The sequence below is a fragment of the Schistocerca americana genome, chromosome 3 (genome assembly GCF_021461395.2).
Source record: "Schistocerca americana isolate TAMUIC-IGC-003095 chromosome 3, iqSchAmer2.1, whole genome shotgun sequence".
NCBI lineage: Eukaryota > Metazoa > Arthropoda > Insecta > Orthoptera > Acrididae > Schistocerca > Schistocerca americana.
Genome location: NC_060121.1, coordinates 506,675,387 through 506,819,565, shown reverse-complemented (window position 1 = coordinate 506,819,565; position 144,179 = coordinate 506,675,387). Strand labels below are relative to the sequence as shown.

The window sequence follows — 144,179 nt, the reverse complement described above, 5'->3', positions numbered from 1 at the left end:
CTCTCAGGAGAGACCGTGTTACCGCAGCACCGTCCGTTTGGACGAGAGGATTTGCATGTTTTAATGAAGCGGAGGGCTACACCAGCGGTAGCGTAGCTGCTGGCAGGGTCTCACCAGCCGGCCAGGCCACTGCGGAGGAACCAGACGAAGAGTCTCTCACAACGTCCCATTGTTCCTAGATACAGTCCTAAGGTTTCCTTTGCCTGATTAGTCGGGCGGGAGAAGACAGAGTATCTACGTTGCAGAGGAGTGGGAAGTGACCTGTGCATTAACGAACATCTTATTAAACTGTGTAAAGAATTTAAGTCTCTCGGTAGTCCCCTATCACATGACGGAAGATGTTACAGAGATATCCAACAACGGATCGGGCCGGGAAGGGTGGCTGTCCAAAAATTAAATCTCGTAATTTGGTCGCCAAAAATGAGTTTAAAGGTTAAAATTCATTTATATACATCCATCGTCGAACTAATAACAACCTATGGGAGTGAATGCTGGGAACTCACAGAGAAAATTAAATGAGACTTACGGCTTTAAAGGATCACTTGAGAACAGCCTGTAGAATTTCCCGACTTGACCACGTAAGAAACGAACAAATAAGAGAAAAGACACAATCATTGTAGTATTACGGATGAAATAGAAGAAAGACGGCTAGGATGATCTGGGCATGGATGAAGACCAATGGCCCCAGAGAGTAATTTCGTGGCAACCTCCTGGAAGCAGAAAAGGAAGACCACGGAAAGGGTGGCTACGTGATGTACAAGAAGCGATGGAGAGAAGAGGAATGGAAGAGGATAAGGGACAATGACGTGATCGAGGCATTTGGCAACACAGATGCGAGCGTGGCGACAGCTGTAGGACTCCTGCAATAAGGAATGAAAGACGGACTTACAATCAGAAGACAACTTTCTTTTCTCCAGAGTTTAGTACGAAGTCCGCTGTTTCAGGAGCGAATGTTATTTTATTATTTAACTTTGTGGCCGGATGCCCTTTCTGACGCCACAATCGCCAAAGTAACACCAGGGCGCAAGGTTGTGCGCGCTGTCTGTGAATCGCGTGAACTTCTTTCTAACTACTTTCGCATTTTAGCATTCTGTGTATCGTATTATGAGGAGAAATTTGTGGACCAGCACAGCATTTGCCCAAACGAGCTTGGAAAACCGCCCGAAAACCACACTCGCGCTGGCCAGTGTACCAGCCCAAAGTCGTTAATCCGACGCACGGATTCCATCCGGTTCTGATTCATCTCATTCTCGCAAACTAGCACCTCAAATCATGTACGTTAGCTGGGCTAGTACGCTGAGCGTTCGGGTACAGACACTATAACGTGGCAATCGGCCGCCTGCGTAAACACACGAGAACTTCGGCCACGCCAAGCGATTCAGCGGAGCGGGGCAACAACCCTCGCCTCCCTATCGCAGGGGTGGCAGCCTGTGTCCCTGTTCTGTGCCCCCTGCTGAAGCAGACATGACATAATGGCCATAGGAATCGACGCTCCCTTCTCGTGTTCTGAGTTTCATACTCGTACCTCGTCATGGACAAGGATTAGTCTCTCTAGTCATTCCAAAATAAGAAAACATGTAATGCATAGCACAAAGCATAGCGGACTGTACAAAACATTCAATAACGCCAATCGCTTAATTGTTTGCTGAGGTTGGCAGTTTTGTAAACGTGGTAGTACCGACACGACGTCTACAGGTTCTTACACAGCCATAGTTCACAACACCACATACCTAAAGCTACCGCATCGTACTCTATACGAATCAGAAGATAACGAATTCAGTTAAATCTACTACAGTTTATGTATATTTCTTTTTTTTCTCAGTAGAGTGGGTGGGAAGGGGAGGGGTGGAGGCTGTTGTTTGCTCGAAGTCTGCTTACACAGTTAATAGGTGTCTTCCACGCAGAAACCTGAGCTGTTGCTGGAAACGACATGACGAACTTCCTGATATTAAGACTGGATGACGTACACACACTCAAACCTCGACCCATAGCTTTCGTGAAGATTTTTTTTTCCGAACTCCACAGGGTGGGGGGAGAGGGGTGGGGGGAGAGGGGTGGGGGGAGAGGGGTGGGGGGAGAGGGGTGGGGGTGGTTGTGGTTGTTGGGATGTTTAAGGGGGACTAAACAGCTAAGGTCATCAGTCCCCCATTCCAAAAACAAGCGAGACAAAGTCGCAGAGCAGATAAAACCCCAAGGGGAAGGAGACTGCCCCCCCCCCCCCCCCCAGGTGCTAAAGAACACAAATTAGGCAACGAACACTACAGAAAAGAAGAGTACAGACGAACACCAGACAGAAAGAAATAGAAGAAAAGAAGATGGCCGGAGACTGGTTGACTGACCACAACAACAAAAAAGGGAAAGAGTCAACCATCCGATGAGACACCAAAACAGCAACAAATATGGAGAGACGCGAGGACAAAAAGACACAGAAACGGAGAAGTGCAGGACCCCCCTAAATGGATCGATAAAAAGGACTAGCACGGATAAAATATAAAACATTGTCAGCCATGGAGGCATCGTCGCATAAAATCAAAGGCAAGGTGCCCGGGAAATTAAAAGACTGGCGAAGGGTGCGCAGTCGGGGACACTCCAATAAAATGTGGGCGACCGTCAGCCGGGACCCACACCGACACAAGGGGGGATCCTCCTGACGCAAAAGATGGCCGTGCGTCAGGTATGTATGGCCGGTGCGGAGCCGACACAGGATAACAGAGTCCCTGCGAGAAGACCGCAGGGAGGAGCGCCACACATCGGTCGTCTCCTTGACAGCCCGCAGTTTATTAGGCATTGTCAAGCCTCGCCACTCAGCAGACCACATCCCAAGCACCTTACGGCGCAACACCAGCTGCAGATCGGGAGCCGTAAGGCCGATCTCCAAAGCTGGGGCGTCGAGCGCCCCTTTGGCCAGCCTGTCAACACGTTCGTTCCCCGGGATGCCAACATGACCTGGCGTCCAAACCAAGACCACCGAACGTCCAGAACGGGCAATGGCGGAAACAGACTACTGAATAGAGGACACCAGAGGAGAAGAGGGATAGCAGCGGTCGATGGCCTGAAGGCTGCTCAGGGAGTCACTGCAGATGACGATGGACCTACCTGAGCAGAAACGCATATGCTCAAGAGCGCGCAAGATGGCCACCAGCTCTGCAGTAAAAATACCGCAGCCAGCCGGCAAGGAGCGTTGCTCAACATGGGCAGCGTGAGCAAATGCGTAGGCAGTGCGACCATCAACCAGGGAACCATCAGTGTAGACAGGCTCACAGCCCGGAAATGATTCGAGGAGCGCAAGAAAACGGCGACGGAGGGCCACAGGCGGAACCAAGTCCTTAGGTCCCTGTGCCAAATCCAGACGGACGGACGGCCGGGACAAACACCAGGGAGGCGTAGGTGTACGGACCCGGAAGGGAGGCAGAAGAGGGAATGACCCCAGTTCTGACAGCAGGGACTGGACACGGACAGCTACGGAAAGCCCAGACCTAGGTCGCCGTTCGGGCAGATGGAGGACCATGGCAGGGAAAAGCAGGCGACGATTGGGATGGTCTGGCGAGCAATGCACGCGGACAGCATAGTCTGCGAGCAGTCGATGGCGGCGAATCCGCAGCGGGGGAACCCCGGCCTCCACCAGTAGACTATCTACGGGGCTGGTACGAAAAGCGCCAGTTGCAAGCCGAACCCCACAGTGGTGTATGGGGTCTAACAACTTCAACACTGAGGGTGATGCAGACCCATAGGCCAGGCACCCATAATCAAGCCGGGACTGCACAAGGGCTCTGTACAATCGCAGCAGCGTGCAGCGATCTGCACCCCAAGACGTGTGGCTAAGGCAGCGGAGGGCGTTGAGGTGCCGCCAGGATTTTTGCTTCAGCTGAGTAACATGAGGAACCCATGTGAGCCGGGCATCAAACACGAGTCCCAAGAAGCGGCAAGTGTCCACCACTTCAAGCAGGTGGCCGTCGAGGTAAAGTTCAGGATGAGGGTGGACCGTCCGACGCCTGCAGAAGTGCATAACTCGAGTCTTGGCTGCAGAGAACTGAAAACCATGAGTCAGAGCCCATGATGCTGCCTTGCGAACGGCGACTTGCAGCCTACGGTCGGCGACTCCTGTAGTCGTGGAGCTAAATGAGATGCAGAAGTCGTCGGCATACAAAGAAGGAGACACCGACGACCCCACTGCTGCAGCCAGACCATTAATGGCCACTAGAAATAAGGAGACGCTCAACACTGAGCCCTGCGGGACCCCATTTTCCTGTATATAAGATGAACTAGAGGTGGCACCGACTTGCACCCGGAAAGAGCGGCGCAATAAAAAGGTTTGAAGAAAAGCCGGGAGCTGACCACGAAGACCCCACTCATGCAACGTGGCGAGGATGTGATGCCGCCATGTGGTGTCATACGCCTTCCGCAGATCGAAAAATACAGCAACGAGATGCTGACGTCGGGCAAAGGCCGTACGGACTGCAGATTCCACCCGCACCAAATTGTCCGTGGCAGACCGGCCCCGACGGAAGCCACCCTGGGATGGAGCGAGGAGACCGCGCGACTCAAGGACCCAACACAAACGCCGCCCCACCATACGTTCGAGCAATTTGCACAAAACGTTGGTGAGGGTAATGGGACGATAGCTGTCCACCGCCAGTGGGTCCGCACCGGACTTCAAGATGGGGACAATAACACCCTCTCGCCATTGCGACGGGAACACGCCTTCGCTCCAAATGCGATTAAATATCGCGAGAATGTGTCTCTGGCAGTCCCTGGAGAGATGCTTCAGCATCTGCGCGTGGATGCAGTCTGGGCCTGGTGCTGTATCAGGGCAATCGGCGAGGGCAGCGAGGAATTCCCTCTCGCTGAAAGGAGCATTGTATGTTTCAGAACGACGCGTGTGGAATGAGAACGGCGTCCGCTCGGCTCGCTCCTTTAGAGAGCGAAAGGCGGGGGGATAGGATGCAGTCGCAGAGCTCTGAGCAAAGTGCGCGGCAAGCCGTTCAGCAATGGCGGCAGCGTCCGTGCAGACAGCGCCGTCCAAGGAGAGCCCAGGGACACCCATAGGGGTCTGGTATCCGTAAATCCGCCGGATCCGGGACCACACGAGCGAGGGGGAGACATGGGAGCCCAAGGATGAGACATACCTCTCCCAGCACTCCTGCTTACGCCGTGCAATAAGACGACGGGCGAAGGCACGGAGCCTCTTAAAGGTGATGAGGGTCTCAAGAGACGGGTGCCGCCTATGACGCTGGAGAGCCCGCCGACGGTCGCGAATAGCCTCAGCAACCTCCGGCGACCACCAGGGTACAGCCCTCCTCCGAGGGTGGCCAGAAGAACGGGGGATGGCAGCCTCGGCCGCTGAAATGATGGACGTGGTTAAAACACGCACCACCTCGTCAATGTCACCCTGTGGGGGAGACTCAATGGTTGCAGCGGAAGTAAAAGCTGGCCAGTCAGCCCTGTGGAGAGCCCAGCGGGGCAAGCGCCCAGAAGAATGACACTGGGGCAGTGACAAATAGATGGGAAAATGGTCACTACCACACAGGTCAGGATGCACTCTCCAGTGGAGGGATGGGACAAGTCCAGGGCTGCAAATAGAGAGATCGATGGCCGAGAACGAGCCATGGGCCACACTGAAATGCGTGGGAGCACCGGTGTTCAAGAGGCTAAGGTCGAGCTGAGCCAACACATGCTCCACGGCCCGACCGCGGTCATCGGAGACAGTCCCACCCCATAGAGGGTTGTGGGCATTGAAATCGCCCAGCAGCAAAAAAGGTGGCGGCAGTTGGGCTATCAGAGCAGCCACGACATGCTGCGCGACAGTACCATCAGGTGGAAGGTAAATACTGCAGACGGTAATAGCCTGTGGCGTCCACACCCCAACAGCAACAGCCTCTAAAGCTGTTTGTAGAGGTACAAACTCGCTGTGAAGAGAGTTAAGGACATATATGCAGACGCCACCAGACACCCTTTCATAAGCTGCCCAGTTCTTAAAATAACCCCGATAGCCACGGAGGGCGGGGGTTCGCATTGCTGGAAACCAAGTTTCCTGCAGAGCAATGCAAAGGAAAGGATGACGGCTGATAACTTGGCGGAACTCAGCTAGATGGTGGAAGAAACCGCTGCAGTTCCACTGGAGGATGGTATTAGCCATGGATGGGAAAGGCGTAAAGGGATTGGGGAGGCAGATTACGCCTCCGGGGCCCCTGCTGCTACTGAGTCACCACCTAGACAACAGCTATCTATTGCATCCGAGGTACTGGCGAGATCCATGTCCTCAGTGGACGCCAGAATCTCCACCTCATCCTCAGACGCAGAGCTTGTAGGAAGCGGTGGAATGGGTGCCACCGCAATGTCGGTAGCCTTGGGGAGTTTCTTCTTCTTCTGCTTCTCACACTGCGCCTTGGGTGGTTCAGGCTGGGAGGGCGTCACTGGGTCAGTCTCAGGGACAGACGATGACCGTGTGTCCCGACGACCAGGGACTGGCGGTTGTTTGAGCCACTTGTGGCTGTCAGCTTTGGAACCGGTCGGAACGTGCGAAGGGAGGCCCCCAAGGGACCCCTTCCTTACGAGAGTAGCCGAAGAAGTCTTACGCTTCTCCGGCTGGGAAGGGGGGACTGATGTCCCCGATGGTTGGTGGGGTGTTGCTCCTGAAGTAGATGGAGCAGGAGCAACAGGAGGTTTAGTGCCCCCCACCATCAAGGGGGCAGGTGTGGGACTTCGACTCTGAGAGCTGACTGGAGTGGATGGAATTGTAGGAGGAGTGACTGTTGCGGCATAAGAAGCTGTCATGCGCACTGGATGAAGCCGATCATATTTCCGCTTTGCCTCAGTGTACGTCAGGCGGTCGAGAGTCTTAATTTTCCATGATCTTCCGCTCCTTCTGCAGAATCGGACAGTCTGGCGAGCAAGGCGGATGGTGCGCACCACAGTTCACACAGATTGGAGGCGGCGCACAGGGATGATCAGGATGGGAAGGTCGACCGCAATCGCGACAGACGAGGTCGGAAGCTCAGCGTGAAGACATGTGGCCAAACTTCCAACACTTGAAGCACCGCATCGGGGGAGGGATATACGGCTTGACATCACAACGGTACACCATCACCTTGACCTTCTCAGGTAACGTGTCACCCTCGAAGGCCAAGATGAAGGCACCGGTGGCAACTTGACGATCCCTCGGACCCCGGTGGACGCGCCGGACGAAATGGACACCTCGGCGCTCCAAGTTGGCGCGCAGCTCGTAATCGGACTGTAAAAGGAGATCGCGGTGAAAAATAATTCCCTGGACCATATTTAAGCTGTTATGTTGGGTGATAGTAACAGACACATCCCCCAACTTCGTACAGGCCAGCAAGGCTCGTGACTGGGCAGAGGATGCCGTTTTTATCAACACCGATCCAGACCGCATCTTGGACAAGCCCTCCACCTCCCCGAACTTGTCCTCTAAATGTTCGACAAAGAACTGAGGCTTCACAGACACAAACGAGTCCCCGTCAGCTCTGGTACAGACGAGATACCGGGGCGAGTATCTTTCGCTCTGATTCACAGCCTTTCGTTTCTCCCATGGTGTGGCCAGGGAGGGGAACGATTTGGGGTCATACACATTAGCCTTAAAGTGAGCTTTGGAACGCTTAGAGACTGCTGACGGCTGGCCGCCAGCGAGAGATGATGTACCACGCTTCATTGCGGGTCATCCGCCCTGATGCCACCTACTCCGACGAAGGGCCCTCCCCATGGGCGCCACCCAGCCACAGCAAAGGCCACCTGGCAGGATGGCCATTGCCGGAAGTCCCGATGCCCCAGGGCGATGGGCATCTACTCCTTGGCATACGTGGGGAGTTAACGGCGCAGGCATCAGTAGAGCGATCCCTGTGTTGTCAGGGGGCTACAACCAAGAGGGTACATGGCGGCCCCACCACAACGGACTGACTACCGTGCTGGATCTTAGGTGCAAAAATGGCCAAGGTCGTCGTCACAGTTAAAAGAAACACTGCAGAGTGCAGCGTGGTAATCGCCCAAGAGATCGAAAACGAGCGGGACACCATTGCAATGACGAGAAAGACAGCTAAAGGTCTAATTGCACGAGGGATACAATGCACCATGTAAGGCGCCCTTCCCCAAGTGGCTCGCTCTTCGGAATAATTTAGAAAGATGGAGGTCAAACCCGAGAGGGGACCATCACATAAGGCCGAAACATGTGAGACTCCTTTTAGTCGCCTCTTACGACAGGCAGGAATACCGCGGGCCTATTCTAACCCCTGAACCCACAGGGGGGAGATGGGTGGGGGGGAGATGGGTGGGGGGGAGATGGGTGGGGGGGAGATGGGTGGGGGGGAGATGGGTGGGGGGGGAGATGGGTGGGGGGGGAGATGGGTGGGGGGGGAGATGGGTGGGGGGGGAGATGGGTGGGGGGGGAGATGGGTGGGGGGGGAGATGGGTGGGGGGGGAGATGGGTGGGGGGGAGATGGGTGGGGGGGAGATGGGTGGGGGGGAGATGGGTGGGGGGGAGATGGGTGGGGGGGAGATGGGTGGGGGGATGGGGAGATGAATGAAGGAGATGAAATAAGTTATTCCCTCCCCCCCCCCCCCCCCAAAAAAAAAGAAGAGGACGTCCACCGCTACGACCTAGGCTACGGTGGTGGGTTTTCCTCACAATAGGAAGACAGACTTCGAAAAGCAGTCGCTATTCGAGTAGCTTCTCATAACAGATTGCTGGCGAATGTATTGACAACATTCGGAACTCAAGGAAAACCTAAATCCGGGGAGCCAAGCGCGGATTTGAATTCCGCAGAATAGGTACTTCTCGAAGTGAGACATACACACTACCTGATCAAAAGTAATCGGACACCCCTATATAAATCAGAACTGTCGAAGTTAGATGTTACGACCTGCAAGCATAAGAGAAGTTGGCGAGTACTGTGTCACGCACAGGAGCAGTAATACAGAATAAGGGGTCAGGAGAGCTCACTGTCAGTGACTTTGAACGTGGTACTAGTCATTGATGTCTCGCGAGTAACAAATCTATCAGTGACATTTCAACCCTTCTAAAGCTGCCCAAGTCGATTGCTGTGTGATTGTCGAGTGGAAACGGGAAGGAACAACAACAGCTACTCGCAAACCACGACCAGACAAACCTCATGTACTGAAGGTATGGGCCGTCGAGCACTGCAGACGGTGGTTGTAAAAAGCGTCACATGAAATCAGCAGAAGTAATCCGTCGTGAGTTCCAAAGTGCTACCAGCTACCCAGCTAGCAAGATGAATGAGCGTAGGGAATTGAAAAGAATGGTTATAGTGGTCGAACAGCTCCTCACAAGCCACACATCGGTAGTCAGTGACTGGACACTGATATCTGGAAACAAGTGATTTGGAATGATACCCTGTGGCAGTATGACGGAAGCGTTTGGGTTTGGTGAATGCCTAGAGAACGCACCCTGCTATCACAGTAGCTCCAAAAGTAAAGTACGGAGTCAGCACTGTGCACCGTGTACAGTAAAGGAACAGTTCGGAGACTGATAATATTAGCATAGCAAAGCAACTTCTTATAAAGTAGTATCGCGGAGGCAATGCTTAGCGAACAAAACCACTCCTGAAAGTGACTGAACTGTCCAGACTCCTGACCTGAACACAATTGCTACACCTTTGGGTTGATTTAGAACGTTGACTTCGCTCCAGACTCTAGTGTTCACCTTCTCTGGTTTCGGCTCTTGTGGAAGAATGGGCTTTCATTCTTCTACAGACATTCAGACACCTCAATGAATGTGTCCCCAGCAGAGTTCAAGCGCATCATAAAGGCAATGTGTGGGCACACCCCATATTAATATCCATTAATAGGTGTCCGCGTACTTTTAATGAGATAATGTATTATCTTGCGACGAAAGTTGTCAATATAAAGACGATTTCCACTATATGTCGGTGTAATGTGACATTGCTATAATTTAAGACGCATTTATGTACTTGGATACATATACTTTTGTTCAAATACCGCCAAAGATATAGAATAAGTAATTACGCAGCCGCAGTGGGAAGCTTGCTAACTATTTCAGGGAGTCTAGGGCACACATTTAAATGTTAGTCAAGTTTTCCTTGAACTATTTGTTTTCGAACCCACCCAATTACGCTCGCACTTTTCTGGAACGTCCTTTCACCCAGGTAGTAAAATATTGACATGGTGGCTAGAAAACGCTGAATGATCTGTGAATAATGTGGTGGAAGGTATCATGTTCAGATACCACCACAACAAACATGATAAATATCCCACAACTTTGAGCGTAACCACTAGCTTAAATAATGAAGCTCGGTCTGATGGAAGGTATCCTTGCCACTGAAATCGAGAAAAAAATGTACATAGAAATAATGGCACATTCAGAAGATATCTTGTATGCTGACGATTATGATCACTAAAGTTGTCTAAAAAGAAAGTACTAGGTAACTTACAAACTGCTTACATCACAAGTGGTTCGTGCAGTTCCCCTTGATTCTCTAAGGAATTTCGTGAAAGGAGACCAACACATCCAGCAAGTGCGTAACGGGAGCCACAGCTGTCCGGTTTCGTGTTCGGTGTACGTTACATCAAGCCCTGAAGCGCTCGTTCGTGAACATTCTCTTCTCCGTTACTGCTGGACGACGACTCACATGGAAATAGTATTACTATCTAGAATTTACTACCTATACAAAAAATCTGACCCCTTAATCGACGGAATTTTGCCTCTTTAATTTTACCAAAAGAGAGCTATGGGTGCCCACTAAGAGATCTTGGTCTTAGCAGTCACCAAATATGATCCGTGTATGAAACAGAAACATACATACGAGAATCATAAATAATTTATACAAAATTCTAACTAGCACGTAACTTATGAATCCAAAGATTCTGTTTAGTTGTCATCAGGTCCCTTCCTTCGCATAGCCATGAACGAGATCGGGTACGCCTAACTTCTATCAGCCATACATATCAAATAGTTTTCTGTTACGGTGATATTTAAATAATGAACACAACGATGATTTAAAACTCTCATGTCTGATATACTGTTACATTGTCTCTTATAGTTTATTTGAAACTTATGACAGTCCTCGTTATTGCGACTCGTGAAAGTAGTATGACAATACTGTCAACGATTATAGCTCTTAATTGGCGTGTCCCTAGACAATTTGCCATTTGTGAATTTTGGACCTTAAGTGTTCGCAGTTTTGGACATCTTCTGGTATAATTATTGCCAATTTAGTTCAGTGCTGATCTCGACAGTTCATTTAATCGTGTCCTTTTAGGCTTTACTTCTGTTTTCAAACGATATTCGTTTTCTTTTTGTAAGTCTGTCTGGATTCATGCTTTTAATGTGGCCTTAGAATCATAACCTGCGTTTTCTCTCATTACGGATATCGATCCGTGCACGGTAACGCCACAGCCAAAGCTGTCCAGGTTGGTCTACGAGCCTCTGTAAAGCGAGAGGCTCGGCTCTGATACGTACAAATTGTAGCTGACTACCAGTCATAATCTTCAAAGGGGTACATATTGAAGGAAAAAATATCTGGAGGAAGGATTATACTTCAATGCATATTCACTTCTCAATTTTATAATTTCTTTCAGTTCTTGCAAATCATCCGTTCATTCAGTGTTTAAGTCAGCTTTTTCCTTCATCTGACTCAAATGCAATGTTTTAGACTATGTTGTGACACTTTTAGCCTACTTGTAGCACGAAAAGCGCTTAGAGATGGGCCTTTACCTTACTTTGCACCCATATTTCTTTCGTTCTCTTCCTTTCTCTCTTCAGACCATGTTGTTTCTGACTTCTGCCTAGATTTTTCCTCTTGTTAGTATCTTACCATAATTACAGCAAATGAGACTCTTTAAATGTACGATATTTCATGCTCGCCAAGTCCAGGATTTCATAGATATGAGACATGACACTTATCCACGCTGCCCCTGACAATGGAAATCAATCTATTAAATTCACAGTAATTTTTGATGGGTTCTTTTGTGACGCCAGCGATGCACGGTACCAATATGCTCGAAAAAGCCACGCTCGAAAATGCGATTTTTCAGTGCGTCATATTCCGGGTACTAGTGATCACAGAGATAAGGGGTCAAGTGTTTTGAATAGCCCTCGGTCCAGCGACCATTTGTATACCTGTCGGAAGAACGGGCATAGTGCAGCCATCCTATAGTAAAGGGTCATAATGTAATCATTACACACTTCCCCCAGACCAGGCGCATCGGTTGGTTCTTTCGTATTAGGTATGGTCTACAGCGGACGTTGGGCGGCTTTCTAGGATGGACCTTAGGGGACTTATAAAAACACTATTTGATCATGGACGTTTGCCGAGAAAATCCCGAAAAATCATGATTTTTTTTGGGTACGAAAAGTACCAATTGTGGGGATGGCCACTTCTATAATTTCTATTCGTGGCACAAGGTCGAAACTTTTATCGTATGTTTTTAACATGATATTCTACCGAGATCCAAAGGTTCCACGTTACCGTACTTATGCACGTAATATCTTGTCTGAAACGTAAATGTAGTTTTAACCGGCATAGTGAACATATGAAATGGTTCTATAGTCATCGCAACGGTTCTGAGGTCACCCAACATTGTTTTCAGTCCGTAGCTTTCACCAATAAAACTTAATGATGCGCTGTCTGTGCGTAACGGGCACTTCATGCCTATACAAGTTTGCCCAATGTGGTACGGCAGTGACAAGAAATGGACTATAAAGGTTTTAACACGTCTGAAAAGAACTTAAAAGACGGCCAAAAATTATGTAAAACTGGAGAAAGTGTCAATGAAAATTAAATATTTTTACTCTTTTAAGATACGAGTCATAAGCCGGCCGTTTTCGATGAACTGGGATCGATAAGCGAAGTTTCCAGAAAAAGTATGCAGCCAACAATTTTTTTATTAAACTTATACGTATACTTTATTGTTGTTCATTGTGTCAAAGTATAGAAATGTCTCGAAGTATATAAAGAACCTATCAAAACTTTACTGACCTACAGAATTCGTTTTATATAAAGTAGTACGCCCTGCTGTAGAAGGAAAAGGAAGGAAACCAGCGGAAAAATGCTCCTGTCGGAGCATAAAAAAAATCGAATACGTTCATTTTTAGAAGACTGATAGAAAACTGGGGAACCAGCTACCTCAATCCTCAATTCTCATTCGGCCCTTACATCAAAAATTTTGGCATGGGAACATATTCGCGCTTATTGTGCTGAAAGAGAGTAACAGAGAGATAGTGCCAGTGGGAGAGAAAGAGGGAGGAGACAGTGGAAATTAAAAATACTGGTAAGTGGAGACCATACACGGGCTTGGGGAATTTAGACCCTCCCCCTGAGCGGCGAACGTTAAGGGGAGGGTGCAATTTGGACCGAAATTTTTAACACGTGAGTATCGGGACAGGATAAGTTGGACAATCCAGAATTTTTGAGCTGCCAAACTATGGAGGAGACAGTGGGAGTGGGAAAGAAAGACAAAAGAAGACACTGTAAGTGAGAAACTTATCAAAGGCAGTGATATAGATAGGATATTGGAGTGCCACTGTTGTTAAGGAGAGCTGCGACGACTACTGCCGTTATGAAATATATGAAGTGTATTTGCAGCTGCGAATAGGAACAAACATCACCTGTCAAAAGGTATGACGACAATGAAAATTTGTGCCGGACCGGGATTCGAACCCAAATTTCTCCCTTAAAGCTAGCGGTCGCCTTAATCGAATTGGCTATCCGTGCATGACTCAAGGCCAGACCCAAACTCCCATGAGCCGTCGTTCCTGCGCCGATGCCAGACAGCGACTTTCAAACGTAGACAGTGGTAGTGAGAGGGATATAATGCGTATGAAGGCGTAACTACAAAAAGAGACTTAGTAAAAGGATTTAGAATGTTCTGCGTTAAAAGGGCGCAAATATGTTAGCAGGCGAAAATTTTTGGCGAGGTAGGCGGGATGAGAATTGAGGCAGCTGGTTCCCCGCACTGCTGTCGGAATCTTTTAAAAAGGAAGGTATTCGCCTTTTTGTGTACTCCGACAGAAGAATTTTTCCGCTGGTTATTCTTTTTGAGCACTGTTTGATTTCCTGTTTACATCTAAGTCTGTATTGTTTATCTACAAGATTCGGGCCTAGAATTATGCTTACAATTTTGCGTTCCTTTTCATTAATGTTTCCAATGTCTTTTCCTGTTCAAAATTGATGTTTCTGAGCCATAGAGGCATTTTGGTTTCATAAGTGTATTGTAATGTTTGAGTTTTGTGTGCTTGGAGATAAGTTTCTTGCAGTAGATATTTTAGGTACGCCGGTATGCAATTTCTATCCTTTGGCATCTAACTTGTTTTCCTTTTGCTTCGATTTCATTTTCCTACACGCTTTCACCGAGGTATTTAAATTGTGGAACTCGTTTAATTTTGCCGTACTTCGTCTCAATGAACTTTGGAGTTAGTTTGTTGCAGGACACGTATTCTGTCTTCTCACAGGATATCTGAAGATCGACTTTTTCTGTAGTTCTATCTGATTTTGGGCTGATGAAATGTCGTGAGTTGACTGTTAAATCGTCTGCAACTCCTAAGCAAGTCACAGGTGACCTGTCGCCACTTAAAAGTCAATTCCGAGGACTGATTTCTGTTCGCGACATTCTTGTGTCACTTTCTCGAGGACGCAGTTAGAAAATAATGGAAACAGTGAGCCCATCATCTTATCTTACTCCCGTTTTGATTTCGAAAGTATCTGATATTTCCCCCATAAATTTAACCCTGGACTATGACTGCCCTGGTTTTCATATCTAGAGTGCGTTATTTTAATGTTTGGAAGAGTGTCTCACAGGCTTGTTTGAAATCAACAAACGTGCAGACTAAGTTTTTGCTACGAACTCTGATGTCTTACGATTAGCTGTACTTTCAATATTTCCTCTGGATACGAATGTTGCCTGGTAGTCTCCAATTTTTGGTTGAAGTTGTTTCAGTGCTCTATCGAGAAGAATTTGGAATAGAATTTTGTATGCAATTGTTACTAGTGAGAGGTTGGTTGGTTGGTTTGTGGGTTTAAGGGACCAGACAGCAACGGTCATCGGTCCCTTGTTCCAAAACTTAAAAACACCAACACAGAGTAAAAAACGGATAATGGAGACAACAGATGACACAGGACAAGAAAAACTCAAAGAACAGACAAAACACATCAAAATCACACGGAGTGTGGCGGTGGTTTGCCGACCATAGAATAAAAAAGGAAAAGCCAACCACCGAGAACACATTAAAAACTCAGTTTAAAACCGTAGGCCAAAGGCCAGAATCAACACAAAACAATAAAATAAAACATAAACACTCATGTTAAACGATAAAAACCCCCTGCCCGAATAAAACGTAAAACTAAGCCAGCCATAGCAGGGTCATCAGTTAAAAGGGCAGGGAGCGTGTCAAGCAGTGCGAACGTCTGCCTGAGCACAGCTAAACGTGGACACTTCAATAAAATGTGGACCACAGATAAAACGGAGCCGCAGCGACATAGAGGTGGGTCCTCACAGCGCAATAAGTGGCCGTGGGTCATCCGTTTGTGCCCAATGCGCAGTCGGCAGAGGACGACAGACTCCTAGCGAGAGACGCGCAAGGAGGAGTGCCACACAGTCGTCGTCTCCTTGACGGCACGGAGTTTGTTAGGGGTGGTCAGACCGCGTCATTCAGCGTCCCAAAGCGAGCTAACTTTGCGGCGTAAGACTGCCTTCAAACCAGTCTCCGGAAGGCCAATGTCTAGAGTGGGTTCACTGGTGGCCTGTTTGGCCAGGTGGTCAACACGTTCATTGCCCGGGATACCGACATGTCCGGGGGTCCACACAAAGACCACAGAGCGGCCGCAGCGGGCAAGAGTATGCAGGGACTCATGGATAGCCATCACCAGACGAGAACGAGGGAAACACTGGTCGAGAGCTCGTAAACCGCTCAGGGAATCGCTACAGATAACGAAGGACTCACCTGAGCAGGAGCGGATATACTCCAGGACACGAAAGATGGCGACCAGCTCAGCAGTGTAAACGCTGCAGCCAGCCGGCAATGAACGTTGTTCGGAATGGTCCCCTAGAGTAAGCGCATAACCGACACGACCAGCAACCATCGAGCCGTCAGTGTACGCAATGCCAAGTGCAAGGAGGGAAAGAAAGCGGCGGCGAAAGGCCTCCGGAGGGACTGAGTCCTTCGGGCCCTGTGCCAATTCCAGCTGAAGGTGAGGGCGAAGAACACACCATGGGGGTGTACGCAAAGTGGCCCGAAAAGGAGGTGGAACAGTGAAAACCCTAAGCCCGGAGAGAAGCTCTTTGACGCGGACCGCGATCGTACAACCTGACCGGGGCAGACGTTCTGGCAGATGGACGACCGATCGCGGGAACAGGAGACGATAGTCTGGATGCCCGGGCAAGCTAAAAACATGGGCAGCATAAGCGGCCAGCAAATGTTGGGGCCTGAACCGCAATGGAGGGGCACCTGCCTCCGCAAGTATGCTGTCCACTGGGCTGGTCCGGAAAGCACCAGTGGCAAGGCGTATTCCGCTGTGTAGGAGTGGGTCCAGTACCCGCAGCGCAGATGGGGATGCTGAGCCATAAGCCAGGCTCCCATAATCCTGACGAGACTGGATTAACACCTGGTAGAGCCGTAACAGGGTAGATCGGTCGGCGCCCCAGCGGGTGTGGCTCAAGCATCTCAGAGCATTTAGATGCCGCCAACACGCCTGTTTAAGCTGCCGAATATGAGGCAGCCAAGTCAGCCGGGCATCAAAAACTACACCCAAAAACCTGTGGGTCTGCACCACAGCAAGGAGTTCGTCGGCAAGATAAAGCCGCGGCTCAGCCGAAAACTGAAAACCATGCGCTACAGCCCAAGACTGCGCCTTGCGGATAGCGCCCTGTAGCTGACGTTCAACAGCTGCAATGCCAGTAGAGCTGTAGTAAAGGCAGAAGTCGTCAGTATACAGGGAAGCGGAGACAGAATTTCCCACCGCTGCAGCGAGCCCGTTTATTGCGATTAAAAACAGGCAGACACTGAGGACAGATCCCTGTGGTACCCCGTTCTCCTGGACTCGGGAGGAACTATGAGAGGCCGCGACTTGCACGCGGAAGGTACGATACGACAGAAAATTTCTGATAAAGATCGGCAAAGGGCCCCGAAGACCCCATCCATGAAGCGTAGAAAGTATGTGATGATGCCATGTCGTATTGTACGCCTTCCGCATGTCGAAAAAGACAGCGACCAGGTGCTGACGGCGGGCAAAGGCAGTACGGATGGCCGACTCCAGACTCACCAGATTGTCGGTGGCGGAGCAGCCTTTACGGAACCCACCTGAGACGGAGCCAGAAGGCCCCGCGACTCCACTACCCAATTCAACCGCCGGCTCACCATCCGTTCAAGCAACTTGCAAAGAACGTTGGTGAGGTTAATGGGACGGTAGCTGTCCACCTCCAGAGGGTTCTTTCCAGGTTTCAAAACGGGGATAACAATACTTTCCCTCCATTGCGACGGAAACTCCCCCTCGACCCAAAGACGGTTGTAAAGGTCGAGGAGGCGTCGCTGGCAGTCCACTGAAAGGTGTTTCAGCATCTGACAGTGGATGCCATCTGGCCCTGGAGCGGTATCAGGACAAGCGGCGAGGGCACTGCGAAATTCCCACTCACTGATGGAGCATTGTAGGATTCAGAATGGTGGGTGCGAAAAGAAAGGCTCCGACGTTCCATCCGCTCTTTAATGGAGCGGAAGGCCAGTGGGTAATTGGAAGAAGCGGAACTAAGAGCAAAATGCTCTGCCAAGCTGTTGGCAATTTCGTCGGAGTCTGTACAAACTGCACCATTCAGTGAGAGCGCAGGGACGCTGACAGGGGTCCGATAGCCATAGAGGCGTCGGATCTTGGCCCAGACCTGCGATGGAGAGACATGGAGGCCAATGGTGGACACATATCGCTCCCAGCACTCCTGCTTGCTTTGGCGGATAAGGCGGCGGGCCCGCGCACGCAGCCGTTTGAATGTGATGAGGTGTTCGATGGAGGGATGTCGCCTGTGACGCTGGAGCGCCCGCCGGCGATCTTTAATCGCTTCAGCGATCTCAGGCGACCACCAAGGCACAGTCCGCCGCCGACGGGACCCAGAAGAACGGGGAATGACAGATTCGGCTGCAGTAACGATGCCGGTGGTGACCGATTGAACCACCGCATCAGTGTCATCACTAGAGAGAGGCCCAATCGCGGCAGTAGAGGAAAACAAGTCCCAGTCAGCCTTATTCATGGCCCACCTGCAAGGTCGCCCAGAAGACTGACGCTGTGGCAGTGACAGAAAGATCGGAAAGTGGTCACTACCACACAGGTCGTCATGCACGCTCCAGTCGCCAGACGGTAAGAGGCTAGGGCTGCAGATCGAAAGGTCGACGGCGGAGTATGTGCCATGTGCCACGCTGAAGTGTGTGAAGGAACCATTATTTAAAAGCGAAAGATCGAGCCGTGCCAATTAATGCTCAATGGTGGCGCCTCGACCTGTCGCCACCGACCCACCCCACAGAGGGTTATGGGCGTTGAAGTTGCCCAGTAACAGGAAAGGGGGCGGCAATTGGGCTATCAGCGCAGCCAGGACATGCTGCGCAACATCATCATCCGGTGGAAGGTAAAGACTGCAGACGGTAACAGCCTGTGGCGTCCACACCCGAACAGCGACAGCCTCTAAATGTGTTTGTAGAGGGACAGACTAGCTGTGAAGAGAGTTAAGGACATATATGCAGACGCCACCAGACACCCTTTCATAAGCTGCCCGGTTCTTATAATAACCCCGATAGCCCTGGAGGGCGGGGGTTCGCATTGCTGGAAACCAAGTTTCCTGAAGAGCAATGCAGAAGAAAGGGTGAAGGCTGATAAGTTGTCGGAGCTCAGATAGATGGTGGAAAAAACCGCTGCAGTTCCACTGGAGTATGAAATTGTCCATGGCTGAGAAGGCGTGAAGGGACTAGGAAGGCAATTTACGCAGCTTGTTCACTCGCTGCCACCGATTCAGAACCCGCACGAGTGACATCCATGGCGTCTGAGGGACCGGCGAGATCCAGGTCTTCAGCAGACGCCAGAATCTCGACGTCGTCCTCAGACGCTGAGCTTGTTGGAAGCGGTGGGACGGTTGCCACCGCAATGTCGGGATTCTTGGGAACCTTTTTCTTTTTCAGCTTACTTCGCTCTGCCTTCGGTCGTTCAGGCTGGGAGAGCTTCACTGGGTCAGTCTCAGGGACGGACGACGACCGTGAGGCCCTACAACCAGGGACTGGTGGTTGTTTGAGCCACTTGGGGCTGTCTGCTTTCGTACCGGTCGGAACTTGCGGAGGGAGGTCCCCAAGGGACCCCTTCCTGGCAACAGGAGCCGAAGAAGTCTTACGCTTCTCCGGCTGGGAAGGGGCAACCGGTGTCACCGATGGTTGGGGGGGGGGGGGCGTTGCTCCTGAAGTAGATGGAGCAGGAGCAACAGGGAGTGTAGTGCCCCCCACCATCAAGGGGGCAGGTGTGGTTCTCTGGCTCTGAGAGCTAACGTTGTGTGGTGCAGCTATAGTAACTGTAACAGGAGCGACAGTGGCGGCATAAGTGGACGTCATTCGTACTGGATGCAGTCGTTCAAACTTACGCTTAGCCTCAGTGTAGGTCAGCCTATCCAGGGTCTTGTATTCCATTACTTTCCGCTCCTTCTGGAGAATCTTACAGTCCGGCGAGCAAGGGGGATGGTGCTCCCCGCAGTTGACACAGATGGGAGGCGGGGCACATGGAGTATCAGGATGGGATGGTCGAGCACAATCGCGACATATGAGGCTGGAAGCACAGCGTGAAGACATGTGGCCAAACTTCCAACACTTGAAGCACCGCATCGGGGGAGGGATATACGGCTTGACATCACAACGGTACACCATCACCTTGACCTTCTCAGGTAACGTGTCACCCTCGAAGGCCAAGATGAAGGCACCGGTGGCAACTTGACGATCCCTCGGACCCCGGTGGACGCGCCGGACGAAATGGACACCTCGGCGCTCCAAGTTGGCGCGCAGCTCGTAATCGGACTGTAAAAGGAGATCGCGGTGAAAAATAATTCCCTGGACCATATTTAAGCTGTTATGTGGGGTGATAGTAACAGACACATCCCCCAACTTCGTACAAGCCAGCAAGGCTCGTGACTGGGCAGAGGATGCCGTTTTTATCAACACCGATCCAGACCGCATCTTGGACAAGCCCTCCACCTCCCCGAACTTGTCCTTTAAATGTTCGACAAAGAACTGAGGCTTCACAGACACAAACGAGTCCCCGTCAGCTCTGGTACAGACGAGATACCGGGGCGAGTATCTTTCGCTCTCATTCACAGCCTTTCGTTCCTCCCATGGTGTGGCCAGGGAGGGGAACGATTTGGGGTCATACACATTAGCCTTAAAGTGAGCTTTGGAACGCTTAGAGACTGCTGACGGCGTGCCGCCAGCGAGAGATGATGTACCACGCCTCATTGCGGGTCATCCGCCCCGATGCCACCTACTCCGACCAAGGGCCCTCCCCATGGGCGCCACCCAGCCACAGCAAAGGCCACCTGGCAGGATGGCCATTGCCGGGAGTCCCGATGCCCAGGGAGATGGGCATCTACTCCTTGGCATACGTGGGGAGTTAACGGCGCAAGCATCAGTAGAGCGATCCCTGTGTTGTCAGGGAGCTACAACCAAGCGGGTACATGGCAGCCCCCCCCCCCCCCCCCCCCACAACGGACTGGCTACCGTGCTGGATTTTAGGTGACATGTCGTCCATGGTTTTCATCTGTGCAGAAACTGGCACTGCTCATCGCATGGCGGAAAGTGCATGCAGGAACGGATCAATGCCCAAGAGATGGAGAGCGGGCAGGACTGCAATGCAACGACGAATAAGCTGGCGAAAGTTCTCAACGCAAGATGGACACAATGCACCAAGTAAGGCGCCCTTCCCCAATCGGCTCGCTCTTCAGAAAAATTTTGAGATACTGAGGTTAAACCCGACAGGGGATCAGCACATAAGGCCGAAACGTTTGAGATTCCTTGTAGTCGCCTCTTACGACAGGCAGGAATACCGCGGGCCTATTCTAACCCCCGAACCCGCAGGGGGATATTAGTGAGAGGCTCCTGTTGCTATTTATATCTTTTCTGTCTCCCTTCTTGTGTAACAAATGAATTGACATTTTTTTCCAAATTTTCTCGAACTGGTTCTGTTTGCCAGATATCTTGTGCATGATTCTGGTAATTTCTTTTATGATGTTTAAGCGTACTGATTTGAGAACATCTGCTTTGATTCCACCTTCGCTCTATGATTTAGGAGTTTCTCAGTCTTTTACCCTGTCCGGAAATTTCTTCTTCATCCGGTAGGAAATAATTTTGGATTAACATTCTTAGGTTTTTATGGTGGACTATGAGTTCGTTCTCGGCAGTTACACAGTTCTGTAAAATACGTGTCAAGTTCCTCGTAGTTTTCTTGATTGTTTAGAGCTACCTGTCCATTTTCTTTCTTGAAACAGAGATTTTGTGGTTGATATCCTACGAGCTTAGTATCGAAGTTATATAAATTTCCTGCGTTCTTTCAATCCAAGTCTTTCTTGATTTCAACTAGTTGATTCTTCCCCCATTTCATTTTGGTCTTTGCCATTAATTTAGCTGTGTCTTTCCTCATTTTCAGGAATGTTCTGCAGTTGACCCCTGTCTTACTGCAGTTCCAATTATTACATCCAACCTGTCAACACTGGATTGCAGGCTCACATTCCTCATTCCACCAAAGGCGCTTTTTCATTTTCTGCAGAGGGGTAAGTGTTTGTGCAGTTTCGATCAATTAGGTTTCGATCTGTTGCCAATTGTTTGGTTGATTTACCTCTAATTCTCCCGTGAGAGATGGTTGCATTCTGCTAGTGTCAAATTTGGGGACTTCTGTCTACTTTCTGTAAGTACTATCAGATGGTGTGTATAATTCTATTAGCAGCATTAAGAAAATAAAGGCTCCTGATCGTACTGGCGTTTCAGTATAGCTGATTTAAAGAATGATGTAGTTACTAACGTTTAAAAAACACGAAGTGTTCCGAATGGTGCCTAATGTTAGCGATCGGCGGCCAACTGATCGCACCTACATCATAGCGTCTTTTAGGACGTCATGACATACTAATTTAAGTAAAAAAATTCTGAAAAGAAGTCGGTGCAATGTTTTCTGGAATGATTTGTCTAAAAGTAAGAAATAAAATAGACTACCGAAACATCTGACGCACCTCATTTGCTGTACACGACTTCGAGCATCATTCAAAGGTGCGTTAAATGTTTCTGAAATCTATTTTATTTCTTACTTTATTTGTATAAAACAAGTAGTTTCACAAAACGGATGACCGATTTATTCAATTTTTTCCTCAAGATCTGTTCAGAATGCATGATCTTATTGACATCTCATTTGCTTTCCTAGCATCCTCTTTGTTCTCTAAACATCCTGAATTTAGTAGTGATTCGAAGGAATCCGCTTTACGAATCACACATCACAGCAACGTAACTTTTTTTTTACGCCTAATAGCTACGCCTTGAAGAGATGACCTCTTTGACACCTGATTTGCCTCCCGAGTATCTTCTGTCCTAGAAATGAGCTAAATTTAATACCCGATTGGAAGGAAGCCTTTTTGGCTGATAAATATCACATAAGTGTAATTGTGCAAAACAGACAGGTCTTGAATGGCTGAACTTTTTGACACTTGCTTTAAAGAGCAAGCAGCAGCTGTCCGTGAAATATTTCAATTTTCTCTCCAATCATTAACTGATTACCTTCAAGCATTTAAATAGTGTTTTGCAAAACTAGACCTCGCTATGGTCAGCTTGATAACCCTTTTGTCCAATTCCCACTCTTCGTTTGGCTGTAAAAATTCGGAGAGTCTTGTTTATGCTCCGCTCAAACATTTGACAAATCAATACACATCTACATCTACATCCATACTCCGCAAGCCACCTGACGGTGTGTGGCGGAGGGTACTTTGAGTAGCTCTATCGGTTCTCCCTTCTATTCCAGTCTAATATTGTTCGTGGAAAGAAAGATTGTCGGTATGCCTCCGTGTGGGCTCTAATCTCTCTGATTTTATCCTAATGGTCTCTTCGCGAAATATACGTAAGAGGGAGCAATGTACTGATTGACTCCTCGGTGAAGGTATGTTCTCGAAACTTCAACAAAAGCCCGTACTGAACTACTGAGCGTCTTTCCTGCAGAGTATTCCACTGGAGTTTATCTATCATTTCCGTAACGAAGCGCGCTGCTCTCCGTTGGATCTTCTGTATCTCTTCTATCAACCCTATCTCGTACGGATCCCACACTGGTGGGCAATATTCACGCAGTGGGCGAACAAGTGTACTGTAACCTACTTCCTTTGTTTTCGGACTGCATTTCCTTAGGATTCTTCCAATGAATCTCAGTCTGGCATCTGCTTTACCGACGACCAACTTTATATGATCATTCCATTTTAAATCACTCCTAATGCCTACTTCCAGATAATTTATGGAATTAACTAGTTCCAGTTGCTGACCTGCTATATTGTAGCTAAATGATAAAGGATCTTTCTTTCTATGTATTCGCAGCACATTACACTTGTCTACATTGAGATTCAATTGCCATTCCCTGCACCATGCATCAATTCGCAGCAGATCCTCCTGCATTTCTGTACAATTTTCCATTGTTACAACCTCTCGATATACTACCGCATCATCTGCAAAAAGCCTCAGCGAACTTCCGATGTTATCCACAAGGTCATTTATGTATATTATGAATAGCAACGGTCCTATGACACTCCCCTGCGGCACACCTGAAATTACTCTTAGTTCGGAAGACTTCTCTCCATTGAGAATGACATGCTGCGTCCTGTTATCTAGGAACTCCTCAATCCAATCACACAATTGGTCTGACAGTCCATATGCTCTTACTTTGTTCATTAAACGACTGTGGAGAACTGTATCGAACGCCTTGCGGAAGTCAAGAAACACGGCATCTACCTGTGAACCCGTGTCTATGGCCCTCAGAGTCTCGTGGACGAATAGCGCGAGCTGGGTTTCACACGATCGTCTTTTTTCGTACCCCATGCTGATTCCTACAGAGCAGATTTCTAGTCTCCAGAAAAGTCATTATACTCGAACATAATACGTGTTCCAAAATTCTACAACTGATCGACGTTAGAGTGAGTGTGTGTGTGTGTGTGTGTGTGTGTGTGTGTGTGTGGTTTGAGGTTTTCGGGCGCTAAACAGCATGGTCATCAGCGGCCAAACGCATAGAAACAGGAACACATGCGCTGAAGGGACGAAGACGGACAGCGAACAAGGAGAACGGCTAAAAGACACAGACCTGACGCAATTCCAAATCGACGTTAGAGATATAGGTCTACAGTTCCGCACATCTGTTCGATGTCCCTTCTTGAAAACGGGGATGACCTGTGCCCTTTTCCAATCCTTTGGAACGCTACGCTCTTCCACAGACCTACGGTACACCGCTGCACGTAGGGGGCAAGTTCCTTCCCGTACTCTGTAAAATCGAACTGGTATCCCATCAGGTCCAGCGGCCTTTCCTCTTTTGAGCGATTTTAATTGTTTTTCTATCCCTCTGTCATCTATTTCGACATGCGTCTCGCTGTCATCTATTTCGACATGCGTCTCGAAGTGCTGCCTACCATCTCAGTATTGGTTCTTGACTAAAAACGTGTGGCGACCACGGCTGAATACCATGCAAGTCTCTCTTGCTGTGGTATGATGTCAGCAGTAAACGACGCTCAACCACCTTGCAGTTGATCTGTTTCTGACGGTTCGTGGTGACACTGCCTGCTGTCACGCCTCCCTTCGCTAGTGAACAATCCTATGATCTTCGTGGAGCAGTCCTCCTGGAAAGACCCTTATACACTCATCTCGCCACATTGTTGTCCTGAGTCCATCTCGTCACCATCTGTTCCGCAATCATAGCAATTCTGTCAATATTCTTTGCAATCTGTTCGTATGACCCTCCCAATTCCTTCCCTTCAATGAAATGACGTTTTCCGAAATCCGGAAAATGGCGTTAACATGTCTGCGAACGTCCTTTCTGCATGCTTTGTCGCGGTCTTCATCTGGAAAGTTCTTTTAATATCAGACACACCCAAAAGCCTTGTGTACTCACACCATTCATCTTCTATATGAACGGTTTTATTTTCTGCACTGCAAATAAGTTAGCATAAGGATGAAATTTTAATCAACATATTCTACAGTCATGGATATAGCAGAGCAGAGCAGTTTGGTAGCGTTCGGTCAAGGTATTCATTGTATAACACCATTCACTTCCGCCAGTGTATTTCGGCGATCACTGTATGGCACCAGAGACACACTCTACGGAAGAAAAAGATGCGCCACGAAGGAGTTACGCAAATTTGTCACAAACTGATATTCATACAGGTTTACCGACGGAGAATGCGAAACTGTCAACTTTGGTCGCCGATGAATGATTGTGTGACGCTGCAGCGCAATTTCACCGCGCAGCTGGCAAAAATAGTAAACAGGAATAACGTCAATACCAGGTACAGTTTTAACTCTATCGTAGACTATCAAAGTAAGCGTAGATACTAGTACCATTGGTCAGTTAAGATCCTAACCGTGTTACCTGTACAACGGGTGTGTTACAGACCTATCGGGCGTTACCTCATTTCCATCACTTGGTTTGCGTATACGATGTATGTCTTACTAGATTCCCCTAGAAACCGCAAGCCGCGAAACGCTCGGAAACTGAGTGAAGATATATAAAGGGCCGAGTAACCTACGGGACATTCATGTTCTACATAGTTATCCTCCTCTCTGGTACTTAAAAAAAAAATCAGTATTCATACCAAAATTGCAATTGTTAATGCTCAGTTCAGGTTTCATTCAAAAACTGATTGCGCAAAATTATCGTCTACATCGCTACTCTGCAAACCATGGAACCACCTTCACACTAATTCTCTATTATTCCACACTCTAATAGCGCGCGGAAAAAAAGCACGTATATCTTTCCGTGTGAGCTCTGATTTCCCTTATTTTATTCTAATGATCATTTCTCCCTATGTAGATCGGCGTCAACAAAATATTTTCACATTCGGAAGAGAAAGTTGGTGATTGAAATTTCGTAAGCAGCTCCCGCAGCAACGAAAAACGCCTTTGTTTTAATGATTTCCACCACAAATCCTTTATCATGTCAGTGACACACTCTCTCCTATTTCTCATTAATACAAAAATGTGCTGCTCTTTTTTCAACTTTCTCGACGTACTCCGTTAATACTATCTCCTCAGGGAAAATGCTACATCGCGCAGCAGTACTCCAAGAGAGGGCAGATAAGCGTAGTGTAGGCAGTCTCTTTAGTAAATCTGTTGCCTCTTCGAAGTATTCTCCCAATGAAACATCGTCTTTGGTTCGCCTTCTCGCTAGCGCTAGAAAACGCAATTTCTTCACAAAAAAGGCAAAATAAAAAAACACAAACTCTGTCGAATGTATGTAAAAGATATTTCTGATATTCATAAGCAACTTCCGAAATTGTTAATAATAACAGGAAACTCTTGCCTTTGATCACGATAAAGAACGTTCCATTGAGCTCAATAAGAACAATAATTATATACATTTTTTATGTTTAGCCATGTAAACTTTACTGGCGTCAAAAGTAACTGCCTTGGGTATATAAAAGCGTAAAAGGTACGGTAAGTGATCAACTCATTTTTATTACTTATAAAATGTAATTTATATTTTATAATGATATAAAATACACAATGGACAAACATTGACAATGTGCGGTTCTAATTATGTGCCCAATAAACAAACAGAAGTCGTCGGTTTCCAGTTTCGTCTCACGCACTCATTTATGTTTCTTTCCCTACCAGTCCTACCAATACTATCAGTTATCCTATCATTTACTACATTTATGTAGTGTACCAAAACTACCCAACCGTAGTTTTAGTAGAGAGTAACTCTTAATATCAGCGCATGAAGTCTCTGTGGATTTCATTCCGTGTGCTTAGTTGGTCAGTAACTACGCCTCGCATACAGATACGTGAATAATTTACGCAGATGTCAGTATCTGAGAGAGGACGTGTAGTTGGGCTCAAAGAAGCCGGTTGCAGTAATCGGCGAACCGCTCGGCATTTGAGTAGGAGTGATACCACACTATTTGACGATTCTGGCAGGAATGGGCAAACCATGGCCGAACACAGCGTCAAGAAAGAAGCGGTCGGAACAGAGAGACCAAACAACCTGAGGACCGAGGACAGAGCAATCGTCAGGGAGACACCCAGAGGCACGGATTCATCATCATCGATTCGACGTGCAAGTGGTGCTTCAGTGACAACAAGGGCCATTAACCTTAATAATACCAACGCATTACCGGGGGGAGGGGGTACTTAATATCCACCCTAGGAATGTTAAAAAATAACAACATACTTTTAGAGGTAGTAAGGTATAAGTAAGGCCTAGAATATGTTTTACAACACTTAGCGATAGCTATACATTTTCCATAACATATTCCCACCACAAAATTTTTTAAAAAACGCAAATTTCGATTGTTGCTGACTTTTACGTACAACACACTTTTTAATGAGATACTTACGTGTATGTAAGGTCCTGAACGTGAAAGTACAGAATATTACATTTAATGTGGGAAGTGACACCACTACAAGGACTTAAATTTTTGGATTAAGTTTAACTAATTGAGGTAAAAAAAACAGTCTGGAAGGAGACATTAAAAATAAATATTTTTTATCAAAATTTTAAAATATAACTGACTAAATTACAACGAAAAGGTGTACGTCAAGTCCCCCCCCCCCCCCCCCCCCCAATACTGCAAGGGTTAATAGGCGGCTCACAGAAAGGGCGATGAGCTCATGGCGCCACGCCATTTACCATTGATCTTTGTACACCAATGACCCCGTTTTCATAGGTGTTAGGCACATTCCGCCTGGAAACTAAAAGATTGGAGTAGAATTGTCTACCGTGATGCGTCCCGCTTCTAACTGGGCCCCGATGACCAACGAAGACGTGTCTGGAGACGCCCCGGAAAGAGGTGGGATACCAACCTGACTGTTGCTCGCCATACGAGCCCCGACAACCAGGAGTGATCGTCTGGGGTACCATTTCTTTTCATAGCAGGACCCCTTTGGTCGTCATCCACAGCACCATTACAGCACAGCAGTACGACGACGTTCCGTATTGTTGCCCTTCATGCCAAGCCATCCTGGGCTTACATTTCCGCAATACATTGCCCGCCCGCACACGGCGAGAGTTTCTACTGCTGTCTTTGCGCTTGACAAACCCTATCTTGGTCAGCAATGTTATCGCATAGTTTCCCAATTCAGAATGTTCGAAGCATTATGGGCAGAGCCGTCCAACCAGCTCGGGATACTGACAATCTAATGCGCCAGTTGGACATAGTCTGGCGCGATATCCCACAGGAGGATATTCAACAATTCTTATCAATCAATGTCAAGCCGAATAACTGCTTGCATAATGGCCAGAGGTGGACCAACGCGTATTGACTTCCTCAATTTGTGAAGCTCTTTCTCTTGAAAAAATCATCCAGTGTTTCTGATATTGTAATCATTTGTCTGTCTGTACATGTACATGACATCTACTGATTTCCGTCCGAGTCGGATAATTCCTTCGTGAGGTATTGTTTTTTTTATCTGTCTTAGAGTGTAAATGGACAATTTGTGCTGAGAAATTTATATAGTGATCCCAGCCGTCAAAATCAAAACTCCTACAGTGACGTCGAAAAAAATTTTATTTCAGTTAGCCGTATGTGTCACTGTATACAATTATTGTACACTAAAGGTCAGATTCTCATTAAAATAAGCAAAAAATAGGCAAAGTTTGGGAATTTTTTTTCCGACAATGAAAAGACATACAAAGGACATGTTTGGGGATTATTATTGACCATGCTCTGAACTTTATTTTAGATTTTCAATAAAAACAAAATGGCGCCCATAATTATGGTTTGATCAAGGGCCGGAGAGTTAGAAGTACGCAGACTGCGTGCAGTGTAGCCCCTCAGGAATTATCTGAAATCAGAAATGGATAACGTAAGTCGCTACTACATTAAATTTATGGGAGCTTGTTCCTGACCACAATGAAATAACCTTAAATTTAACTATATGGTGCTAACTCGAACTTTGATCTTTACGGCTTTACAAAAACAGGTGATTTTAAAAAATTTCGTATGTTATCGATACAAGCACGCGAGAAAAGTTTTTTACTTTTCGGGGTCACAGTTAATAGGTTGAACCGTTTTTGTTTTATGTTGCACGCATTTTTGAAAAATCGTCTCTCGAAAAAAAAAAAAAAAAAACCGTTTCAAGTTCAGGGAAAACTTTTATATGTATTCATAGTTCAATTTGCGTAAAAACTACACGTTGTTATATATTTTTGATGTCGCTGAACACAAATCTGAAGTTAGAATTTTCAAAATTCAAAATGGGCAATCCAATATGGCGGACCAAAAAGTCAGGTTTTGACGAATTTTAGCGAAAAGCTTACGTTTAGTCTGCACTTCCAGGACCGTATGCCAACCCTTCCTCCATCTCAAATTGTTCCTGCAGAGCAGTTCCATCGTTCGTGACGAGAAAATCCGATCTGGCTGAGCTGTATACGCTGCGTTCGGCAGCCTACACATGTTGCTCTTCAGCTTTTTCGGCGAATATGCTTGCATGCATACTGCAATATAAACCATTACGTGAACGTGCGGCACGAAATGACAAGTTTTCTATCTGAGCCGAGAGTCCCCGGCTTCGAGCGTCCCATGGCGACCGTGACACTGCGACGACCAATGGGCTGTAGAAAATTCTGTAACGCACCGATTAAAAGAACTTTTTGTCCCAATATTCTAAATACATATACCTTTTAAAAAACGCAATAAAAATATCGAATTTTCTACCATCTTGAATGAGAACCTGGCCTTAAGCTCTTCTCCTGACTAAATTGTATGCAGGAAAACAATATGGGATTTGTGGGTCCATATTAATGAAAACACTTTGCTTATTGCCACTAACAAACGAAGTATTTGCACTTATTTAAGAGGGATCCACAAGTCCCAAATTATGAGTGTACTGTTAAAAAAAAATACCTGATTCCAACTGATCACCGATACATCAGCAGCTGCCGACGGACAGTGTAGCAAAAGAAGAGTTTCGAGAAAAATTAGCGCAGAGAGTGATGTTTTAAATAGTCGTATTTTTAGCACACCAATGCAAGACACATTTGCTCGGTGACGTTGGACATCTTTCTTCCCATGCGTTGCACATCGCAACAGCGACTGGACCATTGTGAAAACAGTTTTATACTCAAGATTAATCTTTTTTGTACTATCACCATTTCCTCACGATGAGTTCTGTATCTCACAACAAATCGGAAAAAAACCTTAAGAAATCGTAATAAACAGCTACAATCGAAAAATGGTAATACATTTGTTTTTTTACCTTTTGAGCTACAATTTAAATCTCAAGCTCCTTACTATGTGTACATATGTAAACACAAACAGGTCATCTATCGGAATGGCTAAAAATGAAACACGACAGCGACCTTACGAAATTGGGTTCGGTGATCTTTTCGACATTAACTTGGTTTGCGTATTCTAAAAGAGAGACGTACATTCTGTTGTTGGCCAGCAGATTCGAGAAGAGTCTACAGCGCTGTGATGTCGTGACCTCGTTTAGGCAAGGAGACACAGACGGCAATCACAGCTAATAAAGCACCAGATTGACGAGGCGGCTTGGGTGCCGCTTGGAGTGCTTGCTATGTAGACGTATGGCAGTTACTGTCACGCTTCTGGACGTAACTGTTTCCAACAGACTTTGTATAATAAGAACACAACTTGTACTGAATTAGTAAAGCGAGAATGTAATGCTCTTGAAACGCTAATGACATTGAAATAACTGACTAGTAGGGATGTGAAAGAATCTAAAACGCCAGTAATTTTCCATTCTTTTGAGATGAAGGGGAGTGGGAAGAAAAATTAAAGGTGTTACCGACAGCAAAATCGTTATAGCCCAAGTATTTGGTCAGATAGACAATATAAGGACTGGGATGGCTCTGTTAATAGCAGCCTATGGTGCTTACGGAAAACTGTTTAATGGTGTCCGGTGCACCAGTTGTGTTTCGGATCGTTCTGCCACGATATACATAACCAATTTTTCATATAGGGGTTGCAGCACTAAGACTGCTCGCTGATGATGTTGTTGTTTATAGAAAAGTACCGTCGATGGACGGTCGTGCGGTATATCACAAACAACGGACCAAATTTCCATTGACGTACTGAGTGGTAGCTCTCACTAGATACGGTTAAAATTCAAGAGCCTGACAGTATATGATTACAAGAATAGTGGTGAACGTCTTGAGCACGTCGCCTGGTGTACGTATTTGCTAAGAAGCAACGTGAAGTGAGACGAAGACACAATCAGTATTAGAGAAGAAAAAGAATGTAAGATTTACGTATGTAGAAAAAATTATGGGAAAATGCAATGCTTGTGTAAAGGAAATCGCATACAATACGCTAATGGGATGAGTTCTAGAGTATTCGTCCTGCGCTTTTAGTCCTTATCGAGTAACACAGAAACGTATATATCCAACGAATTCAGAGACAAGCTGCTGCGACAGAATGTGAAATCCGTCACATCACATATTATATACACTCCTGGAAATGGAAAAAAGAACACATTGACACCGGTGTGTCAGACCCACCATACTTGCTCCGGACACTGCGAGAGGTCTGTACAAGCAATGATCACACGCACGGCACAGCGGACACACCAGGAACCGCGGTGTTGGCCGTCGAATGGCGCTAGCTGCGCAGCATCTGTGCACCGCCGCCGTCAGTGTCAGCCAGTTTGCCGTGGCATACGGAGCTCCATCGCAGTCTTTAACACTGGTAGCATGCCGCGACAGCGTGGACGTGAACCGTATGTGCAGTTGACGGACTTTGAACGAGGGCGTATAGTGGGCATGCGGGAGGCCGGGTGGACGTACCGCCGAATTGCTCAACACGTGGGGCGTGAGGTCTCCACAGTACATCGATGTTGTCGCCAGTGGTCGGCGGAAGGTGCACGTGCCCGTCGACCTGGGACCGGACCGCAGCGACGCACGGATGCACGCCAAGACCGTAGGATCCTACGCAGTGCCGTAGGGGACCGCACCGCCACTTCCCAGCAAATTATGGACACTGTTGCTCCTGGGGTATCGGCGAGGACCATTCGCAACCGTCTCCATGAAGCTGGGCTACGGTCCCGCACACCGTTAGGCCGTCTTCCGCTCACGCCCCAACATCGTGCAGCCCGCCTCCAGTGGTGTCGCGACAGGCGTGAATGGAGGGACGAATGGAGACGTGTCGTCTTCAGCGATGAGAGTCGCTTCTGCCTTGGTGCCAATGATGGTCGTATGCGTGTTTGGCGCCGTGCAGGTGAGCGCCACAATCAGGACTGCATACGACCGAGGCACACAGGGCCAACACCCGGCATCATGGTGTGGGGAGCGATCTCCTACACTGGCCGTACACCACTGGTGATCGTCGAGGGGACACTGAATAGTGCACGGTACATCCAAACCGTCATCGAACCCATCGTTCTACCATTCCTAGACCGGCAAGGGAACTTGCTGTTCCAACAGGACAATGCACGTCCGCATGTATCCCGTGCCACCCAACGTGCTCTAGAAGGTGTAAGTCAACTACCCTGGCCAGCAAGATCTCCGGATCTGTCCCCCATTGAGCATGTTTGGGACTGGATGAAGCGTCGTCTCACGCGGTCTGCACGTCCAGCACGAACGCTGGTCCAACTGAGGCGCCAGGTGGAAATGGCATGGCAAGCCGTTCCACAGGACTACAGCCAGCATCTCTACGATCGTCTCCATGGGAGAATAGCAGCCTGCATTGCTGCGAAAGGTGGATATACACTGTACTAGTGCCGACATTGTGCATGCTCTGTTGCCTGTGTCTATGTGCCTGTGGTTCTGTCAGTGTGATCATGTGATGTATCTGACCCCAGGAATGTGTCAATAAAGTTTCCCCTTCCTGGGACAATGAACTCACGGTGTTCTTATTTCAATTTCCAGGAGTGTAGATTGTCCTGTATGTTATTGCAGTGAAATCTTAGGCAATGACAATCTTTGCTCACTTTTGACATAACTTTCATATTGTGTAAGTGTAAACATGGAACTGACAGGTCAGAGTTACATATTTTGATCTTTCCTAGAGCGGAACTCAACGGACTTCGAAAGTGGTCAGGGTAATTGGGTGTCACTTGTGTCATATGTATGTACGCGAGATTTCCACACTCCGAAACATCCCTAGGTCTACTGTTTCCGATGTAATAGAGAAGTGGAAACGTGGAGGGGCACGTACAACACAAAAGCGTACAGGCCGACCTCATCTGTTGACTGACAAGAGACCGCCGAAAGGCGAAGAGGGTCGTAATGCGTAATAGGCAGACATCTATCCAGACCATCACACAGGAATTCCAAACTGCGGGAGATGAGAACACTTGTATTTCATGGTCGTGCGGCTGCTCGTAAGCCAAACATAACGCCGGTAAATGCCAAAAGACGCCTCAGTTTAAGGAGCGTAAACATTGGACGATTGAACAGTGGAAAAACGTTGTGTGGAGTTACAAATCACGGTACACAATGTGGCGATCCGATGGCAGGGTGTGGGTACGGCGAATGCCCGATGAACGTCATCTGCCAGCGTGTGTAGTGCCAACAGTAAAATTCGGAGGCGGTGGTGTTAATTGTGTGGTCGCGTTTTTCACTTAGGGGGCTTGCACCCTTTGTTGTTTTGCGCGGCACTATCACAGCAAAGGCCTACATTGATGTTTTGAGCACCTTCTTGCTTCACACTGTTGAAGAGCAGTGGAGGGGCACGTACAACACAAAAGCGTACAGGCCGACCTCATCTGTTGACTGACAAGAGACCGCCGAAAGGCGAAGAGGGTCGTAATGCGTAATAGGCAGACATCTATCCAGACCATCACACAGGAATTCCAAACTGCGGGAGATGAGAACACTTGTATTTCATGGTCGTGCGGCTGCTCGTAAGCCAAACATAACGCCGGTAAATGCCAAAAGACGCCTCAGTTTAAGGAGCGTAAACATTGGACGATTGAACAGTGGAAAAACGTTGTGTGGAGTTACAAATCACGGTACACAATGTGGCGATCCGATGGCAGGGTGTGGGTACGGCGAATGCCCGATGAACGTCATCTGCCAGCGTGTGTAGTGCCAACAGTAAAATTCGGAGGCGGTGGTGTTAATTGTGTGGTCGCGTTTTTCACTTAGGGGGCTTGCACCCTTTGTTGTTTTGCGCGGCACTATCACAGCAAAGGCCTACATTGATGTTTTGAGCACCTTCTTGCTTCACACTGTTGAAGAGCAATTCGGGGATGGCGATTGAACTTTTCAACACGATCGAGCAGCTGTTCATAAAGCACGGCCTGTGGCGGAGTTGTTACACGACATAATACCCCCCCTAATGGACTGGCCTCCACAGAGTCCTGACCTGAATCCTGCACAACACCTTCGGGATGTTATGGAACGCAGACTTCGTGCCAGGCCTCACCGACCGACATCGATACCTCTCCTCAGTGCAGCACTCTGTGAAGAAAGGGCTGCCATTCCTCAAGAAATCTTTCAGCACCTGATTGAACGTATGCCTAAGAGGGCGGAAGCTGTCATCAAGGCTAAAGGCGGCCCAACACCATACTGAATTCCAGCATTACCGATATTAAACTATCAAGTCAGATAAGACAAACTCACAAGCAGGGCATAGACACCAAAGCAAAATTATTTGGTTAAAACACTGTTGAAATTTGGTATACACATCTTACTAAGTAACTCTGTTCATTAAGTATATTGTCTGATTGTTTTGTCATAGGGGTACATATTTCGATTTCTTCTATAATATTTAATAATCTACCTTTTCTACTTCAAAGAGAGCAGCGATGTTTTTGGCAATATTATTAGTTGTAATAGAAATCAGATCACACTAGAAAAGAGCGATCAAGTACAAAAAAAAAATAAGTTTATAACCTTACCATATTGGGCTCACATTTACGACAAAATAAGTCGTCCTTTCGAAAAGCTAGACTTTAAATTGGCTTCAGGACAGCGAACAATGTAAGACCACGTCGTATCTCTATATATAAAAGGATATGTCATTACTGACTGGCTCATCATCGCCCAACCCAAACTGCTATGGACAGAAACTTGAAATTTGGAAAGGGTGTTGATCTTATACTGAAGGCATCGTTTAAAGAGGAATGTTTTGAAAATTCGTCGTTATTAAGGTAATTTTGAAGCTAAAATTACGAAACTTTTTTTGGTTTCTCGATCAGAAAAAAGTACGTATTTGAACATGTTTAGAACCCCACACCTAGGGAGCGGGTGACATAGTGGATGATTTTTTAAAAATATATCATTATTAACGAACATTAAAGCATTTTTTAGGCTACATTTACTAAAATTCTTTACTTATCTTCAGGTTAGAATAAAAAATACGTGTTGCAATATTTTTGGAAATTCAACCCCTAAGGGGGTGAAACAAAGGTATGAATAGTTTTACGAAAACATTTTAATGTGAAAGCAGAATCGCTTTTTGGTCAGAAATATGTTTACGGAAAAGATCATGCTTTTATGGCCTTAATTAGCTTGGAAAGTTTAGAAGGTGTTTGAGTTTATGAACTAAATCAAAGAAAGCTATTTAACAGTCACCACGATAAATTAATTTTATCAGAATTGCATACAAAAAGAAACGGATCTTTAATATATTCATTTTCCAGTAGCCTTACATACCTTCAAATTATTTTTGTTGTAATTACCATGCAAGCTGCGGAGGCCTATTGTTAGGAGTGTTCGGTGCACTTTGCGTTCAGACACACTTGTACTCTGCCCAACATCAAAGTCTGATGTTAGTTCAGACACAATTCGCCGCCTACTGTTTTAGCAGTGTGCCCAGCTTACGACGTCCGACGTCTGTAATGAGGGGTGGTTGCCGAACCCCACAATGTCTGGACGTGGGTTCACCTTGGTTTCGCCACGTGTTTAAGACACTCACTACAGCACTCCTCGAACACTCGACTAGTCGCTCAGTTTTCGAAACGCTCGCGCCGAATCTCCGGGCCCTCACAGTCTGCCCTTGGTCAAATTCAGATAGATCGAGCGTCTTCCCATTTCTACACATGGACAGCACACTCACTGATACTACATGCACCGTGCTTCTGTTTGACTAGCTGTCATTCCTCGCCAGTTAACGCTGCTATCGCCTGGATAGGTTTACATCGATAGTAGATCGGTGGACATAATGTTCTGGCTGATCAGTATATAAAACAACATGCAGTGAATGTGATAAATTTTATGTTGGGCGAACAGGGAGAAATTTCAAAATGTGATTTACAGAGCATATTAATGTTTGTGAAGCCACTCCCACAGCATTCACCGCTAATTTAAGACAATACAAGCATTCAGCTTATGACATTAACCACAACGTCACCTTTCTCCATAAAGCAAAAAGGCAAATTATTAAATATTCCAGAAGAACTTGAAATATACATAAAAATGAGAAACAACTGGAAGACATACCAAATGAACATTACCTTCAAAGGCTAAGATAGAGATGCCTGTATCCCTACGATTATCAATGGACTCCTCGTGTACACGTCTGATAAAATGAACACCTCATTACTGGATATTAGCTCAGAGCTCCTCACCTGTGGGAGATGATACCTCAGACCACGGTCAACGTTTAGTGTGGGGCAACAGTCACAGGCGCTCGTATGTCACCTAGGCGCTCGTATGTCACCTACACGATCACATGCCTGAAGAGCTGTAGACTGCACCGCAGAAGATGTTTTATTAATAATGAACTTCCGCATGTTTCCCAGAGACTCAACTCGAGGCCTACGAGAAAGACATGACGCGGCGCGTACGCCACGAGGATAGACCTGCCTGCGCTCGCTCGCTCGATCGCTCAACTCAGCAGACAAACTATGTTTCTACACCTGTGAAACCGTACCTAGGTGTGTAGGTACAAACGAGAATTGTATCTTTTAGTGGAATCCGCTATTATGGCGTCTTACTGTTATTAGTCCTACAATGATCGGAGGCCACAAGCCTACTTATAATTTGTTAGGCTGTACTGGGGCACAACAAAATTAAAATCATGCTAAAATGATTATCAGTTGCATAAGGCACCACTTCATGTATGAAGTGAGGACTGTTAAGCAGAAGAGACTAAATGCTATTAACAAGACTTTATACCATTTATTTCAAGTATTGATCTTAAATTCTGTTGTAGTGCTGTGAATTAGTAAGACTTCACAATAGCAGGTTCCAGTAGAAGATGCAATTCTCGTTAGTACGTAGCGCCCAGCTGCAAGTTAATAGATTTATAAACGCATTTTGTCTGCTGAGCTGAGCGAGCGAGCGAGCGAGTTCGGGCCTACCGTCGTGACGTAAGCGCCACGGCCTGTCTTCCTCGTGGGCCTCGCTCAGCTTCGTAAACTTGTCTTCATTTTTTCGATCTAAAAGAAGTTTTATTGCAGTAAAAGAATCTCCATCAGTCCCAGTGCAAACCAAGTATCAGATGCAATAAATAAATGTCGTGTGACTAGGGCCTCCCGTCGGGTAGACCGTTCGCCGGGTGCAAGTCTTTCGAGTTGACGCCACTTCGGCGACTTGCGCGTCGATGGGGATGAAATAATGATGATTAGGACAACACAACACCCAATCCCTTAGCGAAGAAAGTCTCCGACCCAGCCGGGAATCGAACCCGGGCCCTTAGGATTGACATTCTGTCGCGCTGACCACTCAGCTACCGGGGGCGGACATCAGATGCGTTGATTCGCTCCCATACATCTGGCTTTTCCCTCTTCCCATGGTGTATCTAGGGAAGGAAACATTGTGGGATCATATCTCTCTGAATTGAAACATCTTTTCCATATGAAGAGACTGCAGGGGCTTTGTGGCCACCAGTGGACGAAAGTCTGAGTCGCTTCGCAGCTAGGGATTCAACGTCAGCCTCACTTGCCTGGGCAAGTCATAGACAGCTAAGGTGTGGCAGTTTCCACAGAGGTTGCCCACTAACGACTGTTCCACCTCAGCAGCCATGCATCTCATTGGCTTGCAGCATATCTTAAGATTAGGTTTTTTGTGGAGGAATCGTCGCGATTCATGCGGCTAAGCCAAATTACCCGTTCTCTGTGAGACGCAACGTTCCACCGTCCCGTCATATTGTTGTTGTTGTTGTTGGGGTATGCGAAGGGCTTACGGTTACAAAAGACTGGTGGCGCCCTCTACTTCCCAGCTCAGGAAACCTAATCAGGACTGTTCGTTCTTTTAATTTTTTTCTTTTTTTGTAATAATATTTCATTCCCTACCGAAATGCAGGGAGTAGGACCTTGTAGAACTTCATTCTTTCGAGCCCAGTCTACCTGGCATCGGAGCAGGGGGATCCCTATCCAGAATAGCAACTTGTCTCAAGGCATGATAGCTTTTAACTTGCAGGCCTCACATAGTCACAGAGGTTTGCAACCAGCGTTACCACCAAGTCTGTACTTCCGTATTATGTGGTTTCCTAAACTGCTTAAGATGAACAGCAGGATGATTCATTTGAAAATGACAGAGCCTATTTCCTTTCGCATTCCTTTCCAAAGCAAGCTCTTGCTCGATCTCTAATGATCTCATCATCGATGGGACCTTAAATCCTGATCTTCCATCAATCCGTAATGCAAAATACACAGGATTAGCCTAAATGATTGATTGGGTTTCAAAGCGCTGTTTATTTACCACTGTATATCATACAAAGATAGGTGATACATGAAAAGATAAATATTCTCGCCAAGTCTCGATACATTCTACAAATGTTCAACGTGTGCTTCCTTCGTCACTCGGCACACATCCAAACAGTGACCCAGTTTCGTCCATATGTTCACAGGTATGTTTCCGTCGATGTCCACCACAACAGCAGTGATATGTTCCCTCACTTCTTGCAGCATTGTTGGCAGTGGGCTTACACAAACTTTGTCTTTAAAGTAGCCCCACAGGAAGAAATCACATAGTTTGTGATCTAGGATGCCGTGCCAACAGGAACATCACCCACACCAGTGCGCCCTATCCAGTTCCTTAGTGAGAAAGGTGCGGTCAATTGTGCTCCAGTGAGGTGGAGCCCAGTCCTGTTGAAGGATGAAAGTCAAGGAGTCGGCAGTCAGTTTAAGGACTGCACACAAACCTCTGTCTCTTGCATTCCACGATTTTGTCTGAGACATGTGGTCACCACCTGCTTTTCCATTTAGACAGAAACTAGTACCACGAAACTGGAGAAACCCATGCAAAATGCTCTGGCGATCAGGTGCAGCTTTTCTGTATTTGCTATGAAAGTATGCTGAACGCTCGTAACCAGCAAAGACTTTACATATTCTTACACACAAAACACTTCTCTTGCATTTCTGCCATCTTGTAGAGTGCCGCCGCAGATTTAGCATCTAATGTGCACATGAACCACGAGGCGAGCTTTCTGAACTTGGTGAGCGTATATCTTTTCATGTATCAACTCTGTTTGTATGTCGTATATTTGCCAGTGAAGTGTTTCGAAAGTCGATGAATCATTTCGGCTAACCCTGAACAACACGTGACTTCCAGTTTTAACTCTTGTCAATATAAACACCTAAGAATTTATATTTTCATTCATTGATTTTTCCTCATTTCCATTAACTTTTCAATCTTTGAAGCAGTATAATAATAATGCAGAAATCTTCAGATGTAGAAGTACATTCATGTGTACCATACAGCATCATTATTGTTCAAAATATATACAGGAGTGACAGTTATTGAGGTATATGGGGAAAAAAACCAAATAAGTTACAAACTGCAGCGTGCACACACTTTACTCAACATGTAAACGTCACAACAGACATTCCGATTTAGGTTATGACATGTTCGATATGCCTCGCATTATTGACGATGACATGGGGCAGACGAATAGCGAAATCTGCAAGACCGACTGAAGTGTCGGAACATCGATGCTGTTGATGATCTCCTAAATGAATTTTTTTTACCTCAGCAATGGTTTTGAGGTTATTGCTGCACACCTTGTCTTTAATATGGCCCCACAAAAAGGAATCGCATATGTTCACATCCAGAGAATATGGCGGCCAATCGAGGCCCAGGTCAGTGGCCTCTGGGTACTCCAGAGACAGAATGCGGTCCCCAAAGTGCTCCTCCAGGACATCAAACACTCTCCAGCTTCGATGGGGTCGAGATCCGTCTTACATAAACCACATCTTGTCTAAAGCAGGGTCACTTTGGATGATGGGGATGAAATCATCTACCAAAGCCGTCATACACCATTAGGTAGTCATCGTGCCATCAAGGAATATCGAACCGATTAATCCGTGACTGGACGCTGCACACTACCCAGTCACGCACTGAGCTCGGAGAGGTTTCTCGATCGCGAAATGCGGTTTCTCAGTCCACCAAATGGGCCAATTTTGCTTTTAGACGAATCCATCCAAATGAAAGTGGACTTCATCACTAAACCAAACCATGATAATTCCAATCATGCCCCGCGGCGAACCCCAAATGAATTACCACACAGCAGCACAATGCATGCAGATGTGAAACTTTCTGTAGATTAAATCTGTATGCCTGAGCAGGGACTCGTAGCTAGGACCTTTGGAAGGTAGGAAAAATAAACTGGATGATAAGAAGTTTTGAGGACGCGTCGCGAATTGTGTGGAAAGCTCACGAGGAAAGGACCCAAGTGGTGAGATTGACCTTCAGAAACCATCTATACAGTAATGTAGGTTAAGGTCCAAGGTATCACATCAGACAACCATTCACCCTCGTGGGCCTTAAATATTATTTATTCATAATCGACGGAAAGGAAAAAAAAATCTGGATTTCGCCTCATGCTCTATAACTGTAAAAGTGGAAATGTTAAATAGCTTGGTTGCGCAACGTAATGGTTAAGGTACAAAAAGTTGTGGGTTCGAATTTCATTTGCTGCTTTGAAACTTTGTAGTTTTAAATCTTTCTCAAAATTACTTTGAATATTATTTTTATTCAGTTGATTGGTGCAAATGTAATTCTTTTATTTCTGTTCCCTTGTCACATTGTATTAATCATTTTCTACCATTTTTATTCCTATAATTCGTTTTCCATTTGGAATCTTCAAGTCTTGCTTGAAAAAACTAGCGAAGTGCATGAAGATCTGCATGGGGTCCACGCTTGTGCAGGGATTTGCAGTTGGTTCTCAATACAAACAAATGTAGCGCACTGTGCGTGAATAGGCGGAAATAACCGTTATCATATTATTACACGAATACCAGACGATCACTGAAAGCAGTCACAGCCACCTGCAAGTATGCCAGCGAAAGATTTAAGGAGGGCGACAACATAAAACCAAACACAGAAAAAGCAGATACCAAACTGAGATTTACTGGATAATCTTGAGAGAGTGTTGTCCAACCACGATGGAGATAGTTTACGAAACCCTTGCAATTTTGGGTATCGCTAGTCAGTTTGGGACCCTTACCAAACAGTATTGACAAGTGAAACAGAAGACGCGAAGAAGAGCAGCGTGCTTCACATTGTGGTTTACTGATAAAATTCCGAAAGTGTTCGTTCCTAGAAGAGTCAACCATTAAATTGCTTCCTCGTATGTATATCTTGCGAAATGGCCATAAATCACAGAGATTCGTTCACGGAGTCTACATCTATATTCTGCAAACCACAGTGAGGTGCATGGCAGAAGGTACGTCCCATTGTACTAGTTATTATGGTTTCTTCCTGTTCCTTTCACGTATGAAGTGTGGGAAGGATGATTGTTTGAATGCCTCTTTGTGTGCAATAATTATCCTAATCTTGTCCTCACGATCCCGGTATGGGCGATGATGGTTCAAATGGCTCTGAGCACTATGGGACTCAACATCTATGGTCATAAGTCCCCTAGAACTTAGAACTACTTAAACCTAACTAACCTAAGGACATCACACAACACCCAGTCATCACGAGGCAGAGAAAATCCCTGACCCCGCCGGGAATCGAACGCGGGAACCCGGGCGCGGGAAGCGAGAACGCTACCGCACGACCACGAGCTGCGGACTATGGGCGATATGTTGGGGGTTGTAGTATATTCCTAGAGCAATCATTTAAAGTCGGTTCTTGAAACTTTGTTAATGGACTTTCTCGGGGTAGTTTGCGACTGTCTTTACAAGTCTTCCATTTCAGTTCCTTCAGTATCTCTGTGACACTCTTCCACGGATTAAACAAATCTGTGACCGTTCGTGCAGTCCCTTTCTGTATACATTCAACATCCCCTGTTAGTCCTATCTGGTACGCGTAGCACACACTTGAGCAATATTCTAGGATGGGTTGCACAAGTGATTTGTAAGCAATTTTCTTTGTGGACTGATTGCACTTCCCCACTATTTTACTAAATAAACCGAAGTCTACCATCTGCCTTACACACGACTGAACCTATGTGATCATTGCATTTCACATCCCAACAAAACCAGGTATCTGTATGAGTTGGCCGATTCTGTTGTATCCTTCCTAGTTGTCAAAGATGGGGTGTCTAAGAAACCTGCTTCTCGGATCACTACACAACAATTCAAGCAAATTGTATAAGATACGAAATGAATCCAATGACAATAGTTAAGTTTGACAAATTCAGAGACGTGTCGCAAGCTAAGGGCGACATGCAATGTAATCAATGTTCTTCAGTATAACGATTCCAATATAAGTGAAGTGATACAGTGGATGTCCTGGGCCGCGACCAGTCGGGAGCGGCGCTTATGTCTTCTTTGTCTAGAGGCTGCAGCTATCAAGTTGTCGTCCTAGAGAGGGGTCGGTCAGCGTGCTATTGGCTGACGCCTTCTTCACAGCCCTTTATACTCTAACGTTCCCGATTGGCGTGCCGGCACTTGACTTTACGCCGGAACAGATTCAACAGTGAGTCAATGATATTACAGCCATAGGATACTACATTTTTTCGTTTTGTGAAGTGCAAAATTTTAAATTTCTGAACATTTAGAGTAAGTTGCCAATCTCTGCACCACGTTCAAATCGTTTCAAGATCTGACTGAATATTTATGCGGCTTCTCTGAGATAGTAATTCATTATAGATAACTGCATCATATGCAAAAAGCCTGAATTTATTATTAATATTGCCTGCAACGTCATTAATATACAACATGAACAGCAAGGGTCCCAACACAGTTCCCTGGGGCATACCCGACGTTACTTCTACATCTAACGATGGCTCTCCATCCAAGATAACATGCTGTGTCCTCGCTAACAACAAGTACTCAATACAGTCCCAAATTTCAATTGATACCCCATATGATCGTATTTTTTACAATAAGAGTAGGTGTTGTACTAAGTCAGACACTTTTTGGAAATCAAAAAACACTGCATCTAATTGGTTGCCTTGATTCAAAGCTTTCTCTATGCATGTCAGAAAGACGCGAGTTGGGCTTCACATGATCAGTGTTTTCGAAGACCATGCTGGTTGGCATTGAGGAGATCATGCTGTTCACCTCGTTATGTTTGCGCTCACGATAGTTTTGTGGACCACTTCTATAACCCTTCTTGTAGACGGTTGTAACCTGTGGCTTTTTTTTTCTTCAAAAAACTGGGCACGGTTTTTTGTTCAAGAGATCTACGATAGATTACAATGAGAAGAGGGGGCTAACTCGACCGCAAGTTCAGTATAGAATCTCATAGAGATTCCATCGGGGCCTGGAGATTTCCTCAATTTTAACGATTTCAGCTCTTTCTCAACACCACTGACACTATTACTTATTTCATCCACCTTTACAGTGGCACGAGGGTTAAACTGTGGCAATTATCCTCCGTTTTCCTTTGTAAAGGAACATTTGAAAACGAAGTTAAGCATTTCAGCTTTTGCTTTGCTACCCTCAATTTCAGTTCCTCTCTCATTCGCCAGGGACTGGACACTAACTTTGGTGCCGCTAACAGTCTTTACATTCGACGAGAATTTCTTTGGATTTTGTGAAATGTCATTTGACAATATTCTGCTACGAAAGTCACTGAAGGCATCACGCATTGCTCTCTTGACGGCCAAACATGTTTCATTTAGCATCTCTATCTATAGTCCAACGCTTTGTTTTACACATTTTTTTGGTCATCAGTCTTCTGACTGGTTAGATGCGGCCTGCCATAAATTCCTCTCCTCTGCCAACATCTTCATCTCAGAGTAGCACTTGCAACCTACGTCCTCACTTATGTGCTAGATGTATTCCAATCTCTGTCTTCCTCTACAGTTTTTGCCCTCTACAGATCCCTCTAGTACAATAGAAGTCATGCCTTGATGTCTTAACAAATGTCCTATCATCTACTGACTATCACTGCTTTCCACATATTCCTTTCCGATTCTGGGCAGAACCTCCTCATTCATTACCTTATCAGTCCATCTAATTTTCAACATTCATCTGCAGCAACAGATCTCAAATGCTTCTATTCTCTTCTGCTCCGGTTTTCCCACAATCCATGTTTCACTACACACAATGCTGTGCTCCAGACGTACATTCTCAGAAATTTCTTCTTCAAATTAAGGCCTACGTTTGATACTAGTAGACTTCTCTTCGCCAGGAATGCTCTTTTTGCAATGCTAGCCTCCTTTTGATGTCCTCCTTGATCCGTCTGCCATGAGTTAGTTTGCTGCCTAGAAGGTAGAATTCCTTGATTTATCTACTTCGTAACCATCAATCCTGGTGTTTAGTTTCTCGCTGTTCTCATTTCTGCTACTTCTCATTATTTTCGTCTTTCTTCGATTGACTCTCGATCCATATACTGTATTCATTAGATTGTTCATTCCATTCGGCATATTATGAAATTCTTCTTCACTTTCACTTTCACTCAGGACTCAGGACTCATCAGCGAATCGTATCATTGATATCCTTTCACCTCGAACATTAATTCCACTACTGAACGTTTCTTTAATTTCAATCATTGCTTCTTCGATGAACAGATTGAACAGTAGAGGGAAAGACTACATGCCTGTCTTACACCCTTTCGTTCTTCGTCGCCTACTCTTGTTATTGAAAATCTTGCACGATTTTACATTGTCGAAAGCGTTTTCCAGGTCGACAAATCCTAATGAACGTGTCTTGATTTTTCTTCAGTCTTTCTTCCGTAATCAGCCACTATGTTAGAATTGCCTCTCTGGTGCCTTTACCTTTTCTAAAGCCAAACTGATCCGTCATCTAGCACACCCTCAATTTTCCTTTCCATTCTTCTGTGTATTATTCTTGTCAGCAACTTGGATAAATGAACTGTTAAGCAGATTGAGCGATAATCCTCGCACAATATTTCCGAAAATGGTATGTCACCAGACTCATATATTCTACACACCAAGGTGAATAGTAGCTTTATTGCCACTTCCCCCAATGGTTTTGGAAATTCTGATGGGATTTTATCTATTCCTTCTGCCTTAGTTGATCTTAAGTCCTTCAAAGTTCTCTTAAATTCTGATTCTAATACTGGATATCCGATCTCTTCTAAATCGACTCTTGTTTCTTCTTCTATCACATCAGACCAATATTCCCCCTCATAGAGACCTTCAATGTACTCTTTCCATCCATCCGCCCCCTCCTCTAACAGGGGAATTCCCATTGCACTCTTAATGTTACCACCCTTGCTTTTAATGTCACTGAAGGTTGTTTTGACTTTCCTGTATGGTGGGCCAGTCCTTCCGAGAATCATTTCTTCTCCGATTTCTTCACATTTTTCATATAGCCATGTCATCTTAGCTTCCCTGCACTTCCTATTTATTTCATTCCTCAGCAGCTTGTATTTCTGTACTCCTGAATTTCCCTGAACATTTTTGTACCTCCATCTTTCCTTACACCTATTATGCAGTAATCTCTGTTTCATCATAAGTTTCTTTACAGTGACTGTATACCGTGGAGGTTGCCTCCTATTACGAACTATTCTACTCTGTGCATATCTACCCAGAGCGTGGTCCACGAGCCACAGTTCCTCTATATGCTCCTGGCCTGTGCTGAAAGTTTCGAGTTCCTCATTGAGATACGACATTACTGATTTTTTATCTAGTTTACTTAACATATACAAGGTGTGATTCCGAAGTTTCAAGACTGATTCATTTCTGAGTAGGGGAGCGCTCGAACCAGTTCCGCCGGTCAGGTGGGGGAAGTAGTGGGGGGTCTCAAGGAACCAACTGAAACTACAGCAGTTGCCGCCAGAACCGTGGAGGGTGCGCATCGCTTGCAGCGTGAGTGCGTGTCATTGACCTCAGTCGAAAAGTGGGAGAGGCGAAAATGGAGCAGCGTTAGGTGATTAAGTTTTGCGTGCGACTGAACAAAATCGCCACGGAGACTCTCGGTATGATTCAAGAGGTCTTGAAGGAAGAAGAACGGCGATCAAGGGCGATTGGATTCTCCACCACGACAGCGCGCCCGCTCACACGTCACGTGCCGCCGCCGAAGTTTTGCTGAAGTTCAACGTGACAACACTGCTGCAAACGCCCTACAGCCCCGACTTGGCTCCAAGTGACTTTTTCCTCTTCCCCCGAATCAAGACAGGCCTAAAAGGGAAGCGATTCGACTCCATCGAGCAGGCTTCGACGAGAGCCCTTGACAGCATGACGCCCGAGGCCTTCCAGAAGGGCTACGAACAGTGGAAGACGCGCTGGCAGCGCTGTGTTGACGCTGAAGGATCATATTTTGAAGAATTTTAGTCCGCTGTACTTAAATGTCCAATAAATATATAGTTCTGACTTAAGTCTTGAAAATTTTGAATCACACCGTGTATATCTTTCTGCTTGTTTTAGTTGTCCTTCGTACTTTGATAATCATTGTTGTTACAACAGTTTGATGGTCACTGATATCAGTTTCGGTGTGGACACCCTCAAAGAGGTCATGTCTATTTGTTGCCATTAGATCCAATATTTTTCCATCACGAGTAGGGTTTGCTCTAGGTTGTTTTCAAAGAAGAGATTTAATAATGTTTCGCATGATGTATTGTCACGCCTGCAACTAACAAAACTGTAACTTTCCCAATTAATTGCTGGACGATTAAAGTCTCCACCAATGATTCCCAACAATCGTTATTCACGAGCACCGTTCCTGACTGGGACAGTGAAAAGGGTGAGAGTGAAAGAGTTAGTGTCGGAGTGACAGTTAAAAGGTTGGGAGTGACAGTAGTACACGAAGTACCCTCGGCTATACGTTGTAATGTCGCTTATGGAGAATAGATGTAGACATAAATTTAACACTTTATAGGTTACCTTCGGGTGGATAGCAGCAAGAGATGAAGATATCTTTGGCCACTGAAGTCAACTGCCATTTACATCAGAATGGTTATGTGGTTTGTATTTCGTATCATCGCTTGGCTGGGGTGCTATGCAACTTCCAAACACTTAAGATAGTCACGGTGTGCGGAACAGACTACATCAGCAACGTTTCAGTCACCTCGTGGATAGCATCTTCATATGGCCTTCTTATCAAACAGGTGTTTCACGTATTTTCAGAAATCCCAACAAACCCTCCACTTTGCCAGCCCCTCCAATCAGTTTACCTCCTGGTGTAACCAAGTGGCTCCTAAAATATATCCTTCCAAAACCCAGGCAATAATTATGAAGTGAATCACCTAATGCTATAATGATTTCTACTTTACCATTTACAGCTGTTCTATCTGACACACTAAAATACCTTGCACTAACCGTCGCCCATTACTTACAAGGAGAGGTCCCCAGCAGTGCGATCGACTTTTATCTATACGGTAATGTAGGTTAAGATCCCATGTGCCATATACTGCAGCCATTCGCCCTGGTGCGCCCTCTTTTGCGAGTAATTGACGAAAAACGAAAATTTGTTATTTTGTGTGATATTCAATAGCGTTAAAAAATTTCGTTTTGGAGTGTGGATGTGTTGTGTAATGGATAGGTTAATTAACGGCTTCACATGCCAAGCAGGAGGTTAAGAGTTCGAATCTCGCCAGATGCAGTAAGTTCTTTTTCATTTTTAAATGTTTATCGAAATGACTGATCATTTTTATTCAATTAATTGATTTAAATGTAATTTTTTAATTCCTTCACATGTTTCTAATTTTATATATTAATTTCGATTTATTTTTTGTTTTATTACCCTGGTTTTGCATCCACATTATTGCGTTCATTGTATATATTTCCCATTTTGCTTGAATTTCGTTTTACTTATAAACCTGTCTTTCATTTAATTTTTCCATCTGCTTTATTTTGTCGCCCTAATGCAATAGGTACTCCGGTTATGTTTTAAATGTTTGTATGAAGATTACTATGCAAAAAAAATTCTATGTCTGGTAACAAAAATACATTCTTCACACCTTTGCACTAATGCAAATAGATTGTTTCGTCTTTTGTTTTTTAACTGAGAGATTGGAATTTTCAAATAATTGAATATGATAATACGTAAGTATAATTAAATTAATATTCACAAAAATTCTGATTAGAAAAAGAATAATATAAAGAAAAAATTAAACAAATGAAAAAGTTCATAGGTGATTAAAATAATTTAACAAGAAAAATGTTCAAATGTGCGTGAAATCTTATGGGACTTAACTGCTATTATCCTAAGGACAAACACGCACAACCATGCCTCTGGGAGGACTCGAACCTCCGCCGCACAGTCCATGACTGCAGCGCCAGGCCGCTCGGCTAATTCCGCGCGGCGTAATTTAACAAAGGAATAGAAACAAAAAATTACTTTAAAACAATTAACTGAATAGAAGTAATGATTCAAGTAATTTCAATAAGGAGTTTAAAAAAAATTCTGCACCTGACAAACTTCGATCCCTGTACCTTCTGGACATGAAGCTGTTGTCCTATGCACTCTACCACGCAACTAGACCATACGACAACTTGTTTACGCTATTGAATATCAAACAAAACGCCGAATTTTTTTTTTGTCAACTGCTCGCAAACGAGGGTCCACCAGGGTGAATGGCTGCAGTGTGTGATACCTGGGATCTTACCTTACATAATCTTACAGATAGTTTCAAAATGTCGATCGCACGACTGTGGACCTCTCCTTGTTAGTAATGAACTGTACCTGCTAATCATCCATTACACATTGGCAAACCACGAACTGTCTGAATATGGGGATTGGACCTCACCATCATCTTCCACAATTACTAAACCTTGACCAAACCAATGTTCCCCCACACCAACGTCGACTCCGCACCCATTTCACCAACTTTCTAGCACTCCATCCAAGTCCACGCTTTTTCTTCTCCATGTACGTATTATAGCAGGTCATTACATTCGCCCTTCTCAACACCTTGTTCGCACTGAACATCTATGGAGACACCGAGTATGTTGGACACTAGACTTAACTATCTCTGTTTCTCTTGTAACTTCCTATTACAATGAGCTTTGTACCAACACGTCCTCCTGACTCTACAGCTATGCAAACTCCACATCCTCTTTGAACAAAACTTAAAGAGCTACAATCCTAGACCATGAAATATGTTCCAACGTCTTTGAGCTTTAATTCTCCCATCAGTACCCCTTTCAGGTCGCCCCTCGTTCTTTCCAACCCTACCCTAAACTATTTTATTGTAGTGTGGTACGATGAAACCAAAACCAATAAGCCTACCCTCTCTCAATTCAGTCTTACTCACTGCAACATGCGTTCTTCACATTTAGTTTCATTGCCACAGGTCTTAGGAACCTGATTGTTCACTCCAGTGTTATATTAATGTCTTACAGTTCAGGACATATGAGTGCCGGGTGTATGAATCAGTAAGACTTTTATGTAAAACTTTATTATGAGAGGCTTCATAGGGCAACGGGTGCTTACAGAACTAGGTCCATATCCAGCTTCTGTGCTGAGCCTGCTGATTCCCCATAACAGTCCAGTTGCCAGCTACTTATGGTGTCAGACGTGGATGTTTTTGCCCGACTCACGGTTCTGGTGAAATGTTATGCACAAAACGATGTAAGGCAAATACATCATTTGAAATCCGCGCGATAGCAGACCTTTATGGCCACAGCATAGCTTCTTCCATCCACTTAAACAAAATGGAGTCATTCCAAGCACTGAAAAGGTAATAAGTTTAAGGTTTACCGTCATTAGGAGACAGAGTATAAGCTCAGATTGGGGAAGGAAAAACGCAGTGATCTTGTTAAGGAACGATCCCAGCATTTGCCTTAAGTGACTTAGGGAAACCACAGAAATCCTAAATCTGGATGGCCAAACGGGGATTCGAATGCGAAGCCAGTGTCTTAACGGCTATAACGCACTAGGTAACCTGGCTGAGGCAGCCGAAATGTTGAGCAGTCCGTTTACTCAGTCAGCTAACGATGAGTCGTGATTGATCAGCCGGACGTGACGGACTTGGAAGATGTTACATTTGTTTACGTTTTGTCACATAATACACTCAAAGCAAAAAAGAGATACGGGATTAATCCTCAACTAAAAATTACTTTAAGGATCTTCGAAACAAAAATAACAAAAAAACAAACAAAAACAAATTATACGAAGGGCTTTCAGTAAAGAATGGAACACTATTTCTTCCCTCGGCCAGTTTCGGTTGAAAAAAATTCGGAATTTGTTGCGGCACATCGTGAAATCAGCCTTCCCCACAACTGCCATTACATGCTTGTCCCACTTCATATCGCTCTGCAATGTTACGCCCAAATATTTAATCGACGTGACTGTGTCAAGCGCTACACTACTAATGGAGCATTTAAATACTGCGGGATTCTTTTTCCCATTCACCTGCATTACTTTACATTTATCTATATTTAGAGTTAGCTGCCATTCTTTACACCAATCACAAATCCTGTCCAAGTCATCTTGTATTTTCCGACAGTCGCTCAACGACGACACCTTCCCGTACATAATGTCTACGAAGACATGGCAGGGAACAAAAGCAGGGCGACTCGTTGGGCAAGGCGTCTGGCATCATGGCAACAAGGTCGCACAAACCTATCCTCCCTCTCGCGTGCCGGGCGCGCACACCCCCACAAAAACGAACTTCTCCTTCTCCATGACAACGCAAGGCATTACACACGTCTCCGCACCCGTGAGGGGCTCGCAAAACGTCATTGGACTGTTCTTCCACATCCACCCTGCAGTCCACATCTTGCACTTCCCAACTCTCATCTGCTTGGCCCAATGAAGAGTGCACTCCACGGGAAGCACAAGCAGTACGTGGATGGTAGGGAGGTTTTTGATGCAGCAAGTCTTCGACGTTGACCAGTTCGGTGGTGCCATGCGAGCGTACAGGCCCTACCAGTAAGGTGGCGTAAGGCCGTCGCACTAGAAGAAGATTATGCTGAAAAATACGGTAGCAAAAAGTCCGGGGAGTAACTGTGTGTATTGGAATACTGAATAAAACCAACCTGCTTTCAGAAAAAAATATGTTGCTTTACTTATTGATCGCCCCTCGTAGTTTTTTAAAAAATATTTTAAAGTATTTGGCGGGTCGGGGGGGGGGGGGGGGTTGGAGAGGTGGCTAAAACGATTGTAGTCACTTATTCTTATTTCTTTTTTGAAACAAAATTCCATAGTAACTAATAACTCAAAATATGTAGACACAAACTAATGATGATTGTGCAATTGAGAAAATATACATTTAAAAAAGACCTGGCGGGATTAAGAACCGATGAATCACGACTTTTGTTTCTGGATGCAAACAAGGCCTGGCTGCTTCGACAAGTGCGCGAACTGAAGACACCGACACACCACCTTCACGAGAGAGCCTGCTCATAACTAGCTGGGGAGAGCCAGCTGTCTGCCGTACAATCCGAAGTGTTCTAATGGCTGTCGTAGCCAGGAAATCAGAGCTACGTAGTGCGCCTGCTACAGTGAAATGTCATCGTTTTATTGGCTGCCGTAGCCAGGGTATCTATTGTGTTAGAGTCCTTTTACAGCTGCGCAACATTGCTCGGCCCCATAATACGAGTCCAGGGACTTAACCATTGCATCACCTCACTTGTTCTGCCTCTGTTGGATATTGTCCCCTGATGCATTCACTCCTTCTCAGGAAAAATGACCTTACCAGTGTGTAATGTATTTTAACAGAACGCTGTCTGAACGATCACACCGGTTACTAATTTCTGCAGATGAAGAGATTAAAGTCGTTTCCAAATTATTATTGAAGTAATTTAAATACGTTACCAGGGGTGACTGGCTCTACCACACACACAAAAAGGTTCTAAGTGGTCACAGTGATACTCGGATTTGAGGATGATTATATAAGTTTCAATGCGCTCAACGACATGGTTATTAGCGCCTTTGCAATTGCTGAGCTAAATGCTGAGTGCGAATAAATTATTTCCACATAAGATTGACGGGGCATAGGCAGATTCTATATTTCTGGAAAGCGTCTGGCAAGGTGCCCCACTGCACGAAGGTACGAACATACGGACTAAGTTTCCCGATTATGTGAGTGGCCGAAGACTTCTCAAGTGACAGAATGCAGAACTTTATCCTCGAAGGCGAGTTTTCATCAGATACAAGGTTATCGTCAGGAGTGCCCCACGGAATTGTGACGGGACTACTCTTACTCTCTATATATGTAAATGATCTGACGAACTGGGTGAGTAGCAATCTGCGGTCGTTTGCTGATGAATGTGTGTTGTACGGGAAGTTGTCGCCCACGTTCAGCAGGGTTTATTGGCGCCCACCTACTTGAACAATTCGTTTTGCAACAGTGCCGAAATGTACGCATGTATGCGATTTTTTTTGCAGAAAACTACCTTTTTTTACTGGACTACGTACCTTCAGCAATTCGTCAGATTATGTGGCTGGCGCATGACGTAGCATCAGTCAACTTTCGTATCACTTTTCGTCAGTGCCTCATCATCTTCGAGATTTTGACTTGTAGGAGCATTTGAAAGTGTCGTGTATGCTGTGACGCTATTAGGCTATTGTATGGAGCATTCGAAAGTGTGAGGCGATCCATGACGCGGCTTGTGTTGCAATATCCCTTGGCACCCACTTTGAACATCTTTTGTAACATGGAAGAAATAAATACCATGTTATGTGTAATATAATATACCAGAACTAATTTATTTATTTCAGACCCACTGTTCATTTCCGGATATATTAACTCTTTTGCTCCTTCTCCTTACGTTTGCGTTCCTACTTAATATTGATCCTGTATAGTATGCCACATTATCAAATTCTACTGATCAAGCCTCAAAGGTAAGGGGGAAACATTCGGAATGTGTGATCTTTTTTTAAAAAAAGTACTATAATGTCATTTTGTGAAAGGATTGGAATTAAATGAATGAAGACTGGAGCTGAAAATTTTCAGTGGGTGTCAAGGATTTTTCCAGCTTTAATAAAAACGTGGTGCAGATACAAAAGGAGCGTTAGACTATAGACCCAAATAACACTGCAGTGCCTACTCCCGTAGAATTCACCTCACAGGCAAAATAATGTCTTAAAAATGAATCAAACGGTAAGCCGTATGTCAGATTTCAGAGTTATCTTTTTTAGTTCTCCTCTTTGATTCAGTAAAGTTTAAATCTATCTTGCATTAGTGTATCCACCTTGCGAATTGTATAACAGGCCGTGCAGCAAATTATTACAGCGCAGCGGTGTTATTAAATAGCTAAGCTGTAAGAAATTGACTTCGTCGTCATAACAATACCATCACGAAAACAGCAAATATTAGTAAGTGGAGCTTATGGTATTATTTCTGTTTACATCCCAACGTTATCAGTGGGGCTGATCTAGAGCTTATTCAATGAGTCTAACAAATTTCGTGAGGCACTGAATAAAACACAATGATCATTAACGTGAACCCCTAGTAAATTACGGCAATAGAAAACTTAACTAGTTTTCAGCATTCGTACTAAGATAATCACACCCCATTACAAAAGCAAATAAGTACAGATTGGATTGCATAATAGCAGTTGTTTGGAAACATGTTTCTTAAAGCTGTGAAGAATAAACGGTTCTACAACTTTTTTCTTTGGGCACTAACGCTCAAACTACTCACACATCAAAGACAAGTATTAACACAGGATTTTTCCTTCACATGTTGTCGTGTTTTGTCAACGCTGTCTGACAGACAGTCTTTTAAGCCAAACAAAGTACGTGAACCACCCTGGTTTACAATAGAAGCTGAATAATGTCACTGAGGCGGCAAAAAGCTTTAGCAAGCAAGCGCAGTTCAATTTACAATATTTGATGCTAGATAAACAACATGCCATCTACAACACATTTTCGTTACGACGTGCAAACTAAATTCTCTAAAGACGATTAGGCCAACAGATTTACAGACACGATCTGACCATCTTACCATAAAACAGTGTTCAGAAGTCTTATATCTTTATTAAGCGTTTCAGTTTTAAATTAAGTTATTAGTCTGTCATTCCTGTCAGTCTGACATAAGTCCAGGAGAAGAACGATACAAATCACCTCCTCGGAAGGTTTGATAACTACCGTACTGGAAATCATGAGGCTAATTCCGGTCTTCGAGAATTTCTCTGGTAACATGAAATGAACCTCTTATCAAAGACTATTTAAAGAAATGTGAACGTACGAAACTCGGCACGTCTGCAGTTTTAGCACAAAGTAAATGCGTGCGGAGAATAGTGCGCTTTTTGTTGCCGTCGATTGGTTTTTCTACGTGTCAGACGTCGCAATTCACGACTTGTCATAGAATACCAAATATATGATATGGCAATGGTCTATTCCTTTACAAAACCTAGTTCCATTGTTCACGGTCGACCGTCAAATAACCAACAACACTTAACAGCAGCGTCCTCCTCGATGTAAATATTTGGGTTGCAACGACAACAGAACGCAGGCTTCATTCCGACTTTATCAACGAATTTATGACTGACGTGCTGACAGTAATGAAGAAGCAACTTCAAATGTCTACTGAGCTGTCTTTTTGGTAACATGACAGTCGTACTAAACATTAAATTCAAAAGAAAAGCGATATTTTAGTGCAACAACTCACCATCCTTTGCCTTCGACGAAGAATTCGTAGAACTTTTGTCCACTTGACAGTTCATACTTCATGCATAAGATCTACAATGCAATAAACAAATAACTCTCACCGAATCATTTCAGTCATTCCGAATGAACCAAAACACGGACAATTTTTCAACACGCACATCCAACACTCCTCACGACAACCGCCATTGCCGACTCAAAGCATAACCTTTCACAGATGACGGTATACAGCGACTTCCATGGTTAAAATCTGCATAGTCTCTGGACCGCTTGTACTACCCCCTGTTATGTTCTGCGCGAATTATATGGTCCTGGCGGCAGATTTAAACTGTTTAAATAGTGTCGTGCGTATTATAGTCGTGCGCGTGAGCCCAAAGAATGAAATTATAGTTTCTTCGAGAAGCTTATTGAAGTTGTTTGCTAATTCATGTGGTAACGCACTATGAAGCTCTTGGATGTGGGGAGTTCCTCTATTTCAATTAAGTAACTAAGCAAATATTACTGAACTAAAATATTACATGCTATAATTTAAGCGTATATATTAATTAGGAAATGAGAAAATCTTTCGCATGAAATTTGCCGTGAAAGCTTCTTTTGGATAAAATTTTCGGTTCCAACAGTAACTGAAAGAAACAAAAGGCAAACACTGCGTGAAATACAAAAAAAAGAAAGATTTGCACACTGAACGAAGGTTTTTCCTACCAATAAAACTAAATACTTTTGGCGTAACTCAGTAACAATTTAGGATTGTGAACAAGAAAAATCGTTAGTATTTTAAAGTGCGTGAATGAATTGCAGACACGAAATTAAAAAATCTAGGAATATCTGTATCGTAAATTATAAACATTGTACCTCGCACGATTAGAAATCCACTGGGGGCTACACATACAAACTAACTGCTGCAAATAAACTACCAGAGAAACTCATGAAACGAATACATAAAGAAACACGTATTTATCTTAACGTACAGAATATAAGATATTCAGCGCAAGCCAAATGTTTGCAAAAATAATTATTATTTAGGTCATGTCGAAAAACTACATAATTTTGTTGATGGCATTTGCGTCGGTCCAATATTTCGCATAGAAGAAAAAAAAAAAACAAAGTAAATGTCTGCCAGAGAACCTTTGTAGTGCAATTCAAAGAAGGTTTTCATCGGAAATCTGTCAACTTTTTAAATGTGCTAACGAAATCTGCGTTGCAGTATTGTAGATTATTATCTGTCGCTGTTTTTATCTTTGGAGTAGAAGATATTTGGAATTTTGACGGTCGCGGGAGAAGTTGTGGATATGCAATCAGATTGTGGGATGTGTTACAAAACTTGAATGATTATGTTTTAGTTTGTAACTCGGCTACAACAGCTGGAAAGACGTTATTGAGCATGTGAATGTTTATCTGCAAGATTTCAGATTGGGAGAAGTTGTTTGCTGTGGGGATACAATTTATTGTTTTTCTTTTGGCTCTGAAACATTTAGGCAAGTTTTGTATCACACGAAGCTGCTGCCCATTTCGCAGAGAAAAGAAATCGTATGAAACTGTAAGAATTTGTATTTACTTTTTGAGTTAATTTCACGATTCGCATCGAAATATAAATCTGTAATGGGTTAATTATATGTTCTACAGATAAACTTTACATTTTGTATGCAAACGATGACCGATGAGACAGTGCACAAATTCCAGTAATTAGTTTGTTTCTGTGGGAGTCTAAATGCAGGCTATTTAGAGATTACCGAGCTGCACAATGGGTTAAATTTACTGATAAATTAAACCTAGTGTTTTGTGACCCCCGTCGAGTTTGAAATTGATGAAATTTATTGTATTCACCTTACGAAAGAAAGTCCTAATTTCAGTGTTAGTGTGTTATAGGACAGTTAAACAACATTGACCTTTATTGGAATTTCAGGCATTGTTAACATGATAAGTTAGTTACATGTTCCATAGATCATTTGAATGAACGATTCTTTTATCAATATAATGTTGAAGGAATCATTTTACATGATTATTATACATAATGAGTGTTAATGAACACATTGTTTAGTCCTAGTGGTGCAAGTATACATAAGAAAAGTGTTTTTTTAGGGTATAATGTTGAATGAAGCATATGGTATGCAAAAATAAGAAATTACAATACAGTAATCAAACTAGAAGGCCTGTATGCAGCTGAAACATTGTGTTCATCACCATTCATGACCCAGATGAAAGGTTGGAGATTAAGGAAGGGAAGATATCAAGAAAAATCCTTAACTTCAGATTTCACAACAAGAAGCTAATTCACATGAAAAAATAGACCCTTTGACAAACTTCCAAGAAACACTCAGACACAATCGAGAAAGGAAGAAATGATTTTTATGGACACACCCTCTGAATGAATCCAGATAGGTTAACAAAAAGAAATTTTGACTCCTTTCACAGTTAAAAAATATGCATTTGGATAAAATTTCAAAAAAATAACCAAAGGCAAGAATATGAGGTTCCAACTCAAAATGTAAGCCAAACAAACAATCCAAATCTCTGACAAAAAAAGGAAAGCAAGATCAAATGCAACGAAACAATACTAGGCCAATAGAAAAGCACACAACTGTAGTAATTGATTGATTTAATGTACCTCAAAGTGGGTTGAAATGAAGGAAGAAGAAGCAGCATGTATTAGGCCCTACTTCCCAAATTTAATGCCCTAGGCATGCATATATTAATTGCCTTAACCCTAAAATGGGAATAGAAATACATCTACGTGACTTCTTGACCGGAATGTAGAAGTATTTGCTGTTAAAAACCAATACCTTAAAGTCTTTGGGTGAATAATTTCAAGTAGCTGTGTTTAATGTGAAACCACACAGATATCTGTAACTTTAAAAAGATGATGTGCAACAAACATATTTTTGAATGTATTTTGGCCCTAATGCCATGTAGATCAGAATTATGTGATACTTTTCAGATAATTTGTAAAAATCATATAGACCTCATAATTTATTTGCTCATGTGGTTGTTTGTTTGTAATTGTTATCTGATTAAAAATATGAGAATTATCCATTGACTGGATAAACTTTGGATACACCTAACATTTGATGGGAAAACAAGACACACTTAAATTCAACCTGAAAATTTCTGTTTTAGATGTTTCAGATGGGTTTTATTTTTTGTAGAAAGCTTGGCACATAATTATTTGATGACTAGGATATTATTTTGATTTTCTTTGATTTCGACTTAATGTCGAGCTGTTTATAATAATGGGGTAGCCCGTAGGTGTGGAATATACCTCCTTATGCTGCTGACGTGAGTGCCCCCCCCCCCCCCCCCCCCCCTTGCAGTAAGCAGTGCTCTCCTATATATCTTTTGTATATGTGATAGCAATTTAGAAACTGTGTATTAGCATGTTGCTTTTGTAAAGAATGAGAAATTTGAGTGTCTGGGAGGACTTTCTAATACTTACAGTCACCAATCAGTTTTGCTTAGCTACTACTAATGAAGCGATTAATTTTGGAATAACTTCCTTAAAAATTAATGTAAACAATATGGTTTGACGTCTACAGTGTTTTCCATACACACATCGTCCTAGGTTTGTTTTGCCTACGCTCTGGAAAAAGTCTGCAATTTACATTCTGAGATCTGTTTGCAGTTGCAGGACCATAGTTTTGCAGGCTTCACCAAGCCCGTCTTTAGCCTTGTTACCTGACAATAGTGATGAGAGGGCTTAAGGTTTTTCATAAATACTATACAGTTTTTGCCGTTGATATCTCTAACTAAATGGTCTAAGACTGGCCCTTTTTTTTTTAGTCAATCCATACCAAGTGGTCCAGCACTGGTTGCTTGACCATTTCAGAAAAATTTTATATTTGCTGTGTGAATTCGCCGATGTTTAGTAGTCACAAAAAATTTATTGTTTATTATTTTGAAATGGCGGCCATACTTGTTCCAGGCGGCATGCGTTTTTTCGTATTTGCGAGCATCTACATTTTTTACAATTATTCAGTAGTGGATTGTCCTAAGCCTTTCAGATAAAATACATTTAGTTCAACATCCTCTGAGCTACAAATGCACATCATTATCACTTAGCTGAATGTATTCTTTAATAGTTCAAAATTAACAACCACAAATTAAAAAAAAAAATCAGTTTTTGAACAGTAGTTTTCCAAAGAAAGATTAATTTCTTGGCTTTAATATTTTTCTGCTATTACACTGTATAGTATAGTTCCTTTTGTAGAGTATCAATGGTGAGCAGCTTACACTTAAAAAAATAACTATTTTTTAAAAAAATGGATTTTTTAATATGTTTGTTGGGGTACCAGATAAAACTCTGAAAACTTCACAGTTAATAGACCTTTATGATATCAAACTTCAGTATAAATTTCAATTTTGAGATTCAGTTGGAAGCTATGGAAAAAAGATTACAAACACGAGTCAAAAATACGTTTTTTAACATCTGCAATATCTTGTAGGCTAATCCAATAAAGTATACCAATTGCATAATGTAACACACCACATTACACTAGCTTATGATTATTTGTCGAAACAATGCTGTGGTAATTGCTTCAGCAGGCTAACAATTGCATCTGGTAGAAAAACTAAATGCAGTGCCTCAAACAAAGAGGATAAAATTAAGATTATCAGTTTACTGCCGAATTCTTGGAGTCGAGCAAAAGTTAGTGATGAATTTAATGTGTCAGAACGTCTTGTTAAGTTAACAAGGCAATTAGTAAAAGTACAGGGAATTTTACCACCATTACGAAAGAAAAATGCATCTAATTTGCTAGATGAAAACACAATCAATAAAGTTATTAAGTATTATGACTATGACAATAACAGCCATTTGATGTCTGGCAAAAAATGACTGTTTCTGTGAAAGAAAATAGATCTAAGATTCAAACACAAGAACTATTCACCAAATTTAAAAAAGAAAATCCTGACAATAAAATTGGAAGATTGAAGTTTTGTGAGTTGAGACCAATATGGTGTATTGTTGCTGGGTCATCTGGCACCCATAGTGTTTGTGTTTGTTTCTATCATCAGAATGTAAAGTTGATGATAGATGGGGCCAACCTTATAGTTTCCTATAAAGACCTTTTGGAAGTTATGGTATGCAATATTGACAGTTACAATTGTATGATCAAGGGAAAATGTGAAGATTGTCCAGACAATTTTGAAGAATCCGAAGACGATGATTTGATGCCTGACAATATAAATTACAAACAATGGGTGGCACAAGACAGAAGTGACATGGTGACAGTCTTAAAATCATGAGAAGAGTTTTTTGAAGTATTTTGGTGGCTAACCGTGAAAATCTGAAAATGCACCATTTTATTGCAAAAGCTGAAAGTAAATTTTTGAAAGACAAAAAGCAAACCTTGGCAGCTGATGAATGCTTAGTTCTTGCTGACTTTTCGCACATCTCACATCATATCTCATGCTGCAGTGCCTGCTGGACTTCATATATTTCAGAATATACACCTACTTTTACATGAACAATTACTCTGTAATTCACAGTGAAGTGCCTGGCAGAGGGTTCATCAAAACACCTTTAAGCTACTTCTATATTGATCCACTCTCGTACAGTGCACGTGAAAAACAAACACTTAAATTTTTCTGTGGGGCTCTTATTTTATTATGATGATCATTTCCCCCTATGTTGGTGGGTGCCAACAAAATATTTTCGTACTCTGAGGAGGGAGCTGTTGATTGAAATTTCGTGAGAAGGTCCTGTTGTAGTGAAAAACACCTCTGTTTTAATGACTGCCACTACAATCCATGTATCATATCCGTGGCACTCTTCCCTATTTCCTGAAATGCTGTATTAATTTGAACTTTTTTGATTGGCTCTGTCAACCCTACCTGAAGTGGATCCCTCACCACACAGCAGTGCTCCAGAAGGGGGCGGATAAGCACGGTGTAAGCAGTCTCTTTTGTAGACCTGTTACATTTTCCGAGTTTTCTGTCAGTAAATCACAGTCTTTGGTTTGCTTTCCCCACAGCATTAGCTATGTAACCGTTCCAATTTAAGTTGTTTGTAATTGTGATACCTATTTATTTAGTTGAGTTTACGGCCTGAAGATTTGAATGATTTATTGTGTAACTGAAATTTAGCAGATTCTTTATAGTGCTCATGTGTATGACTTCATATTTTTCATGATTTAGAGTCAATTGCCACTTTTGCATTATAAAGATATTTTTACTGAATCATTTTGCAACTCATTTTGTTTATCTGATGACTTTAAATGGTGGTAAATGACAGCATCATTGACGAACAATGTAAGAGAAATCCTCAGATTGTCTCCTATACTGTTTATATGAATTACAAACAACAGAGGACCTATAACACTTCCTTGGAGAAGTGTTAGTTGACCTGGGTTGGTGAAATATGAAAACCTTATCAGAAAACAGATGAACAACTTAGTGCCTTCTCCTGCTCATGTCTGTCTGTATGTTTGATTATAAAATCTTGATTCACTCATAAAATTGAAGAAAAATAATTCTTAAAAAAGTAGAGTTCAAGATTTCTTGCATTCTGTTAAGCTTAAAATTGCTTTGGATCTCTGAAAACAAAAAAGTGGCAGTTTGTTCCATCCCTTTCCCCTCATTTTAAGGTATGATGTATCCAGCTCAATCAGACATCCTTAGCCCAAATCCCGAAAGTGTAGGTTCCATGGGACCAATTCCTGAACATCTGCTCAAAGTTTGGATGCTCCACCACACCAAATGTCGATGACTGAGACAATACCAATATTTTAAGGGCCGTGTGTACAGTGGCGATTCATTAGGCTTTGCACACGAAGCCCAAATTGATCTTATTGGTCCAGGTTCATAATTTGATACCCCATGGTGGATAGCAGTGAACATGTTGAGGTTGGGCTTGTGATTGTGCCGATCCATTTAACAATGATGGCACACTGTAGCAAATGATTTTACATATTTTAACTGTGAAACTACAGACAACAAGGCCTGCCTGCACACTGTGTGTTTCCACAGAGCCACTTCAGGATATTCAATGATTTTATGACTTCTGTTTTTAGACCTTTAAGGTGAAGTATCCAGGTTAGTTTTATGTTTAATAGTAAGTGCAGAAATTGTACACATTCATTAAAGCTTAAAACAATGTCACCCTCTTTGTGCTGTGGTTGGTCAAAACTTTGACCTGAAAGGTTAAGATTTATCCAATAGTTTACTCTCATAAATCTAAAGCCAGTTGGATTAGGCCATTTCTTCAGCCTCCTGGTGGTCAGCTTTGGTTATAAGATGGGAAGAAGAACGGAAAATGACAAAACCACCCACAGATGATGAACTTTTAATTGGCGTCCTGATTATGCGTGAAATGCCGTTGATAATAGTGTGAGTAGTAGCACACTGCTTTGAGGAATCTGCATTTACTACTTTTTGGTCATCTCGACAAACTGAAAAACCCACTAGTGTCTGATTATTTCAACAAACTGAGAAACATCTGATTCACTATCAGCACTGATCCTGAACTTTTTGTCATGGTACAGCTGCAGAAACATCATTGCTGCTTCTTTTCATTTATGTTTATCTGATGACTGGGTTTATTTAAATGGTATACAGTTTCAGGAATGATTAGGACAGTTTTCTTTATAGATAAAATTGGGATGTTAACTGATGTTAACATTCAGTATTTGCTCAGTTCTGCAAATAGAAAAGGACTGTTGCCCAATAGGTACTTTTGCACCTGCTCTGCTAGCTGATAAGTTGATTTTACTAACACAGTCGTGAACTGGGGAAACGCAAAGTTATCAGCACAGTGGTTGACTTTTTGTTTACTTGCAGACCAATATGAGTTATAATCTCCTTTTGTTATCATTATGGTCCAGGCAACTGCAAATATGAGAGTAAGATAGCAGTGGTTGCTGTGGAAATAGAAAGAAGATAGTCTGGATAGGAAATTTGAATGCTGATAAAGCAACATTTACTGGGCTTACTGTGTATTAGGGCCATTCTTTTATTGGAGGCATGTTAGACTCAGAAAGAGGGAATATATGTTAAGTGTTTGGTTCTGTGTTGTTTAAGAAAGTCTCAAATGCGATTTTAAAGATTTGTGCCTTTGATGTAGTAGTGTAGCTATACTAAAGCTCTAATGATCTTTAGCTGACCCATTGACTTGAACTTTTTAGCATTTAAATGGTATGTGGTTAGGTATGGATGCTTGGAACAGTCAAGTTAGTCGTAAAGCAATTGCAAATGAGTGACTGATAAGTTTCCTAATGCTGTTTCTTTACTATAAGTCTATGCCTGATTGCCTGTGCACTTGAAGTCTTAGGTTTACACTGTATATGCCTGTGGTTTAACTTGCTGTTTCTCCGGTGCTTTACTGCAGCAGAGCATATGCGAGTCTTTTATGTTTTCAGGTGTGTCAGATTCCCGTGCATTGTGAGTGTGCATGTTTCAGGCCTGGAGTTATTGCAGTACAACGGAACGACATTCGTGTTCTATTCATGTAGAAGATCCATTGATTTCTGCAAACTTTTCATTGTTTCTATAATATTGCACTCGGTCTTCTCTCTTCCAGTAATTTCACATATTTGTATTTTATACCAGTTCCACAGTATTTTAGTTCCCAAAGCTCTCTCCTTCATTTTAGTCATTATTCCAATACTTAAAGAAACTGCATTTTTCAGTTTTCACAATGGTTTTAAATATCTCTTCACTTTAGTATTGTGTATATCCATAATAATTCTACTGGCTTGAAAATGAAGAGCCATGTCTGTAGATTTTACAAGACAGAATTAGATTATGAACTATTTTCCATAAGTTTTCTTACAAAAATAATCTGTTTTGTACCTTCCGCTGGAGGTTTGAGTCCTCCCTCGGGCAAGGGTGTGAGTGTTGTTCTTAGCATAAGTTAGTTTAATTTAGTTTTTGTGTGTAACTTTAGGGACCAATGACCTCAACAGTTTGGTCCCTTAGGAATTCACACACATTTGAACATCTGTGTTGTAATTAGACTATCAATCAGTATTGTGACCAAAAAACTTGACAGGAGTTACCATTGTTCCCTTTTTAATATTTTATTGATGTAGTTCCTTCATTTTAGTGTCTATGGTTCATTTTTAGGGTTTGAATCTTAGTCAAATGTACCATACCGTCTTTAAATACACAATTCCCTGAGGTACTTGTACAAAAATTGATATGTTTGTCAAATCTTATTACAGATTCTGCTGTGGCCATTATTGTAATGTACGGACTGTTAGCTGATGGTGAGAAAGTATCTGTTGTTTAACAAATGGAAATAGGGCAACCAGTATAAAAAGATGTGGCAGCTTATAGTTCTAAAGCTTACTAACTTTGGTCTGTGTGTATTAGTCCTTTCAGTGTTGTTCAGCCAAATTCAGGTCTTGTGAGTTCAAAGCTTTTAGTGTGTTTAACAGTCAACAACACAAAACTGTGCAGGAAAATATTTTAACCAGGTTAGAATGATAAATAAATAATGAGTTCGGCCTTGTCATAACAACATGATAGATTAATAATTGTTTGTGTGGTTATCAGAATCTAGGTGGTTATAAACAAAAAATAATTTGAAAGCTAGAAGTGAAATAGAAGAGTGATGTTGGATTTGGTGTCAGGAAGAACAATTAACATACACAATAAAAACTGCCTATTGTCTTTTCTCTACAGGATTCGAAACAAATAAATGATCATGGCAAGTTCAAGGCAACAGTTTGACAGTCTGCTTGGTGGACAATCTCACCTTCCATCAGGAGTAAACATATTGCACATAATTTCTGCAAGAGCTCAAGAAATAGAAGCATTAACAGAAGCCATAGGTATATGTCGGACATTGAATGGTAACAGTATTCTCAAGATATTAACAAGTAACTGTGGTCTTAACATCTTGAAAATTTGCTATGCAGATGATCCTCAGAGAAGTGGCCTGGTAATTCAACGACTCCCTAAGCACATGAGGAGGAGGATAATGAGCCACAATGTTAAACGCATGCCAAGGAGGCTTCGAGAAGCACATTTGCGACAGGTACAATTTGAAATTATTGGATAGGTACAAACGTAAATACAATTGGATTTTTGTCTTTTTTGGGATTTATTTATATTTAAAAAAAAATACTGTATATGTTTTGGAATCTACAGAACATTTTGAGTACTTAGTATAGAGAAGAATTTGTTCTCTTTTCATTTAGATGTAATACTGTAAAACCAGAGCTAATATTGTAAAACCAGAGCTGTTGTGTGTTTGGAAATAATTTCATCGTAAGTAGTACCATGAAAATATATTCCCCCCCCCCCCCCCCCCCCTCTCTCTCTCTCTCTCTCTCTCTCTCTCTCTCTCTCTCTCACTCTCTCACTCTCTCACTCTGCGTTTCTCTTCTTCCTTTTCTGTATTACTGTTATTTCAAAACTTCTCCTCTTCAGCCAACATTCTGCTGCCTGTTGAACATAAATTTAAATTTTTGGTCACATTATGAAATCTACTATGTGATGGCGGAGTGAATGTATAAATAGTCTGGAAGGCAATGTAAGTGTTACTTCTTTCTCGTGAAAATTTGACTTATTCTTTCATTTCCTTAGTGTTCTCTTCAATCTCTGGATATCTTTTTTGGGGTTTACTTATACTAAAAAAAAAAAAAAAAAAAAATGTATAAGTTTTGGAACGTACAGAACATTTCGAGTACCGACTTACCTATCTTTTATGTCTTCTAGCTCTCATAGTCATAATCTGGTTCCTGAATTTTATCCCCAATCAGCAGGTGTCATCTGTGAAGTATGTGCCAAATCCATTTGCCTCTAGAATTCAGAGCTTTCCCATGCTCATGAAATATGATTAATATTGATTTAATAGATGATATTTCACATGCTCCATCATTGTCTTCAGTGTGGTTGGATGCAGCTCTTCCTGTCCTTTGCAAGTGTCTCCATCTCTGCATAACTATATCTGCTTGAACCTGGTTATTATATTCAAGCCCTGTACACTTTTTACTTCCGCCCAATCCCCCCCCCCCCCCCCCCCCCCCCCACACACACACACACACACTCTATCTTCAGTTACTAAATTAACTATTCTTTGATACCTCAGGATATGCCCCATCAACCTACTCCTTCTTTTAGTCAAATTGTACCATAAAGCTCTTTTCTACCTGAGTTGATTCAGTACATTTTCATTAGTTACTTGTACTGTTTTAGTCTACAGCATTCTTCTGGAGCACTACATTTCAAAAATTTCTGTAATCTTTGTAGCTGTTGTGTTTATTATCCACATTTCTCTTCCATATAATGCCGATTCCAGGCATAATGCTGTCAGAAGACCCTTCCTGACCTTTAAATATATCTAAAAGATTTCTCTTTTTCATAAATGTTTGTCTTGCTAATTGACAGTCTGCATTGTATATCACCACACCTTCCTTGTTCGTCAAGTAACAAAACTTGTACACTACTTTTAGTGTCTCACTCTTGATCAGATTCCTTCAGCATCATCTGACTTAATTAAACTATGCTACTTTATCCTTGTTTTTTTATTTATGTTCATCTTATAACCCCTTTTCAAAGCACTACCTATACCATTCAGCTAATCTTCAAAGCCCTTTGCTGTCTCAGTACTATAGTTTCATCAAGAAATTTTAAAATTTCCGTATTTCTCCTTAGTTCCATTTACTGCTTGCTATACGTAAAGACTGAATAACACTGCAATTACATCACAACCCTGCTTCACTCAACTATTACTTAGCTTTTATGTCTTCTGGCTCTCATAATCTGGTTCCTGTATTTATCCTCATTGTCTTCAGAAATCCTAAGAATATTTTATATACGCAGCGGCTTACGTAGTATTCTACTATCTGTTGAAATTGTTGATTACAATCTGTGATGAGTGTACCATCGACCTCCTTAAGTAGGGTGGTCTTCTTGGGGAGGAGGGCCTCATTTGATACACAAATACACTCCGTCGATGTTCCCAGCATTGACACACTTCTGTATATTAGTGCAAGGTTTCTCATAGTATGTGTTGACTATGGGCAACAGCATGGTTATTTGTGTTTTGTCCAACAGAAAACAGTTCCATTCACCTTGCGGTGATTTCTTCTTCTGCAGTCCAGTCCACTCGCCTTCCCTGTTAGAAAAATGCATATTGTTCATTGGCTAGAAAAAACTGTAGCAGAAACTTGCTGCACTACTCATCTTTGCAGGTCGCGTTAAAATGTCTTTCAGTATCAGGTTAACTGAGTGATCAGTTGAAAGATAGTTTTCGAGTAAAAACTTTAATTTATTGTGATTGGTTTGATACAAAACACCGCCAAGTCCTTGCTAATCTTAATTGACAGTTTTGTCATTCATCTGCAATCACACTCACTCATAATACAGAGTCTGCCAGAAAAATGTATACATTCTTTGTCAGGCTCTATCGAGATATCAATATTGTTGTTCGATTCGAGTTAAGTGTGTGTTGTAGTATGGTCTTTGGCTCAAGAGATGTTAGTACTTTCATCTCAGTATTGAGAAAACAGGATGGTTGGAGCACGCTTGGCATTAAAGAAACATAAATGTATTGTGAAGTGGTTTTTCAAGCTTGATAATGCTGTTGAAGTCAACGTCAGTGGAGGCGGGAGTTTGAAACGGAACTGCCAACCTGCCTAACAATGAAATTCATCATTGACAAGTTTGAATTGCGTGGAACGATTTGTGATATTCAGGAAGACAGTGGGAATCTACCAGTCCTGCTTCGTTGGCTCTCATGTTGGAAACGTTTGTTAATTCTCCACATAAGTCTGCTAAGCAAAGTGCATGTGAAGTGTGGGTTAACAGTACAAGTGAACATAGAATTCTGAAAGCTGCAAAGTGGAAAGTTTACAGTCCACGATTACTGCATGCGGTTGATGATGACGATCCTGATCGCCGAATGCAATTTTGCGAATGTTATCAGCAAATGGTAAATGATGATGAACAATTTGTGAGGAAGGTAGTGTGGAGTACAAAATTGTCAAGGCTTTCATGGTCACTGCTTACTGGCGGCTTCTGTCTCTGGTTCTTTGGCCGACGTTCGTCACCCCAGGGGGCTCTTAGTCCTTTCGTGAGCATGTGCGTAGCGAGCACAGGGCCCCGAGCTGTTGCAGCCTTCCTTCTTTCCCAGGCTGCATTTCCTTTCCCTTCCCCTCCTTTCCTGTCCTTGCTCCTTCCCCTCCGCCCTCTCCTCTCCCTCTCTTGGTGTCCTCGTTTATGTTGGCCCCGCTATCCTCCTGGTTATGTTGGCTTTGCGATTTGGTTTTGTTGAGTAATTACCTCATCCTTTTGGCATTATCTGGTCCTCCTCCATTACTAAATTTCTATTTCGTAGTGTGAGCCATTTGGGGAAGAGCACCTTACCTAGTGTCTCCAGTGTGTGCCCTCCTATCCATCTTTTCCTTCACGTCATTGTCTGATGCTAGGGTACATACCTGAGCTGTGACCACCTCATGTAAGCCTAGGAATGGTTGCTTGCCATCATGGAGCATTGGAACTCCGGGCAATGGCCGACATGCCAGACGGCCCTTGCTGTGGCTGGGTGGTGCCTGTGGGGAGAGCCCCTGATCGGAGTGGGTTGTATCAGCTCAGACGCCTTGCAAATGAAACGCTTACGGGTCCAGAACTCTGGCCGTTCTTCTACGGCCATCTCTTTGAATGGAAATAATTCTTGTAGTGCTGCTTCTTCTGCCCCTTCGGCCTTCCCTTCCAGGAGGGTCAGGCTTGTCGGCTAGGGACGAAACCTTTTACCCTGCTATGTGGTTTGCACCAGGACTGATGGGTATACTTTCACCAATACCAAACCTTTATTTTTTGTGGAACACATTGAAGACAAGTTTGGCGATGTGGACTCTCTGAGCAAGATGCGGTCGGGTTCGTTGTTGGTCAAAACTGCTTCAGCTGCCCAGTCTGTGGCCATTCGTGCCTGTGACCATCTTGGCACAATTCCTGTGTCCATTACCCCCACCAGTCTTTGAATGTGGTTCAAGGTGTAATATTTCACAGGGACCTCATCCTTCAAACTGATGAGGAACTTAGGGGCAGTCTAGGACGGCAGGATGTTCACTTTGTTCAGCATGTTGAGAAGGGCCTGAAGGACAATGACATTGATAATGGTGCCTTTATCCTGGCCTTTGAAGGGGATACCCTCCCTGAGAAGGTCAATATTATGTTTTATCGATGTGATGTGAAGCCGTACATCCCACCACCTATGAGATGTTTTAAGTGCTTGCATTTTGGACACATGTCTTTCCACTGTTCGCAGACCCTTCTCTGTGGTGACTGTGGACATCCTCTCCATGAGGGGAGTTCCTGTGTTCCCCCTCCTGTGTGTATTAATTATCATGGCAGTCATTCTCCATGTTCACTGGATTGCCTGGCTTATAAGAAGGAAAAGAAGATACAGGAGTATAAGTCCCTCGATCGTCTAACCTACACTGAGGCTCACAAGAAGTATGCACATTTTCATCCTGTGTCAATGACGTCTAGCTATGCTTTAGTTACATCTTCACCCCTTCCTCCCCCTTCCTTATCCCAGTCCCGAACCCCTCTCCTCTCCACTCCTCCTCCCCTGCGGTTCCCACACCCTCCCCTCTGGGCGCCCCTCCCCCTCCCCAGCCAGAGAAGTGTCCCATTCTTCAGCGTCTGCAGGTCGAGGGCGCCCCTTCCGGGATCCCCCTTCCACCACCTTCCAGGCCAAAGGGCTGCTGCCACACGACGACCAAGAGAACCACGGTCTGTGGGCCCCCAGGTCGCCCGCTCGCTTTCTTTTCCAGATCTTGCTGCAGCTGGCTTTTTTTTTGCAGCACAACCCTCCTCGATCTCAAACGGAAAAGAAGAAGACACATAAGTCCTGGGACAAGGAGCCTCTGGTGTCACCAGAGGTCCCGTCCCCGCCTTCGTAACCTGACTCTGACTTGCTTTTTATGGATGTCACCTCCTCCTTGTTGGTGACGGATGGTGACCCGGCGGCATGACTGGCTTTAGCCTGTTCACCCCTCATTTGAATCATCGTTCTGTGGTTATCCAATGGAATTGTAATGGATATTACCACAACCTTCCGGGGTTGAAATCCCTTATTTCGTTTTACTTTGCAGCTTGTGTGGTTCTACAGGAATCTCATGTTACTGATGATACGGACATTGCTAGCATGTGGATTCCTCTTCAAACTATAGTGGAAGCGGTTGCTGTTAGGGTCCACCTGGACTCTGGGGTCACAGTTTGCAATCTTTATCTCCCTCCTGACAGGACTCTTACAGCTGCTGCCTTAACTGTCCTTCTTCAGCAGCTTCCTCCCCCCTTCCTCCTCCTTGGGGATTTTAATGCTCATCATCCCTTGTGGGGCAGTGCATTTCCATCTTGTCGGGGTCTTCTCATAGACAGTTTCTTGCAGACAACAACTTGTGCCTTCTTAATGATGGCTCCCCTACCCATTTGTGTCGGTCGTGGTACCTTTTCTGCCATTGATGTTTCTCTTTCTTCTCCCTCCCTCCTCCCTTCATTACACTGGTCGCCACACAACGACCTTTGTGACTGTGACCACTTCCCATTAATTCTCTCATTCCCTCCCGCTCTCCGATGGACAGGTTACCTCGTTGGTCTTTTCAACGTGCCAATTGGCCTCTATATACTGAACAGGTCATTTTTTTCTCCCTCTTTGTCAGGTTGTATTGATGACGTCCTACATGACATGTCTGATGTGATTGTTTGCGCTACTGGCCTTGCTATCCCATGCTCATCTGGACCATTTTGCTGCTGGTAAGTCCTGTGGTGGAGTCCGGCCATTGCCATCCGTGATTGCCGTCGAGCTTTGTAACACCTTAAGAGTCACCCATGCGCTGCCAATCTTATCTTTAAACACCTTCGCGCCAAAGCCTGTTACTTAATCAAACGGAGCAAATGGGTGTGTTGGGGACACTTTGTTTCTTCCCTCGGTTCTACTGTCCCTATGTCACGGGTATGAGCTACACTTTGCTCTCTCCAAGGTTGCCATCGACAGTCTACCCTCCTGGGCCTTGCCCTCCCAGATGGCCTTTGCGCGGACCCGTTGATTCTCGCGGAACATCTTGCGACCCATTTTGCAACAGCATCAGCATCAACCTCCTATCCGGCTGCTTTCCTTCACCAGAAACAGCGGGCAGAAGCTTCCGCCTTATGTTTTACCCCTTGTCAGTCAGAATCTTACAACGAACCTTTTACTGAATGGGAACTTCTTTCCGCACTTTCTTCTTCTCATGATACGGCTCCTGGCCCAGACTCCGTTCATAACGAATTGGTTCAACGTCTAAGTGCTCTACAACGAAGACATCTTCTCTGGGTGCTTAACCGTATCTGTCTCCAGGGTGACTTCCCTTCTCAATGGAGGGATAGCATCGCGGTTCCCGTCCTTAAGCCTGGTAAGAACCCCCTGTTTGTCGAAAGCTATTGGCCAATTAATCTGACAAATGATGTTTGCAAGTTACTTGAACAGATGGTAGCCCGTTGGCTCAATTGGATCCTTGACTCTCGGTATCTATTGTCCCCTTACCAGTGTGGCTTCTGAGAGGTACGGTCTCTGATCGATCATTTTATCCTCCAGTTCCTGTTCCATTGGTCGTTCGGGGTTCGGGTTGGTTCTGTTTTTAGTTCTCCATGGATCCAGGAGAATGGCATCCCACAGGGTTTCGTATTGAGTTTACTTCTTTTCCTCATTGCTATAGATGGGCTTGTGACCTCTGCTGGTCCTTTGGTCACCCCTGCTCTGTACGTGGATGATTTCTGCATTTGGGTTAGTTCCTCTTCGGTGGCCTCTGCAGAGCGGCAGCTCCAGGGTGCTATATGGCGTGCCTCTGCATGGACTCTCTCACATTGGTTTCAGTTCTCTCCTTTAAAATCGCAGGTGGTCCACTTCTGTCACCGTACTACGGTCCACCCCGATCTGGAGCTCTACCTCGATGCACAACGATTACCTGTGGTCCCACAGTTTCATTTCGTGGGTCTTCTTTTCGACAACAAGCTCACTTGGCTGCCTCATATCAGACTTCTGAAGATAGGATGTTTCTGTAAACTCAATGTCCTTCGCTTCCTTGCCCACACCTCTTGGGATGGAGATCGTTTCACTCTTCTCCACCTTTATTGGGCTTTAGTGCTTGTCTTGCTTGGACTATGGTTGTCAAGTCTATTATTCAGCTGCTCCTTCCACACTGCACCTCCTGGACCCTGTCCACCATCGTGGTATCCGTTTGGCCATCAGTGCCTTCCCTACTAGCCCTGTTGATAGTCTCCTGGTTGAAGCTGGGATCCTCCCCCCCCCCCCCCCCCCCCTTTTCTGTTTGGCAATCCCAGCTTGTGCTTTTTTATGCAATCACTGTCCGTTCCTCTCCCACTCATCCTTCCTCTTCTATCTGTTCCCAGACCAAGGACATCACCCACCTGATTCCCACCCTCGGGTGGGTTTACCGGTTGGGCTCTGCCTTGCGTCTCTTCGCCGTGATTTTCAGCTTCCTTCTTTGTCCTGTGTCCCACGTTCCCTGTCCGACCCCCCCCCCTCCCCCCCCCACACCCGGTTAGTTTCTCGGCCCCGGATTTGGATGGATCTCTGCCGAGGTCCGAAAGATTCCGTTCCCCCGATGGTGTTCTGATGTTGTTTTCGCCGAATTATATGGGAGTTTTGGGATGCTGCTGTTTTTTACACCGAGGCTCTAAATCTGCTGATTGTGTGGGATATGCCTTCACGTCCTCTGTTGCTGTGGAAAATCATCTCCTGCCAACTGCATGTGGGGTGTTTACTGCGGAATTTGTGGCAGTTTCCCAGGCCCTTACCTTTATTAAACGGTCGCAACTCAACCACATTTTGTTATGTATGGACTCAATGAGTGGTGTTCAGGTTATTGACTGGTGTTTTTCCTGTCATCCCTTGGTCTTTGCCATCCATGACTGTCTCGTTGATCTTCACCATGCTGCTTGTTCCGTTGACTTCCTTTGGGTTCCTGGCCATGTGAGTATCCCAGGTAATGAGCTTGCTGATCGTTTGCCTGGGGGAGTAGTCACTTACCCCCTTCTCTGTAACCTCTCCTGTAGCGGATTTACGGCTTCATATCAAATCCCACTTCGCACAATCATGGGCCAACTCTAGGGAGGCTACCTCCCTGTCTAATAAACTTCATGCGATTAAGCTGTCACCTGTCCTGTGGCATTCTTCCTTCTGCCTCTCCCAAAAGGACTTGACCACCCTGTGTCGTCTCCGCTTCGACCGTACCAGGCTGACCCATTGTTTTCTTTTGCGTAATGAGCCACCCACACGTTGTGATTGTGGAGCCTTCCAGTCAGTAGCCCACAGTTTTGTGGAATGCCCCCTTGTTTTGGCTCTGCGTACTAAGTACAGACTTTCCCGCACTTTACCTTCAATATTGGCAGACGATTCTATTGGCAGACGATTCCCAGATGGTTGAACTTGTTCTGAGTTTCCTCTGTGAAAGTGGTTTTTATTTTCAGTTCTAAGATTTTTAATTTCCCTTTGGAGTAGGGGCAGGGCGGTGAGGGTTGGGGGTGTTTCCCACTGCAAGCTGTGTTTGGAGATTCCTGACTCCCCTCCCTGGCCAAGATCCTCTTTTCTCTCCCTTTTACTCTCTACTTTTATTGCTTTTTAGATTTGGTTAGCCTCCTCTTACAATACACACTTTCACGTTCTAGTGGTTGAACACTTTTGAATAGCAGGTGGTCTTGTCTGTATTGCATCAGAAGTGGGATATTTCCTGCCTCTTAACATAGCCTTGGGGTTGCCCACTTGTTGACTTCCCTCCTTTTGTTTTCACTGTTGACAACACGACTGCACTTTTACGTTTTTTAACCTTTTATCATTATGACTCTTCTGAGATGTAAATCCATCCAACCACCTTTGACACAAGGGACTGATGACCTTGCTGTTTGGTCCCTTAAACACCAATCAACCAACCAACCAAACAACCGATGCTCTGCTGATGATTTTACTGATGTTTTGCTACCACAAGTGGGTGGCATTGTCAAAGCTTCACCCTCCATTGCTGGTGGTGAACTGGAGCTGAGTCTGTGGCCGCGAGCTTGGCTCTAGTTCACCACCAGCAATAGAGAGTGAAGCTTTGACAATGCCAGCCACTCGTGCTGGTGAAAGGTCAGTAAAATCATCAGATGAACTTTGGCCCAAGAAACCGAGAGAGAAGCCAATAGGCAGTTTGTAGTGTGCAGTGACGAGGCATAATTTGAACTTAATGGAACCATGAATTGGCGTAAGTTCAGTGTGTACTGGGCTCCAGAAAATCTGCTTGTTTATGTGGATAAAGCGGCCAGTCTACCAAGGGTTCAAGTGTGGTGTGGACTATCATCTATGGGCTTAATAGGACCTTTTTTTTGTTGCTGCTGTCACAGGAGATGTGTACCTGGAAATGTTATGCACATCAATTTTGCCAGGTATATATGCACTTTACGGAGCTGATGAAGAGGTCTTCTACCAACAGGACGGAGTGCTGCCACACTACAACCTATCCCTACCAGCTTTCCTGGATGACAGTTTTCCAGAGCATTGGATTGGACGAAGGGAGCCCATCGAGTTCCCTCCACAGTTGCCAGATTTAACACCTATGGACTTCTACTTGTGTAAACCTGTAAAGATAATGTCTGTCGACGTAAGTCACACATGCAGGAGGAAATTCGCCAGGAGATTACAGTGACGTGTGCAGCGATCTCCACTGTAGTACTGACTGATTTAGTTGCAGCAACCGCTCGTTGTTCTGTTGTGTGTATAGCTGCCAACAGAGTGAACATTTTGAACATTTAAAGTAACCATGTGCTAAACTGAAGGTTGTACAACATGTGTGATCAATTACTAAATGTAAAATAAACACATAAGTTATACTTTTTGTTCCTTAAAGTGTATATACATTTTTCTGGTGGACTCTGTAGTCAACTTACGATAATTAACCAAACCTTTTACCAAAAGGATTAAAACACGGGTTGTCTGCAACAGAAAGCACACTCAAATATTACACGATTTGACCACAACAAATGTTCAGTTTGCAGTCACACCTTGTATAACGTGCATGCAGGTTTGGGTATTCAAAAGTCAGAGTTTATGTATTAAAATCAGAATTTCATGTGTTCATCTTTTTCACAGATTTGCGCCCGATTTGCGACACTTCTCAGTTAAGACTTAACCATTATTCCATATAATTTTCACATCTATTCAGAGCTCTTTATATCCACGTCTGAACGTGATCATGGCTGAGATCCAAACCGAACTTTTAGACTTCACAGAGCAATTTCTTAACCCATGAAATACATGCGAACGTACTGTCCTCTGATTGGCTGGTATACATCATAACCAATCCACTATTAGTATTAAACCGTGCAAAGCTGCGTCTTTTGTTTTTGACCAATCACAGCTTAATGGCTTTTATGAACAGTTTATCAAGAGAACAAGTTTATAAAGTCCACAAATATCAAAATAACTCCCCCTTTAAATAACACAATTATCATAAAATATATCTTGTTTCCTAAGTCCCATAAAGTGGCTAGTTGCACTTTACAATTACTGCTGAGTATGATTCACTTTGTTGGTACATAGTTCTCGCATTGTTGTATACTTAGTTAATAGACATAACAATATTCATTCATTTAGTACTTCACATTCATACCACTAATAAGTACTCAAATTAGCAGTAATTAATGAAAAACTCAGTAAACACAGTTTTGTTTCTCAAATATACAGTTTTAACAACTTGAAAATTTCATAGTCCATAAGATGCTGACACCTTTTGGCCACAGCAAAAACTACTTGCAGTTAGCTGCTGGATCTGAGGGCACCTGTCGTGAGAGACATGACTCACATATAAAGCTGTATGCCTGCTTCTGTCTCTTACTTAGGTGTGATGCAAGATGCTACATCTTACTTGAAGGTATAACATAGGGAGGTGGCACCACATATTTAAGCTGTACATTGTTTTGAAACCAGCACTGCCATGTTAGTAGGGCCAAATGCTAGCAGACTACTATATCCAGTTGCTTTTTGTTCTTAATTTCTGTTGTATATACTCAACAGTTGTTTTAAGTAGTAAGTATTACAATGCTTTTGTCAACAACAGTGTGTCCGGAAGATATTTTCAGACATTTTTCTGGTCTAAAAGGCATACTTGATCCAGTAATCTGACACATTTTGCTTCATTAATATAACTTTCAATTTGTTATACATTTCAAATAGCCAAGAAGAGAAGTATGTGGCATGAAAAGGCTGCTTTCATAATCCAGCATTTTCCTTAATATGGGATAATGAAACTGATGTTCTGTCTGTGTCCTCATCCCGAAAGTGCTGGGAACATATTTTGCCATATCTGGACAGTTTGCAGTGTTTCTTTCTCGCATCATTCAAGCAAAGTGCTCTTTGAGTTGTATTGATAGGAAATCTAAGGTCAAATTACAGAAATAAAACTACTAAAGTAAAAGTAACCAGCCCAACGAAAGTTTGTGTGTATAAGAGAAAATATCACAGATCCACTTATGAATTAAATGTGATTTCTTTTCATTTTCACTATAATCAGAATTACTTGTACACCTTTAAATAATGCAAGCTGGCATTTTTTATCAAAATACTCTCATCAGAACCTACTAAAATGGCAAATGTCGACTTCAATTTTGTGAGGTCATGAGAGCTTCCCTTTTATAACTCCATGGAGTTAACATATTTTGCGTAGACCAGGTGGGTAGGTTTGTAAAGGTTTGAGTGCCAGTTCAGAGTTGCCTGACACAAGCAAGGAAGGGTTTCAGGACATCAATATTCCTGAGGAATGAATCCTGGGATTTTGCTTTCAAAGCACCAGATGTAGTGTTGGTCGTTACAGTAAGATGTGACTTGATCTTCTGCCAGTCTTCAACAGTGGGTACGTTTAGGTCCCCGGTGTCAACTTCTTTCCAACCTCTGTCACCAGATATTTCTATTGCTATGGAGTCCTTAGTTTTTGCAAAGATTGTCTTGGTCTGCGTAGTGTATTAGCAGTGTGAATCTTTTTAGGTGTGAAGCGAACTTTTGTGACTACTAATACATGGTCAGTGTTCTGGTCAACTCTGTGGAAAGAGCATGTGTGGAGAACATGGTGGAAATCTTTCCTATTGGTAAAAATGAGATCTAGTTGATGTTAGTGTTTGGAGCGAGTGTGCGTCCAGGAAACATTGTGCCTCATCTTGCCTTTAAAGTGCATTTTAGTGATGTATAATTGATGCTTTGCACAAATTCAAGCAGCCATAAACCATTTCCATTCATCTTGCCCATTGGCACTCTGACCAAGCAGCAGAATCACACCTGGTAGAGGCACTGAAGCCACCACGAATACGCAGATGATCTTGAAGTTGCACTCCCCATGCACCACTTTGCTGAGGTGTTTGTAAAACTGATCCTTTAAGTTATTAATAGACATTATGCTGTGGGCTGGCTGTGACTGTAACTTCTAGGTTAGAGATTATTGATTAATAATATTCAGTCATCAGTTACAAATTTATTTTCTGATTGCCGTCCAAAGTGTTTTGGAGCTACAGCTCCATTTTCAAGGAATGTGTGGTACACTGGGCATGATATTTGCTTAAGTTTTTCACCGAACATTGACAGAAGGATGCAGTTGTTAGATATAGCAAGGTAAACTATACTCTTACATCTGCAGTCGAGATCAGCATTGGTATATATACAGTGTCATTTGCCTGCAGCTAGTTAACAGACGCGAAGTTATAATGCGTTCTGAGATCCCAAGCGGGCTTTCAGTGATGGGTAACAGATCATTACGAATGACAAAAGCCAATACGGTGTTGCTTGGGTCTGACAATGTCCTTTACCCTCCAGAAAAAAAGTGTAACTTTCCTCCCGAATTGAACCGTCATCTACGAGAGTTGACTGAAATGTAGTGCCTCATTCTTCATAACTCTTCAACAGTTGGCAGCATTGGTATGTGGCAGGTACTGGATTGTTCTGAAGCCTCTTATCTACAGCTCCAGTTGGCGGGAATCCTTAGCATTGAACGGTTGTGTTGTTTCAGTGTAAAGTATGGAACCTTGTGCAGACGGTCGGCCAATGCAATTTAAGCAAAGTGCAGTCATTGAATTCTTGACAGTAGAAGGTGTCACCTCAAAGGAGATTCATCAGAGAATGAAAGCAGTTTATGGTGATTGTGTTGATGTGAATACTGTGCGTCATTGGGCGAGTGTGTTTAAAGATGTTGAGACGGCAACATCTGACCTTCGCGACAAACAAAGAGTTGGACATCCTGTGACAGTAACCAGTGAGTTTCACAAGCAAAATGTCGACAGATTGATTCAGGATGATCGTTATATTACTCAGAGAAAAATTGCAAGCACAATCGGCATTTCACAAGAACCTGTGGGTCGCATTATTGAGAAGATCTGTGCACGATAGGTACACCAGATGCTGGCTCCTGAAATGAAAGTGCACAGGCTTTAAATTTGCCAGATTTAGCACCCTTTGACTTCCATCTGTTCCTGATAATGAAAGACGATCTGTGGGGACATCAGTATGCTTCTGATGAAGACGTTGAGAGAACTGTGAGACTGTGGTTGCGGAAACAGTGTCGACTTCTTCCGTGACCTCTTCAGAAAACTTGTTCATTGTTGGCAGAAATGTATCCAATTGGCTGGTGATTATGTGGAAAAGTGAATATTGGTAATTAAAGATCACATTCTAAGAATTATTTCTGCCTTTGATTTATTAAAATATTCCCATCTAAACCCAAGTAACTAAGGTGGAGGCATTACTTTTCATTCAACCCTCATAGTAGCCTGGTTTTTCTGCAAGGCTTTTAAAGCAGTGTTAAGTCTGGCTAAATCCAGTACAATTATGGCTGTTTAATGCGGATCTTGAGGGCTTCCACAAATGTCCGGAAAGTCTTGCACCATAGTGCGGATATTCCATCTTCCAAAAAGTGAGACAGCTTTTATACATATTTTTTGTTTCAGCAATGTTGACTTTATTGTGATGACTTTGAGCAAAGCTAGTTTTCTGTACACTCAAGCAGAACAATTGGTGCCAGGAATGGCCAGTGCCTAATTGTGTGGGGGATCCCTTGTGTGAAGTGGATGGTGACTGGCTAGTGAAGCTACAATGAAACGTCACTCACATCCATTTGTGTGGACTTAACAAAGGTAAACTGCCACTACCTGTGTTGATTTCATACGGATACAGGTGAACACAGTATCATCTTTGAGGGTGTTACAGCACCTGGTATGCATTTTAGGTGTCAGCAAGCTTGTCCACTGCTCATACTATCATAGCATCTTGCTGAATGGTTAACAGGAGCAAAAACGTGACGTCTGGAGTCAGGTTAGCTGTAGGCATTTGCTGCTCACTTCCAGTTCCATTGTATTCACATCTAATGGAAATGACGGTTCCTGGATTTGCTTTGGAGTTATTGTTCCCCTATATGAATTTTATATTCATAATAATAAAATCTGTATCTCTGAAACAAAAGGGGAACCAAGATAGGATAATGGAAGAAATGGCATTGTGAGACACACTTTGTCTAAAGGATTAAAAATGGTTACAATTTTGGTACTGCATTTCTAAGAGTTAACACATTCCCTACTGAGGAAAATTTGATGTCTCACCTGTATTGCATATTGGCCCACGGGTGACCAGCCAAAAACTTCGCAGAAATGCAGCTCGGGTCATTGGTGTCCCAAATGGTGCAAGTGTAATTGTATGACTGTAAGATGTCACTTTACCATGTAGGGGCTTGCTGGGCTAACTATTAGAAAAGGGGAAATATCACTGCATAAACGGCTGCTGTAGTGGCCAGCTAGACCCTGAAATGATACCGAAACAATGTTTTTTTGTTGGACATTTTTACCATACTGCTTTATTTGATAAATGCATATCCTACAGAAAACAATACAAAAAAATCGTTTTCACATAAACTTGGCATTCTTTAAAAATTGCAATCTTAAAACGCCATACTTGATTTTATTCTCTCTTGGTTTTTTATTTTTGAAATTCAGTTTGCCCTCCTAATTTATTTGCAAAACACACAAACAAAGTATACAAACAATACAGAAAATACTGGTTAACATAACCTTTGCACCATTTTCAACCTTAAAAAGTCGTTGCTGGATGTGGTTTTCATTGAGGCAACTGATGCACAATTTAGGTGGCCCTGGGACATCATCACAGAAGGTTGTAACTTTCTTAGTTTTGTTGTCTGCTGCCGTTTTGCCTTCCTGAGTGAAAATCCTTTTGTAGCACAATGTGCAGTGCCCTCAATTTTTCCCAAAGTATGGACTTGCTTTCTTGACGGAGGTGTGGCACAGGTAGCATATCCACATAAATACAAGGCAATTGTCTCTTTGAAATGACATTTTTCTCCTCGAAGTGCTCTTTTTCCAGTGCAGAATCCAAGTGCTTACTGTAGAGGTACATGGTGAATAATACGAAGACATCTGGTCACTGAGAGCAACGCCTCTTTTTATCTTGGTGTACTCCAGCACAACCTTTGCTTTCATTATAACCTCTCATTTTCTGTTCTTTCTCCCAGTGTTCTCTAAAACGTCAGTATGTCCAGGAACCATTAAAATCATTAGAACTCTCCGTATATCCACCCAGTTAAAAATTTTGAGTCCATTATTGTTCTCGGCTCCACATACTTCCCTCTTTTAAAGCTTCTTCTCCACATTATCCTTGGGAAGTTCTGCTTCATTTGAATGAATTACTCCACAGAGAAGCGTAATGCTATCTAACAACTTATGCGCTAGAGAAATGCGTTTGTAGAAATTGTCATCATAAAGAACGTGACCTTTCCCAAAAAGCGGTCACACGTTTTCATAGTGATAGCCTCAAAGTGACCTGCATCTTGCAGTTTGTCATCTTTCACTCAATAAATATGCAAGGTAGAAGCGTACCCTTCCTCTGTACAAATTTTGTAAAATTTTACAGCATACTTGTTAGACTTGTTAGGCGTATTCTGCCTAAAAATCAATCTTCCTCTCCAAGGAATCTTAGATTCATCAATTACCACATCTCTTCCAGGGTTTAGAGCATTTAGAAAGTTACTCTGCAGATGTTCAACTAACAGCTGTATTATGTAAATCCTGTCATTTACATTTCCAGGGCATCATTATCAACAAAATGCCAGCAAGATAATAATGCCAGAAATCGATCATGAGGCATAGTGGCTTTTATAACTTTATTTTGTACAGTGGATTCTTTGACCAGTAAAGTGAAATTTCTGGGACCTCTTTTAACCCCATAATTACCATTACGCCAATAAATGTGTCCATTTCTTCCTCAGAAGCGTCAACCCAATTGGCTAGTCGAGATCTTCTTTTACCTGACATTCTGGACAGTTTCTGTGCTGCACATCTGTTTGTTTCCAACATCATATTGTTAAATATGTCTTGTGTTACCAACATTTAGTAAATGTCAGAAGGGTTGTCAAAGTGGGTGGAAATGTTAACTTCTGAATCTTGATTTAAGATTGCTCTTGCTATTCTTTGCCCAGTTGGTTTATAAATTGGGATACCATTTTCATTACCATTATTGGAGTTACATACAGTATCAAGAACCTCATCTGAACACGAGAGGATCTTGAATCTTGGGGATCGTAAGCTGTATCATTGTCAGATGCAGGAGAGTCACTAGAATCACTTTTATTTAGGTAGTAGTTCATATAGTTGGGTAGTCCCCACTCATCTAATGGTTTTCAACATCTTTGTTTCGTTGCTGCCAAGAAGTAGACGGATCCATTTTTAGCTAAACATTCCATGAAACATCTTTACAACTGGTGGCCAACCATGATTATTATAGAAGATAAACAGTCATCTCATAACCTTTCCTGGCTGGGTCGGGGGTTTTCTCCACTCAGGGACTCTGTGTTGTGTTGTCTTCATCGTCATTTCATACCCATCCCATGCGCCAGGTCGCCCAATGTGGCATCTGATGTGTCGACAGAAGTGCCGACACAGTGTTATTTTGAGGGGGCCGATATGCACGCTATAAGCTCCCGCAGAATATCTTGAAGTCTGAAACAGGACGCTCAATGAATGAATGCAGTAAAGAAAAGTACATTGCTTTGGGAATACTTAACTTTAATCCATCCTTGTTGTATACATCGTTCTTGTTGAGACATGCTTTAGATGATAATTAGCAATTGCTATGTAAGGCTAATGGCGCCTTGCTAGGTCGTAGCCATGGACTTAGCTGAAGGCTATTTTAACTATCTGCTCGGCTAATGAGCGATGGTTCGTCAGTGTAGTCACTAGCAATGTCGTCCGTACAACTGGGGCGAGTGCTAGTCCGTATCTCGAGACCTGCCTTGTGGTGGCGCTCGGTCTGCGATCACACAGTGGCGACACGCGGGTCCGACATGTACTAATGGACCACGGCCGATTTAAAGCTACCACCTAGCAAGTGTGGTGTCTGGCGGAGACACCACATTCCTTCCCCGCAAATCTGCGAACGGTCGTGTTATACGGCTTCCGCCCGCCGTGGGGAGGACCCCATGTTGACGTATGCGATGAGGTGGGGAGCCTAACAACAGGCGAGGCTGTGCCACCCGCACCCGGCCATTAGGTCCGAGGGGAGCTAGGAAACGCCTGAAAACCTAGTCCAGGGTGCACGTCAACATGCGGTGTATGCGCCCGTAAAGAGACAGGAGTGGCCGAAGGGTCGACCTCCATTGCGTTGGGGTATCCGACGCGCGAAGACGCCATGTGGTCCGGAGCGGGCAAGAGTTCCATGTCGGAGGACAGCTGGTCACGGGAAGCGATCGGCGGTGCGTGACCCAGCGAGGTGCTTGGCGGATGCAGCGAAGCGTCGAATGCGGGCGGCGCCGGCGGGAGAACAGGCAGCGGCGGCGGCGGCTGCGGCGGCGCGTCGCCGTGGGGCAAAATGGAAGGCATCGTCGGTAACACCTGGGGATGAGGCGAGCCAGTAGATGGGTCCCCAGGGCGCTGACCGGACGGCACCGTCGCTGAAAGCAGACGGGGAGCGGCAGAACCCGTGCGACGACAGAGGCGCAGCTGATTGAGATGCCAACGCACCTCACCAGAGGCCCCCAAAACCAAATACATCGTGCGGCCGAGGCAGCGAAGAATGCGCCCTGCGAGCCAATGCCGTGAACCTCGATAGTCGCGATAGAATACAACGTCGCCTGGAGCAAAAGCAGAGGACTGCTGCTGCACAGGAACCTGAAGCGGCGGGTGCAGCAAAGACATCAAGGTTCGATGAGGACGACCGTGGAGCAACTCAGCTGGCGAGCGACCATCTCGGGGCTGAGAGCGATACGAGGACAAAAAGAGCAACAACGCGTCCTCCCGAGAATGCGACTCTTTCAACTTCAACATCTGTGACTTGAAAGTCCGGACCAATCGTTCAGCGGCACCGTTTGACTGAGGCGAAAACGGCGCGGATGTCAGATCTTGAATACCATTGGCCTGGCAGAATGACTGAAATTCTGCGGACATGAATTGTGGGCCATTGTCGGAAACAATAGTCTGCGGAAGACCTTCAATGCAGAAGATATCAGACAACGCTTGGATGGTGGCAGAGAACGTCGTGGAAGACATCCGGACAACAAAAGGAAGATTACTGAAGGCATCTACCAAAACCAACCATCGAGCATTCCAGAATGGACCAGCAAAGTCGATGTGCAAGCGTTGCCAAGGGGAAGTGGCTTTTGGCAATGCAAAGACTTTCCGCGGTGGTGCGGATTGTTGTTCGGCACACGCCATGCAAGAAGAACACATATTCGTAATCGCAGCATCGATTCCGAACCAAGTACAGTGCTGAAGAGCAAGTTGTATCGTTCGCACTATACCCCAATGTCCTTGGTGAAGAAGCCGTAAAACAGAGGACTGTAACGAACATGGAACCACGACTCTGGACTGATCATTATCAGAACGCAACAACAAAACACCACGTCGAACAAAAAGTCTCTCCTTGTGAGCAAAAAATCAGCGAACCAACGGATCCTCGATCCGAGACTTTGACAAAGGCCATTGCGTAGGAACAAAACGCAAAACGGTAGCAAGGACAGGGTCAGCAGCTGTGGCTGTAGCTACACGACGAAAATCAATCGGAAACGATTCGACCACTTCATCGGTTTCCGCATCAATGAACATGCAAGCAAGTTCGGAAGAATCAAATGCTTTATCCTCAGCAACAGGCAAACGGGACAACGCATCGGCGTTTCCGTGCTTAGCAGTGGACCGATACAAGATATCGTAGCGGTACTGCGAGAGGAAAATAGACCAGCAAATGAATTTCTGCGCTCTACGCAGAGGTACAGGCTTGTTCGGATGAAAAAGCGGCGTCAAAGGTTTGTGGTCTCTGATGATGGTAAAGTGACGACCATACAAGAAATCATGGAACTTAGTAACACCAAACACGAGAGCCAAAGCTTCTTTCTCTATCTGTGAATAATTTCTTTGCACAGATGAGAGCAATTTGGACGCAAAGGCAATAGGGCGATCATGCGATCCATCTTTGTGCGCAAGCACAGCACCGATCCCGAAATCCGATGCATCTACCATCAACAAAAGGGGTTTCTGGGGATCGAATGGCGTAAGGCAAGTATTAGAAAGCAACGCCGATTTCAACTGGCGAAAGGCGCGTTCGCATTCCGTCGTCCAGACGAACGGAACACCCTTACGGCGTAAGCTATGAAGCGGAGCTGAAATGGAAGAGGCATTGCGCAGAAAGCGATGATAATAGTTAATTTTACCCAACACACTCTGTAGCTGCTTCACATTCTGCGGCGAAGGCAAGTCCTGTATGGCACGGAGGTGCTCTGGACTCAGATGTATGCCTTGGGCATTGATTACATGTCCCAGGTATGGTAAGTCACGAGCAAAAAACACACATTTGTCCTTCCGCAAGCGAAGACCATTTTGTCGCAATACCTGAAATAATGTTCGTAGGTGTGCTAAATGCTCGTCGGCTGTCTTTCCGGAGATCACAATATCGTCCAGATAGTTCGCAGCAGTAGGGACCGACGCACAAACAGTTTGTAAATATTGCTGACACAATGCAGGGGCGGATGCACACCCGAATGGCAGTCTTTTGAAGCGGTACAAACCAAGATGCGTGTTAACCACCAAGACGCGCTGGGATTCGGCGTCCACTGGGATTTGCAAGTACGCATCTGCTAGGTCCAACTTGGAAAAGTATTTACCCGGGCACAGTTTATCAAAAAGATCTTCCGGGCGGGGTAAGGGAAAAGTTGAAATCACGAGTTGTGGATTCATTGTTCCCTTGAAGTCCACACAAAGTCTCAGTTTTCCGGAAGGTTTTGGCAAAATTACTAAGGGTGAAGCCCAGAGAGAAGCTTGCACACGTTCAATTACACCTTGTGATTCTAAATCGTTTAATGTTCTTGCGACCTCATCACGCAATGCGTGGGGAACATTGCGCACTCGGAAAAGTTTTGGTTGCGCGTTTACTTTCAGTTCCAAATGTGCTTCATAATTCTTAGCGCAACCAAGGCCCGGTGCAAAAATGTCTGCAAATTCTTCACATAGCCGAGAAATATTGTCTGAAGGCACAGTCTGATTCACTGATAGGACGTGATTTACAATAGACAAGTTAAACAACTGAAATAAATCTAAACCAAACAAGTTCACTGCAGTAGAAGAACGAAGAACGTAAAATGACACAAGTTTTGTTTGTCCCTTTTATGTTGCAAGAAGAGTGCACTGTCCTAACACAGGGATCTGCTGTCCTGAATATGTAGTGAGCTTAACAGTTGCGGCACGCAACGGAGGTTTGCCCAGTTGTATGTACGTGTCGTGATTGAACAATGAAACTCCAGCTCCGGTATCGAGCTGGAATGCTATGACCTTGCCATTAAAGTCCAAATCTACGAAAAGTTTATTGTCCAGCTGACGACAAGAGCGACTGTCTCGTGCAATTTGAACTGATAGAGGTACAGCATCACTTGCTAATTGACGTGATTTCCGGCGACGTCGACGCACACTTTGTGTGGGACGAACACAGTCACTGTTAGAAAGAGTGGCACTGGGCGGAGTGGAATTAACTACATGAATGTCCATGGGTGAAGGTTCACGAGCCTGAGTATTCTTGGTTCGATTCCGGCGCGAAGCAAAGGGCCTGGAATGGTTGTGATCGTCTGATCTGAGCTTTTTCTGGCAAACACTTGGAACATGTCCTTTCTTATTACAGAAAAAGCAAATAGCTTGGCGTGACGGGCAATTGTCACGCGAATGTCTAGTAGCACACCGCGGGCATGATTTCACTGCATTTGTATGCTGGCGCGGCACACCTGGTTTAGAGCGTGGCGGCAGCAGCGTGGACGTGCGCGAGGGCAGTTTATCAGTCCGCGCAGCGCGCTCGGCGGGCCGGTTAACGTTACACACGGCTGGCGAAGTTGCAAATGATTCCTGAGCAAAGTCAATCGTGTCTTGTCTATCCAATATGTCTATCACTTGTTGAAGGGAGGGATTAACTAGTTTCAAAATCTGTTCCCGTATGTGAACATCAGAAACGTTCTGTGCTATTGCATCACGTACCATAGTATCTGAATAAGGGAGTCCACATTCACACTCAAAAGCACAATCCCTTGTAAGGCCTTGCAGAGTTGCAACCCACTCCCTATTAGTCTGACCGGCCGTACGCTTTGTACGAAAGAAAGTATACCTCTTTGCAACTACATTAACTGTTTCTTTGAAATAGGTATCTAAAGCAGACAAAATTTCTTCGTAGGACAGAGTTGCTACGTCGCGTCAGGGCAATAATTTCACTATCACACGGTACGTTTGCACCCCTACACACGACAATAAATGAGGCTGCCGCTCGTTACTTTGAATTCTGTAGGCGGCGAGATGAAATCCAAACTGGCGTGACCACTCGGTCCATGTTTCCTGCGCCGCGTCAAAGTTGCGAAACGGCGGTGCAACTGCATGTTGTGGCTGCGGTAGCGGTGAAGCGGCGGCTGCTGCATTGGTTTGAATGGCGCGTTGACCCTGGACGAGCTGTCCCAGGGCATCCAATAACGCCTGCGTCTGCCGATTCTGCAAGCGATAAAATTCGGACAGTACATCCGGCGAAGCCATGACACAAGTAAATGTAAGCAATTAGAAAGAACAAGACCCTTTCCGTTGACTCGTCGCCATGTGATGTGTCGACAGAAGTGCCGACTGTTATTTTGAGGGGGCCGATATGCACGCTATAAGCTCCCGCAGAATATCTTGAAGTCTGAAACAGGACGCTCAATGAATGCAATAAAGAAAAGTACGTTGCTTTGGGAATACTTAACTTTAATCCATCCTTGTTGTATACATCGTTCTTGTTGAGACATGCTTTAGACGATAATTATCAATTGCTATGTAAGGCTAATGGCGTCTTGCTAGGTCGTAGCCATGGACTTAGCTGAAGGCTATTCTAACTATCTGCTCGGCTAATGAGCGAAGCTTCGTCAGTGTAGTCGCTAGCAATGTCGTCCGTACAACTGGGGCGAGTGCTAGTCCGTATCTTGAGACCTGCCTTGTGGTGGCGCTCGGTCTGCGATCACACAGTGGCGACACGCGGGTCCGACATGTACTAATGGACCACGGCCGATTTAAAGCTACCACCTAGCAAGTGTGGTGTCTGGCGGAGACACCACAGCATCGAATGTAATAGGACCTGCACCAAGGCGGCCAGACGTGCCCCGTAAGGGGCCTCCCGGCCAGTGATGCCAAAGGCTCATTTCCATTTCCATCTCATAACCTTAATCAGTATTTCATGACATACCTTAAAGCAGCTATTCGTGGTTGCTAACAATAACAAATGACAGTGTGTGTATTTTAAAGCAGCTTTTCTTGTCAGCAAACATTAACAAATGATGGTGTGTGTATTGTAATGAACAACAATAAGTGATCTGTTGCGCTAAAAGAGCTCAGTACAACAATCGGGACATAGGGTGAACCAAACAATTGAAAACCAGCACGAAAAAGTATCATGAGGTCACCAGGGGGTCAAAAAGAAGTGATAACATATTGAATTATTTATCTCATGGTAAATAAATATATTCCTTTGAGCCTTCTGCAGCTTAGAATTTGACATAATAATCGCTTCTGCAATCTTGGGAAGTCACCGAAACTCATGCCAGTTGGATGGAGAGAGTTGCACTGGGACACACGGTGGGACGAGCCGCAGGGAATGTTTTAAGAATTTAATATCAGCTATGTGTTAGATGAACATCAACAAAAGCAAAACGAGGACAATGGAATGTAGTCGAATTAAGTCGGGTGATGCTGAGGGAATTAGATTAGGAAATGAGACACTTAAAGTGGTAAAGGAATTTTGCTATTTGGGGAGCAAAATAACTGATGATGGTCGAAGTATTGAGGATACAAAATGTAGACTGGCAATGGCAAGGAAAGCGTTTCTGAAGAAGAGAAATTTGTTAACATCGAGTATTGATTTAAGTGTCAGGAAGCCGTTTCTGAAAGTATTTGTATGGAGTGTAGCCATGTATGGAAGTGAAATATGGGCGATAAATAGTTTAGACAAGAAGAGAATAGAAGCTTTCGAAATGTGGTGCTACAGAAGAATGCTGAAGATTAGATGGGTAGATCGCATAACTAACGAGGAGTTATTGAATAGAATTGGGGAGAAGAGGAGTTTGTGGCACAACTTGACTAGAAGAAGGGATCGGTTGGTAGGACGTGTTCTGAGGCATCAAGGGATCACCAATTTAGTACTGGAGGGCAGCATGGAGGGTAAAAATTGTAGAGGGAGACCAAGAGATGAATACACTAAGCAGATTCAGAAGGATGTAGGCTGCAGTAGGTACTGGGAGATGAAGAGGCTTGCACAGGATAGTGTAGCATGGAGAGCTGCATCAAACCAGTCTCAGGACTGAAGACAACAACAACAACAACAACAACATGTGTTGGTATTAAAACAATATTTTTCTTTGCAGATGGAAAAGAGTGGCTTGCCACTGAAATCTAAGAGACCAAGTCGAAAATATAGACGGAGACCTAGTAATCTGTTGCAAGAATACAATAGACGTCAACGAAAATTTATATGGCTGGAAACTCATATTTGGCATGCAAAGAGATTCCACATGATTGAGAAATGGGGCTATAAATTGCCCAATTTTCCAAACGATAAAAGTTTTCGAGCATGCTACCGTGCTTCAGCCAATCACTGCCTACTGCAGGTACTTCAACTTTTGAGTGGTTTGTTAATCAGTTTTTGAAGATTTTCCTTACACATGTGTAACATATGAGAGCAAGTGAGACGTATGAATACCAGTTTCCTATTCCATCAGCAAAGATAGTTTAAGATAAAAAAACAAATTTATTTTTGCAGTGGTAAATTAATTTTTTTGTATAATTGAGAAACTGAATAACTTTCAGCTTATAAGTCCCTACAATTTGTTACTTTGAATCTGCACTATGAGGTTTACTTATGCTTGTCCTTGAATTGACTTTGTTAGATTAAGATCAGAGTGAACTATTGTGTGAAATAATCTTTTTTTGTGTGTTTAGGATGTTTCATATTATTGTTGCATCGAATTATGTGGCCCTTTGGATGAAATAATTGATGGTCTGAAGCAACACACAGACAAAGCATGTGGTCTGACATTTGCGGCTAAAGTTTATATTAGTGGGAGCAGAGAAGGCAATATCACGGTATTCAGAAAAAAGTCTTATCCATATGGTGCTATAGGTAATATTAGTTTTCTTTGGAGACCTTCAAAGGTAGTAAGTTCTGAAGGTAAGGATGTGACAAGGGAAGAACTTGATGAAAGAACGCTCTGGTTGTGGATCCATCCAGCATTTTATGAAGAATTTTGTGATGAACTGATTGATACATTTAATTTTGTTGAAAGTAATATGGACATAACTGAAACAATTCCATCTGCTTTTGGTGGAAATGCTGTGCGTAGTGAAACATCTGCTGGCAGCATCAAGCACAAACGTAAAGGACCAGAAAAAAAGGTGGAAATAGAAAAGATAGGTTCAAAGGTTGCACTTTATAATAGAACACGTAAATTTGAAAGCAGTAGCGGACATGTTAAAATGACTTTTCTGAAGGATACATTGAACAGATTTAGTTTGACAGGGCCATTGTCTCATTCCATTCTTCAAGATGCATTACACTTTGTTAGCATGACCACAACCAGTCATACCAGAGTCCCTTTTGTTACAGAAAATCTTGAAAAACTAGTGGATGAAATTAGTACTAGTAATGTGAACACGGGGCCAATGTCAGTTGAGTCTTTTGAAGATCAGTCTGATAAGACCAAGTGCGTTATCAGTTATGATGACAATATGGAGGTGGATGAACCTGCAAAGGACAGTCAGGAGTGTGAACAAAGTGCAAGTTACGACTGTGAATGGTGGCATGATATTTGCAGTGATACGTACAGTTTAGAATGTGTGAAGATACAAAAGCAGCTCTGGGAAACTTTGAAAGGAGCTGCATCACCTGCACAGCTTCCTCCTCATTCAGTGCTGGCATTGATCGTGACAGATCCACGACGATATTTGCCTGCTAAACGGATGAAATGTAATCCAGATAGTGACGGTGAGTAAGCAAGATTTATTTCAATTACAAACAATTTTAAACATGTATTAGCTATATTGAGAGAGATGGAAAGCACTTTCTATGAAACCAGAGTATTTAGTCCCAGTAGAGCCAAAGGCAAGAGTGTCATTGTTTGCAACTGTGATGTGTTGCTCTTGTGACACTTCCCAAGCTTAAGTTTTATAAGATCCTAAGTATGTGTTTTTTGTATATTTAACTATAAAGCTTAGACACTGTGCCCAACAAAGGACTCCGTGATTTTGAAATTAAATAATTTGAAAACAAAGAATTCAACGAAAAATATGTTTATCATGATTACTGTAGGGGCACTTTAATCACAGTATGTAGTGTCTGTAAATATTACTGTGAAATCCAGAGTGATCAGTTCCACTGTTGAAACGTGGAAAGATGTTAAAGTTCTGAAGGAACAGGTTGAAATCGTGTACTTCATTTGAATGACATGTATTTCTGGTACCGGAACATCAAAGGGTAGAAGACAGTATTATGACAATAAGATGCAGTTGTCAAACATTGTTTCATGTTCCGGATGGAGCCAGTGCAAAAAACCATTTGGATGCCCATTGCCAAATCCAGTCAGATATGTTGACCCCAGGCCAACTGTAGCTGCTCCTGAAAATGTTGCCACCATTTCTGGTCTTACTCAGCAGCCTCCAAGGAAATATGTCCAAAGAATGGCAGCAGAGACTCGTTTGAAGCCATTCCATCACACATACAGTACAGAGGAATGGTATACACCTGTTTCCATTCAAAATGCAAAGCCTTTGGGTCATACCCTTATACGCTATTTGACAAAATATTGATTTTGTGAACCAGATTCTCACAGTGATTGATAATGAAGGATGAAGCACACTTCCACCTGAATGGATTCGTGAATAAACAAAAGTGGCAATTTTGGGGTTCGGAAAATCCCCTTTTGTGTGAAGCAAAATCACTACATTCTCAAAGTATTACTGTTTGGGCTGTGGTATGCAGCAGAGGCATTTTCAGCCCATTTTTATGTGATAATTGGTAAGTAAAGAACACTGCATTGCAATTTTGGAACAATTTGTACCACATAGCATTGGAAGATCAAAGAGAGAGAGGGAGGTTCATGTGAGGTGGAAGTCGACAATATTGCACTGAACATCTGTTCCGCTTTCTTGATGAAATACTTTGGGCATAGTCATTAAATGGGATGATGCCAAATTTATTGGTGGAGGCAGCATTGAGCTCTGTATTCACACTGTCTGACTTCTTGTGATCACTCTTTGTGAGTCATATTGAAAGGCACTACCTTTCGGAGTTATCTCACCACGCTGGATGAGATTGAATTTTTGGGGCATCTGAATCCATTTCTATTGAGGCACTGCAAGATGTGATGCTAAATTTTATTATTCATTTTCACCAGCTATTATCTAATCAGAACAGTGAAGTATTTGTGGAGACCACTTGCCTGTGAATTATTTGTGGAGACCATTTGCATAGTAGCATATAATGGCATCTGTTGATAGCTTTTGTAACTATTTCAAAACTGCTGTAAAAAGTTGTAGAGCGTTCGCAATAAACATAATATTTTTTGCTTTCTTCTCTCAATCTTTGTTTCCATGTTATTTAATTTTAAAATTATGGAGTCACTTCCTGCAAATTCAAACTGCATTTGGAGTACCATCGAACGAGGTGAAATTGACTTATTTTTAACATTAAATTTAAATATTTCTGAAGTCAATAAAATTAATATATTGGTTTTTCTTTCAGGGGATGGGTATTCAGTTGTACTGAAAAAAAAAAAAAAAAAAAATTGTCTTTATTACCTTTTGCTCTTACAGATCAGGAAAAATGCAACCCGTTTTTTGGTCAACATCACCCTATCTGGGGGTGAATTTTATTGATTATCTGTTCTGTGATACATGTGGATTGTTTATGACTCTGGGGTAGGAGTTCCCAAACTTTTTTGCTCTTATGGTACACTTTCACAATCCTGGTACTCTGATGGAACGCCTTGTTGTTATTTTAAAGGTTAATTATATTTAAAAAAGGAGAAAAATTTGTTGTATTCGGTGATTGTTTCAATTTTGAATCATAACTAACAACACAAAAATCATAATCCTAATGAAATTAAAAAAAATTACTAATACCAAAATATCGAAAAAAGCCATCTTATTAATAGATTTTTTGCAGAGCACTTACTCACTTCCCACGGAACATCAGTGTTGAAACTTCCTGGCAGATTAAAACTGTGTGCCGGACTGAGTCTCGAACTCGGGACCTTTGCCTTTTGCGGGCAAAGCTACCCAAGCATGACTCATGTCCCGTCCTCACAGCTTTCGTTCTGCCAGTACCTCGTCTCCTACCTTCGAAACTTCACAGAAGCTCTCCAGCAAACCTTGCAGAACTAGCCCTCCTGGAAGAAAGGTGTGAGGACGGGACATGAGTCGTGCTTGGGTAGCTCAGATGGTAGAGCACTTGCCCGCGAAAGGCAAAGGTCCCGAGTTCAATTCTCGGTCCGCCACACAGTTTTAATCTGCCAGTAACTTTCATATCAGCGCACACTCCGCTGCAGAGTGAAAATCTCATTCTGGAAACGTCAGTGTTACGTGGAATACAGTTTGGGAAACCCTGCTCTAGGCCTTTAATTATTCTTAAATTGTATCAGTAACTGAAAAATAAATCTGGCAAAAACAAAATTTTGTTACTAATTTTGTTACTAATTTTGGAGTAACATACAAAGAAAGTTTAAGGACAAGAAATGTCAGGCAAAATACTTTCTGGAACCAATCACTAAAAGTGGAAGAGTTAAACCATCCATGTGTGGTACAATTGTAATGCAACCATTTTGAATAGCATTGCTTTGTGCAAAATGGAGCATCTTTTGGCCCTCCATCACACCAACAATCCTACATGTTGGGTTGCCTTATACACAACATGAGGAGTCAATGCTTCACCTGTTTCTGAATTGCTCGTCTTAGTGGTTACCAAACTCTTTGAACTGGTTAACTACTAGTTCATGTCATTGGACTGATAAAAATATTTACTCACCAAGCACAGCAGGAGAACACACATATAAAGGCACTTAAATGAGCAAGCATTCGGAACCAGTGGCTCCATCTTCTGGCAGAGGGTTGAAGGGGAAGGAATAGGGGTGAAGGGAAAGGACTGGTGAGGTTTGGGAAATGGGGAGACTTTAGAAAAGTTGCCCAGAACCATGAGTTAGGGGAGACACTATGGACGGGAGGAGAAGGGAAGACTGGTTGTTGGGGACTTCAACAGTTGAGATTTGAGATTAACCTGAGAGCTTAAAGCTGGAAGATAGGGTAATATGAAATACAGAGATTACTGACAAAACATTGTGCAAGAGTTAATAAGAGCGGCAAGATAAGTGCAAAATATATGGTGGAGGTGGGCGATGGGGTGAGGGGTGGGGAAAAATAGACATGTCAGAAAGTAAAAGATACAGAAAACTAAAAGGCAGTGAAGAAAAGAATAGTGACAGAGTAGAAATGCCAAGACCAAAGAAATAAATGTAAATTAAGGCCAGGTGGGTGGCGAGAACCAAGGACAGTTCCGCCTGTGGAGTTCTCAGAAATTGATATCTGGGGGAAGAATCTAGATGGTACCTGGTCAAACAGGCACAGAAGTCACGACTGTCATGTTGTAGAGCATCATGTTCTGCAACAAGATATTGTATGTTGCTAGTATACAATCTCTGCCTATGCCCATCACACAAATTATGGAAGAATATGATGATTCCAAATTTATATAAAAATTTGTAATACTACTTTTCAGTCTTATGCTCCAGAAGCTAGACCGTATGAATGAAATGTGAAACTATTTCCTAACATGAAACTTAAGCATTTGATATTGGTACTTCGTGATTATATTCTGTCGTGTTATAAAAATGACCATTTGTGCCAAAACAGTGGCAGTGTGTGTTACAGTTGCTGCAATATAAGGCAGACCTATTTCGAGTTCTGTATCAGACAGTGACAAAATACACGTAATCAGATCGAGAAAGCACACCAGTCTTGGGTACTATTCATAAGTATTAATAGCTTTTTCAGTATTAGACAACATCATTCGGTTTTTTCATGTAGCAAAACCTTTAACAAACTTTGATGAGCTAGTGGATTCGTTCCCAGAAGGAAAGCACGCTATGTAAAGCTGCACTAAGGTTAGTGAGGAAAGCAATGCTAGGACTTAAAGATTGAAGAAATGTGTACTGTCTTGCTGGTCTATTATCTTTACTGGTTTTATGTATCCTATATTTAATTTTATGTCACACAAAACATCAAGTTATTAGCTAATAGGCAATTAAGAGTGCAAATTTAGTGAAGAGTTCCTGTTCTCCCGGTTAAAAATAATCCCATCCAGTATTTACTGTGAGTTTTTTTTTTTTTTTTTTTTTTTTTAAACAGGGGCAGGTTGTCAAACCGGCCGATTGGGAGCAGGAGAGGCACCACAGGAAATTGAATATAGTTTGATGGCACCCATTACAAAATGTAACACGTTTTGAGTTTTTTGGTGTCCTACCTCAAATGCTTGAGGGGGGGGGGGCACTATCTAGTATTGCCCCGGTTCCGGAATATCGGTAGATCCGGTGCAGATCAGTATTGCACCGGTTCGGAAATATTGTAGATCCGGTGCAGATCTGCTGAGCAGTCTTAAGTTGTAATGGGGAAATGGATAGTCTCACGTGACCCATGTTTACGTTTGGTGATTTTGCTGTTTCCTTTTCGTTTATTGCTCTTACGTCAAATGAAAACAAAACTGTTTTGTTCAAAAATGTTCAAATGTGTGTGAAATCTTATGGGACTTAACTGCTAAGGTCATCAGTCCCTAAGCTTACACACTACTTAACCTAAATTATCCTAAAGACACACACACACACACACACACACACACGCACACACACGCACACACACACACACACACACACACACACACACACCCATGCCCGAGGGAGGACTCGAACCTCCACCGAGACCAGCCGCAAAGTCCATGACTGTAAAAACTGATTTCTGTGACTGGGAACTATCAAGTGAATTACATCATTACGGAAGGCTAAAATATTTTATTAGTTTCAGATTTTATTTTATTTCCCCTTTCTGACAGTCAAGCATTAATCGCATTGCAGAACAAAGAAATTTGGTTTTTACATATCTTTTCTGCTGAACCAGCCAATTTATTACCAATTTATTCGAAACGGAATGTATAATTCCACACTATTGGCTAGTTTCAACTGTTCGCTGGATGTCAAGTGCACGTTTTCATCTTCTAGCACATATGGCATTACTTTCAAAGTAAATTTCCTTTTACGCAAGATGAACTGTGTGTGAGAACTGAGCGTTTGACTCTCATTTAAAAATCAGCTCTTTGATTACGATGATTTAGAATAATTTTGAGCCCTGAAGATCTGACATTTATGTTGTTCTTAAAAATTTTAATGGCACGTTTGTGTGATGTATATTAAAGTGTAATACATGCAAAAAAGGGGCAATGTTATATGTGAAAGCTTTTCTTTTCTTGTGGCAACACTACATATATTAATTTAAACCATTAACTTTTCCTATTTGTGAGTTCGCGCTACTTAAAAGTGATGTTGCTATTGGCTGACTACGTCATGTGTCGTATGTTCTGAATATCCACTCTTATCGGTTGGCAAGATCACGTGGCGTGAGCTATGACTGGCTTACAAAAGGGCATTGCAATCTCGATTTCAATGCTTCGCAAAGTAACATGCGTTGTTTGGTCGAATTCGAATTTATACTTTCGTAATACGAAAATACAGTGTACATGTTGCTGCACAGCAGACAGCTTCCCAAAACGTGTTTTGTTACCTGAGTTTCTTTTGGTAAATTGCTGGGAAATTCTACACTGGTGTGTAAAACCATAACCATTCAAAAGACTGATAACTTTTACAGTTCTGAGGAAAAGTATACTCTCACTTAACATGGAAAAAGTTTATTTTCACCCGGGAGGAAGTGTACTTTTAACCGGGAACTCCGGGAAAAATCCGGGAATTTTTTTTCCTCGTCGATGTATACACCCTGATTGAGGTCTGTCGTTCTGTTTCACTGTGATGTGGGGCAGGAATTCTTCGTTCGGTCTGCCGCCAGTTGTGTTTGTTCATTTAGCGTTACCCAGGGTGCACCACGTGGAGGCGAACTAACTTTACACCCCCCTGATTGAGGTGTTAGTTGTTTTAAGGAGGGACTGGAAGTTACTTCATGTCACAGGGATGGGATCTTGATGACATATGCTGTATGTAGAGGTGTCAGGCAGCTGGTGTAGACCTCTGCTTACATACTCTCGTCTGTCATGTTTACCAGTGGTAGGTAGACCCTTGTCCGCTGGAGTGTAGTGATGGAGTCATCAGCCTTTATGGGTCAAAGGGCTTGTAGTTCTGCAGAGAACAATTTTGAGTCATGTTGTAGGGACCTGAGGAAGGGATTTGAAGCAATGCTGGATGTAAGGAATTCTTGGAAGACTTGTAAGGGGTGATTTTCAGATATTGGTGGTGGATCATGTAGGAATAGTAGTTTGAACTGTTCAAGGCAGGGTTAATTCAGGTTTGCTGGTGGAAAGGTTTTGGGATTAGGTTGCTAAGTGAGCTGACATTATGTGTGAAGGAAAGTGGGTGTTTCAGCAAAGCAGCATGATTAAATACAGATATAGGGCTGAAAGTGAGACACTTGACTAATACAGGTAACTCAGGAGGGGAGAGTGCATTAGATGAGAGGTTGAGATCACAGTACCATTGTGACTGGTTCTTGTGATCCAGAGTTGTCACTGCTCTGGGAGACAGTGGTGAAGACTGGGGGATGTTAAGAAGGTCGGCCAAGCTTGGTTTGTAGATGAGGAGTGGTTGTTGACGGTGTGGCTGTTTAGGGAGCTGCAGGACAGGAAGGGAAACACTACTGTTGAGGTAGATGAGGAGAAGGTGCGTGAACTTTTTGAGATGAAGTCTGCCCTGTTGGTGCAGTTTGAAGCTGGTTTGGTGGACAATACCATCCAAGGTGGACAATACCATCCAAGGAAACACAAGGGGAAGATAACTGTAAGATTTTATAGAAGGATGTAAGTCTGTTTATTGCACAAGAACCAAACATGGTACAGATGTCATACATATTGCATTTTCAAGAGAATCTCTGAAAGTTTTTTTTTTTTTTTTTTTTTACAAACATTCAATGTGCGAACCGTGAGTGACCCGGAAGACATCAATACGGTAATTAAATTCTTGCCATACCCATTCCAGCATGGCATCGTTGACTGTGACAGTCACTTCCCGTATTTCTCCCGGACATTTGCTACATGATATGGTAGAGGCGGTACATACACCAGATCTTTAATGTGTCCCCATAGGAAAAAGTCACATGGAGTGAGATCTGGTGATCAAGGAGGCCATTTCATGAAACAGCTATCCCCTTCTGTAGCATGGCCACCATGTTCGTGACTAGCGCTGACTGTCGGCAAATTGCCAAACCACGCTGTGCCAGTATACATGAAAAAAAGCTTTCAGGGTTTCTCTTCAAAATGACATGTATGATATCTGTACAATGTTTGGTTCTTGTGCATTAAAGTGTTCCTGGACTTCATGTACACCATGTATATACACTCCTGGAAATTGAAATAAGAACACCGTGAATTCATTGTCCCAGGAAGGGGAAACTTTATTGACACATTCCTGGGGTCAGATACATCACATGATCACACTGACAGAACCACAGGCACATAGACACAGGCAACAGAGCATGCACAATGTCGGCACTAGTACAGTGTATATCCACCTTTCGCAGCAATGCAGGCTGCTATTCTCCCATGGAGACGATCGTAGAGATGCTGGATGTAGTCCTGTGGAACGGCTTGCCATGCCATTTCCACCTGGCGCCTCAGTTGGACCAGCGTTCGTGCTGGACGTGCAGACCGCGTGAGACGACGCTTCATCCAGTCCCAAACATGCTCAATGGGGGACAGATCCGGAGATCTTGCTGGCCAGGGTAGTTGACTTACACCTTCTAGAGCACGTTGGGTGGCACGGGATACATGCGGACGTGCATTGTCCTGTTGGAACAGCAAGTTCCCTTGCCGGTCTAGAAATGGTAGAACGATGGGTTCGATGACGGTTTGGATGTACTGTACACTATTCAGTGTCCCCTTGACGATCACGAGTGGTGTACGGCCAGTGTAGGAGATCGCTCCCCACACCATGATGCCGGGTGTTGGCCCTGTGTGCCTCGGTCGTATGCAGTCCTGATTGTGGCGCTCACCTGCACGGCGCCAAACACGCATACGACCATCATTGGCACCAAGGCAGAAGCGACTCTCATCGCTGAAGACGACACGTCTCCATTCGTCCCTCCATTCACGCCTGTCGCGACACCACTGGAGGCGGGCTGCACGATGTTGGGGCGTGAGCGGAAGACGGCCTAACGGTGTGCGGGACCGTAGCCCAGCTTCATGGAGACGGTTGCGAATGGTCCTCGCCGATGCCCCAGGAGCAACAGTGTCCCTAATTTGCTGGGAAGTGGCGGTGCGGTCCCCTATGGCACTGCGTAGGATCCTACGGTCTTGGCGTGCATCCGTGCGTCGCTGCGGTCTGGTCCCAGGTCGACGGGCACGTGCACCTTCCGCCGACCACTGGCGACAACATCGATGTACTGTGGAGACCTCACGCCCCACGTGTTGAGCAATTCGGCGGTACGTCCACCCGGCCTCCCGCATGCCCACTATACGCCCTCGCTCAAAGTCCGTCAACTGCACATACGGTTCACGTCCACGCTGTCGCGGCATGCTACCAGTGTTAAAGACTGCGATGGAGCTCCGTATGCCACGGCAAACTGGCTGACACTGACGGCGGCGGTGCACAAATGCTGCGCAGCTAGCGCCATTCGACGGCCAACACCGCGGTTCCTGGTGTGTCCGCTGTGCCGTGCGTGTGATCATTGCTTGTACAGCCCTCTCGCAGTGTCCGGAGCAAGTATGGTGGGTCTGACACACCGGTGTCAATGTGTTCTTTTTTCCATTTCCAGGAGTGTACTATCAAAGGGAGAGCCACCTGTGAAATGATAAAAGTTGTGTACCAGCCATTGTGCAAATACTGTTCGACCTTTTACATTGGCATGACTACCACTAAGTTATCGGGTAGGGTGAATGGACATAGGCAGAGGCTGTATACCGGCAACACACAATATCTTGTTTCAGAGCATGCTCTACAACACGACAGACAGGACCTTGGTGCCTGTTTCACCGTAAGTGCCATCCGGATTCTTCCTCCGGACACCAGTTTCTCAGAACTCCTCAGGTGGGAACTAGTGTTACAACATGTTCTTGATTCTCGCCGCCCAACTGGCCTCAATTTACATTAATGTCTTTGTTATTGGCATTTCTTCTCTGTAACTATTCCTTTCTTCACTCCCTTTTAGTTTTCTGTATCTTTGTCTTTTGGATTTGCAGCTCTTGTATTTTTTTCCTTGTGTGCAGTTAAAATTATTGGTTGTAGGCTCCATTGGCTAGGCAAAAAAACTATTTTTTTCTTGTCACCCAAAACGTAGCTCGGCACCTCTGTGCCATCACCGGTGGGTCTTGTTTATTGAAAATCTGTAAAAAGTGAACATATTTTAGGCTATAACTGATCTAAGGCCTATCTGAGGCCTATAGACAGTGCTTACACCTCATTTTGCTAAATCAGTTATAACCTAAAATATGTTCACGTTTTACAGTTTTTCAATGAACAAGACCCACTAATGACGACACAAATGTGTGAGAACATGCTTGGGTGACGAGAAAAAACTGTGTTTTGCGTAAAGGGTGGAACCTATAATCAGTTATTTTCAGTATCTTTTATTTTCAGAACTGTCAATTTTTCCCCACCTCTACCACACTTTATGCACTTAGCTTTCCACTCTTATTAACTCATGCACAATGTTTTATCAGTAATCTCTGTTTTGTGTATTACCCTGTCTTCCTGCTTTAAGCTCTCAGGTTTTCATATCTTGACTGTTGCAGTCTCCAACAACCAGCCTTTCCTTTTTAAACTGTTTGACTTTTACGAACTCTCCCCATTTTCTAAACCTCACCAGTCCTTTTCCTTCATCCCCATTCTTTCCCTTCAACCCTCTGCCAGGAGGAGGAGCCACTGGGTCCGAAAGCTTGTTAATTTAAATACATTTATATGTGTTCTCTTCTGCTGCTGCTGCTTGTGAGTAGTTTTATGTCTATCCAGTCACACTATAATTTCAAAAATTGGTAATTTCCGTTGACATAAGTACGTTGTCAGAGTATTTGACCCTTTTTCTGAAAATAAGTTTCATTTTCCCAGATTGATCACTTAAGTTGTTCTTATCATAGTTAAAAATAGGATCAGGACTTGGTCTATCCAGTGGTAGTGCACGTTTGTCATGGAAATCTGACATGTAGAATGATGCACACCAACTCTAGTCCTCTTTATTTTGTTAGTAAGTCAAACACAAATTTGATTGGTGTGTTGGGACATGAAGCTTATTGCCCAATCAGGACCCAGAAAATTGTTTGTAAATTTTGATTTAACACATCTTCTGTCACGGACTGTCGTAGCTATATATTGAAGATTCATGGTAGAAAGCAGAACTCCCCAGTTTGTACTACCGAGAAGTCCCATCAGTACACCCTCTTCTTTTTTAGCACTAAAAACTGGCTGCCCACATTGTGTTTTATCATGAATCATGTTTATCAGGGTTCCTTTTGGAATTTTACACACTCAGCCTGATTAATGCTGATTTTTCCAATTAAAATTTCTGTGAGAGACAGTTCTACAACATCCATCCTCCTTCAGTTCACCTGTTTTACCTTTGTACACACATGACACTTTCACACTGACAACTCTTTTGATCTCAAGTGTATGAAGCAATAAACAGAACTGTGGCCTACTTGACAAATTCATAAGTTAGCCCATGGGCATTTGCAACAATGACCTTCTGAGGCCAGGCCTAGACTCTTATAGAAAATTGTTGCTGCATCCATTGTGTCATACTGTTGTTGTGTTCATTAGGTGACATTGCTGCATTTACGAATGTATGTTCGTAAAAGAACCCCCTCAAGAAAAAGCAGTCAACTTCACTCCAGATTTCTAAGATGATCAGTTTCATACACATTCCACTGAAAATTTCCAAAGTTTTATTTGTGTGTCTACAAATACGTAAATATAATAATTAACTTTTGTTGTTGCACTAGTTGTCATTCTGAGAGATTGGGGCATATGACCTAGACACAGAAGTTGTTTTATGTCTGCCACATGAATAAAAGTTTTAGCTCATTAAAAAGTTTAAAAAAAAAGCTCACCTGAAAACAATTATTATTCAGAAAGAGGTTCGATATAGTTTACATTTATCCATTCCCACAAATTAAGAACTTTTGAACAGTAAATACTATAACTAAAATAGAAGAATTTTTATCACCAGTGTGTAGTTGTTTAACATAAAATGTTTTTTTGAGCTTTTCGGTGAACTTCACCTCATTTGACATTGCCATAGAATTGTAGGAAGCTTCATCTCTAATGATTATAATGTGGATGAGATATTAAATCCTAATTTTCCTTCCTTCATATGGTATCCAAGTATAATAATGCATTATGATGCTGAGAGTCGCTTAAGATAATCTTTTGAATGTGATATAAAGCAGGCTACCACCTTATCTAAATGAATTCTGGAATTACCTTAAAGAATGACGAAGCTCAAGAAGTTAAAGAAGTTAGTGTGCTTTTAATAACATTTTAACGATGTTTCTAAATGTATTTTGAATTGACTTCATGTTTTATATATACTGATGCACAAAAGCAGGTTGATAACTGCCCCCCCCCCTCCTGTCCTCATTATTTGTCTACAAACTATTGTAAAATTACATGTTATTGATGTACAAAATAAAGCTGCATGTGAGAATATAGGCGAATGCTTGAACATCAGTCAAGAAGGCTTGGAGAGTGCTTATGCTAGATAGAATAGATAAACAGTTACTAGCATCTGACTTAGACAGTTAATTTACATCAGTTAGTGCCAGTAAGATGGATGTAGAGGAATCACGGGCAAAGTTTGAGCAGATTGTAAATCATGGTCTGGAGAGTTAAGTGTGTAGTAACTGGATAAAGGGTGGGAAAGACCCACTATGGTTTCATAATGAAATTCGGTCGATGCTGAGGAAGCAGAGGCTGTTGCACTCATGGTTCAAAAGGGAACATGCAAATGATAAGCGAAGGTTAGTAGAGATTTGTGTCTGCGACAAGATCATGTGCGAAACCTACAACTACCAACATCACACCTTAGCAAAAGACCTGGCAGAGAATCTGAGAAATTCTGGTCTTACGTAAAATCACTAAACGGGTGTAAAGCTTCCATTCAGTCCCTTGTTGACCAGTCTGATGTGGCTGTTAAAGATTGCAAAACAAAAGCCGAAGTTTAAAATTTCACATTCAAGAAATTGTTCACACAGGAGAATTGTACAAACATACAATCATTTGACCATCGGGCAGACTCCCTTGTGGACAACATAGTGACAGTCGTACCTGGCATAGAGAAACAACTGAAAGATTTGAATGCAAATAAATCACCAGGTCCTGATGGAATACCAGTTCGATTTTACAAAGAGTACTCTAGGGCATTGGCCGCTTACCTAGCTTACATTTATTGTGAATCGCACAAAGTCCCAGCAACTGGAAAAAAGTGCAGGTGACTCCATTGTATAAGAAAGGTAAGAGAATGATCCTCAAAATTGCAGACCAATATTCCTAACTTCTGTTTGCTGCAGAATGTTGAGCATATTCTGAGTTTGAATATAATAAACTTTCTTGAGACTGATAAGCTTTTGTCCATCTGTTAACAAAGGTATGAGCATATGGCATAAGTTCACTGATTCGTCAGTGGCTCTAAGACTTCTTAAGTAATAGAACCCAGTATGTTGTTCTCAACAGCGAGTGCTCATCAGAGACAAGGATATCATTAGGAGTGCCCCGGGAAGCATGGTAGGACTGCTGTGTTCTCTATACACATAAATGATCTGGCGGACAAGGTGGGCAGCCATCTGCGGTTGTTTGCTGATGCTGCCATCATGTATGTATGTTGTCGAAGTTGAGTGACTGTAGGAAGATACAAGACGACTTAGACAAAATTTCCTGCTGGTGTGATGAATGGCAGCTAGCCCTAAATGTGGAAAAATGTAATTTAATGCGGATGAATAGAAAGATCAAACCTGTAGTGTTCAGATACAGTGTTACTAGTGTCCTGCTTGACACAGTCAAGTCATTTAAATATCTGGGCGTAATGTTGCAATGCGATATGACGTGAAACAAGCTTGTGAGAACTGTGGTAGCGAAGGTGAATGATCAAATTTGGTTTATTGGGAGAATCTTAGGAAAGAGTGGTTCACCTGTAAAGGAGACCGCATATAGGATGCTCATGTGACCCATTCTTGACTACTGCATGAGTGTTTGGGATCCATCTTGTCTCAAATCATACAGTTGTTAATTTTCTGGAAAAAAATATATGTTAGACCTCCATATCAGAAGTGTTAAGAAATAAAGTATTTTCATTTTATCTTAATATTTGTAAGTAGTACGGCCCTTTGAAATATGTCTATTTTGTAAATAACTCTTAAAACAGTAGAGAGAAAAAAACAAAAAACAAAAATATAACTAATAAACCAAAAGTACTGGAGACCTGGCAGATGTTTTGCTTTAAAGCTGCCTCTTAGTGTGCTGAAATTTAATTGACACCCGCACACTTTTCGGCTTCCTGTAACTTGTACATTTAAGACAAGAATACGAAATTTAAGTTATTTTTCCACTTAAAAAATTTTTTTTTTCTAATTTAGAAAGTCACAGAATGCTACCTTTTCTGTCATATTACCAAATACTACTGCTGTAACTATAAATAGTATCTTCTCTGCTCCAGCTACCTGTATTTTGTAACTGTTTATTACATAAATGGTAAAAAATTGCATTTTTACAAGTTTTAACGAATTATGTACCCGCAAAGCCCCTCCGAAAACTTTTGAGAATTACACAAAATAGTGTTTGGCTAATATGTTAGTAGTCAGTGTAGACACAATGGATATATTTTTTGTGTAAAGTGTTAAAAAAATTTTCAACGTTCTGCATATTTTGCATCACTGAATTTCTAGTTGTAAACTATGCATGTTGGCAACACTTATCCAGTGCTCCTCTGTTTATAACAAAGGAGTGAGAACTTGTACATAAACCATTCTGCATTGAGTTTTGTGTTTGGTTTGAACTTGTTGTTTGATATAATGTCAGTGAGGAAGTGTAGTAGTGAAAGAATGAGGTGTGTAGACTTTGAAAAAAGGCACAAAAGGTGGTGTTTAAGAAAAGTGAAAAACACTTCACAGTTGTTGGAAATCTGTCAGGGGTATTGCAGAAATATCTTGATCCTGAAGTAATGGTAATAGCATCACATCCATTGTGCGGGAATTGTTACACTCACTACAAGAAGAAATTTAGTGACAATCCACCTGAACGATCACCATCACTCAAATGTGAAACTGAAGAAGGCAGTGCAGATGTTTATAATCCTGGGTGTGAAGTTGATCTGCTGTAGCCCCTACTATATCCCACCTTAAAGATCCAGGAAAGAAGCAGCACAAGAAGAAAACAGTATGTAAAAAGAAAAGTGGAAGAAATTGAAACAAGTTTCACACAAGAAACATCTTCAAAACTCTGTGAAGTGTGTAATGTGGATGCACTTAGATGCAAAACCTGAAGATAGTGATATGTGCATAAAATATGGTTTCAAAACCTAAATACTGCTTAAACTTCTTGGCAGATTAAAACTGTGGATATATTTTTTGTGTAAAGTGTTAAAAAAATTTTCAACGTTCTGCATATTTTGCATCACTGAATTTCTAGTTGTAAACTATGCATGTTGGCAACACTTATCCAGTGCTCCTCTGTTTATAACAAAGGAGTGAGAACTTGTACATAAACCATTCTGCATTGAGTTTTGTGTTTGGTTTGAACTTGTTGTTTGATATAATGTCAGTGAGGAAGTGTAGTAGTGAAAGAATGAGGTGTGTAGACTTTGAAAAAAGGCACAAAAGGTGGTGTTTAAGAAAAGTGAAAAACACTTCACAGTTGTTGGAAATCTGTCAGGGGTATTGCAGAAATATCTTGATCCTGAAGTAATGGTAATAGCATCACATCCATTGTGCGGGAATTGTTACACTCACTACAAGAAGAAATTTAGTGACAATCCACCTGAACGATCACCATCACTCAAATGTGAAACTGAAGAAGGCAGTGCAGATGTTTATAATCCTGGGTGTGAAGTTGATCTGCTGTAGCCCCTACTATATCCCACCTTAAAGATCCAGGAAAGAAGCAGCACAAGAAGAAAACAGTATGTAAAAAGAAAAGTGGAAGAAATTGAAACAAGTTTCACACAAGAAACATCTTCAAAACTCTGTGAAGTGTGTAATGTGGATGCACTTAGATGCAAAACCTGAAGATAGTGATATGTGCATAAAATATGGTTTCAAAACCTAAATACTGCTTAAACTTCTTGGCAGATTAAAACTGTGTGCCGGACTGAGACTCGAACTCTTCGATCCCCAGTTTGGTTACACATGTAGTTTGCATCCTCCTCGTCTTGTGCTATAACTACTTGATCATCGGCAAATAGTAGGTGATGTAAATAAAATCCATCTTTAATTTCTAGCTCCATCACATTGCATTTAAGAGACCAACTCGTCAGACTGACATCTGTATAGAATGTTGATGACATGGAGCAGCCTTGTAACAGACCCCTACTTGTTCTAAATTTCTGTGAAAGTGTACTACCAATTTTCACTTGATTTAGGTTGTCTTTATACATTTCTTGTACTATTTTAATTAAAGGACCCTTTATGTTTGCCAAATGTAATGCTCTCCAAAGTAGTTTTCTTGGGACAGTATCAAATGATTTTTCTAAATCTATGGAAATTAATTCTATGTTTTTTGATTTTTACCTATGTTTCTCTAAGATCTGTAGTAATGTGAAAATATGATCTAAGTGTGATCTACCAGCTGTAAAGCCACATTGTTCTGCTTGGATTTTAAAATTTATTCCAACTTATTTTTAAATTTTTTACCAAAAATTCTCATTAATGTGTTTATAACACAAATTCCTTGATAGTTCAATCCCCTTTCTTAAATGTAGTATTGATATAGCCCAGCTTCATTACCTTTGGTATTGAATCTCCATGTAACATTTTAGTGAATAACCGTGTTATTAATTTCACAGTTTTGTCACCACCATATTTTAAGAACTCCAGACTGATATTGCCTGGTCCAGGTGATTTACCATTCTTTCCTGTTCTTAATACCTTACTCACTTCTCTTTGTAAAATTTGGATCCCCTCCCCTTCCCGCTCCTTTTCTTCCACTGTTCCTTCCTCGAGATACTCTTCTCTATCCTGATTTAATAATTTATTGAAATATTCTTCCCATATTTTTGGTGTTATCAGTTGAGGATTGGTTTTGGCTTTTGTCTCATGTCTAAATCCTTTTAATACTGATCACACTTGTTTCACTCTCACAAATCCTACTTCGCTATTGACATTGACACAAGTCCTTTCCCATGCTTCATTATTTGCTATCCTTATTTTTTTAATCGCTTCATTTTTCTTTTCCTAGTAGATTGTTCTTGTTGCTTCCAATTTATCATTCAGCCACCGGTTGAAAGCATTCCTCTTTTCTTTAACTGCCACTTCTATTTCCTCCGACCACCATTGTGCTGTACTGCTGTGGTTGTTTCCCCTTATGCCCAGCACCTCTGTTACTGTACTTATAACATTGGATTTTAAGTAATCATACATTTCCTCTGCATTTTCTTCAGATGATTCTTCCAATGTTTTTTCCATTCTGGCACCAAAGAATGTTCATATGCTTTCATCTTGTAGGCTGTCAATATTGAAGTATAGAGTTTGAGTTTCCTCAGCACAATTTGTTTTAATGTTGTTAGAATCATTCTTTGCATTCTTCCATGGCCAAAAACTCTTCATTTTTACTAAATAATGGTCTGATCCACATAGTTCTCCTCTACAAGATCTAACATCTACTGCCTTGAAACTTTGTAATGATAATATAATCTATTATAGAATGAAGTTCTCTAGTATTCGGTTGCCAAGTATATTTATGGATATCCTTGTGTTTAAAAAATGTGCTGGTAATTTTCAGATTAAACTGTTCACAAATTTCAACCAATCGTTCTCCATTGTCATTATATTCTCTCTCTCCATGTTTCCCCACTATCGGACATGATTCTTTAATTCCTACTCTTCCATTCATATCCCATATTATAACCAGTTCCTTCCTCCTTGGGGTTTTTTCTGTAGACACTCGAAGGACTCCCCAGAAAGTATCTCTCTCTTGGTCTCTTGTATCATCCATGGGTGCATATACACCAATAATTACAACTTCTCTGGCAAATAGTCATTTCTACCACAATAATAAATTCATTAATAAATTTCTAGTGTGTGATTCTCTTTTTACATGCCTTCTTTATTGTAATGGAGACTCCTGCTTTGGCTCTTACCGCTTTGGACACCCCACTCCAAATATATGCATGGTTACCAAGTTGTTGTTCTCCTTTGTGTTTCCTCTTGATCTCAGAGAGCATGACAACATCCATTTTGAAACTGCCGAGTTCTGTGGGTAACATATTCAGTTTTGTGGAGATACCTTGCACATTCCAGCATCCAAATGTCATATTCTTTTTTTCTTTACCAATTTGTCATCCAAGATTCAAGTTTTTCCGAGGCATATTGTTAGATTTTCTAGCATTTTAATTTTTTCACATGAGTGAGGAGCTGGCCCACTGCACAATCCCCAACCTGGAGGACTAGGCAATTTATTCTCAAGGTTTTCTTCCGTTAGTTTTTGATAAGCCAGTATCACAGTACATGGCAGCTGCCTCTAGGTTTGGTCCACCCCGGGTATTTTATTTCCCTGACACCCACCATACCTGGTGAGCTTTGCCTGGGGAGGCGTTCAATGAGAGACTAGCACTAGTAATTATTTTGATTCAGAAATAACAGTTTTGCATCACATTTACTTGAAATCAGCGATCAGTTAATATATTTAAGAGTCCAAGATTTTTTACCTTGAGAGTATAGCTAGGTTTTTCAAAAAAATTTCTCACATTTTGTACAGACAAGTATTACCCACTCTGATTGTACATTCCCTAAGCACAATGACCAACTAATGTACCATGAAATTTTTGCAACATTTAGGATGAGGTTTTGGAGAAAATAATTCCTAAATAACCAAAAATTTCAGATTCTTTCATCTTTATGGACAAATATTTTGATAGATTAAGAATTTCATCCATTAATGTCACAGCTGACAGTTAGCAGTCCTTCCACTTTATCATTTCTGAAGACATTTAACATCTTGTGACCATTCATATTTTCAAAGCATAATTTTGAAATTCGCAAATGTTACAAATTTTCATAGTGTATTTAAAAAATAAGAACAAGAAGAAGAAGAAGAAGAAACTTTTCATTTCTTTAGTACAATTTTTCAATTTTCCCTTATGTTATGACATTTTCTTATGTACTCTCATTTAGAGAGGTCTGTAGCAATTTTAACAAATCATCAGAAAATCAAAATAATATAATTTTGGAGAGGTATCTTGTTGAACTCTGAAATATATTTTTTTCAGCAAACTTTGAAATAGCGATGTGTCACATTCACTCTTGACCTGTATGATTTGAGATGAAATCTCCCTGTACCACGTCGGATTGGAGGAAGACATTGAGGCAATTCAGAGAAAGGCTGCTAGATTTGTTACTGATAGGTTTGAACAACATGTAAGCATTACGGAGATGCTTTGGGAACTCCTGGAGGGAAGGTGACGTTCTTTCTGAGAAACACTGTTGAGAAAATGTGAAGCATTTGAAACTGACTGCCGAAAGATTCTACTGCCACCAACATACATTATGCGTAAGAACCACGAATTTAAGATAAGAAAAATTGGGCTTCATACAGAGGTATATAGACAGTGGTTTTTCCCTCATTCTATTTGCAAGTGAAACAGGAAAGGAAATGACAAGTAGTGTTAGAGGGAACCGTCTGTCACGCACCATATGGTGGCTTGCGGAGTATTGCTGTTGATGTAGAACATTACATACGCAACTTGTTAATTTGAAAACCAACTCGGCTAATTACAGCTCTGGGAATACAGATATTATGGTCAGTTTCAGTTTGATCTCCCTCTTCAGGAGAGTCTCACTTTCTGAAATCTTGAAGATAATTGCAGAAAAGTTTGACATTTGTTTCACTAACACATTGTCACCTCAGTTTTTTTCCTGTTTTGCGGAAAGTACTGTGAACAAACTGGTGATGTGGCAGTTGGTAGTATGTTGCTGCCCCTTGTGGCAAACCTATATATGGAATACTTTGAAAGAACCATACTAGAATCTTCAAATTCAAGCCAATTATTTCTACTAATACATGGTTGATACACTTGTGATGTGGCCAGATGGGTTGAAAAAATTTGGGGCAGTTCATGGATAATTTAAGCAGTATGCATCTTAACATTAAATTCATAACCAGACTTCCATGACATGCTTGTTATGAAAGTAATGGGAAGGTCCCTTTGTCACAGTGCATGCAGAAAACAACCACATGCTGACCTCTAGCTCCACACCTTGAACCATCATTATGGATCACAAAGAAATCATGTGCTAGAGACTCAGGTCCATAGGTCTTGATTGCTGTCATTCAGGGAGAACCTCACGAAGGAATTACCACACCTATGAATTAATCAGTTTTTGGCAATATAATGTAATTGGACAGATTACAAAATCTACTCACCATGTGGTGGCAGGAGAACACACACATAAAAGGAAGTTATACTTATGCAAGCTTTCAGAGCCAGTGGCTCCTCCTCCTGGCAGAAGGATTGGAAGGGGAAGAAAGAGGGGTGAAGGAGAAGGACTGGAGAGGTTTAGCAGGGTTGCAACAAGTTCTGAAAATCAGGAAATTTCAAACATGAAAATCAGGGAAATTTGAAAAAAAAAAAAAGAAAAAGAAGACTGGAAAAATTTCATTTTTGTCTCAGTAGATGAAATGTCTTGTTTACTGAGGTGTCATGCAGCTTCACTGGCTGGGCACAGTTGAGTACATGTACCACTTCCCTACTCCCTCATTCCTACTGCTTCTCCCCTTCCTACCAGTCCCCTCAGCTCGCAGTCAGTGCTGCCACCACTTCTTGCCATTAGCCAAGCAATTGCCAACAGGACCAGAGAGTCATGAGGAATGGTTTGCTCGGATCTGATTCTCAGAGATTGTTGACGCAGTGACCAGAGATGGTGGTCATGTGTGCATGAGATGTGTCTGGGTGGATGTGTGTATGCTCTCGTTTTCTGACGAAGGCTTTGGTCGGAAATTTAATTGTGAGAGTGTGATTGCTTTTCCTACGTGCCTCTCTGCAGCTCATCAATCATCTTTACGGTGAATTGCTACCTATCCTCACCAGTATTGACTTTCAGAGTATTTTGCGCAAGTTATCTGTTGCACGGATAGATCACCGTGGTCTCATTTCATGAGCATGGTGTCTGTGACAGATGAATAACTGACCACGCTGGTGGACTTCCATGACGGACCAAAACTGCAGGCCTTTCTGCAGGTATCTGTAACAGATAGGGCCTGTTGATCTGAAGCCCATCGTTTCCCACTAATGCGCAGGCCTTGCCCATTAGATCTTGTCTCACCGATCTGCCTGCAGGCTGAGTCTGTTTGTGTGTGACGTAATGCGGTGGATTTTTGTGGTTCATCCAAGGACCCAGGACTTTGGTGCTCCTCAGCAGGCCAGAGACCATGGACAATGGATTTCAGGAATTGTGACTGTCTCATTGCCATTACATTGTACAGTGCAGCATTTTATAGACATTTTATTTATTCTAGTACATTTTGGCATTATATATATTAGAAAGTAGGGACGCTAAGAAGAAGAAAATTGTGGCAGTGGCTGGCAGTTTGTATGCTATGTATTCATATATTTTTTGAAAGAAAATTCACACAATACCTGTAAAATAATAGACATAGTATAGTGACTAATAACCAAATATAACGAACATAGTAGAACCAACATTTTATTGGTGGTCACCTACAGTGTTGGTTTACCCAACTCTTCCCTGCCTTATATATACCTTTTTCAACAGGTCTACTTTTTTCTGAGGTTATTTCTCAAATCAGTGAAGGTATTTCAAATCTGTCTTGTGACTCCAAGGAAATGCATATTGTCATCATCAAATATGTTCTGTTTTATTGAAATAAAATAACAACAATGGTCTTAATGAAACACACATACCATTTGGCTTGATTTCTCCATTTAAAAACACCCTTCATTACAAAAGATGTCAATTTACGTACTTGAGATTCTTGCTCACACAGGGAAGACATATAGAAGTCCTTACATTTTTCTGTCAACTTATGTCTTTACTTAGCCTTGAGATCTCAGAATTTGTCAGGGAATAATGCTACTTGTCTGGAATTCAGTGAAATATCAGAGAATTTCACTTGGGGAAACATGTGGCAACCCTGTTTAGGAAAAGGGGTACATTTTGGAAAAATCGTCCAGAATCACGGGTCGGGAAACACTGAATCGGGTGAGAAGGAAAGACTTTCTTTCCTTCTTGTCCTGCCCAGTAAGTGTCTCCTGACCCACAATTCTGGATGACTTTTTTTGAAAACTACCCCTTTTTCTAAGCCTCTCCTGTCCTTTTCCTTCGCCTGTCTTCCTTTCCCTTCAACCCTTTTGCCGGAAGAAGAAGAGAGCCACTGCCTCCGGAAGCTTGCGTAAGTGTAATCTTCTTTTATGTGCGTGTTCTCATGGCACTGTTTGGTGAGTAGGTATTTTTATCTATCCAATTATATTATAACACCTGTGAATTGTATTCTGTAGGAATGGGATCTCAGGGTCACAAATTAAGCAGTGTTGCAATCAAGTGAGGTTGAGACTGAGAAAGAAAAAAAAAGTAAAAAATTACTTACCTGCCCAAGGCTGGCCCAGTCTCTGGAAAGATTAGTTGACTCATGGAAACTAGGCATCCAGAGTTTTTTGTTCAAATCGACAAAGGTAGAAAGTCCTCTTTGTAATGTTAAAGATGATCTAGGTCTTCAAAAGCTGGGTATGGACCACATTTCATGCGGATGTGGCATGTCATATGTGAAACAGTATGTTAAAACAGTTGAAGGAAGGTGCATCTAACATCAGGGACACATCTGACTAAAACAACCACCAGTATGTGATGCAATGTAACCTTTTTAGTATACGTATCTACACTGTGGTTTATTTGTTGGCAAGAGGACACTGCTTCAGTTTTCCCGATACCTGATGATCTGCCATAATTTTTATCTGGTAACGCAAATGTTATGACAGTTCATATAATTTATGGAGTTGGACCTTCTTTTGAGCTGTAAGGGGCCATGGGGAGGGGGCAAGGATTTAATTTGCTGCAGATTTACTGATTCATCCCTTTTTTGTACTGAAATTGTCAGCTGGTCATATTTAGGTAGGTAGTTTTTTGGCTTTCATTTCTTAAGTTTTTTTACTTCTATAATAAGGCAGTAAGCAAACTTTAGAGTGTAAAAATGTGTTATAAAAGAAGTATTATTAATTTAAAGGTGTAAGAAGTGTTGACAAAATATCACAAATGATTTCATGTGTGCTCTGTGCAACTTCTGGTTCCATGAAAAATGTGGAGTATAATTCCATGAAGAAACATGTTTGTTGGAATCCTTCATGTGCATTATGGACACTATATGTTGGTACAAATTGTACATAGAGGTTTAAAGTAAGTTAGACAGCTACAAAATCAGATGCATGATGTAAGTAGTGAGTGCCTGTTCCTATTGGAAACTGATGTAAACTGTGTCAGGATTAGTAAGTATCTTCAGAAGTGAACGATACAAAATTTAAAACAAAAAATAATGTGTCAGGAAACTGGCTGTGACACACCTTCAAATTGGTTTTTAAAGAAGTTGTTATGGCAGTCAGTCATGGTTGTAGACTGGTTCCCTTTTTTATTAAAAGCCGTCCACTGTAAAAACAAGTGCTTTTAAAAAGTGTAGTTCATCTTCATTGAAGTTTGCACAGAGCTGCCTACATACAAGCTACTGCCATTATTAAATTGTCCTTGGATGATTCTGTTCTGACATTTTGTGAGTTAAACAGTGTGTGTGTGCAAAAATGACACTTGTGAGATGTAAATGCAAGTGATAGTGTCAAATATTCCATTGTAAGTGTCATACATCGATAGAGAAACACCCAATGCCAATAAACAAATATTGATGTTATGTAAACACTACGGAACAAAAACTTCTTGGATGTGAATAATACCGGTTGCAGATTCCACAGATCATTTGATTGCATCAGAAAAGGTGGAAAAATCATTGTTACCAGATGCTACATATGTACTGAAAATTTAGTACAATTGTGAGATTCAGAAGTTGTGGAAAGGGTTTGGGCAATCTGTATGTATTGAAAGTGGTTTTATTTCTGACATTGTATGATACTCGTAGTGTTCAATTTTGAAAACTCTATTAGCTGAAATTAGTCATTGTCTGATATATTTTATGTATATGTATGCACCCCTCTATGTTCTGATAATTCAAATTACATAACAAACAACCTTTGTCGTATCACATCAGTTGTTATTAAATATTTTATACAAGCTGTTTTTGAGATTCTAACATACTGATGGAGGGTAGGACCAGCAGCTTGGGTTATTAAAATCTTTGTTGTCCTTCAGTGTCCATTACAGTTGCAATAATAACCATTACTTGGTTTCTTTGGTTACATGTACATTGCTGGAAACTGTATGAATACACTTTTGTCTAAGGCCATGGTTTGAAAATTGACATGATTGTCTGAAACTAGTCATTACAAAGAAATGACTAGTGATGAGTATTGAAGGAAAATAGAACTAGTTTTGGATTAAAAATATGGACCACCACCTTTGTCTCGGATTCAATTCCTGGCCGGGTTGGGGATTTTCTCTGCCTGGGAACTGGGTGTTTGTGTTGTCATCATCATCATCATCATCATCATCATCATCATTCGTGACAATGTCTAGATTGGACTGTGAAAAAAAGAGAGACTGTGTAAATTTTGGGGCTTTGTACGGGTGCTGATGACTGCGCAGTTGAACGCCCACAAACCAAACATCTTCATCACCGCCTGCGTATTCCCATAGAAATAAGTTTTGTTTGTGATGTAGTTAACTTCTGTGAACACAAATAGAAAACAATGAATAAAGTAGTATACTATGTTCGTATAAATTTTAAAAAAATGTTTACAGTCTTGTGGTCACAGGAGCTTCCCGGATCAGGGTTACAATCCCTGCCTCCACAGTCTGTTGTCAGCCCATTGTGGACAGCAGCAGTGAGAGATGCTGTCACAACGTCAAAACCATCAGCAACTGACATAGCTCACAACAGGTCATATAACGTCATCCCACTGCAGGCAGCTGACGAGCATGATACTGGAGACACCAGTGCTAGTTTGTCATCAATGGAGGGTCCTACGTGGCAGAAAGTACCCATTCTCCTTCTGCAGAGACCTGGCAGTCAGAATGGAGCTAAAAAACGATTGGGTAACTCATAGATTTAAGGTGTAATAATAATAATAATAATAATAATAATAATAATAATAATACTTATGCTATACCAATATTGACCTACTCATTTGGAGTAGTGAAATGGAGTAACACAGACCTAGAAGCACTCAATACACTTACACGATCACAATGCCACAAATATAGAATACATCACATACATTCAGCAACTGAAAGATTCACATTAAGCAGAAAGGAAGGAGGAAGGGGATTTATCGACATAAAAAAACCTACATTATGGACAGGTAGACAATTTAAGAAAATTCTTTATAGAACGAGCAGAAACTAGCAAAATACACAAAGCAATCACTCATATAAATACATCGGCTACACCACTGCAATTTCATAACCACTTCTACAACCCTTTAGATCACATAACATCAACAGATACGAAGAAAGTAAATTGGAAAAAGAAAACACTACATGGCAAGCACCCGTATCATCTAACACAGCCACACATCGATCAAGACGCACCCAACACATGGCTAAGAAAAGGCGATATATACAGTGAGACGGAAGGATTCATGATTGCAATACAGGATCAAACAATAAACACCAGATATTACAGCAAGCATATTATTAAAGATCCTAATACCACAACAGATAAATGCAGACTTTGCAAACAACAAATAGAAACAGTAGATCACATCACAAGTGGATGTACAATACTAGCAAATACAGAATACCCCAGAAGACATGACAATGTAGCAAAAATAATACATCAACAGCTTGCCTTACAACATAAACTTATAAAACAACATGTTCCCACATACAAGTATGCACCACAAAATGTACTGGAGAACGATGAATACAAATTATACTGGAACAGAACCATTATAACAGATAAAACAACACCACATAACAAACCTGACATCATACTCACCAATAAAAAGAAGTAATTAACACAACTAATCGAAATTTCCATACCCAATACAACAAATATACAGAAGAAAACAGGAGAAAAAATTGAAAAATACATCCAACTGGCTGAGGAAGTCAAGGACATGTGGCATCAGGATAAAGTTGACATTATACCAATTATACTATCAACTACAGGAGTCATACCACACAATATCCACCAGTACATCAGTGCAATACAGCTACACTCCTGGAAATGGAAAAAAGAACACATTGACACCGGTGTGTCAGACCCACCATACTTGCTCCGGACACTGCGAGAGGGCTGTACAAGCAATGATCATACGCACGGCACAGCGGACACACCAGGAACCGCGGTGTTGGCCGTCGAATGGCGCTAGCTGCGCAGCATTTGTGCACCGCCGCCGTCAGTGTCAGCCAGTTTGCCGTGGCATACGGAGCTCCATCGCAGTCTTTAACACTGGTAGCATGCCGCGACAGCGTGGACGTGAACCGTATGTGCAGTTGACGGACTTTGAGCGAGGGCGTATAGTGGGCATGCGGGAGGCCGGGTGGACGTACCGCCGAATTGCTCAACACGTGGGGCGTGAGGTCTCCACAGTACATCGATGTTGTCGCCAGTGGTCGGCGGAAGGTGCACGTGCCCGTCGACCTGGGACCGGACCGCAGCGACGCACGGATGCACGCCAAGACCGTAGGATCCTACGCAGTGCCGTAGGGGACCGCACCGCCACTTCCCAGCAAATTAGGGACACTGTTGCTCCTGGGGTATCGGCGAGGACCATTCGCAACCGTCTCCATGAAGCTGGGCTACGGTCCCGCACACCGTTAGGCCGTCTTCTGCTCACGCCCCAACATCGTGCAGCCCGCCTCCAGTGGTGTCGCGACAGGCGTGAATGGAGGGACGAATGGAGACGTGTCGTCTTCAGCGATGAGAGTCGCTTCTGCCTTGGTGCCAATGATGGTCGTATGCGTGTTTGGCGCCGTGCAGGTGAGCGCCACAATCAGGACTGCATACGACCGAGGCACACAGGGCCAACACCCGGCATCATGGTGTGGGTAGCGATCTCCTACACTGGCCGTACACCACTGGTGATCGTCGAGGGGACACTGAATAGTGCACAGTACATCCAAACCGTCATCTAACCCATCGTTCTACCATTCCTAGACCGGCAAGGGAACTTGCTGTTCCAACAGGACAATGCACGTCCGCATGTATCCCGTGCCACCCAACGTGCTCTAGAAGGTGTAAGTCAACTACCCTGGCCAGCAAGATCTCCGGATCTGTCCCCCATTGAGCATGTTTGGGACTGGATGAAGCGTCGTCTCACGCGGTCTGCACGTCCAGCACGAACGCTGGTCCAACTGAGGCGCCAGGTGGAAATGGCATGGCAAGCCGTTCCACAGGACTACATCCAGCATCTCTACGATTGTCTCCATGGGAGAATAGCAGCCTGCATTGCTGCGAAAGGTGGATATACACTGTACTAGTGCCGACATTGTGCATGCTCTGTTGCCTGTGTCTATGTGCCTGTGGTTCTGTCAGTGTGATCATGTGATGTATCTGACCCCAGGAATGTGTCAATAAAATTTCCCCTTCCTGGGACAATAAATTCACGGTGTTCTTATTTCAATTTCCAGGAGTGTACATCCAAACTACAGAAATCTGTAATTATTGACACTTGTTCAATTATCCGAAAGTTCCTAAATGCAATGTAACATATACCGTACAGTTAAAAGGAAGTCACGCTTGATCAAGGTCCGCGTCACCTTCCATTTTTAACCAGGCATAACGTCTGAGACAAGAAAGAAATAATAATAATATGTGGTAATAGATAGTCTTCAGTGTAACACAAATAATGGAAGTAGTAAAAGTAACAAATAACCAGATAATTGAGGCTTTGAGTCACAGGAAAGCACATAAAAAAAGACTGAGAATGGTGCAGCTCGACTGGTATGAGGGGGGGTCTGTCGGATGGAGTGGGTGAAGGAGAAGGGAGGTAGGGAGTGAGAGGTGAAGCTAATGAAGAGGGAACAGTCAGCTCATTTTGGCTGCAAACAGGGGGATTTGTGCACAAGGCACAATGACAGAGAGAAGTGGTTGGGGTAGGGAGATAAGGCAGAGGACTAAGGATATTGCAGAGAGCAGGGTATGAGTGCATAATAGATGAAATTAGAATCATGGAACAGAGGCCAGTGGAGATTGAGGTTGGGACGAGATTGCCGCCAGGAGGGAAGAGGGATCGAAGGGTGTGTTGAAAGAACAATAGTACACATAACACAGAGAAGCTGCTGTTAAGAGGAAGGATCCAGATACCAAGAGTCGTACTATAGCCATTGATACTGAGCATGTTGTTTTGGGCAGTGTGTTTCACACTGGGTGGTCAGCTCTGCTCTTGGTCACAATTTAGTGGTAGCCATTCATTTGGGTGGAGATTTGGTTGGTGATCATGTCTACATAAAAAGATGTGTAGAAGTTGCAGCAGAGTTGGTGTTTAATGTGACAAGCTTTCACTGATGTCCCCACCCTTGGTAGGACACGATATGCTTGTGACTAGACTGGACTAGAATGTGCTGGGTGGATGCATAGTACCCACGAACCCTTGCCATGTGGGTCATGCTCTTGTGGAAGATCCATGGGGAAGATCTGTCCATTGCACTGACAAAACATGTTGCTGGAGCACAAAACACCTGCTTCACAACTTGTACCATTAATTGGATTCTTCCCATAAGCACCAGCTTCTCTGAATTATATATATGATTATCCTTCAGATGACATCCTTCAATTCCGTAATCCTCTTATACTCAATCTACATTCCTAGCCCCAAAACCAGCCCACCCCCCACACACACTCTCCTCCACCCTTGCCTCATGTCCTTAACTTTACTTACCCAGCACTCACACCATCCTCTCCACTGTCTCCCTCTTTGTCTGTTCTATCACCTCCTCCTAATCAACTCCTCTAAGTCACTGTGCACTGCACCTTACTCCCCTGTCTGTAGCTGAGCAAGTTCACTGATGCCACACTTCTATCCTATGTGCTTGCTGCTTCTCTCTCCCAGCTGTCAGCTACCCTTTCACAGTCCTCCCCTCGCCCTAGTCAAGTTGCTGGTACAAAATATTCAGCTGGGATAATGTAGCCTTGCAGGTGTATATGCAAAATGGGTGTTCTGTCTGCTGTGAAGCAGGATTCGTATGAAAGCAAGAAACATTCTCAGTCTTCTTTACGTGTCTTGTCTCAGTACCTCAACTATTTGGTGAGCTGTTACCATTACTTCTTTCGTTTTTCATATTGTAACAATGACTTTACACTAACAAAATTTTGAATGTCTGTATATACTACAAAACAATAACTACGTAGAAGAACTTTGCAGTTTTTTTATTTTTATTTATTTGTTTATTTTTTAACGTTTCAGCACTTCTAATGTAATGCACAGTTACTGTATTTTCACATTTCATACTAGGAGTATGGAAGTGTGGATTGAACACGTTTTGTGTAAGAATTTTTATTCATTACATTGAATTGTGTTTTGTAGAACATAACTATCAGTAAAAGAATTTTCTGAAATATGATGCAGTTCAGACTTCAAAGAGTAAACAGCTTTTCTAAAGAGAAAATATGTTGCATTAAAACTTCAAAATTCGATATATTTTTACTGTGGTTCGGTTTTGTTGAAATAAATACTATTAATGGCCTCAAGCTATGCTCAAATTACGTGTGAAAATGTTTCTAGGATTTACATCAATAAGAAAAAGATTGATTGATACTCGCCATATACCAGAGATGTTGAGTCACAGATAGGTACAACATAAAGAATATCAGATAAGTAAGCTTTCAGCTGAAAAGACCTTCATCCAAGTTAGACAAAACACACACACACACACAAACACACACACACACACACACGCAAACACTCTCTCTCTCTCTCTCTCTCTCTCTCTCTCTCTCTCACACACACACACACACACACACACACACACACACACACACACACACACGTCCACAGTCTCTGGCTGCCGAGACCAGGTTCAGTGTCTGGCCTCGGGAGTCAGAGACTGTGGTTATGTGTGTGTGAGCAGCGTTTGCCAGCAGACCTTAAGTTTCCTCAAATGACTGAAAAAACCCTGTCATCGATCTGCATCTTAGAGGACTATAGTAGGGTTTCGTATAGAGGGCATGGAGAATTTCTCTGCACTTCTGTCTTCTTGATGAGTGGTCGTAATCGTCGACTTCGTATGTGATGTCTCGCAAGCAACGAAAGATACAGTAAAGTCTAAAATAGCATTCTAGCAACTTTTACGATAGTCTCACTTTCTGCACAGGTGTAAAAATCCATACCAAGTATCCTGGGTTGTATCTCACTGGCCAGTAATTGGCATTATAGTGCTCTCAGTCCTGTCTTGGGAGTCCAGGATTTTTATGTGAGCCAGCTGTCTTGCTTCTCTGGTCCTAATGATGAGGAGTTTCACATAGTCACCCTGAGTTTCATATGATTGTATCCATTGTCATTTTGGCCTCACGACCAGGGAAGAGAGAGATTGGTGTGAAATCTCAAGTATCCTGCTTTGCTGTGTTATAAGGTAATGTTGTGATGGGCAGTGTTGTATCTCAGTTGCTCTGTTTGACATCAGTGTATATTGAGTACTTGTCTGCGAACATCAATAGGACAAGATGAGTCCTAAACAATCTTAGTAAGTGGGAATGATAGGTCATGCAGCTAATTCCTGTGTTTGAGGAAGGTTACACAAACATTCAAAATTACAGATCCATGTTACTGATGTTGATTTGTTGTAGAACTTGAAATGCAATTTGTGTTTATTTGTAATAATTTATTTTTGAGACTAAAGATTTATGTAGAAGTCTACATTGCTCCCACTTGGTGAGATTCTTCAGGATGCACCTTGACCTATTTGTTCATGAGATCCAAAGGGCTATGAAATTGGGCAATGCAATTGACATGTTACTTAACTCCTGAGAAACCTTTAGTGCAGTAAAGTATCTTTATAAACAGAATATCTAGAGAGAGAGAGAGAGAGAGAGAGAGAGAGAGAGAGAGAGAGAGAGAGAGAGAGAGAGACAATATGTGTTTCCTAGGAAATTTTTTCAGCGTCGGGAGGTATGTTCAGAATAGAGTAACATGTTGCTGCTGTTTTCATTGGGACAAATAGGAGTAAATTTTTAGTTCATTAAGTAAACTTCCCTTACAAAAGCTAATTTGTTTACAAATTTCACATTACTTGTGTGTTAAATACTGTCAGATTTTAAATAAGCCTTTTGACTAAGATGTATTATTATCATGTTTGCAGGTTTTGGATGTGGTTGGGATATAATTCTTCCTGCTGGTTGGGCTATGCCTTTCTGGCAGGCACTGGTATTTAGAGGGGCACGTGTAGGTGGACTGAGAGAGGCCACTGCTCTCAGCTTTGAAGGCCTGAAAGATTTTGGGACTGCTTTTCTGCCTCCTGATACAAAGTCCGGGGCATTAGAAGATACCACTGTAGAAAAACATTTGCAAGACATTCATTTTCGGTTAGTATCATCAAGACATTTGCAAGATGTTGTTAACATGCTGTATGAATGCTTTCATGTACATATTTTGTGATTACACACAATCCCAGAACATAACTCTGTTATTCCTTGACCATGATATAGCAGCAACAATAAGAGAGAATGTCCCGTTATTCAGTCAGCATATAGGTCATTGTGTGATGCATTATTGTAATTGAGAAGCTACAATAAAGTGGGAGCATATAAGTTATAGTGACACCAGCTCTGGAGTTAAGTACATTTTTTTAAAAAATTCTCATCTCTGGGCTTAGTGTTGTTCATTGGATACCGAAAGGTCTCGAGTTAGATTCTTGGAGACAATCATTGCTTTCTGTTTGGAGAAAAGTCCAGAACAGGTTTGGTGAGACGTAGGAGTTCAGCTAAACCTTCCCTGAATAAAAAGCATTCACATTTGTGCACACATTGGTCATACAGCATTACATTGAATAACTTTCTCGGTGTTGTCAACAACAGGAGCTTGTGTTATTGGATGATTCAGAATCACCATCTTCATCTTTTTGAGAAGTGATGTCCTGGAGATTTGTTAGTTAAAGGTGTTCCTGTTTGAATGCGTGGTGTTCTCTTGGAACGTTTATTGGTTTGATTTGGTTTATGGTAATCAAATGTTTTTTGCGTAAGAAAATGGTGATGTCATCAACTAGCTCTTGCGTGATATAGCACTTTCTGCAGCATCTGTAGTATAAAAAATATATAAGGGGCACTCAAAATGAAATGAGCCAGAGGCTGTGAAATGAAAACACCTGGCAGTATTGAAGTGCTATTGCTTACGGAAGACATGAGGACAGAGCAAGCACGTGCACATGTTGACTTTCCACTGCACTCTGAAAACAGAGAAGCGGAAGCTTCAAAAGAAGAGCAAAGGGTGGAGTCCATTTCTTTGCAACTGGAGTGCAGGGAATGGAAATTGATCAAAGAATGCCACAAGTGTGAGAGTAGCACTCATGTCCTTTGCAGTTCTGAGACTCAGTCTGACCTCTGCAGCTGTGGCTGCCACTTTATCTTGTCAGTCTTCAATAACGAGGGCATCCACCTTGCTGGACATTAGTAATGTGTTGTGGCATTCCAGATGATGCATCATCAGCCAGTGACCTCCAATCATACTTCCTTGACTAACTTTTGCCACATTTTGACCATTGCAACAGACATGTAGTGCTCTCAGTACACTTATGCCATTCTTTGATACATTCCCATTCCCCACACTCCTTCTGCTGTAAGGAAATGCACTCCACTCTGTTGCTCTTCTTTTGAAGCCTCAATTTCTCTGTTTTCACACTACTGAATGGGCTGGACTGTCAATACATGCACATGCTCATTTTGTCGTCATGCGGGTGTGTGCCTATGTCCCTTTTGTGGTGAATTTGGTGCCTCAGCACTCTTGTATGGACCTCGCCTTCTTCTTTCTGCATTAGCATTATGATCCCTTTATCTGTTTTCATTTTACAGCCTCCAGCTTGATTCTTTTTGCATCCTCCTTACAGACAGTTCACTTTTTTTGTCTGTTGACAACATACATCTACTGCCTTCAAAAAAATTCATTTTTTTGCTGAGATAAATGTAAATTTGTGGAACAAGCATTTGGATTTTTATAAGGAAAGACATGGATAAAATGTGCTACACCGACTTAAACTTAACTCTGCCACCAAAAACCACTTATGAAATACTTTCTTATGTCTGTCAGTCTGATAGTTTATATGGAATCCAACATGTTTAGACAGCCATTGCAATACTCAGAATGTGTATATCAGTAACACTTTCGCTGTAATAACGATAGCTAAGTGCGCACACAGCTTAATGTAACACCACTTGAATGTTGGAACAGGAAATATTTAATTGGACTGTCTCATATACATGGGTATCCCTAGTTCATGAGAAAGCTGATGAAGCCCACCAGCATGGAAGTTCCAGCAAATCGTATTCCCAATAAGCAACATTCGATTTGTCTGCTGATTCCCCACCTAACATGTCAGGGGACTGGTCTCTAGTAAAGTCCTGGAAGGAAAAATGTGACATCTGTTACCAGCCCATCAGGGACATCCACAAATGTCTTCTGATGTAGGTGTCTCTGTTGTTGACTTTTGGGTTGATTCTTGGTCCTCTAGCTCCACCACATTGTTGTGTCATGATCTTTTTCTCATTCCACTGGTATCATGCATGCTCAGTGTGCCAATACTCTGCACTCACTGCTTGATACTACTACATAGAGGATCTATTATCTGAAGCAGTTCGGGATGGGAGTATTTGGGTAATTGGGTTTTCAGATGTTTATGAAAACATATTGTAACAGTGTTCACAGTAATATGAAGCAAAGAAACATGGGATTAAAGACAAACTGTACACATATATTTTAGATCACATTCCTTACAAATAACTCGAAGAACTGACTCTATACTGTAGTTTGAAAAGTTTGTTTGCCTATAAAGTAGGCCTACAGTTTGGACAGTGCCATTTTCTTCTTGCTGTTCCAAGCACTTAACAGCAATTTTCAGAGCAATGAAAAGCTTACTCACTGGATGGTCCTTTCTTTGCATGGACCTAGTTGCTAGGTACCTCCTTGTTGTCTTGTTAGTCGATAAGAGCAACAATTATTTCATCACCTGTTAATAAACAATAACCTGGGTTATTAACGTGACATGTCAGATCACATTCCTCAAAATCCTAAAAATTCTTTAAAATCTGTTCAGTTTGGATACGACTTGGCTGCTAGGTGGCTGTCCAGGTACAGTGATACAAGCTTCGATCCTCATTGTCAAGTACACACGGGAGGTTTGTACTGTCATCACATCTGCTTTTAAGGTTCAATATTGTTGTATTTAAAACTTATTTCTGACATTGAGCTTGATCGACTATCAAGTTTCTTCAGCTGGTCAGATATTAGGATTTGCAGTTTCTAGGGTTTTGTACTCATATAGAGCAATATCATATTATTGTTATTGGTTGTTACTTTGTGTACCATTCTATCATCTGCATTAGTTTGGGGGCCTGCTCTGTTGTGTACATAAATAGAAACCTGTGATTTAGCATGAGTATATCCTGTTCTTGCAAAGTTTCTTGTAGCTCCATCCTCATTTGTCCTTTATAGCACTGTGCCACATCACCAATTTGGCATTTGCATCTGCAGTCAGCTTATCGCCTAGCTTTCCTGAATTTCATCATAACAGTATGGTTCTTGTAAACTTGAGAAATCTTATTAAACGGCGTCTATTCAGTATAACAGTAAGTTTCTGTGCATTTATTTCGTAAAGGAACATTTGTAGTTCCTACAGGAAAGTTTGTTACTTTGCCATTCTTGAAGTACTGTTTCTGTATAAATTGAGTGTCTGTACTGACATCTTCTTTAGCAAGACATTTTGAATGTGGAAACTTGAATTTGGATGACCAAAAGGAAAGTAAATAATGATCCAGTTGAAAACAAAATGCAAACAAAATACTGACAGCTAGTCTCAGTAGATAAATGAAATCAAAGGAACATGGGAACTATCATTGTAGGAGACAGATTCAGTGTAGAAGAAGACTGTGTCGAAAAACATTGGGAGTATTTACATTTCATAGACAGCCACTACTGTCCTTTCGACAAGATTGAATAGGAACATTTAACTTGCCCGTAATAAATGTAAGAAGGAACATGTTATCCATAATATGTTGTTTATCATACAGGCACTAAGGTGGTGAACTCTGCAAGGAACAACCACAATGAAGTTTGTTTGCCTATAAAGTAGGCCTACAGTTTGGACAGTGCCATTTTCTTCTTGCTGTTCCAAGCACTTAACAGCAATTTTCAGAGCATGGAACAAGAAATGAAAATAATGAGAATAAGCAACCATGACAAACATCTTATACAAATGCAAGAAAACTTCCACATCCAGAAAGCCATAGCAGAAAACAAAAATGTGATAAATGAACAAACACACATCAGCACAGGCTCCTTACTACACTTAATAAAGGAAATGATAACATAAAAAAATGTATATAACACCAAAATACACACACACACACACACACACATACACAGCCCCCCTTCCAAAAAAAAAAAAAAAAAAAAAAAAAAAAAAATGGAAATGATAACATAAAAAAGTATATAACACCAAAATACACACACACACATACACAGACCCCTTACCAAACATAATATATATATCACACCAAAACACACACACATACACAGGACATAAACAAAAATAAATAATTAAATGCAATAAAATTAAATTAAATTAATATGACACCAAAAAACACACACACACACACACACACACATACACACACACACACACATACACACACACACACAAGCGCACACACAAATGCATACACGAACAGACCACAGATACTTCGATAGTTACACTCATAAGTTTGGCAGTAATATTCGATCTTTGGCAAAAACATTTGACAGTCGGCAACAGAAACCAAAACATTGCATTAAAACAAGCGTTCAGTGCATAGTGCTGTGGAATGCAGAAAAAACAGCAAATTGGCGTTCATAGGAAGAAGAACAAGACCAAAAATGCAACAGGAGCGTAATATGTAAGAAACTGTCTACGCAACCTGTAAGTACAGTTCAAAACATTACTACTTAATAGGAGATACCAACCACCAGAACTGTTTATAACCTATAGGCACATTGACAAAAATGTAAATAAAATAGCTAACATATGTACATATTACAGGCCACTGATGATGCCTTGCAGAAAATAAAGGCGAAACGCGTATGGCACTAAAATTGTGTTTTATTCAGTTGCTGTCAGACGGTCCATAAGTGAAAATCATCGACATACCGTAGTACAATGAATGACATTTCAAAAAATTATGAATAATTGGCATTATGGCATTCAGTGCTAAAGAGACTATAGAGAACTTCACTGAAAAATATTGATTTCTTGTGCAGCTAATAAGAAGAAATAAAGGAGGTTCCACTAGAAAAGATCATTCAGGGCATTCAAATCTGCTGTAAAATCACAGAGCATTTCAAAAACTTACTTGCACATTGGTGTCTGCCAACATAAAAAACAAAACAACTGGAACAAAATTAACATTTAAAAAAAATATTCATGTAGAAAGATCATAACCTGCCAATACCATTTGACCAGTCTACAAACTCGTAGGGAAGTAAATTAAATGAATGTCCCCAGTGGTAAAAAGTAATTGGAACTGATGAAAAGCAACAGTAAACTAGACCTTGACCGACTTCCTATTAGGCTTTAAATTTAAAGCATTTATAACGAATTTTTTCGTCTTGTAACCACATTCAAGTCCAAATTTGAAAGCAGGGTCATCAGTAAAGTACAATACTTGGCACTGCAAGCACTTTATTAGAAAAAGCAATGTAGGGTCAGAACAGGACAAACTCCCAGAAGGAGAGTGTTGTTGTTTATACAGATGTTGACTATTCCAGAACATACAAACATTAGAAATTTTGAGAAACCTCTCAGAAATGATGAATACTGAATAACAAGTATTTGTTGATGGCTGTGTTTGAACTGGTGACCCCAGGACACCAGCCAGTGGTGCTAACAGCTATGCCACACTGCATGCATGACAGTTTGCAGCATTGTTCCCTGTTCTGGAGAAACAGCAACCTGTGCTTCAGAACTTCTCGTTGGAGCCGACTACATCACCCTGGTTCTAGATCTTGCCAATGGTTGTCTGTATGGGCAGCACTGGTAGATCCTTACATTCTGGTCGTGTCGCCGCATTCCCATCACCGCAGAATCAGCATCAAAGGTAGCACCCCCCCCCCCCTTTCTTATTTTGTGTGGATCATGTTGGACTCAGTCACTATTCTTTGGGTGCCCTGACATTTTTATTTATTGGGTGGCGAAGAGGCACTTCTCAGATTTAGGCAAAAGCCTGCAATATGAAATACTTCAGCACGATTGTCAGCAGCTTAGATGTTCTTCAAATTTCTTAAAGAAACAAAAAAAGTCATTGCATCCAGATAACAAAGAAACATCATCCACCTGTGTCAAAGTGGGGTGTCCAGCATACATTCGAAGATGACTGGAGTGTTACACAGTCCAAATGGCTTTGAACTCAGAGAGACCATCCGGTGTGATGTAGGCAGTATTTTCCTGGTCACCATTGTCAACCTCAATTTACCAGTAGCCTGTTTGCATGTGCATAGTTGAGAAAAATTTTGCTCCTTTCGAGCAGCTTTTGATGTCATTAGTCTGAGGCAATGTTTAGACATTTTTCTGGATTTTGTTCAGTCATCAGTAGTCAACATAGAAAGGCCACGTGCTATCTTTACTCTTCATAAGGAGCACACAGGAGAGGACCAAGGACTATCCTTAGGTTCAATGATATCTTGCAGCATCTTCTCCGCTTCCTCCCAAATTATGCATCATTCAGCTGGTGACACCAAATATGAGCATTGGGTAATAATGGATGGTCCCCGGGTTAATGTAGTGTTTTACATGGACCATTAAGTCTGTCTTTCCTCCACTCCAGATTTGAAACCAAGTGAAAAGTCGTGCAGAATGGCTAACATTCAATCACGTAAATCATCGGTCAGTTCATATCTTAGTGGCAGTTCAGTAGTAGCTTCCACTCCTGTATTTTCTGTAGTGGTAGCAGAGCACAATAATTCGTCAGTGCTACTGAACTGCCCATCCAGGACTGGTTTGGCTGTTCCTACACACATACCTTTATGGACAGCTCGGGGTTCTCCTTGACCATCTACAGTGCTTATGATAAATCACTGCTATTTAGATTTCATTTTGTGAGTCTGTAACTTTTTGTAATCAACAAAGTTTCACAGTTTTAATGAGCATCTTGGTAACGTTTTCTTCAATGGCAAAAAATCACAGAGAGAAATCTCTGTTCTGTGTGCTTGTTGGAATAGCTTTATCCGCCATAGCTGTGATCTTCAGCAGTCTGTGACTGCTTGTGATGCCCGCAAGAAGTCCTGTCAGACTAATGACCTCAGCAGTTGAGTCCCATAGTGCTCAGAGCCAAGAAGTCCAGTCAGAGAATAAGATTATGACTACATTTTGGTAAAACTACAAATTCAAAGGGGTGCATTCTGACATTGACATCTTGCAATACATTTACTGTCAGCTGGATGTATTTCCCTGTTGCAAATTTCAGCACAGTTGCTTTCTATTGCACAACATTATATTCTTTAGCTGATGAGGATAAGCGTTTGACAGTACACAAAAGGAAGCCCCTGAGTCAGCTTGTGTCCCCACAGGATGGCAATTGCTGATGACAAGATTCCCTGAACCTTGGTGATCATCGTCCATGGTGGATTTTTATCCATGACCGCCTCCCCTTAATAGATGGTCGCCTTATGTAGTTTTCTTGAATTCAACTGCAAGACAAGTGGCTGTTTCCTCTGTACAGTAATTGGGAACAGCTGTGGCATATTGAGGAGTGACTTATTCAGTGTATGGCAATGGACTTTGTCCTGGAGTTTGGGTGTAATCATCTGTAATTGACTGGCTTGAATAGAACTGTAGTGATGTTTGACATCTGGCAGTATAGTAGCCATTGAAAACTTGCCTTTTTTTTTCTCTACAGTAACATGTAACTTATCCAGGGCGCCCACAGAGGACAAATACCAGCATGCTGTCCCCTGTCCTTCAAAGGTCTGTTCATTTGCAGGGTGTTCTACTTGATAGAAGAGTTGGTTGTGCTTGGGTTGGTCATGTGCTGGGTTGCCAGTTGATGGCTGCAACATAAGTCAGAGAAGGCTAGGTCCATTCTCGCTGGCTCATTCGGGATTTTCTGTTGCATTTCCTCAATGCACTGGCATCACTTGAATTCTTCTGTTGTTATGATGTCCTTTATCAGAAGAGCTTGATATGTCTTTTGTGGCCCCTTTCATTAGATTTTGAGATTTTGTTGGCTTCTGTCGTATTCCAGTGGAATTCACAGTGTGGCATAGGGCCGAAACATCGTTTATGTAGGACTGTGTAACTTCCTCATAACAGTAGGCCCTGTTCTTAAATGTTCATGCACCAAGCAAACTTGCTGCTGATTCTCACTGAATGTTATCTTCAGTTCAGCTTGGAATTTGTTCCTACAATTAAGCTTATCTTTGCTGTCCTTGAACCACTGCTTTGCTATGCTTTCTGAGTGAAAGTACACATTTGCCACACACAATATGTCATCCCATCTGTTGTGTTTGGTTAATCAGTTAAGCCCTTTAAGCCAATTTGTCAGGTTCCATCAGAGTCTCTCGAAAACACTGATGAATGCCTGGTGTGCAGTGGACCTGTTGCTGTATGTGGAGCCACAGTTATTTAGGTCTTTTAAAGTACCTGGCATCTCCACTGATCAATGTCATGTAAAAACCACACTCAAGTCTGAACCTGAAAGCAGTGCCATCAGTGAAGTACAGCTATTAGCACCTTTATTATCAATGCGAGAACGGAACTGCCTCCTGGACGGAGACTTCTGATATTTATAAAAAACTTGACTATTCCAGAATAGCAAACATTACAAAAATAAGAAATTCTGAAAGCATTCCAGGAATTATAAATACTAAATAACAAATAATTACTTGTAGGGTTTGAATTGGCAACCGACAGCACGCATGTGCCACAGCTCGCAGCAATATTAATATTTTTCTGAGCTTCAGTCTATTGCAGTGATGGTAGAAAAAAAATGCTGAAGTGCAGACCATTTTCAGTAATATCAGACAGTTCAGGGATGTAATGACCTGCTGTGGTCCCAAAGACAATGAGCAACCTCTAAAAAATGTTTTTGTCAATTAGCACCTGGTGGATGCTCATTATGTCAAGCATATACTGAGGAAATGTGACAGAACCAATAATACTCTCACTGTGTGGAAGTTGTGTAAGAACATAACAATCATCTTGGACTGGTTACTGAAAAAGTTAAAGAAAAATGTCAGTCTGCTTTATAACTGACTTTAAATAAATTTGTGTGGTGAATTAAAACTCACATTAAGTACAGATAAATGCAAAGTAATTTGTATATAAAGAAGATACAAGTACTATATCTGTTAATGACAGAATTAAAAGTCAGTATCTGGATTCTGTCAAATCATTTAAATATTGCAGTGTGATGTTAGAAAACATCTGAAAGTTGAATGAACATGGAAAAATCAGCTGTAGGAAAAAGAATTTGAAGTCTGAAGAGTTTTAAAGAGTATTCTAAAAAAAATATATACATCAGTGATGGAGATATTATGAATCTCTCCCATGCAACTTACTCCTTATTACTGCTCCAAGGTTTGAGATTATCTGAAAGTTGGCTTCAAGAAAGAGTGAATTGTGAGATGTTCTATTAACATTGTTACTGCTTGGTTCACTATATCCAAAATGCACTGGGAATAAATATGAGGTGCTCTACAAACACAATTGAGAACTGGTAGGAGGGGACTGATCATATCACAAGAAATACTATTGTTAAATGTAGACAGTATTCTGGAGAAAATATGAAAAAAATTAAAATATATCTTTTGTACACTTTGATAAGACAAGGCAGTAGAATAATTTAAGTAGTGAAGGTAACAATTCACTGAATAGTACGGATGTTGAGTGACTGAAATGCACATAAAGAAGACAGAACTTTACTAACTTTCAGAGACCCCTTTTTAGAGCTAGGAGCCCCCCCCCCCCCCCTCCATCTCCCATACACAGCTGTATCAGTATGACTGTATTGTGCAGGCAAGATTTCAGCTTGAATGGGGTGAGGGGTTGTATCTTGGCAGAGTGAGTGATGGGAGAAAGGGGGTGTGGGAGTGTGGGGAGGGGTGGCTGATGTTTGGGAGAGAGAGTAAGCTCATGATAAGAATGCGAGAGGGTGAGGCAGCAGGAGCACAGGATTGGAATGCTGCATGGACTCAACAGAAGGTAATGGGTGAACAGTCAAAGTGGTCACGGCCAATGCTACAGGGTGCTGCAAAAGTTCCATGCGACCATGCTGGTCAAGGTTGCGTGTCTGCTTAAAAAAGGCAAGAAGGAAAATGTAGGGAAAGATGTGGACAAACAATAACAGATATAAGACAAATGTAAAACGTAAGAGAAGGAAGGAAGGAAGGACAGATGACATGAGGTGTAGGACGGAAGGGAGCCATGTGGCGATGAGAGATTATGATACATGTGGAAGCATATGGCCAGTCACTGTTCTCTTGTGTATTGAATAGGGAAGATAATGATCGATAATAATACAAAGTACCCTCGGCAACTTGTTTAGCTGCAAGTGACAGAAAAATTAATGGCACAAAAGACAAGAAAGAAAATAAGTGTGGGATTGAGACGGTGAGAGGAGTTCATAAAAATATTTGGAGATGGAGCCTGTAATGGTGTACAGGAAACAAGGTGTGCAGCAGGGCCTAAGTATTCATTACACTTCCAGTTCCCTTATTTGAAGCCATTTCTAACTTCTCGTCTGTTATTTGAATTTAATATCTCTCTAGTTCTGCTGTGCTCTCTTCTGTTTTTCGGATCATATGTGCCTTCTCTAGTTAACCATTGTATGGCCTCATTTCCCATTCTTTACAGATTTTTATAATTCAGTTGGGTAGTATTATGTTCTTTCTCCTGGAACACCACTGATTGGTATGCTTTAGTTACTGGGCTGCCAGTGCTACACTTCATGTCTGTTGTACATGCAATTTTATGACATGAAACCAGGAAAACAGTAGAACAGACTTGTATAATCATTTGCTAGTACTACCACATAGTGGTGAAATCCTTATGGGTAAACATTCTACAAACTGGACAGGATCTTAATCTGAGTATTTTGAGATAGGGAAATGAGCATTAAAGGTGGTACAAGGTCCTGAATGAGCTGTGTGTGTGTGAGGCAGTTATTCATAAACTGTTTTGTAATGAACAATTACTTATCATATCAGTTTTCATGATGCTATCTTTAAGAACCACACACAAATATCTGTAATTTGTCCATGCTAAAGTTTATCAGTGTGTGATTGGTTGTCGAAGATGGAGTGTTTTTGGATTACGCATCAGCCAAAATGGAAGAAATTTATAAGTGCTTATAGGAACAGGAGGCCAAGACTCTTGATACATAGTTGTTCGTTTAGTAGAATTTTAAATGTAGGATTGTATGAGGTGATTTATCAATAAGCACCTATGGAATACACTTTTCAAAGAACACAGGGTTAGTGGTTCTGATAGGGCAGTAGTTACATAAACAACATATTCAAGCAGTAGAGTTAAGTGACTTTGAACCCAGAGTTCAGTTATGTCCGTAGAGTATACTGTAGTGCCTGAATCAAGACTGGTAGTCGTAAGTTTGAACAGGTGCTTTGAGCTTAAGTTAGTTCTTTGCGTTAAGAAGACTATCTAGCCGTTTCTGACCATTAGTTCCTGATCTCAAAATATTCAATTCAGAACCTGTAAATTCTTTATTGTTTTGCCCTAAAGGATTGAGACATTCTTCACGTCTCAGATCTTACTGTTATTTAGAAATAACTTGGACATAATGCACTGACAGATCCCTGTCCTTTACACAGTACAGAAAAGCAAATAGCAAAGTTGTTACAATCATGGAACTGGAGACTTAGTGCTACTCTTACTTTTCATGTAAAGAACAGCTTTTGAACAAATAAGCAAGATGTTATTTTAGTATTAAACTAACAAAATTTTATATCACACTTTATTGTTTAGCTTGTTGTTAACTTTGATGTTCTCAACACCATTACCTCACCCCAGGCCTTTTTTCCATTAAAGAAATGAACCTTTAAGTTCTATGAACACCAAACACACAAGATCAAACAATGGAAAATCCAGGATGGAATGCAACAGTATTGTGAAGGAAAGTTGCTACTCACCATATAGCGGAGATGCTGAGTCGTGATAGGCACAACAAAAAGATTCACACAATTAGAGCTTTCAGGCCTTTGTCAGCAATAGACACGTGCGCGCTGGCGCGCACACACACACACACACACACACACACACACACACATACACACAAGCGCAAACGCAACTTGCACACACGTCATATTGTTAAACTCACAAGATCTACTTATTTGGCACCCATTTTATTACAGTGACGATATAGGACGTACCTAATACAAACCAGTATAAAGTATCACATTTTTACATTCTTGTACAAAATATGGGCACATAAAAGATGATTTGTTAGGTCAGATAGCTTTCTTATCAACACCTCTTGTTGTTGTTGTTGTTGTTGTTGTTGTTGTGGTCTTCAGTCCTGAGACAGGTTTGATGCAGCTCTCCATGCTACTCAAGCCTCTTCATCTCCCAGTAACTACTGCATCCTACATCCTTCTGAATCTGCTTAGTTATTCATCTCTTGGTCTCCCTCTACGATTTTTACCCTCCACGCTGCCCTCCAATACTAAATTGGTGATCCCTTGATGCCTCAGAACATTTCCTACCAACCGATCCCTTCTTCTAGTCAAGTTGTGCCACAAATTTCTCTTCTCCCCACTTCTGTTCAATACCTCCTCATTAGTTATGTGATCTACCCATCTAATCTTCAGCATTCTTCTGTAGCACCACATTTCGAAAGCTTCTATTCTCTTCTTGTCCAAACTATTTATCGTCCATGTTTCACTTCCATACATGGCTACACTCCATACAAATACTTTCAGAAACGACTTCCTGACACTTAAATCTATACTCAATGTTAACAAATTTCTCTTCTTCAGAAACGCTTTCCTAGCCATTGCCAATCTACATTTTGTATCCCCCTACTTCGACCATCATCAGTTATTTTGCTCCCCAAATAGCAAAACTCGTTTACTACTTTCAGTGTCTCATTTCCTAATCTAATTCCCTCAGCATCACCCGACTTAATTCGACTACATTCCATTATCCTCGTTTTGCTTTTGTTGATATTCTTCTTATATCCTCTTTTCAAGACACTGGCCATTCCGTTCAACTGCTCTTCCAAGTCCTTTGCTGTCTCTGACAGAATTACAATGTCATTGGCAAACCTCAAAGTTTTTATTTCTTCTCCATGGATTTTAATACCTACTCCAAATTTTTCTTTTGTTTCCTTCACTGCTTGATCAATATACAGATTGAATAACATTGGGGAGAGGCTACAACCCTGTCTCACTCCCTTCCCAACCACTGCTTTCCTTTTGTGTCCCTCGACTCTTATAACTGCCATCTGGTTTCTGTACAAATTGTAAATAGCCTTTCGCCCCCTGTATTTTACCCCTGCCACCTTCAGAATTTGAAATAGTGTTCCAGTCAACACTGTCAAAAGCTTTCTCTAAGTTTACAAATGCTAGAAACATATGTTTGCCTTTCCTTAATCTATTTTCTAAGATAAGTCGTAGGGTCAGTATTGCCTCACGTGTTCCAATATTTCTACAGAATCCAAACTGATCTTAAATAAAATATGGCATTTCAGTCTTCGATCGCTATTCTTTATTTTCAATTACCGTTTTCGGGCTAGCTGCCCATCTTCAGATCTGTTAGACGAAGTTAAAAATGTAATTAATAAGAGAGATACAGTTAGTGATAAAAATATCTTAGTTTACAAAAAGAAATTATGCAACGTATTAAATGCCAACGTACCATATGTTGTAGTTACAGAGTAACTTGTCCGTACAGAACACATGGTTCACTGTCATAAGTAAAGTAAATTTCAATCTGTTAAAACATTATATCGCAGTTTTGAAGAGTAACCTGATTGGTAACAGTAAAAAGTGCCCTCTACCTATAACAATTGTGCATCTGTTATTATTTCGCTGTATATATTAATGGCGAATATTCTTTTTAATAAAACAATTTTTAAGGTAATAACATATGAATAATCTTTTTTGAGTTGACCATGAAACGAAAAATTTACATTAATTTAACATTTCTTTATAAAGAAACATAAAATATAATTAAAATGTAGATATTCTTCCGAAAATGTGCGTTTCCTCTTCTTTGTTTTTAATTGGTGGTGGAGTGGATTTCCCTACGTCAGAACGTATACAACGCCACGCTGAGTCCTCTTGCGCCGCGCCCAATTGACCTTGCCGCCAGTACACTGAGGGCTGTTTCGCTGTAGCTGTTTCTTACTGGGTGTGCTGTTGCATTCAAGAGTAAGCCTAAAACAGGTCTTTAAAAATCTCATTATAATTCCTGTGTATAAAATCACTTTGCTCATTAAGTAGTAGGCCTGGGGTTATTCTTTGATGTGCATATATTTCAATCTCTTCGAGCACATTGAGATAGAGACTTTTTGGAGCTTTATGTAGTACCTCCATTTGTTCATTTATATTACTCACTTCATGTCTACTCTCTTTTACATGTGTTCCAAATGCTGTTCAATTGCTATGACTGCAATGTTCCCTGTATTGAATTTCAGAATTCCGCCCAGTTTGTCCTATATAATAACTGTCACATTCAGCACATTTAATCTTATATACTCCGGAATTATTGTATTTCATTTGTTTTGTCGTTGCTGGTTTATGTCTTAATCTATGTGCCATTTGCCCTTCGTTCTGAAATGCCACTGCTATGTTTTTTGGAAAGCATTTAGCAATTCTTTCCAACACACGCCCTTTGTATGTCAGGGTGACAAACTTCTTCTTAACTTTAATTTTCCTAGATTCGCTACTGATGCTTGCGGATTTGTTTTTGATCTTGTTAAACATATGTGTAATATCTTGTGTCCTGTATCCGTTAGCTGCTGCTACTTGCTTAGTAGTACCTAGTTCTTTCTGCAACTCATCTTCCTGTAATGGCAATCTGAGGGCTCTGTTGCACATTGCATGAAAGTACGCTCTTTTATGCTGTGCCGGGTGGTGCGACGTCGCTACTATGATGTTGTCGGAGCAAGTGTCTTTTCTATAGATGCCGAAAACGTGCCTGCCTCCCTCCTTTCTGACGGTCAAATCTAAATAGTTAATTGCCCCATTGTTTTCCATTTCTAGTGTGAATTGAATTTTTGGATGCTGCTCGTTTAAAACTTTAGTCATTTCCTCTACGTCTTCTTTTTCCCCTTTGAATAATAAAATAGTGTCATCAACATACCGTCTGTAATAAATTAACTTCTCCTTAATTTCTGGAAAAGAGCTAAAAACTTTGTTCTCAAAGTCATTCATAAAAATTTCAGCTAGAATGACTGTTTCCCATAGCTAAACCTTCATCTCGAATAAAAACTTTATCGTTAGAGATAAAACTATTAAAACTCAATGTGGACTCTAGCATATCTACAAGTTCGACGATTTCACCCATGCTCATTGACTTATTTTTTATCAGGTTTTTCCTTATAATTTGTAAGGTTTCCGGTATTGGTATGTTAGTGTAGAGGTTCACGACATCCAATGAGGCTAGGACTGCATCCTCTGGGATTGCAATGTCCTTCACTTCGTTAGCGAAACACACACTATTTTTTTTATGTTGTAAACTTCCTCGTATTTATACGCAGATTTTAACTTACGGTACAAAGTCCTATTCAAGAGTTCATTAATGGCTTCCTTCCCATTGCAAATAACGCGCATTGGTTTGTTCTCCTTGTACAATTTTATTTGCGCTCTTGCTTCTGGTGTTCTTGGATTCATCTTTACTAATCTAGCTTTTTCATTTGGAGTGAATAAAAATTGTATTGCTTCTATCCTTGCCTTTAAATCTGTCTGAAACTTCTTTGTTAAATCTTTTTTGACTTCTTTAATTCCATTTTCCTGAATAAACCACGTTGTCTTCTCTATATATTCCTTTTCGTAAATGACAACTGAGGTACAATAATTCCGGAGTATATAAGATTAAATGTGCTGAATGTCACAGTTATTATATAGGACAAACAGGGCGGAATTTTGAAATTCGATACAGGAAACATGCAGTCATAGCAATCGAACAACATTTGGAACACATGTAAAAGAGAGAAGACATGAAGTGAGTAATATAAATGAACAAATGGAGGTACTACATAAAGCTCCAAAAAGTCTCTATCTCAACGTGCTCGAAGAGATTGAAATATACGCACATCAAAGAATAACCCCAGGCCTTCTACTTAATGAGCAAAGATATTTTATGCACAGGAATTATTATAAGACTTTTAAAGACCTGTTTAGGCTTGCTCTTGAATGCAACAGCACACCCAGTAAGAAACAGCTACAGTGGAACAGCCCTCAGTGTACTGGCAGTGAGGTCAATTGGGCGTGGCGCAAGAAGACTCGGCGTGGCGTTGTATACGTTCTGACGTAGGGAAACCCACTCCACCACCAGTCAAAAACAAAGAAGAGGAAACGCACATTTTCGGAAGAATATCTACATTTTAATTATATTTTGTGTTTCTTTATAAAGAAATGTTAAATTAATGTAAATTTTTCGTTTCATGGTCCACTCAAAAAAGATTATTCATATGTTATTACCTTAAAAATTGTTTTATTAAAAAGAATATTCGCCATTAATATATACAGCGAAATAATAACAGATGCACAATTGTTATAGGTAGAGGGCACTTTTTACTGTTACCAATCAAGTTACTCTTAAAAACTGTTTTAACAGATTGAAATTTACTTTACTTATGACAGTGAACCATGTGTTCTGTACGGACAAGTTACTCTGTAACTACAACATATGGTACGTTGGCATTTAATACGTTCCAAAAGTTCTTTTTGTAAACTAAGATATTTTTATCACTAACTGTATCTCTCTTATTAATTACATTTTTAACTTTGTCTAACAGATCTGAAGATGGGCAGCTAGCCCGAAACCGGTAATTGAAAATAAAGAATAGCGATCGAAGACTGAAACGCCATATTTTATTTAATGAACGATCGCGGAATTCCCATTGAGACAATCATGTCTAGTTTTGACAAACTGATCTTCCCCGAGGTCGGCTGCTACTAGTTTTTCCATTTGTCTGTAAAGAATTTGCGTTAGTATTTTGCAGCTGTGACTTATTAAACTGATAGTTCGGTAATTTTCACATCTGTCAACACCTGCTTTCTTTGGGATTGGAATTATTATATTCTTCTTGAAGTCTGAGGGTATTTCGCCTGTCTCGTATATCTTGCTCACTAGATGGTAGAGTTTTGTCAGGACTGGCCCTCCCAAGGCTATTAGTAGTTCTAATGGAATGTTGTCTACTCCCGGAGCCTTGTTTCGACTCAGGTCTTTCAGTGCGCTGTTAAACTCTTCACGCAGTATCATATCTCCCAATTCATCTTCATCTTCATCTACATCCTCTTCCATTTCCATAATATTGTCCTCAAGTACATCGCCCTTGTATAGACCCTGTATATACTCCTTCCACCTTTCTGCTTTCCCTTCTTTGTTTAGAACTGGGTTTCAATTTGAGCTCTTGATATTCATACAAGTGGTTCTCTTTTCTCCAAAGGTCTCTTTAATTTTCCTGTAGGCAGTATCTATCTTACCCTTGGTGAGACAAGCCTCTACATCCTTACATTTGTCCTCTAGCCATTCCTGCTTAGCCATTTTGCACTTCCTGTCGATCTCATTTTTGAGACGTTTGTATTCCTTTTTGCCTGCTTCATTTACTGCATTTTTATATTTTCTCCTTTCATCAATTAAGTTCATTATTTCTTCTGTTATCCAAGGATTTCTAGCAGTCCTCGTCTTTTTACCTACTTTATCCTCTGCTGCTTTCATTACTTCATCCCTCCAAGCTACCCATTCTTCTTCTACTGTATTTCTTTCCCCCATTCCTGTCAATTCTACCCTTATGCTCTCCTCGAAACTCTGTACAACCTCTGGTTTAGTCAGTTTATCCAGGTCCCATCTCCTTAAATTCCCACCTTTTTGCAGTTTCTTCAGTTTTAATCTACAGTTCATAACCAACAGATTGTGGTCAGAGTCCACATCTGCCCCTGGAAATGTCTTACAATTTAAAACCTGGTTCCTAAATCTCTGTCTTACCATTATATAATCTATCTGAAACCTGTCAGTATCTCCAGGCTTCTTCCATGTATACAACCTTCTTTTATGATTCTTGAACCAAGTGGTAGCTATGGTTAAGTTGTGCTCTGTGCAATATTCTACCAGGCGGCTTCCTCTTTCATTTCTTCCCCCCAATCCATATTCACCTACTACGTTTCCTTCTCTCCCGTTTCCTACTATTGAATTACAGTCACCCACGACTATTAAATTTTCGTCTCCCTTCACTATCTGAATAATTTCTTTTATTTCATCATACATTTCTTCAATTTCGTCATTATCTACAGAGCTAGTTGGCATATAATCTTGTAGTACTGTGGTAGGCGTGGGCTTCGTGTCTATCTTGGCCACAATAATGTGTTCACTATGCTGTTTGTAGTAGCTTACCCGCACTCCTATTTTTTTATTCATTATTAAACCTACTCCTGCATTACCCCTATTTGATTTTGTATTTATAACCCTGTATTCCCCTGACCAAAAGTCTTGTTCTTCCTGCCACCGAACTTCACTAATTCCCACTATATCTAACTTTAACCTATCCATTTCCCTTTTTAAATTTTCTAATCTACCTGCCCGATTAAGGGATCTGACATTCCACACTCCGATCCGTAGAACGCCAGTTTTCTTTCTCCTGATAACGACGTCCTCCTGAGTAGTCCCGGCCCGGAGATCCGAATGGGGGACTATTTTACCTCCGGAATATTTTACCCAAGAGGATGCCATCATCATTTAACCATACAATAAAGCTGCATGCCCTCGGGAAAAATTACGGCTGTAGTTTCCCCTTACTTTCAGCCGTTCGCAGTACCAGAACAGCAAGGCCATTTTGGTTAGTGTTACAAGGCCAGATCAGGCAATCATCCAGACTGTTGCCCCTGCAACTACTGAAAAGGCTGCTGCCCCTCTTCAGGAACCACATGTTTGTCTGGCCTCTCAACAGATACCCCTCCGTTGTGGTTGCACCTACGGTACGGCTATCTGTATCGCTGAGGCACGCAAGCCTCCCCACCAACGGCAAGGTCCATGGTTCATGGGGGGGAGGAGGGGGGCGGGGGGCAACACCTATTAATAAACAATATTTTGCTATAGCGTAAGAAATATTGTGGTTTGTATTTTTGTAAAATCGAAGTTTCATTTGTTTATTTGATTGTTTCCACCATTCATGACCTACTTTTCAGTAAAACTCCAATTAGAAGTTGCTCTTATGAGGGTTATTCCATAAGTCATTGCAACTATGGTATATCTTGTGATAATGTGACAACATTCCATTATGTGCATGGAACTTGTATGGTGGTGTGTATCTGAATGCCAATATAAAATAGAGTTCCAGTACAGGAGGTCGTGGTAAAGGTTGAAATGAAGAACAGGGATTGGAACTGTGTGTAAATTTATTGTGCATGAGTACAAATGGAAGAAAAAGAATCAAAATCAACTAATTTGCTTCGGAATGTCCCCCATTGCGTACTCACAGCATTGCCAATGATGAGAAGCCGTTGAATGCCATTGGCATGGCCATCAATGTGTGCCTCCTGTTGCCAAAATGCCGTAAGGACTTTTGCCCTGTTTGCAAAGTGCCTCTCCTGCAATGGTTTCCTCAGTTGTGGAATGAATTCAAAGTCACTGAGACTGAGTTCTGGTGAGTAAGGTGGGTGGGGGACACCATCCATCTTGCAGCACATCAAATTCACATTGAATGATCCATCCTTGCATGCAGTCACAATCTGTCAGTTGATTTCGGTAGTGTTTGCTGCAGGGTTTTGAATATTCACTGTGAATATGGTGATGCCAATCATTCACATGAAATACCATGGTTTTCATGCCTTATGGAATGACCCTTGGATATACACAGGTTGTAATCCACAGTGGCTAAATGATGGATGGAATTGTAGTCTAAGGAAATTAAACACATCTATAGAAACAAATATAAGACTGAAATATTTTATCAAACTGTGGAAAACCCAATACTGAATTTCCAAATATTTTATATATTTGAAAATCTTTATCTTCTTGTAGTGATTTGTTTGCATGCAATCTTTGTTCAAATATAATTATTTTTGAACACTATTTAAAAAAGTATTTAAAAAACAAAGTGTGTGCAGTTGATATCTAAGACTCTGCAATGCTCTACATAAATAAACAAGTTCTGATATGGTTTTTCAACTATTACAACTATTTTCTCCCCTGGTCTCTTAAAATGTGAAAACAATTTGGAACTTTACGTTGAATTTGAGATACTTTGGAATGAAAAAAGCTCTGTAAACCTATTTTGGTCCAGTTTTCTAGAAACTCGTGTGTGCACTTTTTGTTACCCAGCCCCACATTTCGATTTGTTTAATTTATTTATTTCTTTTAATGTGTTTTCCACATGTCAGTTAAGGTGAAAGCCAACATGGTTCTTTAAAAGGGGCACAGTCAATTCCTTCAACCTCATTATCCTATCCAAACATTTGCTTGGTTCCTAATAACATCGTTGACATACAATTTCTTCAGTACATTAAACTGTTTGTGTTTACAATGTTCATTCATAATTTCTGTAACGTACTTCATTAATCCTATTTCTCTTTCGGTCTTCTTTCCCTAGCCACTTAACAGTTTCCAGCAGCAACTAACAAGTTACTAACTTACCTGGTTTGCACCCTCTCCACTGCCAAGCACCCCCGACCTTCTCAGCTTTGGACGTTATATGGTCCACTTCACACTGTTTATCCCTCATGACACCATTATCAAATTGAGGTGCTATCTGAACATTGGTTATTTATCTCCTTTGAAGTTTAATATTGTTAAGTTTAGTGATGTCTGTACGACAAGATAGATAACACTATAGCAAACTTCCCTTTATGGCTAAGTGTAATATTAAGTTGAATGTTGTCCACTGATGAAATACATTTACAGTTTTAATTTTAGTTGCTGCCTTATAAATATCTTTTCTAGTTGAATACACATGAAAGGGTGATAATTTATTTTTCTTCTCCAGGTTGCCACCTGACAAACGACCAAATTTTGCTACACTTGGTATTGTAAGTCCCTTTAAATGTCCATGGAATTTACTCATAAATGAGTGGAGTGATGAGAATTTTGATGAACATGATAAAAATTACTTAAACCAAATGTCATTTTATGTATTAAGGGACAGAAAGAAACTAGATGAATTGGAATGTGAACTTCATATAAACAGCAGAAAGAAAAAGCCTTCTTTTGACACGGGAACCCTTTTTGATTCAGATGATGACAAGAAATGCCTAGTACCAGTATGTGTTGTGTTGAAAGATAAAGGAGTTCCAACTGATTTTTCCATCATTTGTGTTCCAACTGATGAGGACTTGAAAAGATTATCATCTTGTGAATCATTTCCAGGACCCATAGAACCCCTCCATGAAGACGAAAAAAAGCAGGAAAGAAAAAAACTGCAACATGACCATAAGAAGAAACTGAAATATCTTAGGAAGCAAAGACATGCTGAGAAAAGGAAACTGATAGATAGCAATAGTGCTGATGTGGATCATTGTGAAAATGTGAGTGACACAATGAAAGATGAAAAAACTACAGCCACAAAGTCCATAGTGGAAGAACATGCCACGAAAATGCGTGAACTCTGGATGCCCAATGCAAAGACTGTCAGGAAATCTTGCAGTAGAGAAATAATAGGTTTCATATACAAAGGTGGTTTTTCATTTAGTGATGGAATTGGAATGGGGTTGGGATATATTCCACTTCCAGCTTTGCTGAGCTTTATTAAATCTCCATACCTACTGAAACCTTGGATTTTAGTTAGGAATAAAAACAGTCAACAATACAGGTATGCGATGCTTCACATTCACTGTGAGACATGAAATCTTTTACCAAATAAAACACCCAACAGTACAGGAATGGTGAATTTAACTCTTTCCATTGCTGAGAGTAAGAAACAGTATATTTTAGCATCCTTTTAACATTTCCTTTTCAATCATTCTGTGAATATGTACAAAAACTTTGTCAGATTTTTCAAATTATGATGTGATGTTGTTTTTATTGATTACATGTATGAAACTAAGAAAGAAAATATGAAATAATTGAATTGAATTGAAATATGCTTATATTCTATGTTAAGGGTTTTGGTTTTGATTTATTGCAGTTTTTCCTAATTGAAATACTGCAATTTAGTATAAATTATATACGCAAAAAGTGAAGCAGATATCTCTACTTTGTATCACCCCCTTACCAATATCCAAGCTTTGAATCTTTGTCTGAGATATTCATTCTTGCAGATGCTGTAGCAGTTGTGCATATGAATTATCAATGTTTTACATGATTATGTTGTTTTGATGTGTCTCCTGAATAACTGCAGTTGAAAATACAGAGCAAGCTCTGTGAAACTGTCATGAAACATGCTAGCTAATCATAATAACATACAAAAATAGGTTATTGAGTGCAATTTATGTGGGGAGGTGGGGGGAGGATAAAGTGACTTCAGCATTTATTCATTTATTATGAAGCTGCCATTGTAAGATTTGATGGACGTATTAAGACTTTAGTGTAACTCTGTGTAATATTAATGTGAGGTATCAGGTTACAGTAGCTATGGTTGTAATATGAGCAAAGAGAAAACGAGTTAGGAAAATATGTTCGGGTACCAGTGAAACATACCAATCTCAAGGAAAGGATTCTTGAAAATACCAACATATCTTTCAGACTGTAAAATATTAATTTTAAACACAGGTAAAACGCTCGTGAATTGCACCAACTAAGGACAAGTTGACTGCTTACTTTGGCATGCTATTATCCAAATAATCTGTAACTGCAAGAATGGATGCACACTGCAGTTTCTTCATGGACATTGTCATTGAACTTGCAAATTTCTTAGCTGAACAATGTTCTCCTCCTAAAGGGAGAAATAAGGATATAGTAGAATATGTAGAGGCTTCTTAG

General features: G+C 42.2%; 1 protein-coding gene across 2 annotated transcripts; it reads left to right on the top strand.

Moving 5' to 3' along the window:
- Positions 1-56,217: 56,217 nt before the first annotated feature.
- Positions 56,218-143,343, top strand: LOC124605734 (ribonucleases P/MRP protein subunit POP1). Of its 2 annotated transcripts, none has more exons than XM_047137614.1 (8): positions 56,218-56,388; positions 64,529-64,677; positions 64,765-64,883; positions 88,774-89,016; positions 89,348-90,389; positions 114,711-115,004; positions 121,212-121,434; positions 142,249-143,343. In XM_047137614.1, the coding sequence occupies exons 2-8, from the start codon at positions 64,545-64,547 to the stop codon at positions 143,102-143,104; spliced, it is 2,910 nt and encodes a 969-aa protein (XP_046993570.1). In that variant the 5' UTR covers positions 56,218-56,388; positions 64,529-64,544; the 3' UTR covers positions 143,105-143,343. The 2 variants fall into 2 exon arrangements, with proteins under 2 accessions (XP_046993570.1, XP_046993569.1); XM_047137613.1 differs by having other exon boundaries at positions 56,218-56,450; positions 142,249-143,342.
- Positions 143,344-144,179: the final 836 nt, after the last annotated feature.

Coding starts and splice junctions, on each gene's coding strand:
- LOC124605734 (XM_047137614.1), top strand. CDS start 64,545: ATGATCATGGCAAGTTCAAGGCAACAGTTTGACAGTCTGCTTGGTGGA. Junction 64,678..64,764: donor AGCATTAACAGAAGCCATAG/GTATATGTCGGA, acceptor TTTGCTATGCAG/ATGATCCTCAGAGAAGTGGC. Junction 115,005..121,211: donor TGGAGCTAAAAAACGATTGG/GTAACTCATAGA, acceptor TCATGTTTGCAG/GTTTTGGATGTGGTTGGGAT.